The sequence below is a fragment of the Adiantum capillus-veneris genome, chromosome 10 (genome assembly GCF_014529385.1).
Source record: "Adiantum capillus-veneris isolate H3 chromosome 10, ASM1452938v2, whole genome shotgun sequence".
In the NCBI taxonomy this organism is placed as follows: Eukaryota; Viridiplantae; Streptophyta; class Polypodiopsida; order Polypodiales; family Pteridaceae; genus Adiantum; species Adiantum capillus-veneris.
The window spans coordinates 145,276,624-145,382,076 of NC_140940.1; the positions used below are offsets into that span (position 1 = coordinate 145,276,624).

At 43.5% G+C, this 105,453-nt stretch overlaps 1 protein-coding gene across 5 annotated transcripts; it reads left to right on the plus strand.

Moving 5' to 3' along the window:
* The first annotated feature begins 334 nt into the window (after nucleotides 1–334).
* On the plus strand, nucleotides 335–72,204 carry LOC147449796 (transcription factor ABORTED MICROSPORES-like). Of its 5 annotated transcripts, none has more exons than XM_086522152.1 (10): nucleotides 335–361; nucleotides 716–824; nucleotides 38,865–38,975; nucleotides 39,079–39,264; nucleotides 39,423–39,498; nucleotides 39,601–39,669; nucleotides 68,547–69,395; nucleotides 69,914–70,198; nucleotides 70,458–70,628; nucleotides 71,541–72,204. In XM_086522152.1, exons 3-10 carry the CDS (start codon nucleotides 38,890–38,892, stop codon nucleotides 71,679–71,681), a joined length of 1,863 nt encoding a protein of 620 aa, XP_086378278.1. In that variant the 5' UTR covers nucleotides 335–361; nucleotides 716–824; nucleotides 38,865–38,889; the 3' UTR covers nucleotides 71,682–72,204. The 5 variants fall into 5 exon arrangements, with proteins under 5 accessions (XP_086378278.1, XP_086378279.1, XP_086378277.1 ...); XM_086522153.1 differs by lacking the exon at nucleotides 335–361 and having other exon boundaries at nucleotides 369–824; nucleotides 68,547–68,619; nucleotides 68,701–69,395; XM_086522151.1 differs by lacking the exon at nucleotides 335–361 and having other exon boundaries at nucleotides 369–824.
* The last annotated feature ends 33,249 nt before the right edge of the window (nucleotides 72,205–105,453 follow it).

The window sequence follows — 105,453 nt, forward strand, 5'->3', positions numbered from 1 at the left end:
AGGGCAAGGGGAAAAGGAGAAATTTTGCCTCAAAATAGAGAAAAATAGAATTAAAAAAAAAACCTAATTTTCTAAAATTTCCTCTTGTCAAATTCAAGGAAAGAAATTATGTATGTTTAGACAAATGATTTTTCCATGACACTGCTCCACTCTTCCTTCACGCGTGTGGAGAAGAGCTCCACACACGAGTTTCATAGATTGCACAGGCAAACGGATCATGAGAAAAGTGATGCGAGTGAGGTGGGTACCTGTAGCCATCAACCTCCCTCCTTCCTACCCTCCCTTCCTCCCCATTTCTTTACAATTTTTACAAAGCACTTTTGGTGTGCAGTAGCTGCAGCCTGCGCCACCCTCTTAGAGAGTATGGGCAGTGGCCCTCAATTCATGTGTTTCTGCATGTGCGCATGAAAACACACACACACACACACGCACGCACGCACGCACACTCTCTGTCTCTCTCGCGCTGCAGATACGTCGCGAGGTCACGTTTTCCCCCGCCCGCGCTTCTTCTTCCTCTCTCTCTCTCTCTCTCTCTCTCTCTCTCTCTCTCTCGCGCGCGCACACACACACACACGCACACACGCACACACACTGCTTCTGTGCGCTTAGCACCCAAATGCACGCGCACCAATCGCTGTTTCTTGTTTATCAGTGTGTGTGTGGGCACGTCTGTCTATGCAAGCAGCTCAACTTTCTTTCTCGCCGTCTGCTATAGGACTTGCATGCATTCGCCTCTTTAGCGGACAGGACTTCGAAGCAAGGAGGATGAAATGGCGACAAAGGAGGACCTTCATGCATTTCTATGATGGGCTGAAACACTCCAGGTACAATCAATCTCTTCGATAGACTTTCTCATGTTAATATAGACGTGCTTCTTTCTTGCATTCCTTATGCCACAGGCTCTCTTGCTGTTTTGTTATGCCTGACTGGCCACAGAGAGAGAGAGAGAGAGAGAGAGAGAGAGAGAGAGAGAGGATTAATTTTGCTATCACCCGAGTGTGGTAGATTAGATATTATTCCAATTCCGATTTGAATAAGAGGTCTTGAGTTCAGTCGAAGGCAGCTAGCCCAGTTGGTTGAGCATTCCAACTCAGTGACCTGGGTCATGGGTTCGATTGTAGCTGGGTGACGTCCGAAGATGCCCTCTGGTATTTGCCCGGGCAGGAATGCTCGGACTGCTTCAAAGAAAGAAGAGGTCTTGAGTTCAAGGCTCATTGGACAGATCTTTGAGGTCTCTTGAGTTTGCTCCTTCGACGATACAAGTACTCATCATCTTTGTTCTCTCTCTCTCACACTCACACTCACACACACTTCCTAGAATCCCGTACTGGGACAATGAAGGAGAGGGTTGAGGCAATGAGCAACTAAAAGGAGTCAAAAAAGAACTCTACAGTCAGCTAAGAGATGTCTTGAATGGTGATGAGAAGTTTAACCAACGATTGTCAAAGAGACATCCAAACGAAGTGAAAAGGATCTTTTGGAGGTTAAGTAGATGGTAGTATCCATTGAAGGTAAAGATACTACACCGAAAATCCAAAACCTCTTCCCAAAGAAGAGAGAGGGAAATTTAACACGAAGGCATCTAGAAATGTGCAAAAGAAATGCCTCTGCAAAAGGAGAAGACCGAAGCACAATTGTGTGGCCTCCACATGGCGTCTACATTTTTCAAGCACGTCTACAGGAAGCACTCCAACAAAATGAGGACTTCCTTAAATGCATGTAAGACATTTGCGCCACCAAACACTTTTTTTTTGCATATGCCACAAACGATTGTATACCTCTTAACACCCAAGAATGTGATTGCAACTCACATATGCGTGTAGAGCTGGAATTTGTGAAAAGAAAACATTACGAAGGTGCAATTAGTCAAATCAATGAATCTTTTTCAAGCATTCAAAGGAGAAATTGGCAAAAGAGTCAGAAGCAAATCGCATATTTGATACCAAAAAGAGTCGTAATGATTACCCAAACCAAAACGACATCGAGCCATACGAATGAAATACATTGTCCATTGCCATCCACATATTTGATACCAAAAATAGTGCTATTCGTTTTTTTCAGTGCTAAGAAATATGCTTCCTAGATGCAAGATCATTTAATGTAGTTAGAAAAGCCATGCTCCAATGTAAAGCAAATGGAAAGAACTACCTGTCAAATCAGTTTTGCTATACCCAAATAAGTACCAAGTGACTTTTTTCCGGTAAAAAACAAGTCGAGTGGCTTACGAACAACCAAGGTAGACACAAAAAACGACAAAAACCACATCCCAAAACAACAGATGCAATCTATCACACATAAATACCAACATCTAAGTCCAAGGTTGTTTTGAGTAGCAAAGTCAATCAATAAGGTAGCACTGTGAGTCTAAAACATTATCATACATATTCACATTAGTGTGTATTCTCAAAGTATTCAACCCTCCAAAACGCTTAGTGATTACAATCGTTTCATGCAAAGCAAGTGTGAGGCTTTCTTATGACTGTTATTTTACCGTTTTTTTGGCATGCGAGCATCAATAGAGATGTCTGGCCAATGCAACAATGACAAAAAGAACTAAATGTAGGCAATTAAAATAGGAAAGTTTTTGATAATGTAGTTTGCGACGTACATTTGGAAGCATACACTCACTTGTTGAGAAGAAGTAATGTCATAAAATCTAATATCTAACCAACCTAAATGATTTTCTCATATTAAACTGATCATTTAATGTGGGAGAATAAACGGGAACAAGGGTTAGAATATAGATATGTGTTTATAGATCTATCTCAATACGGGGCCAATGATAAAGGGGTCCAAATGAGAGATGGTCTGTCAAAGAGCAAGGCTAACTAATGGAGCTTAAAAGACCTTAGGGTTAGCTTCATTAAAGACCTTCAATGGTTAGTGTTAAAAGTCCTTTGACGTTAGGTATGCTAGGGTTCTGCTTGAGGTGGGAACTCGGCCCAAGCTTGAGGTGCTTGTCGTGCCTGATGACTGAGATGCTTGAGATGCTTGAAGTGTTTGATGATTGAGATGATTAAGATACTTGAGGTGCTTGTCATGCTTGAGATGCTAGGGTTGTACTTGAGGTGGGAACCCAGCCCAAGGTTGAGGGGCTTACGAACTGTGCTTGTGGTGAGAACTGGGCCCAAGGTTGAGGGGCTTGAGGTGGCATAAAAGTCAAAGCATATCCCTACAAGGAGGGGGCGAGCCATGTAAGAAGAGGGGGGGGGTGGTTGCTTGACCACTCTCTCTTCCAAGGGGCACCCCTTGCCCAAGAGGCAAGTAGGACACATGTCAAGCCCCTAGCTAGGTTACCCTCAAGGAGTGTCCAAAGCCTATTGGTTGGCCTCCCTAGGGGTCCAATGATAATTAAGTAGATTTAATTAATTGTTTTTGCATTTATCAAGTCCTCTCTCTCAAAGAGGAAAGGGAGACACTTGTCCCAAGGCTAGCATGCTTGCTTGGTATGTATCCTGCATGTGATTGGTTAGGTTTGTAGAGGTCCAATGAGCTTTAAGCTTGTGCTAGAAGAGGGGGTCGACCAAAGCAAGTAGGGGGCATGCTTGAGGGGTATACTCTTCCACACGCACACTCATTGTGTGAAGTGCAAAGTGCATGAGCTCCATCTCCTTCTCCAAGCTAGTAGAGAAGTTGAGAGGCTACACCAATACTCTTGGCTATGGAATGCAAATCCAACCAAGAGCCATGTTTCAATGCTTAAGCTTGTCATCTTCTCCATCTTCATTACTATGCTATTATGTATGCTAGCAAGAAGAGTGACGATAAGTGAGAACTAATTCCTTCTCCTATGAAATATTTCTTCTTCCTCTTCCCTACTCTCATTTCCTGCTAGCTCTTTCCACCTTCGAAGGTGTTTGAGGTCTTGGGACTGAGACTTGAGATAGTTAAAGCTTTCCACAAAGTTTATGTTATGCTCGTGATGTATGAAGCTTTCCATCTTCATTGCATCATCGAGGTCACAAGGAGCACAAAGATTGTATTGTAACAAGTCTCTCTTGATGGGAGAAACTATAATACAAATGTCTATTAGAGGGGGGACTGACTCCACATAAATCCGGTCCTCAATTGTTGTCATGTTCTCTAAACTCTCTTCAAATAAATTTCAATTTCTTGACGGATACTTATACTCGTGTAAAGAGGTAGACATTGGCTAGGAGAGTCTCCTAAGCTAAGACCCCTCTATTAGCACAATGGGAGAGAAGGGAATAGAAAAGTACAACGGGGAATGGATGGTTTCACACCTGGAAAACAAAGTTAAGGAGATACTTTATGAAAAAATGTTTATGGTCTGTTATTAACACTGCCTTAGAACAACAAACCGACATTGATGGAGTGCACACTAGGGCATCTACACTCATAGGCAATTGCACAAAATTTTGTTAAAGACGAACAAGCGTTAGGAATTATCATCACCTCCTTGTATGACAATCATGTGTATTTCATAGACGAATGTAAGCATGCACATGGAGCTTGGCATGTCTTAGAAAGCAATTTTGGAGCCAGGGCTAAAAGAAGTAAGGTTAGTCTCAAAAGACAACTTTACAAGCTCACTATGGTTGAAGGGGAGGACATTGCTAGCCTAGTAAATAGGTTTAAGAGCATTGTCACACAACTCACTTCCATCCAATGCGAAGTACCAGAAGATGACAAAGTGGCTGTGCTTTTAAGTGTAGTTCCACCCTCTTATGACCACTTAGTCACCATTCTTGAAGAAAAAGAACCGGCTCCACCTTTCCAAGATGTCATCAACTCAATTCAAGCAGAAGAAAGAAAGTAAAAAGACTCATTAACATCATCAGGAGGGGCTTTTGTCACGTCATTCTAAAGGGGAAGATATTCACTATCGACATCATCAACTGGGAGAAAGTGTTGTGAATGTGGAAGAATGGGACACGTAGCAAAAGACTGCTACACAAACAAACCTTGCAACAAATGCGGTAAGAAGGGACACCCTCTTTCTCGATGCTACTCAAATGGAGTCAGTAGTAGTGGAGAAAGCAGCAGTAGTAGCAGCAACAAAAGAAGCTACAAAGGGAAGAGACCTATCAGCGGATCAACTCACATGGTAGAGGACAAAGATGAAGATGAAGGCGAGAATAACATTGTCTTCTATGACGACATACTTTGAAGATGCAGCCTCTTTACTTGTAGGGGAGGACTTTTATTTTCCCGTGTGGATTTTGTCATCTTGTGTGGATATCAACTTATCATCCTTAGTGGATATTGCATCTTCAGTATTTTGTCCTAGTCCAAATCCCAAGAGGAGGATTGAAGTCTGAGTGAAGGAGGGAAGAGGGGGAATTATCCCACATGTAATGGAGTCAAGTTGTAGAGCTACTTAAAGCTCATTTCATGAATAAATAAACACAACTCCATTTTGCATTACATCTCCCTTGTTTATGGTGAGCTTGTGATGGTTAGCAAATACTCAAGATCGTGTTTATGAGTCCAAGTTAATTGATCTTGGAACCTAATTTGCTTGAGTGACAATCTAGCCAACACACACTCACTTGTGTGCACAATGTTTATCTTTCATCCACCATAGCTAGCACGATCCCATTCTCATCAATCACAGGCTTTTCCTACTCTGAGCCTAGTGGGAGACCACGGTATGGGAGCATGCCTCATAATGGTTGTTATGATTATGAGTGTCGAGAGACAAGAGCCCGACTACAAAGAGAGGTGTATTTGAAAGAGATCACATCTGTGAAGTCACGTATACTCTTCCACTGCCTTATATGGCGAAAGAAGAGAGCTTGCTTACTTATCAGATACTCTTGAGTCAGGACTCTAGGGAGGCTTGTCGACTCTTTAGAGAGTATGCACCCTGTCTAGTCTCTAGTCATTACTTCTATAGAGACATGGACACAATATGCCCTCTCTATACACGGTAGCAGAGTAGTTACCATTGCCAGACTTGCCGGAGTCGTATCCTTTCACTTCTACTTTCTCCACAGTAGAGATGGTGATTGAGAGATTGCAAAGATTGCACATAGGGAGGGAACAAGATAAGGATGCTATAGTGGCAGAGCATTTCATACATGCTAGGGATCATATTGATGGTTTGTTGGCCTTCATGTTCAACAAGGCTATGTGTCAAGGGTTTCTAGAGACTTGGAATACATCTACGATTGTACCACTACTCAAGTTTGGAGATCCAACCCTGCCAACTAACTATCTCACTATCATGATTGGCCACTCATTGGCCAAGCTATATGCATCTATATTTTGAGCATGAGTTGAGCAGATGGGCAGAGACAGAGGGTGTACGAGCTTCAAGGCAGGCTGGATTCAGGAGGGGGTTCTCTACACTTGATCATATCTTCACGCTTAGAGCTATTATTGAGGAGGGTAGAGCACATGGGAGAAAGATTTATTGAAGCTTTGTGGATTTCCTCAAAGCCTTTGACGCAGTCTTGACAGCTAGGTTGATAAAGCGACTACATGACTTGGGAGTCCCAGAGGAGCCTGTATGGGGTATCATGGCACTGTATGAGATAGTTATAGGGAGAATACGGACAACAAAGGGTCTTTCAAACCTTGGTTCACTCTACTATTGGGGTGAAGCAGGGATGCCCACTTTCTCTGACTTTGTTTGGATTGTATATTGATGAGATTGCTGACTATATTGAAACTGCAAAGGATAGAGGAGCACAACACTTAGGTACATGGATACCTCTGTTGCTTTATGCCGATGATATTGTGCTTATTTTAGACTCTCGAGAGGGTATGCAAAGACATCTAGATGCGTTAAATGCTTATGCACATGACAGTGGGGTCTCCATCAACCTTGGCAAAACCAAGGTGATGGTATTCAATACTACGACGCCCGCAACGACTCAAGAGATTTACATATGGATAGGAGATAGTGGAGTATGTAAACTCCTATACATATCTTGGTGTTGTATGTAGTGGACCTACTGATTGACATGGGGATATGCAACATTAGGAGGACTAGAGAGGATATGTTAAAAGGTGTAGTGTCAGGAGCCACACAATAAGTTATGTCTATGTGACCAATTGGTCACTTCCAGCATGCTTTATGGAGTGCAAATATGGGGGCCTAGCCTAGATCATCATAGTAGATTAGGGCGCACATGATGGATGGAGATCCATGGACAGACCACTTGTATCCATGATCTCAAGGCTGATCTGGGTGAAAGCCTCAATGCCACATGAAATTCGGTGCTGAGATTAGCGCACCAACAATTGTGGTGGAGGCTCTTGCTAGATCAGTGCATTTCATTCATAGCACATGGGAGCTACCACGCGACAGAGGTGCACGACTAGCACTTGAGTCATCGCGACAACTCGCCAGTGAGGGTGATACTTCATGTTGGTTTGCACAAATATCATCTTGGTTTGAGCTACATGGATTTAGTATGGATAGGCTGCCCCCTTTTTAGTATTTGCTGGATGCACGTCCCTCACACACACACCCAAAGATTAGCAAGATTATCAGACATGTTCTCATTTAGTTTGATACTAGGATGATTTCGCTTTCTCTGTCACATGAATGGGGGACAAAGATGAATTTTTATCGAGACCATCTTCTCTGGATGATAGATAATGGGTTTATCTCACGTCCCAAGTATATAAACACCCCCCTATTGTAATAGACTTGGGCACCTTGAGTCGAGAATCTGGCACGACACATGAGATAATCACTTAAAAATACTTCACACTTTAATCACAGTTCAATTGAGTCGACACGGCCCAACGTAGTTTCGTGTCCAAAAAGATTGGCCCCAAAGACTGGGGCCTCTTTCGGTATTTATTTTTATATTAATGCTTGAGCAAAGTTACAACGCCCGTGAGTCCTCTCTGCTCGTAAGCTTGTCAGTAAAATTGAGCTAGAGAGTGGCCCTTGGGTTTTATTTAAAGGCCCTTGGCCATGGAAAAGTAGTTACATGAAAAGCTTCAAACTCAAAAGGTTCAGGTCCCAAAAGATGGTAGTGTGAAATGCGGAATTCCGTGCGTTGTACCATGTTAGCAGTGTCGGCGCAATTTACGGAAGTCCATACGCTATGCGACATCAACATGCCAACGCAAATTGCGTCATTCATACAACTGACCGCCAACCTTTTTAATCTCCCTAGTGTCCCTGTCCGTAGGTGCCCATAAGTTGTAACAACTTATAACTTTGGGTCTGATCAATTTGGCATGCCACATCATCATTTTGTGACATACCCCTCTCTTGAAAGAATTGTAACCACTCTCAATTACGCTTGCAAAACAGACGGAGGCCATAAACCAGTTCAGTTGACATTGACTCTTAAGTACCAACGCACTATACGACACAAATCTAGCACTTGCACAAAGACGACTCAATCAGTGCGTGCACATTCAGATCATATCCAAATCAAATCACATAAAATTCCATCCAGATTTAGGACCATGATTCCTGGCGATGTATTTAGCACTCGCACCTAGATCCACACCGGACCTCACTGATGTCGGATTAACTAATCTTATTGTGATCATGTCTATAGAATCTCAAGAACGAAATGCTGCAGTCATTTTTCCTTTCAATCCTGCACTGAAATAAAATCACATGAGAGAGTACACATCAATCAGATTCAAGTTCGGGAATTCAATTTCTTTATTCATAAAGTCATACAACAGAATACCGTCAGCAAATCAGTATCCTTGAAATCCAAAAGAAGATTAGTGACTTTATTCCATCTAGGCAATCTGTGACAAAGGAGCGAAGCGACTCTCCATTCGTGCAGTCCTGTCTCCAACGCAGCTAAACCGAAGGACTCAAGGTAAAGTTCCAATATCTGAGGAGAATCTGCTAGGTCCTTCTCCTCCATCCACTTCGCATTCAATGCGGATAGTTTTTGAATTTCACTAAGAACCGCCGAATCACTTTAGCTTTCATTTTTCTTTCTTTGTGAGCCAGTGTCTGTTCTTGAACGAGTATCTCCTCGCTCCCTTCCAATTCAGGTTGCTCATCAGGCTCCCTATCCAGTGGCACCTCACCCTTAAAAGGTTTCAAAAGACTCACATGAAAAGCATTGTGAATCTTCCAAGTATCTAGAACCCGGAGTCTGAAGGATACATCATTTATCTTTTCTTGAATTTGGAAAGGGTCATAATACCTCATGCTAAGCTTTGGAAAAAGCTGCTCATTTTCCTTTCGTTTCCTTAGGCGTGCCTTCTCAAAGCGTAAGAGCACCCAGGCATCTTCCTTCAACTTCAAGTCGCGTCTATGTTTATCAGTTGCCTTCTTATGCCGTGCTTGAGACTTCTGTAGAGTCTCGCAAATCTTGGCAAAAGCAGTGTCCAAATCCCTCGTGTACTGATCCGCTTTAAAAATCTTGTCTTTGGTGCTTAGAAAGCGAGAAACATTCTTAGCACCTTCAATTACCTCAAATGGCGCCTTCCCCGTCGAAGAGTGAACCGTGTTGTTCTAGGAAAATTCCACCAAATGCAAGTACTTTTTCCATTGAGTCTTCTGATCCAAAATGTAAGACTTCAATAAATCCAGAACCATTGAATTGGCTATCTCAGATTGGCCATCTATCTGTGGGTGGAATGAGGATAAGAATTGCAAACGCGTGCCAATGTTCTCCCAGATTTCCCTCCAAAACAAACTCGTGAATTGGGGATCTCTGTCCGAGACTATTGACTCAGGCATGCCATGTAATTGAAAAATCTGTGAAATGAACAGTCTCGCCAAATGATCAAGCTTGATCGTCTTCTTTACTGGAATAAAGTGAGCTTGCTTGCTAAATCTGTCAATGATTGTCCAAATGCCACCGTGCCCACTTTGAGGCTTGGGAAGATAAAAAATGAAATCCATAGCAATGCTTTCCCAGGGGCGGGAGGGAATGGGTAAAGGCTGTAGAAGTCCTGGTGCCTTATGCCTGTCAAACTTGATCTTTTGGCATACTAAACACCTGCAAACAAAGTAGTCCACATCGTTTTTGAGCTCGGCCAATAGAAGTAATGATCAACACTCTTCAAGGTGGTATCTATGCCGCGGTGGCCTAAAAAGGGTGGATAGTGGCACTCTATCAAAACCTTTTCCCTCAATGGTTGTGTAACACAACATCGTTTTCCACATCAAGTAGCCATCCCATATAGAATAGCATGAAATTGTCTCCCCACTCTCTATCCGGCTAATGATGTCAGCAAGTCCGGATCTGTTGCATATTGATCTGCCATGTCCTCAAAACTTCGATGGTGGGTCACGAAAATAGCTAGAACCAAGGGCGTTTGAGACAATGCATCTGCCTAAGTTCTTCTGTACATGTACATGGACTATCTGGAAATGGAATTGTGACAAGATGTTAGCCTCTCATCTACTTCTCTGAAAGCTACTTTTGTGACAAGAAGTAGCATAAACTCTGATGATCCGTAAAAACTGTGAAATCAGCTCTGAGTAAATAGTGTCGCTACTGTGTAAGAGCATGGATATCTGCAAATAGCTCTTTTTCATAAATCTGTGCTTACCATCTCTGGACGTGAAAACATCGTGCTCTTGTAAGCAATGACATGGCCTTCTTGCATCAAAACTGCTCCTAGACACGACCACAAGAGTCACAATAAACTTCGAATGGCTTTTGCAAGTTTGGGAAAGCCAACATTGGTCCGGTAGTCAATTTCTCTTTGAGAGCTTGAAAAGCGGTAATTTCTGTCAATTTCCACGTGAAAGGGGACTCCTTTCTGAGTCAATAAATGCAAAGGAGAAGCTATCTTTGCAAATTTTCGAATGAAACACCGATAATAAGAGCACAAGCCCAAAAAGCTTCAAACTTCATGAACATTCTTTAGGTTAGGCCAATCGCGAATAGTCTCAATTTTTGTTAGGTCCATTTGTACTCCTTCTCCGGAGACGATGTGCCCCAATAAATTTATCTCGGGTATGAAAAATTTACTCTTTTTCGCCTTGATAACCAATCTATGCTTCCACAATGCTTGAAAGACCTGTAGCAGATGATGTCTGTGTTCTGTTTCATTCTTGGAGAAAACTATAATGTCATCAAAGAAAGTGCCCACAAAAGATCGATACTCTCTGAAAATCCTATCCATCATTCGGTTGAAAGTTGCTAGAGCATTCGTAAGTCCAAAAGGCATAACTAAATATTCGTACAAACCAAAGGTTATCCGGAAAGCTGTCTTATAGACATCCCTCAGAGCAATTCGGATCTGATGATATCCACTCTTCGGATCAATTCTGCTAAAACAAGAGGATCCCTGTAGTCTGTCAAGAATATCATCGATCCTTGGAATAAGGAATCTGTTCTTGATGGTGATTTTATTGAGATCTCTATAGTCAATGCACATCCTCCAAGATCCGTCTCTTTAATATTAGCAATATTGGAGAGCAGAAAGGTGAAGTGCTATGTTGGATGAGACCGTTCTTTTACTTGGTTCAATATTTCCTCATTTTGCGCTCGACTAAGTCGATAAGGTGGCCGGTTCAGCGATGTACTTCCGGGAATCAAATCAATCATATGGTCCTACGGACGAGATGGAGGTAACTAGCCTGGTAGGCCTTCAGAGAAACAATCAGCCTATGCGTGCAGAAATTCTTGTCGTTCTTTTTCTAATACAGACATATTTGATTGTTGCTTATCATTCAGTTCTTTCAAGAAGATCGAGTAAACAAAGACTTGATTTTAATTTGGAAATGGCCAAAGCCGATACAAGTGGGACGGACTTGCCCTTCAATTTTACATCAAGTACAATTTCTCTGTCCTTCTCATTCTTCAAAGTCGCTTTCCTGGCCCTATAATCGATCACCGCACTGTTCTTGTGGAACCAAGGGATTCCTAGGAGAATGTCACACCCTTCCAAAGGCATAATGTAAAATTCCTCGTGTCCTAAATACCCCCGACAATGTAAACGAAGTTTGGCAATGACAGGTGTAATGGAAACATCTCGTGCGAATGCCGCTAGAACAGCTTCTGGCTGTGGTCCCATTCTGTCGGGCGTAATTCCAAGTCAAGGCGCCAATTTAGGTGAAATGAAGGTAGCCTTGGCTCCTCCATCAAAGAAGATGAGGGCTTCTTGATATCATACTTTGCCCCACGCGCGACAAAGTTCTGTTCTTTCAGCCATATGATATGGGTCAGTCCCCACACAATCTAGTACCAGTCTTGCTTTCATCTTTCCTTTTCTGCCATGTTCTTCGGCTGCTCTGGAACTCTCTGGCCTATCTTCTGATGATGCTCGATGTGCCTTTTTTGGGGCACCGTGCGGCAATATGCCTTGGTTTGCCATAGTCAAAACATTTGCTTTCTTTGAGATACTCGGATTATTGGTCCTCCGTCAAACGGGGACGAGTATCTTTCTTCTTTTGAAACTTCCTCTTCCTTCTGTTATCATTGGTCGAATTTTGTTCGGTCCTTGGCATCAACCGTTGATCTGTGGGGTAAGTCAGGTTACCCGAATCATAGCAAACCCTTTCTTAGCATGTCCCATCAATTGTTGGATGGACTCGGATTTCTGTAGTAAACAGTAATCTCGAATCTCCTTAGGGAGCCCATATCAAAACCGCTCAATTTGCTGCGTTAAACTGATCTTTTTGAAGGAAGAGGCAGGTAGAAAAGCATCCCAAAACCTTTCGCAAAATGAATCTAAAGTGTCTCCCTTAGTTATCCGGAGATGATTCCAGGCTGTAATTACATCACGCTCGTACTCTTGAGTGAGCTAAGAGGAAATAAAAAGTCGCTTGAATTTAAGGCATTGGTCGGTGCTTCTTTTTGTAAGAGAAGAGTGGACCACCATGTCCGAGCATTTCCTTTTAGATAAGATGCCGCCCTTCTAATCTTTGAATGCTATGAGTAGCACCCTCCAAATAAAGCTATGTAAAACTGCTGGATGAAGGCAAGGGCTCTCTGGACATCTCGAAACCGTGAAAAGGTATGAAATTTGATCGCTTGTCTACCTTCCTTGAATTCTTTGGTCTTCTTATTCTTGTCTTCGAGAAAGTCATATTGATTTGCTTTGTAAAAATGATTCTTCTTCGAATAAAACATTTGGTCCTCGGAGTCCGAACTCTCAGAAGAGGTTGAATCCTCGTCAAAATTGTCTGAAAAGTGGTTGGGATCTGCTTTTCTTGGCCTTCTTCTCATTCTTTCCAAGTTTTTGGTTCTTCGTTTCTCTCCCTTTTTGTCCTCATCACTCGAATCAAAAGTGGAAGAGCTATCCGAACTGTCAAAAGAAGATGAGGACGAGCTGGACAATCCTTCGAAGCGTACATGCTTCTTCTGTTTTCTTGCATTCGGAAAAGAAGATTGATGGCCCACATAGCCAGGGTAATATGTTCCCTTGTTGCGTTTCTTTAGTTGCTTCTTCGTCCCCAAAAGTTGGTTGACTCGTCTTTTGACAACGTCATCAAGTTCATCTTTAGTAAACATCCGTGGGATAGGAGGTTTCTTGAGGGTTGACTTTAATGGGGAATTGATGGCTTTTTGCCAATGGGAATGCACTTCATCAATTGGGTGCCAGGTCAAAAATTTGGCATACTGGGGATCTTTTGAAAACTGGAGCATCTGCTTTGCACAATCATCAACCTGTTGTTGACGCTGCATCTCCATTAATCGATACTCCGTAGGCCGAGTATAGCGAGAATAATGTGTCGTACTCTCTGCTGTGGGTGATCCTCAATGCAATGTGCATGGAATCTGACTCCAACAGAGTGAAAACACTCTAGACTATGAACAATAGAACAAACAAGCGACTCAACAACAGACTCAACAGTAGAACCTGAACAGCGTGGGACTCGACTAACTTAGATGAACCAGTATAGACTCTCGCATGGCAGCACACTTTGCTCCAAGCCCAGAACTCACGGGTACAATGAGGGTGTCGAGGCTCAAGATGTGCAGGCAGGGTGTAGTGTGTGATGCAGACTCGTCTCAACGCTAGAATCAAGACTCATAAACCATCTAGAACAATATATCATGACTCAAGCAATTGTGAGCATATATACAACCCCAAAAGGGCAACCAACAAATAACATCAAATATTTCTGATTGTCCAATTGCACCTATCCCCAAATTGTGGCAGAGAAGAACTGGCCACGATGTCCTCTAAACCACCACTCTTGCCACGTTTCAAGTCCACCAAGTGTGAACCCATGACCAACTATAACTGTCTTGTCTTTCCGTGTAGAGTGACTGTAGCCCAGCTACAAATTGCCCGCCACAAGACCACTCACCGTCTCGGAGAGTGGTGGACTGAAAGATCTGCAAAAAGCTCTATTGTACACTGGAGGGTGAAGACGCCCAGGAGTTGCTAGCTATTGATGGTTTGATGATGGAGGCTGAGGCGGGTAGAAAGGTGGGTAAGGAGATGTAGGCCAGGTGTATGGCGGAGGGTATTGGACATATGTATGAGGAGAGTACATTGGATAGGGAGAACCCACCCCATGAGCAACAGACTAGGTAGGGTGAGAACTTAGAAGGTGGAGCAACTGGTGGAAAGCTGGGAAAGCCGTTGTAAAAGGGAGCAGGATGGGACGAGGGGGCTAGGAGAGAGAGGCCACGGAGGGTCTCGAAACTGTGAGGAAGCTTACCTTGGGTGCTGAGACCCCATAGTAGGTGGTGGTTGTTCGGCTCCTTGAGAATCTCCTGAATGAGCTTTCGAAGCGTCCGCGTGTAGTGCTATAGCAGGAACATGAGTAGAACTTGGAGTTGTAGTTGTCAGGGATGTAGCTGTTTGTGAAACGACTATAGATTGATATCGGGCACAGGAGGGACACAGTGAACTGACCACACTAGAAAGTTCTTGAATTGCGGCCATATCATTTGCTTCTCTTAGTTGTATCTATAAAGTGCGGACTATGTGTTTGAGATCCTGTACCTGTTGAGTGAGAATTCTAATGCGATCTTGAGCTTGAGCAATTAACACATCCCTATCCATCGATCTTTGAAGGTGGTTGCACACTTCTCCTACATATTGTCGTATATGGCGCGATGCAGCCCGTTAGTACCTTGCAAAGACATGGCTACATCTAAAATAGTGTGAACTACTCACAGTGCTCCACTGGTACAATGATCCGTGCTTCTTGCATTTTTTCTAGTTCTTTCTTGACAGCTTCTACATACTTAGGTTGGAGCTTGTAAGCTCGGCCTCTGACTGGTTTAGCCTCTTCAACCGGAGGAATAGTATGGACACCCAATTCTGGTGGGATTCCTTTCAAATCTTTGTAAGACCAGGCAAAAACACCTTTAAAGAAATACGCAAAAGAGACTACCTAATCAAGTAGCACGGGATGATTTCATAACCAAGCAGCTAAGATGATGTGTTGAGGGTCGTTAGGGTCGCCCAAGTTGACTTCTCTGACCGGGTCGGTAGGTGTAGCTCGTGAGGGTGCATCAGAAGGGGAAGATTGAGCCGCCTCTTGGAGCTTTGAGATATCATGGGCTAATTTCTGATCAATGCAAAAATCAAAACTCTTCTTGTAATCATCCTGGTGGAAGCTCCTCGAAGGATAAATCCTCAGACACAACATAGTGCTTTTGCGTAGGCGGGGAGTCGAACACAGAGGAGGCTAAGGGGAGAGGTCAGACATTGGCAAACTCTTGCAAAGGAGATTTCTTCCTCCTTCCATGATGTGTTATAGGTTCACCAAGGCCGATGGCTTCCATCAAGGGGGCAACATACGCATGATCTTCAATAGCTGTCACACTGGCTTCTGGATGATGTGTCTCACTTTTCTCAAGTGGAGGAGCTGGGAAAGAGGGTGGATCAGCAGGCAAGGGTTGAATAGAGACCACATAGCATGGCATCGATGTGGTAGCCTCAAGCCATTGCGGTAGATCTTCGTCAGACCCGCCAGGTGGGGTAGAATGTTCCAGGTCGAGGTTGGACTGCACTGACAAAGAACTATGATGAACCACTAGATCTATACCTCCTTCGAGTTGAATTGGTTTCATTGGGGAGCGAGGAGTATGTATCCACATGGCGTCGTTTCTCCAATCGTGAAGTGCTTTAGTGTTCCGCAGCCATGATCTACCGATTAGCAAAGGAAATCCTCCCTCAACTTGGGGAAGACGAACCACAACAAAATCCAATTTAAATGTGAAGTCTTCTACCTGCATAGGCACCTTGTCCACTATGCCCGCTGGGTAGATTGTCCTCTGGTCGGCCCATGTAACTGTGAAGGGAGCAGGGCGGGTAGGCTGCAGACCTAAAGCCAACATAGTGAACTCTAGCATCAAGATCCACCATCGACTATGACACTGGAGAATTGGCGCCCAAGAAAAGATACAGTGAGATGAGGACTCCTGTAATCGGTGAGGGAAGCGGCGGGATGGGAAATCATGTAGGACTCTGAGGGCTGTACAGGAAGGTGCCCGCCACTAGATCTTGCATCCAGGTACAGTGATTGAATGACTGTAAGGGTGTCCCTTCTTAGATTTGCATTGAGATTTAGCATGTCGTATAAGGAAACTTGTTGAAAGGTGTTCTTCAGGATAGTTTTTGCTGTAGGCTTCTCGCTTTTGGGCAAGGCGTGTTCGGGGACTTTGATCTGCTGTAAGTCAGCTATTGCTTCCAAGAAGACCCCATCAATATCAGATAGCACAGAGGTCGGTCGGCTGCTGCCACCAAGGGGTGGCTTGTCAGATGTTGCAAACAGACTAGGTTGTTGAGGACTTTGATCTGCTGTAAGTCAGCTATTGCTTCCAAGAAGACCCCATCAATATCAGATAGCACAGAGGTCGGTCGGCTGCTGCCACCAAGGGGTGGCTTGTCAGATGTTGCAAACAGACTAGGTTGTGCTAATTTTTTCGATTTAATGCTTCTTTTAGTGCTAGGCTTCATTATGGCTGAGTCTGCCCTTGATCTCCGGAGTCATGACAGAAACTCAGTACGCTGAACTTTGTGTCGATGTATGCTCATGTGCGTGTGTGTATTGTTGGGGAGCATATGTTAGTACGTAGTTCTACACCCACTATTGGGCATTGACGACGTTAGTGGGGATGTCGTGGTATTTAGTCAATACTATGCATGATGGAGCTGATGGTTATATTGTCTTGTGGGTGACTACCATGGGTCTATACCTTGCACTTTCCTTCAAGGGTGAATCTGGGCTTATCCTGGATTCATCTAGGTATATATAGGTTGTTGAGGAGGAAATGGAAGAGCTGGACCTTTAGGAAGATTGAGGCTAGGGCTCCTTGTTGTGACCTAGTGAGGACACCAATGGGCTCCTCCACTTGCTGCACCCTATCCTTAGGGGTAACCACATGTGTAGCAGTAGGTGATGACGGTTCAGGAATGGTGCTTACCTCAATCAAGTTCTTTGGAAATGTGAACTCTTGTCGGTTCTGACTGAGGTTGGAAGAGGTGGATGCCCGTTGCTTGGGACAATCTTTACTGTAGTGATCCTTAGCCTCAGGGAAATGACGGCAAGGCGGAGACCCTTCGGACAGGGGATGCTTGCTTTGGTAATGCCCATATTCCCCGCACTTGTAGCACAAAATGGGGCTTGGACGGATGAGGCAAGGGACGCATTTGTCTCTGCTCTTGCTGCATGGGGATGGAAGTTGAGGTGTAGAAGCTCTGAGGACCCGAGGGGGCACTAGCATGATAAAAACTTTGAGATGGAAAGGCCCTTTGCATACCTTGCATAGGAGGGGTTGTCGACAGAGGGGGCATAGGGTTTGGATGGCCATAGGGAGAAACCATATTGGATGTACGAGCCAAGCCGTGTTGAAGTGTAGGGGCGAGGCTCTGTTGTAACTGTCGCAATTCCTTCAGATAGTAGCACGCCCTGTCATCATGGCCAGACTTCTCACAGAAGTGACAGTAAGCTCGAAGTGGGCATTCCTACGGAGGATGCCTCGGAGAACAGTAGGAGCTACACCAGACCATAGCCTTAGATTCTTGATGAGCCTTGAGCTCCTCCAGCTCCTGCTTGATCTGGTCCAAAGCTGCTTGATGTGGAGGCTTCTCTTGTTGAAGAGATAATGATCTCTCCTCTTGAAGAGCTCCTTGTAACTTCAAGGCTTGCGTAAAGAAGTCAAAGGGTCAAAGGGACTTTCCAAAAATACTGAGGTGGTCTCTACCTGAGGGGGCCGGTGAAGAGCTTCCTAGCCCCTTCTATCCTAGTAGTAGCTGTGACAAACTCCTCCAGAGTGGCTTCAGGTCGGAGACTCTCTCAAAGCTTTTGCTGAGAAGTCTTTAAAAGAGCCTTCTCCACCCATTTCTTGACCATGAATTCTCTTGGTTGTTGAGGAAGTTTTGCGACCAGAGACTTTGTCCTTGTCATGAGTTGTGCAAAAGTCATGTGGCTGTAGCACGAGGTTGGCCAATTCATCCAAAACCTTTTCTTGGAAGTCCCCTGGTCTGAAAGCTTCACAGAAGTGCTTTCGTAATGTGGTCCAAGTCATAAAATGGTTCTCAGCAAACTGATTGTACCATTTATCGGCTAAGTCATCCACTGTTGACGGGAAGAGCACTAGGTAGGCATCTTCTCTGTTGAGCCCACGACCCCTGCAAAGGGAGAATAAATCTCCTAGCTTGGTCGTCTGCATCCTCTATGGAGAGTCCTCTGAAAGTTGGAAACTTCATATTCACCTAAGCCAGGACACTTGTGAGCTCCTCCATGGCTGCCTGTTCAGGAGCTTGTTACTCAACAGCTTGTTTGTAACACAGGGGGCCACAACTGTATTGGGGAAGGTGACCCTGGATGTGAAGAACTGTTTGAGGGAGTGGAGGTAGCCGCGGGTAAGGGGGCTGGTGGACTTCTACTCGGCACAAAGGGTTGGCACTTTCGATGGTAGCACTTCAGAGGACTCAGTAATGGATTTTGTCGATCTTTGGACTGCCTCGTATGTGTCATGCAGTAATCAGAAACCCACCCAAGCTTTGGGTACTAAGACTTTTACTTAGCTGGTCCAGACTCCACTAGACCAGTGTGAGTGACCTGGATGAGAGACTAGCCAAGGATGAGTGACTAGACCGGGACAAGAGACTAGACCAGCAGATGAGAGACTAGACAAGGACGAGTGACTAGACCAGCTTGTCTAGGACTAAGCTGGATAGACCCGGTCTAGTCACAGGCAAGAGCTTAAACGAGCTAGCTTCTCGACTTGTCGGCACAACACGGAGTAAAACTTGAGTTGAGGTCACACTAGGCGTGCCAAAAATGAGAGCATTTGTAGCGGGAATAATGTGTCGTGCTCTCTACTGTGGGTGCTTCTCAGTGCAATATGCGTGAAATCTCATTCCAACCTAATGAAAACACTGTAGACAATGAATAATATAACAAACAAGCGACTCAACAACAAACTCAACAGTAGGACTTGAACAACATGGGACTTGACTAATTGAGATGAACTAGTACATACTCTAGCATGGTAGCACACTCTACTCCAAGCCCAGAATTCATGGATACAATGAGGGTGTCGAGGCTCAAGGATGTGCAAGGAGGGTGCAGTACGTGATGCAGACTCGACTCGACGCTAGACTCAAGACTCATAAACCATCTAGAACAATATATCACGAGTCAAGAAAATGTGAGCATATATACAACCCCAAAAGGGCAACCAACATATAACATCAAATATCTCTGATTGTCCAGTTGCACCTATCTCCAAACTATGGCGAAGAAGAACTGGCCACGGTGTCCTCTAAACCACCACTCCTGCCATGTGCCAAGTCTACCAACAAGTGTGAACCCACGATCAGCTGTAAATGTCTTGTCTTGCCGTGTAGAGTGACACTGTAGCCCAGCTACATCGAGGTGGCCTGTATTCTTTGTCTACTGTTCCATTTAGATTTTCTATGTTGCCTCCGTTCCAGAATTGTCAGGAGGGTTTGTCTGATTCTTGCGAGAATTATCATCTAAATCCATGTGTGCGCAAGAAAAGGGATCAGATTTTCTAGTAGAAGAGAAATCCGTTGAGCTTTGATACCACTGCAAGGCCTCAAGGACTCATAAAATGCACCCCCCTCCCGCTTTCTCTTCACAAGCTAATCCTCAAGGCTCAAGCTCTCTCCCTCTCACTCTCAAGATCTCTCCCTCTCAAGACTCACTCTCTCAAGGCTCAAGGCTTCAAGCCTTCAAGCTCTCTTCCTCTCCCTCCCACTCTCTCAAATCTCTCCCTCTCCATCTCACTCTCTCTCTCTCTCTCTCTCTCTCTCTCTCTCTCTCTCTCTCATCATCTAGTCATAGCAAGGTTGAATGGTCTTCAAAACGAGTTTTTTGTGAGTATTAGAGTGAAAGCACTCTAATACTCCTTGTATTTAAACACAAGGAGCTAAAAATTGCACTATTTGGGTGTTTTTTATACCTCCCGTTCCGCGATGTTCCCGTTCCGGACCCCTAGCCGTTCCCCCGTTCCGTGGGGATCTCGTTGCCGTTCCCGTTCCGCGTTCCCGGTAACTATGGTCACACCATATCTCTGCCATCGCCACTTCATGTTAAGGGTTGCCATCTCCACAACGGTCTTCTCTCTGTCGAGTAGAGTAGTGCAAAGGGCCTTGGAAGAGGGTGTGTCACAAACGGGAGCGCATAACAATATAAAATACATTCGGATAAATAGGATTTATCACTTATTACTGAAGCCAGAGGATATAGAGAGAAATAAATAGAGAGAGAGATAGAGAGTGAGAAGATCGACACAGTACTGGGGACCAGAAGATGGGCTGGTCCCCCCCCCCCCCGTAATAGTATCTTTATTATTGAGGAGAAGTCTATACAAGCACTTGAACCGAACGTATTACCACGTTCGTTCTAGAATAAGACTTGATGGTTCTCGGAAGCCTCAGCTTCCGATTCCTAGGGCAAAACCCTATTCCAAGGAACTTCCGTTCCTTATTCCAATTCCTCGAGAATCAAGGTTCTCGCCTCTGGATCTCACCTTCCAGACTCAGGGCATGGCATCCCTGCAACTCTTTTCCAACTCTCTTTTCAGAGTCCTCTTCTCGCAGAACAATTCTGCTTTCTCGGACACGAAGTCCTTACTTGGGAATCCCAACTTCTGGATCACAACTTGAGAGACTACTTCTCTCCGATCGGTGAATCTACTTCCCAAACTCGGGTACGAAACCCTTGGGCTGATCTGGCTCTAGTTCCTCATAGCGCTTTTCTCCTGCAGAGGCTCATACCTTCCTCTGCTCCTACTCCCTCACTAAGAGGAAGTACACCTGCAAACAAATACTCAGAGTTCATAACATGAAAATCGTTACCTTCAAAGTCTCGACGCTCGAAACGCAACTCCGTTCTCGAAAAAGCAATTCCCCGGAAGAGATCTCTCCATAGAAAATCCTCTCTTCCAATCCTACACACAAAAGAGGTGTGTTCTCGGGTTCCTTCTCGTAAATCAGCCCCGTCTACGACGTTTATGGGCTGAAAGCAGAGAAAAAACAGCAGCTTGTCGCGATGGAAACACGCTCCGTAGGCACTTCTTCGCGAGGGAACTCGCGCACTGGGTCTTGGCGACATCTGGTACACTTGGGGCAGCCATGGGCATCATTGGCAACGTCTTCTTTACGGCTGGAATCTGCAGCATCATCTCCTCCTTGCAAAGATTGGTCCCCCTCCTTGAGTAAGGGCATGTGATGCTTTTATAGCTCCTAGCCACGGGCACGAATAGCTGCTCGCGTAGAGATCGCGGCCGTTTTTTTTTTTTTTCTTTTTCTGCCAGAAAAAGAGAGAGAGAAAACGCTGGCTGATTTGTTTCCTTATTTATTAGATGGCTGCCCACTTATTAAGTGGGCGGCCGGCGTTTTTTAAAAATAGTCTGAACCTGCCCAAAAACTTAATAAAACCTTATAAGTTAAAAACAATGCTTTCATAGCACTTCCCAGGCGTCCCTGGATGCAATCACACGCATAGTTGCAATGCAGACATAGACTTCCTCGCAGGAAAGCATCTGCTTTCCCGAAAAGCAATCCCGCTTTCTCAGAAAGCATCTGTTTTTCCTCAAAGTTTCCTCTGAACCCATCTTCATTCAAGTGCTTGCTTTTTCCTTGTGCACAATTCTAACACAGTTCGGAATTTCCTCCCGACTATGGATATTCCCTTTCCGATGCACCCGTCACCCACCTTGTGATGCATCAAGAATACCCATCACCTAGTCCTTTCCTACCGAACTTACAGTACAATCTCCTTCACGGTGCTCTATGTCACCCATCCTATGACGCATCAGAGATGTCCGTTCCCGGATGGTCGGATACTTCTTCTCGATGCTCCCTGTCACCCATCCGATGTGACGCATTAGAAGTACCCGTTCCTGGTGGCCTTACAGATATTCCCTTTCACAGTGCTCTCGTCATTACTCTGAATGACGCACTAGGAATATTCTGTACTCGGATGTCTCCAGTGAGAAAAACCCTCTCACTTAAAATTCCAATAATTCATTTAGAATTATTTTTCCTTGGTGTTCCAAGCGAGAAAACCCTCTCACTTATAAATCCAATAATTCATTTAGAATTATTTTTCTGTCAGATAAAGTCAATTTGGCAACAGGGTGGCACATAGCGTGCCCCATACTTTCCAATCCTCGTGCACATACTCCCACCTACACAGTGCACACAAGAGGTATTAGGATTTATTATTTAGATGAGAATGAGAATTCAGATGATTGACTGTGAGAAAATGATAGATCATAGTAAGTCTTACTGAGCCTTTATGAAGGGGATGTGATCATGATAGAAAAAGCGGGCAACACTTGCATCCACATCCTCCTTCCTTTTTGATCCCAAGTGGTATGTAGGGTGCGTTGGTGAGATTTGGGAGTGGAGACGGCAGTAGTATTAGGCATTGAAAATGCAGATCGAAATGATGTTGCCACCGTCTCCGTTGTTGCTGCATTACTATCACCATCAACCGATGAAGACGTAGAAGAGGGAAAAACCAAGTCGTTGGGATCGATTGCGGGACACTTCGTCTTGGCCGCTTCTTTCTCTTCTTTGTTGGCTTTGATGGCGGCATCCTTGGCTTCAAATACCTTCAACAATTGCTTCTCGACCACCTTACATATTGCTACTTGTTGTCCCGCCAGCTTAAGGAGGTGAGCAAGGACTTTGGTTGTGCCGGATTGCCATTCAAAGCCACGTAGTTTGCACCTCCATGCACGTGCACCACCGGCCTTTCCCAACACTCGGGAATTCACTTTGTCCCACCATGAAGCTTCATCCTTCTTCTTCTTCTGCTTCGCACCCAAGGGCACACGTTCACTTGATGCGGAAGCTTGGGCCATAAGTGATGAGACTTGAGAGAGGGAGGGAGCTTGAGAGAGAGAGAGAGAGAGAGAGAGAGAGAGAGAGAGAGAGAGAGAGAGAGAGAGAGAGAGAGAGAGAGAGAGAGAGAGAGAGAGACATGAAATGAAATGAAATGTTATATTAACGTCTTCAAAAGGCGAGGATGACCTATGAGACCAAACTAATACAAAAGTGGTGAATCTGTTACAATGTCTGGGTACCTTAGTACTAAAGAACTATGTGTGAAAAGTGTGAAAGTGTCAAAATAAATGTGAAAACTAAATACAAAGTATTAAATAAACTTCTTAGGAGCATTCTGGGTGTTTGGCTAGAATGCTTCTAATCCTTTGTTGTAGTCTCCTCCGGTAAAGTGTACTTCTGCATCTTGGTCGTGGTCGTCTCGATTTCCTAAACTCAATCCCTCTGTCAATTAGGGTGCCTTTGGTATGGATATGGGTACTCCTTTGTGCTGGCTGCTGGCCTCTTGCTTCTCCTTCCACTCCTGCTTCTCTCGATCCGAAGAAATCTGTGATCGGCCTCTGAGGCTGTAGTGCTCTTTGTCTTCTCATTAGATTATCTTTGTGCCGATGTAGTTCCAGTAGGTACAAACCTAAGCATCTGTGATCTTGGTATTGCATGATTCTATCTAGAGGTCCAAAGCCTTCTTTAAATAGGCAATGGAAACGCCTACGTATCTCATAGTATACTGTGCAGTGGCATATGTAGTGTAATTCTGTCTCCGGCTCCATTCCGCATAACTTGCAAATTCTACTCTCAGGTGGGATTCCCCTAAATTTGCCAAATTCAATTTCCAACTGGTGTGAGGATGTACGAATCTGACCAATAGCACATCTCAAACCATGAGACAGGTGGGTATCCATGTAGCTCGGGTGAATCACAAATCCATCTTCGAATAGCTGTAGGAAGTTTTCTTTGTAGTCGGCCATCTTCGTGTCCAATTCTTGTGTAGGGTCTACCCATGTCCTCTTAGTATCCAACTTTATAAGATCCTGACGGATGATTTTATTAATCTCCGTTCGTGTAATTGCCAGTGATGGAGCTTCAAAAGAGTATTGGAAGGGGGGTAATCTTTCCATACTGAACCCGTGTCTCTGAAACCACGAGGACAGTTGCGCATACCAGCATGATATCCCCTTTTATTGCTAGTTGTCGAGACGACTCGAGGGCCAGTCTAGTATATCGGCAATTATTTGTATCCCGCAAACCATGTATAAAGGACACTGATCTGGTAAGAGCTTCAATTTCTATCGGAGGGGCAGCTAGTTCCGCTCGGGTAATCGCGTGTGGTACGGAGGCCTTGGCTCTAATCATTCGGGAAATCATAGATACCAAAGGTCTCTCCATTGACTTCCAATTATCCTGATCCACAGATGGTCCCCAAATCTGGACCCCATAAAGCATAGCCGAGGCCACCATAGTATCAAAGAGCCATAGTTTTGTTCGTGGTTCCTGAAACTGCACTTGTGAACACATCCTCTCCAACCCTCCCAAGGTTGCAGAGGCTCTGGATAATCTAGCATCCGTTGCTTTCTTAAGAGTAAACTTCGGTCCTGCAAATACCACACCAAGGTATGTGTATGCATCTGTGTACTCTACTGTATCCTGGCCATATGCAAATGTAGGTGCCGATCTCCTAACCCACTGCGGTGTAGTGTTAAACACCATAACTTTGGTTTTACCCAAGTTTACCGACAGTCCACTGTCCTCCGCGAATTTTTGTAATGCATCTAGTTGCCTCTGCATTCCATCTGGTGATTCTGCTATCAATATAATATCATTTGCATACAACAACAAAGGGATCCATGACCCTCCAAGTTGAGCACCTCTGTCACCCTCTCTATCAATGTAATCTGATACCTCATCTATGTACATACCAAATAAAGTAGGGGACAGTTGGCATCCCTGCTTTACTCCAACGGTGGAATGAACATGTCGGAATTCCCTTCTGGAGTACGTACATAACCAGTTCTAGACCCGTATAAGGCCATGATCCCCCAAATAATCTCTTTGGGGACCCCTAACTCTTGCATCGTGCGCATCAATCTGGCCCTTGGTACTGTATCAAAAGCTTTCCGAAAATCCACAAAGCAACATCCTTCTCTCGTTTGCTCTTCCTTCCTCAATAATGGCTAAGAGCGTAAGAATATGATCTAAAGTGGAATAACCCCTTCTGAATCCAGCTTGTCGTGTTGCCCTTATGCCCTCATTCTCTGCCCATCTACTCAATTTTTGTTCAAGAATGGATTCGTATAGTCGGGCCATTGCTCCTAGCATTCACCTGTGAGAAATCCCATTTATTGCTCGGTTGCCATCACAAACCCTGTAGCCTCAAGCTCAAGATCTATTTGGCTTATACTACCTCAATTGGTACACATACCTGCTTCCTAATAGTTCTCTAAGAGAACACTCTTGAGCATGTTTAACACTAGAATGGTAACAGGACACTTTTATGTCCTTGGACACTTTTGTGTCCTGTTAAGTGACCATTTTGCTTGAGTTATTTGAAGAGTATGAAAATGAATTTCTAGGTGCTATATATCCACAAAGTTGCCTTATTAGCTGAAAAAAACTTAGCATTTTTTTTGGAGTATCGATCTCACCATTAACCTTACTCTTGCACAACATTTTTGAACCTAGACTGTGTGAAAAAACGGGTCCTGTTTTTGGTTTTTTTTTCAATTTTTGGCAACTATACCACTCTAAACTTCATGTTTGTGAGGTTTAGATGGCTAGAGGTGTTGATAAGGTCAAGAGAGCATGATCCACTGCAATCCCAACCGGTCTGGGTCCCAGCTTAAAGTCCTCGATACCAGAAATAAAGCTTGGTGAAGTCATGACATAATCCACTGTACTGGCCCCATGCTTGTGCGGGAAGCATGTGAATCCCCCAGATAACGGGAAATTCTCTAGACCATTAAGTATGGCCAAACCATGTATAGTTGCCATCTCCATGAGATGTCTCCCATATTTAGTGTGTTCTTTATCCTGTGAGTTTCTAGTAAGCCCTTTTTGTGATAAATCCACCTCTCTTAGCATTTCCTCTGAAGTATCATAGAATACTGTTTGAGAGTTGGCCGTTCTGGCATTAAAGTCTCCTAAGAGAACGATGTCTCCATCTCTAGAGAGCTCCCATATGTCATTATTCAATATGGAGAAAGGGGACTGTCCTTTAGGTGAGGAGTAGACTGAGGTACTTGGAGGGAAGTAGCATATAGCGATATATAGAAACCTACCTGTCTTGGCTCTCATTCTCACCCACATATACCTTGCTTGCTCATCTTTCTTGATAATCTGTAGTAGTGGTTTCAGCTCCTCTTTAAATAAGACTGCTACTCCTCCTGAACCCCGGCTACCCCGTAGAGATCTCTTGTCTGGTCGACCAGCTGTTTCCCATAAATACCCCTTTACATGTGGCATACGCTGTCCCGGTATCTGGCGTGTCTCTGAGTAGAAAACTATGTCTCTGTCCCTAAAGCTATCTTCAAAGGCACCTACATTTAGCCTATATGATCCATTACAATTCCAGGCCTCTATTCGGGGCGTCGCCCCATAGGTCTCGCACCGTCATGTTGAGCGCTTTTCCAGAACCACTACTTTCCCTCCTCTATAAAAGGCGATTTTCCCCTTTTCTCTTGCTGCCCTGATCTCTGGCATCAACTCTTGCATGTGTGCCACTTGTGCCAATGTAAGGTCATCTCCTAGGAAAATACCGGTTTTCTTTAGAGTTGGCCTCTTCTTTAGAAATTCTTTCCTTATTTCTATATTCGGGAAGCGGAGAATAAGTGCCCTATCCTTTACGTTTCCCTTCTCAACGATTCCTTTCTTGCCCAATCTCCATGCACTTGATTGAGTGGGCTCTGTGATGCCCATTCGTTGTAGCAGTTCCTTCACTTCTTCATCTACATTCTCTTTGTCTTTGACTCCTGTGACCCGCACATGCAGAGCCCGATTCTTCCTTATCTGCTCTTCCTGAATGGTCTAATTAATAATGGTAGAAGTAGGTGTGGTCTTGAGCATCTGGGCCTTCCCTTTCTTCGCATCCTCAATCCATTTCTCTGCTTCATCAACCTTTTCTTGTGTCTTAAAAAGACATTTCGCCCATGAAGATGCCGTTTTCGATTTCTGTTCATCTCCTTCCCGTAGAGCTTTCATCTGATCCTTCATGTCCTCGAGCTCCTTCAGCATCGAAGGTTGGTCGTCTCCCTTCTCCTTAGTCGTAGATTTGCAAGCTGCAAGTTCTCCTTTTAGCTCCTCGATTATTGCATCTTTTTTCGCCATGTGCTTTTCCATATTTGTTCTCCATGCTTCAAAAATTGCTACTGCCTCATCGAGTTTCTTTTGCATAACGCATTTTGTTACATTTACTTCGGCCTTGATTAGGTTTCGTAATTCCGTTTTAAAGATCTGAATTTCCTCATTCTGTATTCCCCGGATCTCTCTCCTTAGTTCTCTCATCATGTCTCCATACATGGAGTTCCTGTAGCTCTCAGCGCTCGCGTGCATTTCCTTCCTGATGTCATCCCTCATATAGTTTAGCTCTGATTTGAGCATCACCTGGACCTTCTCCATCATTAGTTCATCATGTATCCTGGAGGTTTTCCCTACTCGTAAGGATCCTAGTGATAGTACAGTATCTTTGTTTCTCCGTTTAAATATAGCTGTTGTTTTTTTTTTGGGGGTGGTGTAGCTATCTACACCCGGCCCTTCCCCTTCGGTGGGCGGATCCATTGAACCCGAGCCACAAATGTGGGGTAGGGTACTAGGGTACTAGGGTGAGGGACTGAGAATATGGCAAACTTAACCAGTTTACCTTAAGGCTTAAAATCTCTTTAAACTTGAGCGCAAAGAGAATGGTCTTAAGGCTTAAAATCTCTTTAAACTTAAAATTTACCTTAAGGCTTAAAATGAAATAAACTTGAACGTAGGAGATATTGACTTTCTACGCATAGAAGAAGGGGGGTGCCGGCTGCTGGACTTGCTACGCGTAGAACAACTGGACTTGCTACGCGTAGGACTACGCGTGGGACTGCTGAGGATAGGACTGCTCACGTAGGCCTCAGCCTCAGCAGAAGTACACAGGGTAGTGTGTGCAGGTCTCAGGGCAGCGCGAGCAGGGGCATCAGGGCAGCGCGAGCTTCAGGGCAGCGCGAGCATCAGCGAGAGAGGGATTGAAGAGAGAGGGCAGTGCGAGCATCAACTACACCATCATGGTTCCCAGAGAGAGGGGAGCGCGAGCATCAGGTACACCAGCGCGAGCATCCATCGTGCAAGGAGAGAGAGAGAGAGAGAGAGAGAGAGAGAGAGAGAGAGAGAGAGAGAGAGAGAGAGAGAGAGAGAGAGAGAGAGAGAGAGAGAGAGAGAGAGAGAGAGAGAGAAATGAAATGTTGTATTAACGTCTTTAAAAGGCCAAAACGACCTATGAGACCAAACTGTTACAAAATTGTGAATCTGATACCATGTCTGGGTACAAAAAGACTAGAACAAAATACTACTACTACTACAATCCATCCTCATTTGCACTCTGGATGTCGAGAGAGTATGGCTCGAATCCTCTGCTGCAGTCTCCGTCGATGTTGTGTCGCCTCTCTCCTCGATCGTGGCCGTCTAGATTTCCATAGCTCCAGTACTCGATCGATGAGAGTGCCGGTAGTGGTCGAATGAGTGTGGGGCCGAGCTCTGCAGTGATGGTTGCTCCTCTGGCTATCCCATATCTAGTGAAAAAAATCTGTAATCCATCTCTGGGACTGTCTCTCTCTAGCTCTCCCTAGTAAAGTGTCTCTATATCTGTGTAACTCAAGTAGATATAGCCCAAGACATCTTTGATCCTCATAACTCATGACCCTAGAGAAAGGACCGAAACTCTCTCTGAATAAACAGTGGAAACGGCCTCGAATCTCATAGTACACTGTGCAATGACATATGTAATGTAACTCGTCTCTGGCTCTAGCTGGCATAAGCGGCATATCCTGCTGTCTGTTGGTATCCCTCTGAATCTACCAGTCTCAATCTCCAGCTGATGTGATGATGTGCGTATCTGACCAATGGCACACCGCAAGCCATGAGACATATGTGTATCCATGTAGTTGGGTCGAATCACAAACCCATCTCCTGAGAGAGAGAGAGAGAGAGAGAGAGAGAGAGAGAGAGAGAGAGAGAGAGAGAGAGAGAGAGAGAGAGAGAGAGAGAGAGAGAGAGAGAGAGAGAGAGAGAGAGAGAGAGAGAGAGAGAGAGAGAGAGAGAGAGAGAGAGAGAGAGAGAGAGAGAAAATGAAATGAAATGAAATGTTATATTAATGTCTTCAAAAGGCCAGAATGACCTATGAGACCAAACTGATACAAAAGTGGTGAATCTGTTACAATGTCTGGGTACCTTAGTACTAAAGTACTAAGTGTGAAAAGTGTGAAAGTGTGAAAATAAATGTGAAAAACTAAATACAAAGTATTAAATAAACTTCTTAGGAGCATTCTGGGTGTCTGGCTAGAATGCTTCTAATCCTTTGTTGTAGTCTCCTCCGGTGAAGTGTGCTTTTGCATCTCGGTCGTGGTCGTCTCGATTTCCTAAGCTCAATCGCCTTGTCAATGAGGGTGCCTTTGGTATGAATGTGGGTACTCCTTTGTGCTGGCTGCTGGCCTCTTGCTTCTCCTTCCACTCCTGCTTCTCTCGATCCGAAGAAATCTGTGATCGGCCTCTGAGGCTGTAGTGCTCTTTGTCTTCTCATTAGATTATCTTTGTGCCGATGTAGTTCCAATAGGTACAAGCCTAAGCATCTTTGATCTTGGTATTGCATGACTCTATCTAGAGGTCCAAAGCCTTCTTTAAATAGGCAATGGAAACGCCTACGTATCTCATAGTATACTGTGCAGTGGCATATGTAGTGTAATTCTGTCTCCGGCTCCATTCCGCATAACTTGCAAATTTTGCTCTCAGGTGGGATTCCCCTAAATTTGCCAAATTCAATTTCCAACTGGTGTGAGGATGTACGAATCTGACCAATAGCACATCTCAAACCATGAGACAGGTGGGTATCCATGTAGCTCGGGCGAATCACAAATCCATCTTCAGATAGCTGTAGGAAGTTTTCTTTGTAGTCGGCCATCTTGGTGCCCAATTCTTGTGTAGGGTCTACCCATGTCCTCTTAGTATCCAACTGTATAAGATCCTGACGGATGATTTTATTAATCTCCGTTCGTGTAATTGCCAGTGATGGAGCCTCAAGGGAGTATTGGAAGGGGGGTAATCTTTCCATACTGAACCCTTGTCTCTGAAACCACGAGGACAGTTGCGCATACCAGCATGATGTATCCCCTTTCATTGCTAATTGTCGAGAGGATTCGAGGGCCAGTCTAGTATATCGGCAATTATTTGTATCCCACAAACCATGTATAAAGGACACTGATCTGGTAAGAGCTTCAATTTCTATCGGAGGGGCAGCTAGTTCCGCTCGGGTAATCGCGTGTGGTACGGAGGCCTTGGCTCTAATCATTCGGGAAATCATAGATACCAAAGGTCTCTCCATTGACTTCCAATTATCGTGATCCACAGATGGTCCCCAAATCTGGACCCCATAAAGCATAGCCGAAACCACCACAGTATCAAAGAGCCAAAGTTTTGTTCGTGGTTCCTGAAACTGCACTTGTGAACACATCCTCTCCAACCCTCCCAAGGCCGCAGAGGCTCTGGACAATCTAGCATCCGCTGCTTTCTTAAGAGTAAAAGCAGTTACAGGAAAAGCTTCAAACTCAAAAGCTTCAGGTCCCAAAAGCTGGCAGCATGAAACGCGGAATTCGGTATGTTGTGCCATGTCAGCAGTGTCAACGCAATTCGCGAAAGTCCGTACGTTGTGCCACGTCAGCATGCCAGTGCAAATTTGGTGTCCTTACAGCTGCCCTGGCAGCCTTTTTAATCTCCCTAGTGTCCCTTGGGGCCCTGTCAACAGCAGGTGCCCATAAGTTGGAACAACAACTTATAACTTTGGGTCTGATTAATTTGGCATGCCACCTCGTCATTTTGTGACACCTATCCCATGGCATTAGATGTGTTATTGGTCAGCTACGCACCTCATCACACCAGTTGGAGATAGAGAGTTGCGGATACAGAGGTATACCCCCAAAGGAGAGATTATGCCTGGTTTGCCATAGAGATCCAGAGACAGAGAAGCACTATATGTGCCAATGTACAGCATTCTATGAGATCCATGGGCGTTTTCATTGTAGAGAGGGCTTTGGCCCCTTATCCCGCATCATGGATTACTATGATTAGAGGTTCCTAGGTCTCTTCTTGTGGGAGATCCGTAGACTCAGAGAGGCTACCCTTAGGAGCAGAGGACCTACACATAGAAGATCCATATAGAGCCAGATCACTACTTTTTACAGGTGGACTACACGGGATGGCCCATCACAAGTTACCCAGTTACACCCTCATTAGGGAATTCTTCTTGATCGAGGCATCCATCTTGGCTGCTCACGACGCCCGAGGATGCAAGGATCCTTACATCGTAGACGAGAGCTGACCATGGAGGACATTGAGGTCATACTACAGAGACCCATGAGAGAGCTCATGGGATGATCACCATTGTCTACTTTCCTCATTGTGAACCTCATTCATGTGAGTGTACCCCTCCCCATATGTTTTGAGCTGATGTATTATATGATGAGGATGTTGATGATGCTGAGGATGCAGGTTAGGCTTACAACCCACTCTAGGTACCCTCATTTATTTTTATCTTTATGTTCCCTTGACATTGTACTAGAGTCACACATGGATATAACCTTTTGGTCTCATAGGTTTTGGGCCTTTTGAAGACGTTAATATAACATTTCATTTCATTTCTCTCTCTTTCCTTGCCCCGGAAGTATCAAGAGATCCCTTTTGCCTACAACTTCCTAATGCTTGGCTGCTTATCCACATGCGGTGGAGCACTGAGGGGATTTTTCTTAGTGATGAGTACTACCGCACGCAAGAGTCTTCTATAGAGACTAGTAGAGAATATAGAGCTCAGGCCAAATATGCTGCAGGTGGGAGAAGCTGAAGACACTTGATGCTATGGTGAAGCCCATTGTCCACGTATTGCAGGTCATCCATGCATAGGCAAGTTCTACAAATCCAGGAATAGAATGATTGAGAAGCTCCATGAGCTTGTGATGGATCAGGTTAACCACGAAGAAATCATGATCTTGTGTGTGTCTCGGTGGAATGCCTACTACACTCTCCTACATGCAACGGCCTACATGGTCGACCCCAAATTTCTAGGGAAGAAGCAAGAGAATGACAAGGAGGTGAGCCATTGGATTTGCATTGTCTTGAACCGCCTTCGTATTGACAGTAACCTCCGGTGTAAGGTTAGGGATCATCTCTCTCTCTCTCTCTCTCTCTCTCTCTCTCTCTCTCTCTCTCTCTCTCTCTCTCTCTCTCTCTCTCTCTCTCTCTCTCTCTTTGCCCTGCCTGCTGTGCTGCTCCCGCGCGCGCTGTGCTGTCGCTTGGCTTGCGTCCTGGCCCCCCCCCCCCCCCGCCTCTGCCCCTCGTGCCCCTCGTTGCCTGCGCTGCACCCTGGCGCCCGCCCCTGCACTGCACCCACGCGCCCGCCTCACTGCCCCCCCGCCTCTGCCTGAGCTGCCTGAGCTGCACCATCGCGCCCGCCCTGCCCTGCACCCACGCGCCCGTCCCCCCCGCCCTGCCCGCGTGCTCCCCTCTCCTACGCGTAGTATGTCTCCCCCCCCCTTTTTTTCCTTTCACGCGTAGGACGTCCATCCTCTACGCGTAGGGAGTAATTTTTATTTTTATTTTTGGCCCACCCCCCTCCCCCCCACTCTATCTACCATACTACCCCCCCCCCCCCCCCCCCCCCCCCCCCCCCCCCCCTTCTCTCTCTCTCTCCAAACTATAACTACCGCTTTCCCCCCGGGCAGTACCGCCTCGCGCTCCACCACTCGTCGAGACCGTCGCTAGTGGGGGTGCACACGTGCATCTAACCCCCTTGCGGACGACTCCCCCACACGCCCAACTGCCGCGCCCGTTGCTAGGGTGGGTGCACACGCGCATCTAACCCCCTTGCGGACGGCGATCAAGCATGAGGAAGACGAACGATAAAGCCGACCCCCTAGAGGATGCCATTCAAAAATGCAAAGAGGAAATGACGGAGACCATCACCAAGCTGAACCGCAATCTCTGGGGCACAATAAACATTCTCGAAGGACGTGTGCTGATTCAAGAGAGCAAGATAAGCACGTTGGAAGACCGAGTGACGACCCAAGAGGAAGAGATCACGTCACTCAAGAAAGAACTCGCCGAAGCCCGATCAAGAAACACACTGGAAGAGGGCGAACTGTAACCCTCAGTAATTGAAGAAATCAACACGATCAAGGAACAAGTACGAGTCATCAAAGAGGGAGAAACATAGCACAAAGAAATGACGACTTCTTGGGTGGATGTTCTTACCAAAACCCAACAGAAGGCGGACGAAGCCGAGAAATGGATCAAGGTGGCCAAGAAAGGAAAAGACAAGGAGATAACGCCCACGTCTACACCCAACAACATCATTAACCAGATACTAGAGGAGGAGCAGAGGAGAAGGGTGCGCGCTTTACATGTGAGAATTTGCGGTCTTAAAGACAAAGGCAACGTGGACGAAGAAGTAAAAGAACTCACAGCCTTGATGGGGATTCATGAGCCGACACACACAAGGTCATGGAGAGTGGGCAACATAAAGAAAAATGGAGGCAGTGGAGAATCCTCAAAAGAAAGAGCACTCATCCTCCGTTTTCCCTCCATGGAAGCAAAGAAGTCATTCTTGAAGAAAAGACCAACTCTTAAAGAGACTGGCATCTTTCTTGGGGACGATCTCACCCTCTCGCAGATCGCTCATATGCAGGAATTAATGCCGGAGATTAGAGCGGCAAGGGGAAAAGGCAAGATCGCTTTTTACCGAGACGGAAAAGTGGTAATACTTGAGCGACGCTCCACATGACGGTGCGAGACTTATGGGACCACAATCAAAGTAGCTGCTTGGAACTGCAATGGATCTATGCGTCTTGATGTGGGTGCTTTTGAGGATAGCTTTATTGGAAGAGACATCATCTTCTACTCTGAGACACACCAGGCCCCTGGGCAATCCATGCCTCACATCAGTGGATATAGGTGGGAGACAACCTACAGACAGGAAACACGCTCAGAGCACAAAGGGCGGGGCTCGGGAGGAGTGGCAGTGTTATTTAGAGAGGATCTGCAGCCACTGATACATATAGCCCGCAGGGACGAGCAGGCTAGGTACATGTGGGTGAGACTGAAAGCAGAGACAGGCAGATACCTCTATCTAGCTATTTGTTACTTTCCCTCAAGTACATCAGTTTATGCACCACCCAGAGGACAGTCCCCTTTCTCTATTTTGGATGATGACATATGGGAGTTCTCTAGGGACGGTGACATTTGAACGCGACCAAGTTTTGTCTCTATTTTGGCAGCCCCAAGCAAACTTGACCCCATTGGGCAACTCAAGTCAGCCCTCGATTAGGTCATTGAAGAAATTCTTGACCTCAAAGCTTGCCTTGGCAAGCTTGAGTCTTGATTTGAATCCATGATCAATCTCTCTACCGAGAAGGTGAAGGAAGTGGAAGAAAAGGCTACTTGAGCCGATTTGGCAATGCTTGCTAAAGTGAAGACTTGTGTGACAATGGAGATCCAAGAACAATAACTTGTATTGTTCTTGTAGATTCAGCCTCTTGTATTGAGAGAGCCACTCCTTTCTCCAAAAGAAATAAACATGATTGTGATGGAATCCTTATGGTTATGCCCTTTTTGCATAATGATGGGAATTGTGGTTTATAACATTTTGCCTAAGGACTTCTATGAAAGAATGACTGCATCATTTTGTCTCGAGAGATCTGGTCGAGCCTGAGCAGAGCCGCCGATTTAGGAGCATGCCTCAGAACAGCTAGACTAGAGCCAGACTTCAAAGAGAGGTGCTGTTGGGGGACGTCACTCACAGACAGTCACAGATGGACTTCCGACGCCTGGTGCGGCGGAAGAAGAGGGCTTTTTTGGCTAGACTCCAGCAGGATCTATATCAGCTATTCTTGAGTCAAGACTCGCGTGAGGCGTGGCGGCTCTTTCATGAGCAGTCCCCCTCCCCCCCTGCTATTTCCTCCATAGAGACCTGGGGTCAGTACGCATCATCTTTGTACACAGTACCTGGACAGCCGCCCCTCCCCAACCCCCCCGACCCATGCCCACATACATGTGTCTTTTTCACTGCTGAGATGGTGAAGAAAGCCATTGACAGGATGAAGACTGGGAGAGCATATGATCATGAGGGCCTAGTAGCTGAGCATTTCATGCATGCCAAAGACCTACTAGCAGAGCTTCTAGCAGTTATGTTTAACCGTGCCATGTGTGAGGGCCTACCGGACACTTGGAGCCTATCTACAATCGTACCTAGCTTCAAATCAGGGGACCCCATGGAGCCTGGGAATTATCGCACTATTATGATTGGGCACACACTGGCACGGTTGTATGCATCCATTCTTGAGCAAAAGCTGAGTAGATGGGCAAAGAGGGAAGTAATACGTGCAACTGGGCAGGCAGGATTCAGGAGAGGCTTCTCTACTCTTGACCATATCCTAACACTCAGGGCCATCATCGAGGAAGGCAGATCTCATGGGAGACGGATCTATTGTAGCTTTGTGGACTTCCGCAAAGCTTTCGACACGGTACCCAGAGCTAGACTGATGCGCAGATTACAGGAAATGGGAGTACCCACAGAACTCATTTGGGGGATCATGGCATTGTACAGATCAGTAGTAGGGCATGTACGCACCCCGGAGGGACTTTCTACACCGGTTCACTCCACTATCGGGGTGAAGCAGGGCTGCCCGCTCTCTCCCACTCTTTTCGGTATGTATGTGGATGAGATTTCTGACTACATTGACAGCGATGGGGATAAAGGTGCTCAGTTGGCAGGGACATGGATTCCACTTTTGTTATATGCTGATGACATAGTGTTGATCTCCGAATCCCCAGAGGGAATGCAACGTCAATTGGATGCTCTGCATACGTTTGCCCACGAAAGTGGTTTGTCTGTCAACCTGGGTAAAACCAAGGTTATGGTGTTTAATACCACCCCACAGTGGATCAAGAGGTCAGCACCTACACTCACATACGGCCAGGAGAGTGTGGAGTACACAGACGCTTACACTTACCTTGGAGTGGTTTTTACCGGACCTACATTCTCACTCAGAAGAGCAGCAGAAACCAGACTTACTAGAGCCCACGTAGCATTGGGTAGATTGGAGAGGATGTGTTCGCAGGTTCAGTTTCAGGAACCCCGGACGAAGCTCTGGCTCTTTGACACCTTGGTGGCTTCAGCATTGCTCTATGGAACCGAGATATGGGGACCTTCACTGGATCACCACAGGAGGACGGGTCACTCAGACGGATGGGGTAACATGGAGAAACCTCTCGTCTCTATGATCTCGCGGCTCATTAGAGCCAAGGCATCAGTACCACGGGCCATTATCCGAGCAGAGCTAGCGGCCCCCCCACTTGTGGTGGAGGCGCTCACCAGATCAGTCTCCTTCATAAACCGCACATGGGAACTTCCTAGAGACAGATATGCTCGCATAGCACTTGAATCCTCTCGACAGTTAGCCATACAAGGAGATACAACATGCTGGTATGGGGAGATGACATCGTGTCAGGCACATGGGTTCAGCATAGACCGGCTGCCACCATTCCATTACTCATTGGATGCACCATCTCTCACTCTTACACAGTCAGAGATCACCAAGCTCATACGCCAAGACCTGACCCAGCTAGACACCAGAAGGACATGGATACAACCAGCACAGGAATTGGGCACAAAGATGGCTTTCTACAAAGACCACCTTCTCCAGCTTACGGAAGATGGTTTTGTGGCGAGACCTAGATACATGGATACCCACTTGTCTCATGGGATACGATGTACTATTGGCCAGTTACGCACATCTTCTCACCAGTTGCGGATTGAGACTGGGAGATACAACGGAGTACCAGCAGAGGACAGGACATGCCCCTTGCGTAACATGGAACTTGAGACAGAGCTACACTATACATGTCGCTGCCTCGTCTACTACGAGATACGAGGGCGCTTCCATTGCTTGTTCAGAGAAGGTTTTGGACCACTCTCAAGAGTCATGGGATACGAAGATCAGAGATGTCTGGGTTTGTTCTTGCTCGAGCTGCGTAGACACAGAGATAGCCTGATGAATGGCGAGGCTAGCCAGTCTCAAAGACGGATCACAGACTTCTTCAGAGCAGACATGGGACAGCCGCAAGAGCCACTCCCACAGGAGAGCCCCCCCTCGTCTCACACCAGAGGCACACTGATTGACCGAGCGATTGAACTGGGGAAATCCAGGCGCCCGCGACTGCAAAGAACTACACAGCATCGACGGAGGCTACAACAAAAAATTCGGAGCACGCTGGCCAGGCATGCATGACGCCCGGTCAGACTACTAGCCATGGAGGAAATTGATGAGATTCGCCAACGACCGATGCTAGATCTCTTGTGATTCAGCTATCCCAACAAGCCGCCCATTTTTTTGCTAGTCTTTTGCTTGGTTCACATCGATCAACTTAGGACCCCATAGTATATATCTTTGTTTTGTACTGTTGTTAGGTTATTTTGTTACTCTGACTTTGTATCAGATCCACCACTTCGTAACTTTCGGGTCTCATAGGTCATTATGGCCTTTTGAAGACGTTAATATAACATTTCATTTCATTTCATTTCATTTCATATCTCTCTCTCTCTCTCTCTCTCTCTCTCTCTCTCTCTCTCTCTCTCTCTCTCTCTCTATCAACAAAAAAAGGGCTCCCTTGGTTGTCTCTCTCTCTCTCTCTCTATCAACAAAAAAAGGGCTCCTATGGTTGTCTAGATGCACAATTAGATCGCACCACCATTGGGGCGGCGCTATGGTGGGAGGACTATGGATTAGATGGACCTAAGTTGCAGTGCTTGGCTATTTGTGTTTTTGGCCAAGCGGTGAGCTCCAATTGCTTGGAGCAACTTTGGAGCGTATACAGTCACATTGACTCTAAGAAGAGGAGGAAACTTGGGGTGTAGAGGGCCAATGATCTAGTGTTTGTGAGGGCTAACTTGCACATAGAGCTGAAGGTAGATCCGTTCACTGAGTGGGAGATGGCACATGATGAGGCCACTTCCTCCAGCGAGGATTTAGAGGACGAGGTAGAGGTGCAACCTGATCCTAGGCTTGATAACTTCAGCTTTTAGGATGTTGGAATTCTTTTCATGAGCCAAGCACTTCCAAAGCTTGATATGCCATCGTGGCATTGTGCCCTCCCCACCCTCCCTAGTTAGTCTTTAGCCTTTTTTTGCCTCTGTCGTTTGGAGGCCTTGATGCATATATTTATCAACTTGTTTCCATCACCACGCCATCAATGTTTTATTGGCAAATTTTGGTAATATGGGTCATGTCTTCTGTCTATTTTGGTGCAATTCAATGGTCAACGTGTTGTTAGATCAGAGATACTTTTTTGAATGAGCTAACACCTTTCCAATAGAGCAGAGTATGTTTCGGATTTTATAGTACAATTATTAATGGATTCATCTGAAGATAACAAGGTACTTGCTCGTTAATGCTTTGCCTGGTAGCTAAAATGCCTTATTTTCTCAGGTGTATGTAAAAGCATGCCGAAGTGATGGGTCCACATGAGCAGCTGCGATACCTTCTCAATGGAAAGGGTGTTAATTTTGTTCTCTATTGGAGACTTACTGATGACCAAAGGTAAAATGAAGCTCTTCATACATTATCAAGTTTCTTGAGAATCTCCCAGGACACATTGTGAAACTGTATATGTACATTCTCACCAACTCGTTGTATCTTTCAGGTCTGTGGAGTTGACAGGTTGTTGCTGCAGTGGCACAGTTGTTCAAAATGAGCTTGAAACCAATTTCAATTCATCTGCACCTTTCATGGAAGGGCCAAAATGCCCGGACATTGCTATCCCACATTTGAAGACAAGAGTTTGTGAATATTTGATACAAATGCCTCAATCCACTCCTTTGGAGTCAGGGTAAAATTATTATTAAGCAGCATTATGATTTATTCTAAAAGCACTCTGTCAACATGTACTTGGTGTATGTGCTAAGAGCTTCCATGTTTATGTCTGCTGGTGTATATAGGAGGGGTTGAGTAAAGACTGTAATTTATTTCAGAATATGCACTTTGCAGATTACATGGTCAGGTGTTATTCACAGGCCAGCCACAATGGATCAACATGACAAATTCTGATGCATGTGCTTTAAATGTATGCTTTTTCTTTTATGTCATGATTTCTTGTATATACCAATGAAAAGAAGGAATAACCTGTTTACTAGCATGGATAAATATCTGTGAACTGGCATTTCAGGAAGTTTCACAGGCGAAAGTATATGTCCCAATGCCAACTGGACTACTTGAGCTTGGTTTGTCAAATCAGGTATGGGTGCATGGTTTTCTTCCTACTTCCTTCGAATCTTGCAGCGACTGAGCACAATGTTGAGATTGCCTTCAGGATGTTATTACCACCTTGTCTGCGCATGATGACTTTAGTGGTTGTCTTGCAATGAAACAAGATAACTTGCGTGCTCTGGTGATCTTATGCTTTGTGTATGAGAGAGAAAGTAAGAACCAAATTTTTTGTTGACCTCTCAAAGAAACCAAAGAGAACTGGCCTATGAGAAAAACCATATAAAAACTGTCTGTGTCATCTGGATGGCATAAAGATACAACAGAAATGTATCCACCAAAATGAGTCTGTCTCTACCTCCTCTCTCTGCATAAAATGCATATCCTGATTTCTGGCACTCTCTTGGAGTGCGTACTGCTCTACCTGCCCCAATCTTTGATTGGTGTGAAGAGACCTGGAGCTGCTCAGCCACTACGCTAAAGCAATGTGGTAAGAATTAATCCATGTAATGTGGAATCTGGTGAAGCTATATGTGTCAACATAACAAACCGAACTTTGTAGAAGGCTGTCTTGGTGCGCACATGTCCGTAAGTGTGAAGAGACCTGGAGCTGCTCAGCCACTACGCTCAAGCAATGTGGTAAGAATTAATCCATGTAATGTGGAAGCTGGTGAAGCTATATGTCTCAACATAACAAACCGAACTTTGTAGAAGGCTGTCTTGGTGGGCACATGTCCGTAATGGCTTTCCAAGCAAAGAGCAAACTAGAGGCGACCGAGCAACCAGGAATCTGACCGACCATCTTGCCAAGCACAATCTCTCAGAGGGAAGTTTGCTAGTGACCAAAGGCAGGAGTGGTAACATGCTGACATAGTGCAGCAATCATAATTGTCCATGGCTGAGACGGTTGTGCAAGAGTAGGAAATAACCTGGCCTTCCTCGCAGTCCCCCCATAAGCGAGGAGAGGAGAGAAGGAGGCCAATGCAACAACGGCAAGTAAAATTGAACATATGCCTTCATGATGCTTTGGACAATGTGGACTCGAACATGTAATGGCCATGTAGAAAGTTTCCAATAATGCAATTTGACATTGAGGCATTGCATGACACAATCCACTTGCTGAGTATTGGTTACTCTCCAGCCAGTAGGATACCCCAAGTGTCTGACAACCACATACGGATCAAGAATTATGTCGGGCCACAAAAGAGGATGTCAGTTGGCATGAGTTTAGATTCCAAAAATTAACCTTAAGGCCTGCTGCCGGACCAAATCTATCCAATGCCTGCATAATCTGTCGCACATCATCCTAGTTGTTGCGGGGCATAAACAACGAGTCATCGGCATAAATGTGCCTAATAAAGTCATTCCTAGAGGGTAATTTCAATCCATGAAGACGTCCAAGCCAAGTCCAGTGATCCAAATGCAACAACAAGGGGTGAGTGGCAATGGTATATAACAAGGCACTAAGTGGGCAACCTTGCCTGACAGAGCATCCAAGAGGCCAAGGTTCAATCAACTCACCATCAAGAAGGCTTGAAGAAGTACTGTGAGCAACAGAATATATACAACATTGGCTAACCTTGGACCGAATCCAACGGCCCACATTGTAGTAGCAATGAAATCCCACTGCACCGTAACAAAGGCCTTTTCAATGCTACCTGCATTATGAGTACATCCTGTTGGGTGTATTTGGCGTACTCCATTCCAATCAACACTTCAGCCAAATTATCCAAAATTTGGCAACAAGGGATGAAGCCGTATCGCACTAAATGGGTACCCTCTATAAGAGGTTTCTTGATACAATGAACAATCATTTTACCCGGGATTTTATAGATAACCGGCATAAGAGTAATTGGCCGCCAATGTGAGAACTGCTCACAAAGTGCTTGTTCAGGCAACAATCTCAGCAAACCCTCTTTCCAAGATGATGGCATATTGTGTTTAGACCATGCAGTATTCATCATGTAGAGTAAAGAATCTTTTAAAGGCTTCCAAAAAGAAACAAAAACTTCCACAGTGAACCCATCCCAACCAGGGGAACGTCATACTGAGTGCAATTCATTTTCTGTAAAATCCACCTCCATTGCGAGAGCATCTTGCGACGAGATAATCGGATGCACTATAGATAACAAAAGTTGGCATGCATGAAGAACTTCAGCAGAAGCCGGAGGAGGAGCAGCAAAGACATCCCCAAAATGGAAGACCATGGCATCCCCAAGCTCACGTTTTGAGGTTGTCCAAGAACTTGATTGGACCATAACCCTCTTAATGGTTTGGGAAGCCCTTGAATGGTGCAAATGCTTAATTTTTTTTTCGAGGCACATCCCTTATCCACAAACGTCCAATGGCGAGCGCGAGTCTGCCATTTGTCTAATTTACGTTTTTCATTATGTTGCAGACATAGTCGAGCTTGGCAAAAAGCTGTCGAACAATGAACGTGTGTCAGCCAAGAGTTGGAGCTGTTGATAAACATGTTTGGCATCCTCAACATCACCACGTAATTGAAGCATGTAATGCTTGCCTTAATAATGAATCACACCTTGCATACGCGCAACAAAGGGAAACCAAGCAATATTAGGATCAAGATGCAGTTGGGCGACCAGTGGGGGAATAACATCATAAATCATTTGGCGGAACGCCTCCGCCCAAAGTGAAATGACATCACAACAGGGGCATGATCAGACAACAATAGGGTATGATCTATGCTCATTTCGCATACAAACTCATCAAATTGTTGTATGCTGAGGACATACTACCGAACTACCGAACTAATCGTGCACGATATGAAGAGTAAGCATGTTGAAAAGTATATCCAGGAACATTAGGATGCAAGAGGCTCCACAAATCCGACATCCATGTGCATGTAATGAGACCTGCAATTCCACACCCAATATATGTGAATTTCCTATGGTGTTATCAGATAAAGCGGGTGCATGGTTGAAATCACCACAAAGCAGAGCATTAGAAACCCATGGATAAGAAGACAATGTATGCCACAAAGCAGCCCGTTATCCCGATGTTGTATGTGCATAAACACCACCAAATTGATAAGTTTGGCCATTGATCAACATTAAACTGTCATCCAACGACCCGCTGGATCATTGTACGCCATAACTGGTTGGAACTCATGCCTAACCATAATCGAAACATCTGAAAATCCAGATAAACCAGCATATGCTATCCAGTAACCCGCAAAATATGAACATTGCCTAGAAAATTCATGCTGATTATGCACTTTGTAGCGGAGGTAATGTGTTGTGCTCTCTACAATGGGTGCTTCTCAGTGCAATGTGGGTGAAACCTCACTCCAACAGCATGAAAACACTAAACAACAAAGCAAACAGAGCGACTCAAAAGTAGAACTTGAACAACATGGGACTCAACTAACTCAAATGAACCAGTGCACACCTCCCTCTCCTCCTACTCCTCTCATCTCTCCCACTCGACCCGCATACTTTTTTGCTGGCCCGTCTCACACCCCACTATCGGCTTAGGGAGGTAGGGCCCGTCTCACACCCCACTATCGGCTTAGGGGGGTAGGGCCCGTCTCACACCCCACTATCGGCTTAGGGGGATAGTGCACTCCTCAACAACACGGAGATCTCGTGGTAGTGCTTTTTCCGCAAGCTGACTAGCTTGGGAGGGACAACCCTACCTGAGGACGCCACTTTTGGTGCAGGCTTGCCTTGTGAGTCAGTCCCTCGAGGGTTGACCAGCTTTGATATTTGCTTACGATGGGACCTCTTTGTATACAACTTAAAACATTTCCTTGGCGACCCATCTCTTGACCTTGAGGCAACTTGCTATAGAGTTCCATGTTTTGTTTTCTGGCAACCAGAGGAGCAGATGCCTTCGACACAGCTGTTGGCTTCTCATTTCCGTTTTGTGGCAGGGACCACATAGAGTGGACCATGCAACAATGGAGGATTGGCTCCATGTTCAAGCTCTTGAGTTCTCTCACTAGACATGGTACTTGGGAGTGATAGACTTGATACAGACCCTATGGCCATTAGCCAAGTTCTTAGTGACGTCACACTTGATGCATCAGGATGTAGATACATTGTGGTATACTTCTTTGCAGACACCCAGAGTGCTCCTTGCTATGTATATGTCCATGAGGATTCCTGGACAAAGGATGTAGCACTACAGACTGCTCGCTCATCTCGGGCATGGGTTGGATAGACACTTTAGTCATGCCTATCTCAAGGTCGCTCGAATGCAGACTACTCCCCATCCAAGCCGGCCTTGAAGATTTCCATGCTGGCTGCTGCGCCAATATCGGTTTTCTCCCACCGACCCCATGAGGATAGTCTCATGGAATGTGCAGGGGCTTGGTGGATCCCAATTTACACACCAAGAGGGGTAGGCTAAGACAAGAGCGTCAGGGATGCCTCATGGGTGGCGCATGCTTCAGGAGCATCACCTTTGTGAGAGGTGTGTTTGCCTTTGTGGACAGATCTTGCGTGGTCTCTATGAGACATTTTGGTCACCTGCTTCCGGGCCTGGAGGCATTCAAGGAGGTGTATGTATGACTATTGCGGACTCATGGCAGCAGGTCATTGTGGACAAAGGTATCATTGTGCCAAGCAGGGTCCAGTGGGTCACTATGCAGGTTCAGGCTTCTTGAACATTTATGCACCCAACCATGTAAGTGCATGGGCTGAGTTTTGTCACATATCATAGAGTCATTGCCTCATGCAGAGCAGTGGTGCATTGGGAGTGACTTCAACATCCTTGAGGACCCCATGGATAGGATTGAGGGCAGCCTTGCTACTTTACATGGAGCTGAGCTGGTTGCTTGGGAGCGTCTCTGCATGACTTTGAGGATCTCGGATGTATGGCAGCTTGCAGATTTTGTGTGGACTTCAGACAACCTCTCTTTCTCTCAGTTAGACCGTAGAGTAGGAGGGGCGAATCTATCCCAACATATCGCTTTAATGCACGCTAGTGATTGCATTTGTGGCATGGGCAGTATAGTTGTCACAAATCGCTGACGTGTCAAGTCACTGAAGAACGGAGCCAACCTTCAGATCCCGACGGAGGGGCCTAAACCCTAAGTGAAGAAGCAGTAGCTGCATTAGAAGTTTTGCCAACTTGCAAAGTCTTGCCGAGAGGTCTATTTTTAAAGAGAAGTTCTCGCCAACTTATGGGACCCCGTCCGATGGGGCCCAAGTAACCCAAAGACATCAAAATAAAGTGAGACCAACACTCACACACAAAGATTTGCGTAGCAATTGATGATGTGGCAACAATACGGACGCTCCACAAATTGCGCTGACATGTTGACGTTGCAACGTGTACGGATTCCGCGATTTACGTTGCTGATGTGGCAGTTGTACGGATTTTTGCAAAACGCGTTGCCTGTTTTTGGGTGCCAGCTTTTGAGCCAGTTGCTTTTGAGTTTCAAGCTTTTCATGTAAACTGCTTTTCAAGGTCAAGGGCCTTTAAATAAGTGCAGAGGGCTCAATCTCTGGCACTCTTCTAGGTGAAGGTGCAGAGAGCGAGTACCGGCATTGTACTGAGTTCAAGTAATATAAAGAAATACCGAAAGGGGCGCCAAGGTTTGGGGGCCAATACTCTCTGGGGTGGAATTTCGCCACTCCGTGTCGGGTGTGCTCTCTCTCTTTCAGTTTGGTTATTATTGAAGTGCTAAAGTGTGTTCAATCTATTCTTATTAATTGGCATGTGGAGCCCATCCCGTGAAAGTGGTAACGTGTGCTTTTTTGAAAGCATACCGGTCTTTCAAAAGAGTAGATAGAGCAAACCGGCGCTTCCAAAGGCTACTGGAATTTTATTTGAAGAATCTTCGTGCTCCGACCCCGAACTTATTAGCCACTCCCACCCTTACTTCATCGCGCATTGGGCGCACTCCCGTCTTCATAGATCTGTCTTACAAGGCATACGCCATAAAGAACCCAAGACATGGCGCTCATGGATTCAACAGAATATTTCTTCTCGATGAGCTTCACGACATCCTCGGCAGAATCTTCCGATGCTGCAAAGTTTTCAACAGTTTTTGAATTACATGTTACCCCCCAGTGGTACCTTCTCCTCCGGCAATAGAAAGTACGAGAGCTTCCAACAGACAACCTTCCTAGCCGTCTGTTTCGATCATGGGAGTCTTCAGGAATATGGTGCACCCATGTGACCCTGATCTAGTGCAACCGTCGTTGCCACTGCCGTTGCCCCCACCTCCAACATCACCAGGCTACAATGGTTGGAGCCCATATGGATACCCTTAATATTCGTACCCGGGATACGCGCTTAACCAATCCAAAGATTTCAAGGATGGTGGCACGATAGTCAAATTTTTCACTTTTTCCGGGGTGAAAGATCGGAAGAAAGCATTGCAGCTCCTACAACAATTCGACAACATTGATGCTTTGGGGAACTATACAAAAGACTCCAAGATTTCTCGAGCAGTAGAATTTCTTAAAGATAATGCTATGGAGTGGTGGAGTTCAATCACGACACAACTGCATGCTCCAAGGACCTAGCAAGCTTTCAAGACAGTATTTGCACGCAGTTATATGACTTCTATGTTTGAAGTCCGGATCTTGGCAGAATGGGGCAATTTCAAAATGCTTGCCACAGAGCCCATGGACGAATATAACCAAAGGTTTCACGAGGTATACCTTCCGGTATCCTTCTTTAGGCTTGTTCCCTTGGAGGCCCAATGCGAGGGATACACCATTGGACTACCATCAAGAATATTGTCTCTCCCAACAAGTCTCCACAATGCAAGAGCTTATGGACCATGCCGCAGTCGGCTACAAACTGATGAAGGGAAAGCTGGAGTTTACCACAGAAGAACCTCCGGCCACTAACCACAACTCTCGACAACAACGAACAAATTCTCAAGAGTCTCGTGAAACCCAACCTCAAAGGCCTCGTTTGACACAGCATCAACGAGAAACCCTTTTACAAGAAGGCCGATGCTTCGGATGTTTTCAAATAGGGCATACATTACTACACGTCCTGAGCAAGCCTCGACGTCTATAGAGCAACCTTCTGCTCCCACGACCGAACGATCCTCAGGGCCACCTCCAGACAAGAGAGCTAGACCCGCTATTGGACTAGTCTCTGATATCTATGGCATGCTCCTTGAGAGTACAAATGAAGTGTGTCAAGCATATGGTAAAGTCAATCGCTTGAAATCCCTTATTTTTTTTGACCCCAAAGCCACAGAGAACTTCATTCATCCAGAACTCTTGAAGCAGATGCACTTTGATTTTGATGCAGAGGGTGGAGAAATTGAAGCTGAGCTAGCCACAAGGCAAACTTAGAAAGTGGTACCGCTCATTGGTGCTCTTCTAGTGACTATCCAATATTATCATGGAAAAGCCGATTTCCACATTATGAAGTTTTGGGCAATTGCGACGTTCTCTTAGGCATGCCCTGGCACGACAAGAATGATGCGACTGTCCAGGTTCCGAATCGAACCATCACTATAATGCAGAAGGGCAAGCCAGTCGTCCGCAAAGTTCGGTCCTTCGAACAAAACCTTGAATGAACTCTCTAGTTGTTTAATCGTTAGATATTTTTTATCACTGTTTGAGAAAGTAATGTTTGAAATTTGTTTGAAATGGATGCTATATGTTTTTAACTTGTCTTGGGCCGATTTGAATCGTTTGACTCTGGTTTTAATACTAGTATCATTGATTTGTGATTTACTCCCGAGAGGAGTAGTGAGAAATGTTGTTTTGGTATTTTTTGAACCTCGGAACGACTCAGATGGGATGTCTGGGGAGCGTTTCGTTGTATGATGGAAAACCTCCGAACGACGTAGACGGGATGTTCGGGGAGCGTTTGGTTGTATGCTTGAACCTTCAAGTGATGCAGGTTGCGGTCTAGGGAGCGTTTGGTTGTATGCTTGAACCTCCAAGTGACGCAGGCTGCGGTCTGGGGAGCGTTTGGTTGTACCAGTCCTTTGAACTCATGGCCCGGACCTTTTTAGGTTATTTGCTGGGGGGAGTGACGAGGTAGTTGTTGAGTAGCTTCATACCGCAGACCGTCTGTCTCAGGGGAGTGCTCAACGGCTCTGTTTGTTGTGTCTTGTAACATGCATATGTGAGCATTTGTGTTACATTGTGATGTGTCAACCACTAAATACTTCTTAATGGATGAGATACTTTTGGGAAGTCAACAACCGAGGATATCAAGAACTTAGATCTCGAATGAGACTCCTTGTTGGATGAGATTCTTTTGGAAAGCCAACGACCCAGGAAATCAAGAGCTCTGATTTGGAATTAGAAGAATGATTGTCCCTCGGAATGACCCTTGAAAATTTTTGAGCTAACTTGAGTTGTTTTGCAAATATGCTGTAATCGTGGACGATTACCTTCTTTCAAGAAGGGGGGATGTCACAAACTACCGACGTGTCAAGCCACTAAGAACGGAGCCTACCTTCACATCCCGGCCAAGGGGCCTAAACCCTACGTGAAGAAGCAGTAGCAACATGAGAAGTTTTGCCAACTTTCAAAGTCTTGCCGAGAGGCCTATTTTTAAAGAAAAGTTCCCACCAACTTATGGAACCTCGTCCGATGGGGCCCAAGTAACCCAAAGACATAAAAATAAAGCGAGACCAACACTTACATACAGAGATTTGTGTAGCAATTGATGACGTGGCAGCAGTACGGACGCTCCGCAAATTGCGTTGACATACTGACGTGGCAGCCTGTACGGATTTTCGCGATTTATGCCACTGACGTGGCAATTGTACGGATTTCCGCAAAACATGCTACCTGTTTTTGGGCGCCAGCTTTTGAGCCAATGCTTTTGAGTTTGAAGCGTTTCATAAAAATTGCTTTTCAAGGCCAAGGGGCTTTAAATAAGTGCAGAGGGCTTAGTCTCTGGCACTCTTCCGGGTGAAGGTGCAGAGCGCAAGGACCGGCATTGTATTGAGTTCAAGTAATATGAAGAAATACCGAAAGGGGCGCCAAGGTTTGGGGCCAATACTCTTTGGGATGGATTTCCACCACTCCATGTCGCGTATGTGTGACAATAGTATGCATTTTGGGAGGGACTACCTTCTTAGACCATGCACGAGTGATTCCCACTTTGTCATATAGACAGTGGAGTGGCAGTCTCATGCTTCACATCTCAGAGAGGATTCGGTTGGATATAGAGCTGAGAGAGCATATTTTGGAGCTTTGGATAGCGAGTTTGGACACCAGTCGACCCAGCTACTCAAGCAGCCATAGATCTTGTGGAGCTTAGTCATTCCTTCCTCTAGGATTCAGCAGCCGGCTCGACTGCGGCAGGAGAGGAGGAGAAGTTGGATGGAGAATCAGATGCAGCAAGCTTGGTAGGAGTTGATTACTATTAAGGAGCGGCGCCACAAGTTTGCCTTCCACCATCAGGCATCTTAGTGGACCCAAATGGGTGAGAGAGTTATTGGGGAGATTTTGAGATGATGGGTCCTGGATATGCACATACCAATGTTCGTCAGTTGAGGAGACCGGATGGGACTACTGCCACACAGCCTAATGATATGCGTGCAGTTGCTACTGACTTTTTCCATGAGTTTCTTTTAGTAGAGCTGCAATCTAAGCGCAGGGATGCATGCAAAGAGCAGGTATGGGCATAGATGCCTTGCTTAGTCACTGAGGAGATGAGATAGAGGCTAGAAAGCCTACTTTATCTCGAAGAGCTCCAGGTGGCTCTTAGAGCACTCCCCAGTGATACTTGTTAGGTTTCTTCTTTGTGTATCGGGAGGTTCTTGGTGGAGACCTATGTAGTGCATGCACCTTCTGCACACTGGGGAGATGCTTGATAGGATGAGTGAGGGCTTGATTTATCTCATCTCCAAGGAGGGGGGCTCTTTGGATGAGATTCGGCAGTGGCAGCTGATCTCTATTCTCAACTCAGCCTACAAAATTGTAGCAAAGGCTCTAAGTTTGAGAATTGAGCCGCTACTTGAGAGCATCATACACGAGACACAGACGGGCTTTCACCTCCTGGGAGGCGACTGCTTTCTCTCATCTCCGAGGAGAGGATCTTGTGGTGCTCCTTCTTGACTTTGAGAAGGCTTATGACAGAGTTGATTGGAGCTTCCTCAAGGGCACTATGCGCCGGATAGGCTTTTTAGATGCTTGAAATTAGAGGGGTATTTGCCCTCCACGGGTGTGCGCACATTCAAGTGCTACTAGCAAGGGGAATAGGGGAACGCTTCATGCTCACATGGTTAGTAAAATAGGGATTCCCTCTTACCCTCTTCTTGTTTCTATTTTATGTTGAGGATATGAGAATATTTCAGACTTCATAGGAGGTTGGCTTACATGTATTATAGTTACCCATTCAGGGGGATGAGCTTTTGGATGCCGAGTTTGCTGATAATTTAGGCATGTGTCTGGAGCTCCGGGAGGCCAATTTGCATAGGTGTGAGCAATCTCTTGAGGTGTTCTGATATGCATTGGGAGCATTTGTAACAAAAAAGGCACCATGTGCCAATGGAAAAGAGCAGACCGGAATAGACTTTTACCACGTCAAAACAACCGGACTGAGAGAGAGAAAATGAAATGAAATGAAATGTTATATTAACGTCTTCAAAAGGCCAGAATGACCTATGAGACCAAACTGATACAAAAGTGGTGAATCTGTTACAATGTCTGGGTACCTAAGTACTAAAGTACTAAGTGTGAAAAGTGTGAAAGTGTGAAAATAAATGTGAAAAACTAAATACAAAGTATTAAATAAACTTCTTAGGAGCATTCTGGGTGTCTAGCTAGAATGCTTCTAATCCTTTGTTGTAGTCTCCTCTGGTGAAGTGTGCTTTTGCATCTCGGTCGTGGTCGTCTCGATTTCCTAAGCTCAATCGCCCTGTCAATGAGGGTGCCTTTGGTATGAATGTGGGTACTCCTTTGTGCTGGCTGGTGGCCTCTTGCTTCTCCTTCCACTCCTGCTTCTCTCGATCCGAAGAAATCTGTGATCTGCCTCTGAGGCTGTAGTGCTCTTTGTCTTCTCATTAGATTATCCCTGTGCCGATGTAGTTCCAGTAGGTACAAGCTTAAGCATCTTTGATCTTGGTATTGCATGACTCTATCTAGAGGTCCAAAGCCTTCTTTAAACAGGCAATGGAAACGCCCACGTATCTCATAGTATACGGTGCAATGGCATATGTAGTGTAATTCTGTCTTCGGCTCCATTCCGCATAACTTGCAAATTCTGCTCTCAGGTGGGATTCCCCTAAATCTGCCAAATTCAATTTCCAGCTGGTGTGAGGATGTACGAATCTGACCAATAGCACATCTCAAACCATAACCATGAGACAGGTGGGTATCCATGTAGCTCGGGCGAATCACAAATCCATCTTCAGATAGCTGTAGGAATTTTTCTTTGTAGTCGGCCATCTTGGTGCCCAATTCTTGTGTAGGGTCTACCCATGTCCTCTTAGTATCCAACTGTATAAGATCCTGACAGATGATTTTATTAATCTCCGTTCGTGTAATTGCCAGTGATGGAGCCTCAAGGGAGTATTGGAAGGGGGGTAATCTTTCCATACTGAACCCGTGTCTCTGAAACCACGAGGACAGTTGCGCATACCAGCATGATGTATCCCCTTTCATTGCTAATTGTCGAGAGGATTCGAGGGCCAGTCTAGTATATCGGCAATTATTTGTATCCCACAAACCATGTATAAAGGACACTGATCTGGTAAGAGCTTCAATTTCTATCGAAGGGGCAGCTAGTTCCGCTCGGGTAATCGCATGTGGTACGGAGGCCTTGGCTCTAATCATTCGGGAAATCATAGATACCAAAGGTCTCTCCATTGACGTCCAATTATCCTGATCCACAGATGGTCCCCAAATCAGGACCCCATAAAGCATAGCCGAAGCCACCACAGTATCAAAGACCAAAGTTTTGTTCGTGGTTCCTGAAACTGCACTTGTGAACACATCCTCTCCAACCCTCCCAAGGCCACAGAGGCTATGGACAATCTAGCATCCGCTGCTTTCTTAAGAGTAAACTTCGGTCCTGTAAATACCACACCAAGGTATGTGTATGCCTTTGTGTACTCTACTGTATCCTGGCCATATGCAAATGTAGGTGCCGATCTCCTAACCCACTGCGGTGTGGTGTTAAACACCGTAACTTTGGTTTTACCCAAATTTACCGACAGTCCGCGCTGTCTTCCGCAAATTTATGTAATGCATCTAACTGCCTCTGCATTCCATCTGGTGATTCTGCTATCAATACAATATCATCTGCATACAACAACAAAGGGATCTATGACCCTGCAAGTTGAGCACCTCTGTCACCCTCTCTATCAATGTAATCTGATACCTCATCTATATACATACCAAATAACGTAGGGGACAGTGGGCATCCCTGCTTTACTCCAACGGTGGAATGAACAATGTCAGAATCCCCTTTTGGAGTACGTACATAACGAGTTACTGACCCGTATAAGGCCATGATCCCCCAGATAATCTCTTTGGGGACCCCTAACTCTTGCATTCTGCGCATCAATCTGACCCTTGGTACTGTATCAAAAGCTTTTTGAAAATCCACAAAGCAACAATACATCCTTTTCCCGCTTGCTCTTCCTTCCTCAATAATGGCTCTGAGCGTAAGAATTTGATCTAAAGTGGAATAACCCCTCCTGAATGCAGCTTGTCCTGTTGCCCTTATGCCTTCATTCTCTGCCCATCTACTCAATTGTTGTTCCAGAATGGATGTGTACAGTCGGGTCAGTGTGTGACCCACCATAATGGTACGGTAGTTCCCGGGTATCATAGGATCCCTTGACTTGAAAATAGGTACGATAGTAGATAATTTCCAAGATTCAGGTAATCCTTCACACATGACCCGATTAAACAGACGAGCTAGGACTTCTGAAAGTAGATCCCTTGCATGGATCAGATGTTCTGCTACTAAACCTCATGATCATATGCTCTTCTTGTCTTCATCTTGTCAATGGCTTTTTTCACCATTTCCGTAGTAAAGAAAGTACTAGTAGCAGGGCATGGCTCTAGCGGATCTGGTAATGGGGGTTGTCCAAATACCATATATAATGATGTTACATATTGACCCCAAATCTCAGGAGAAGTAATTGTCGGAGGCGATGAGTGCTCATGAAATAAACGCTAGGCCTCATGTGAGTCCTGACTCAAGAAGAGCTGATATAAATCCTTCTCCAGTTTGGCTAAAAATGCCCTTTTCTTGCGACGTACTATACGCCGAAGAGCAATCCGAGACTGCTTATATGTGATGATCCCAAGTGTAAGCTCTTTCTGGACTTGGGTTCTCGTCTCTCTACATTCCTCGTCGTACCAACTGTTTTGAGGCATGTTCCCAGATCCTCTCTTCTGATCAGGCTGAGTATGTGGGTATGCCTCTTGTGCTGCTCCATGTAATATCTCTGTTAGCTGAGAAGTAATGTCCTCTACAGTATATACTGGCTCGGCTGCCCACATCCTATTATAGATCTTTTCCACATAGACTGAATCAGTTTCTGGCGTGAAAGTATATCTTGTGTGTGTCTTCTTCCTTTGTAGTTGAGAGGCATTGTATTGGAAGGAGATTGATAAGGTCAAGAGAGCATGATCCACTGCAATCCCAACCGGTCTGGGACCCACCTTAAAGTCCTCGATACTAGAAATAAAGCTTGGTGAAGTCATGACATAATCCATTGTACTGGCCCCATGCCTGTGCGGGAAGCATGTGAATCCCCCAGATAAAGGGAAATTCTCTAGACCATTAAGTATGGCCAAACCATGTGTAGTTGCCATCTCCATGAGATGTCTCCCATATTCAGTGTGTTCTTTATCCTGTGAGTTTCTAGTAACACCTCTTGTGATAAATCCACTTCTCTGAGCATTTCCTCAGAAGTATCATAGAATACTGCTTGAGAGTTGGCCGTTCTGGCATTAAAGTCTCCTAAGAGAACGATGTCTCCATCTCTAGAGAACTCCCATGTCATTATTCAATATGGAGAAAGGGGACTGTCCTTTAGGTGAGGAGTAGACTGATGTACTTGGAGGGAAGTAGCATATAGCGATATATAGAAATCTGCCTGTCTCGGCTCTCATTCTCACCCACATATACCTTGCTTGTTCATCTTTCCTGATAATCTGTAGTAGTGGTTTCAGCTCCTCTTTAAATAAGACTGCTACTCCTCCTGAACCGCGGCTACCTCGTAGAGATCTCTTGTCTGGTCGACTAGCTGTTTCCCATAAATACCCCTTCACATGTGGCATAAGCTGTCCCGGTATCTGGTGTGTCTCTGAGTAGAAAACTATGTCTTTGTCCCTAAAGCTATCTTCAAAGGCACCTACATCTAGCCTATATGATCCATTACAATTCCACGCCGCTATCCGGAGCATCGCCCCATAGGTCTCGCACCGTCATGATGAGCGCTTTTCCAGAACCATTACTTTCCCTCCTCTATAAAAGGCTATTTTCCCCTTTTCTCTTGCTGCCCTGATCTCTGGCATCAACTCTTGCATGTGTGCCACTTGTGCCAGTGTAAGGTCATCTCCCAGGAAAATACCGGTTTTCTTTAGAGTTGGCTCTTCTTTAGAAATTCTTTCCTTATTTCTATATTCGGGAAGCGGAGAATAAGTGCCCTATCCTTTACGTTTCCCTTCTCATCGATTCCTTTCTTGCCCACTCTCCATGCACTTGTGTGAGTAGGCTCTGTGATGCCCATGCGTAGTAGCAGTTCTCTCACTTCTTCATCTACATTCTCTTTGTCTTTGACTCCTGTGACCCGCACATGCAAAGCCCGATTCTTCCTTTTCTGCTCTTTTTTTGCTCTTCCTCAATGGTCATATTAATAATGGTGGAGGTAGGTGTGGTCTCAGGCATCTGGGCCTTCCCTTTCTTCGCATCCTCAATCCATTTCTCTGCTTCATCAACCTTTTCTTGTGTCTTACAAAGACGTTCCGTCCATGAAGACGCCGTTTTCGATTTTTGTTCATCTCCTTCCCGTAGAGCTTTCATCTGATCCTTCATGTCCTCGAGCTCCTTCAGCACCAAAGGTTGGTCGTCTCCCTTCTCCTTAGTTGCAGATTTGCAAGCCGCAAGTTCTCCTTTCAGCTCCTCGATTATTGCATCTTTTTCCCCCATGTGCTTTTCCATATTTGTTCTCCATGCTTCAAAACTTGCTACTGCCTCATCGAGTTTCTTTTGCATAACGCATTCTGTTACATTTACTTCGGCCTTGATTAGGTTTCGTAATTCCGTTTTCACGATCTGAATTTCCTCATTCTGTATCCCCCGGATCTCTCTCCTTAGTTCTCTCATCATGTCTCCATACATAGAGTTCCTGTAGCTCTCAGCCTTCCTGATGTCATCCCTCATATAGTTTAGCTCTGATTTGAGCATCACCTAGACCTTCTCCATCATTAGTTCATCATGTATCTTGGAGGATTTCCCCACTCGTAAGGATCCTGGTGATAGTACAGTATCTCTGTTTCTCCGTTTAAATGTAGCTGTTGTTTTTTTGGGGTGGTTTAGCTATCTACACCCGGCCCTTCCCCTCCGGTGGGCGGATACATCGAACCCGAGCCACAAATGTGGGGTAGGGTACTGGGGTACTAGGGTGAGGGACTGAGAATATGGCAAACTTAACGAGTTTACCTTAAGGCTTAAAATCTCTTTAAACTTGAACTCAAAGAGAATGGTCTTAAGGCTTAAAATCTCTTTAAACTTAAAAATTTATCTTAAGGCTTAAAATGAAATAAACTTGAACGTAGGAGATATTGCCTTCCTACGCGTAGAAGAAGGGGGGTGCCGGCTACTGGACTTGCTACGCGTGGGACTGCTGAGCATAGGACTGCTCGTGTAGGCCTCAGCCTCAGCAGGAGTACGCAGGGCAGTGCGTGCAGCTCTCAGGGAAGCGCGAGCAGGGGCATCAGAGCAGCGCGAGCTCGGGCATCAGGGCAGCGCGAGCATCAGTGAGAGAGAGGGATGGAAGAGAGAGGGCAGCGCGAGCATCAGCTACACCACCATGATAGAAGGGGGTCTAACAATGCGAGAGAGAGAGAGATGATGATGATGTTGTATTTACGTCCTCGGGGGGCCAAAATGACCCATGGGACCACAAAAGAATAAAATCTACAAGAGGCTCCCCTCATGTGTGTAGAGGGGGTAGTGGGCTAGTAGCTTTCTTGTGTGTTAGTGTTGTGTGATGATCCAATACTTTGGCAAAGTAGATGCCTAAAGCTACTGGGGAGGGGTGTGTCCGAGAGAGAAGCTTCTCAAAGGTGACATCTCCTTGCAATAGCAATGGGAAATCAGCACGGATGTGTGCGTATGTTGGGCACTCGATGGTGACATGGGCCTCGCTTTCCACTTTGTTTAAATTGCATTGTGTGCATGTCCTTCTATTTTCCTTAATATTCAGCCACCCTCCCGTTTCAATCTTGAGCATGTGTGATTGCGTCCGCATCAAAGTAATGGCCCGTCTTGCCCGGTGGGACATAGGTGTTCTGATATGCATCTGGGTGTCCCCAGTCTTGTAGGTCTCCCAATATCGTGTATTGATGTGTTTGCCGTAGTATTCAAATTTGGACCTGTGTACTGCTGTACTCCATCTAGTGTGTAGGGCTTCAAGTATGCTTCTCTCAAAATTCAGCCCATGCTCATGTTCAGTGCCTTCCTCTATGTGCATGTCCACATGGTCTCCCACATTCCATCTAGAGAACCATTTCCGTATGTCTTCTACGAGACTGGATGTGAGAAATTTACTCTTGTAATTCTTTTGCGGTTTACATCCGGCTTGCCATGCCATGTGGGGTAGACGGCTCTCCGGCATCATCTTGACTTTCATGAGGTATTTGTGTACCCTCTGTAAGGCTTGCATTTCCAAGGGTCTCTTTCCTGTCTCCAAAAGCATCACTGAGTATGGGGTGGTAGTTTTGATCCCCATGTGTCTACATAGGAATTTTTTCTGTATCTTTTCAATGTCATTCCAAGTGCTAGCGGGGATACTCCCCCCCCATACCTCTACACCGTAAAGGATTGTTTGGACCACGCATACATCAAATGCTAGAGACTTGATTTCCCATCGCCTTGTGACACTTTGCTTGCACATGTTCTCAAATTCATAGTATTTCGCTTGTCCTGCATCAATTCTGTTTTGCGCGCAACTTCCCCATGCATGGTTTGAAGGTACATAGATGCCCAAGTACTTGAACCTCTGAACCGCTTGGAGTGCTTGCCCGTCATACGTGATGATGGGCTGATTCTCATTTCTACATGTGTGGACTGACATAACCTTTGTTTTGGCTACATTGACTGACAAGCCCGTTGCATTGCAAAATGCATGTACTGCATCCAAAAGTTTCTGTAGAAGGAGTGCCTTGTAGGCAAAGAGAACCACATCGTCGGCATATATGAGGAGCAGAAGCGTGAAAGTACCAATGCTAGGGTGATCTCCCCCCTCTCCCATAGCCTTGTTAATGAAATCATCAAGCTCATCTATGCATAGTCCAAAAAGCGTAGGTGACAAAGGGCATCCTTGTTTAACTCCCATAGTGTTCCTGAACTCTTGTGAGAAACCTGTGTTTGTCTTGAGTTTACATCTGACCTCTTGGTAGAGACGTCCCACTGCTGCCCTGAAATGCATAGGAACTCCCAGAGTTTCCATACGTGACCATAGCCCTTGACGGGGTACTGTGTCAAACGCTTTTGTGAATCCACAAAACAACAATATAGGGTTTTGCCTTTTAGCCTGGTTTCATCCATCAAGACCCGGAGTGTGATAAGGTGGTCTATCGTGCTGTGGCGGGCTCTAAATCCTGCTTGTCCAATGGCACGTTTCTCGTTATTTTCAGCCCATGTGCTAAGATCTTTCTCAATAATGCTTCCAAATAGTTTTGCCATACATGAGCTCACCATGATGGTGCGATAATTAGTGAGTAAATTGCGGTCACCTCCTTTAAAGAGCGCTTTCACCCAGTTTTCTTGCCAATCTTGGGGTAAGTATTGGTTGATTGCTTGATTCATCATATGGTGTATCCATTTCTTAGCCTCAAAACCCGACCATTTCGGCATTTCAGAGGTAAGATGTAATGTGTCAGTTGCTTTCCCATTCGCTAGGCTTTTGAGGCCTTTAATGACTGCCTGGAAGGTGATGGGCTTTGGATGTTCGGCATGAGCCCTTGTGTATATCGCCTCTTGAGTCCCCGACGGGGCATACAAAGTTTGTACATAAGCATACATTTCATTTAGGCTGAAATCTCCCATCACATCCCCTTTCTTCCCCTTCATGTTACGCCAAGCCTTCTTTGGCTCTTTCTTGAACCTGCTGAGGTCTTGTTGTTCTTTTGAGAGTTCATAAATGCGTCTCTTTTTCCTCTTGAGTGTATTGTATTCTCTAGAAGCCCATTCCCATTCAGTTGAGTGTTGTGCTAAGCCTCTCATCTTGCGTTTGGCCTCCTTGCATTCTGCATCAAACCAAGGATTATGAGGTAAACCCTTCCTGGTCTGTTTACCATTTTGATACTTGCCCATAGTAATTTTTGCCGCTTCCTCCATTGCATGTCGGAAGATCTTCCATGTCTCTTCAATGTCACAAGGCATGTTCCGGTTAAACAGTAAGCTATCTAAGAGACTAGCATAGTCCTCTTTCTTCGTGAGTTGCATTTTGTATGACCAATTTGGTGTATTCATTGTGTTGACAATAGGCATACTGGGCATGTGTAGGCATATATGAATTGGGGTATGGTCGGAGGTTGGTAGCCTGCTACCCACTTCAAAACTATGGACCAATTCCAATGCATCGTATCTCACCAAGGCATAATCATTTGTACTCCTCCCATGATTTGCTGTGTAGCAAGTGTATGATCCAGAGTGTACGAACTTATCCGCACCATTCATGGCTACAAGCTGCATTGAGTTCATCATACTTATCATGGCTGACCCCTATGCATTCATGATGTTATCACTTGAACATCTATCCCACATAGAACCAAGTATAAGTTCCCCATTCTTATCCGCAGGATGCATTGAATGGTTTGTCAATTGTACCTGTGTGTTTCCAATCCGGGCATTCAAATCCCCAAGAAGGACAACTGCTCCCTCTTGTGCATATATTGCAATGTCTGTACATGGGTCAGCAAAGGGGTCATTTTTGGATAGCTGGTTTGTGTCATAAAAAGGTGACTCTCGATGCGGGATATAGCATCCTGCAACAAAGATCAATCCTTTTGATGAGCAAACCTTAACCCATATATAGCGCTTGTGGTCATCGATCTTGCATACCTCAACCATCTTTTGAAGCTCTTCCTTATACATTACAGCTACACCTCCTTGTCCTCGCATTTTGGTACCATTCCACCATACGGAGTGCTTGATATATCCACTAATGTCCGGCAGCTTGCATGTGTTTTGTTCCCATGTTTCCAATAGGAAGAGTATGTCAGCTTGTGGTAGAATATCCACCAGCCCTTCTCTCTTATGCCATGGGAAACCTCTACAATTCCAACTTGTTACCTGTATGGTCGTGATCCCATGGGTCGCGTGCCCCTATGCCTTTTTAGGCGGTGATGCTGGTTTTTTCTCCTTGAGACGTTCCTCATATGCTTTCCTTCTTGCTGCCTGTTGTGTCGGTGTTCTATCTTCACTTACATAGTACTGAGTGCCTTTCAAGTAGAAGCGTGCAGTTTCCAAAATTATGGCCCTTTTGCGAGCATCCAACATTGTGCATACAACTGCCCTATGAGCATCAGTCTTCTTATGTGAGAGAGAGAGAGAGAGAGAGAGAGAGAGAGAGAGAGAGAGAGTGGCAGAGTTCCACTCCCAGACTGCATTGGCTTCAAAACGTGGCGCCCCCTTTTGGTATTCCTTTATATTGCTCCAAGAAGGTACAAGCTTTGGAAACTCTACTCTGCTTCTCCACGCGGTAGAATGCTAGAGAGAGAGCCATGCACACTCTGCTCTGCTTCTCCACACGGTAGAATGCTAGAGAGAGAGAGCCATGCACACTTATGTGAAGACCCTAGGCCCATCCAAAAGCATCTCACATTTGTGGACAGATCTTGCGTGGTCTCTATGAGACATTTTGGTCACCTGCTTCCGGGCCTGGAGGCATTCAAGGAGGTGTATGTATGACTATTGCGGACTCATGGCAGCAGGTCATTGTGGACAAAGGTATCATTGTGCCAAGCAGGGTCCAGTGGGTCACTATGCAGGTTCAGGCTTCTTGAACATTTATGCACCCAACCATGTAAGTGCATGGGCTGAGTTTTGTCACATATCGTAGAGTCATTGCCTCATGCAGAGCAGTGGTGCATTGGGAGTGACTTCAACATCCTTGAGGACCCCATGGATAGGATTGAGGGCAGCCTTGCTACTTTACATGGAGCTGAGCTGGTTGCTTGGGAGCGTCTCTGCATGACTTTGAGGATCTCGGATGTATGGCAGCTTGCAGATTTTGTGTGGACTTCAGACAACCTCTCTTTCTCTCAGTTAGACCGTAGAGTAGGAGGGGCGAATCTATCCCAACATATCGCTTTAATGCACGCTAGTGATTGCATTTGTGGCATGGGCAGTATAGTTGTCACAAATCGCTGACGTGTCAAGTCACTGAAGAACGGAGCCAACCTTCAGATCCCGACGGAGGGGCCTAAACCCTAAGTGAAGAAGCAGTAGCTGCATTAGAAGTTTTGCCAACTTGCAAAGTCTTGCCGAGAGGTCTATTTTTAAAGAGAAGTTCTCGCCAACTTATGGGACCCCGTCCGATGGGGCCCAAGTAACCCAAAGACATCAAAATAAAGTGAGACCAACACTCACACACAAAGATTTGCGTAGCAATTGATGATGTGGCAACAATACGGACGCTCCACAAATTGCGCTGACATGTTGACGTTGCAACGTGTACGGATTCCGCGATTTACGTTGCTGATGTGGCAGTTGTACGGATTTTTGCAAAACGCGTTGCCTGTTTTTGGGTGCCAGCTTTTGAGCCAGTTGCTTTTGAGTTTCAAGCTTTTCATGTAAACTGCTTTTCAAGGTCAAGGGCCTTTAAATAAGTGCAGAGGGCTCAATCTCTGGCACTCTTCTAGGTGAAGGTGCAGAGAGCGAGTACCGGCATTGTACTGAGTTCAAGTAATATAAAGAAATACCGAAAGGGGCGCCAAGGTTTGGGGGCCAATACTCTCTGGGGTGGAATTTCGCCACTCCGTGCCTGGTGTGCTCTCTCTCTTTCAGTTTGGTTATTATTGAAGTGCTAAAGTGTGTTCAATCTATTCTTATTAATTGGCATGTGGAGCCCATCCCGTGAAAGTGGTAACGTGTGCTTTTTTGAAAGCATACCGGTCTTTCAAAAGAGTAGATAGAGCAAACCGGCGCTTCCAAAGGCTACTGGAATTTTATTTGAAGAATCTTCGTGCTCCGACCCCGAACTTATTAGCCACTCCCACCCTTACTTCATCGCGCATTGGGCGCACTCCCGTCTTCATAGATCTGTCTTACAAGGCATACGCCATAAAGAACCCAAGACATGGCGCTCATGGATTCAACAGAATATTTCTTCTCGATGAGCTTCACGACATCCTCGGCAGAATCTTCCGATGCTGCAAAGTTTTCAACAGTTTTTGAATTACATGTTACCCCCCAGTGGTACCTTCTCCTCCGGCAATAGAAAGTACGAGAGCTTCCAACAGACAACCTTCCTAGCCGTCTGTTTCGATCATGGGAGTCTTCAGGAATATGGTGCACCCATGTGACCCTGATCTAGTGCAACCGTCGTTGCCATTGCCGTTGCCCCCACCTCCAACATCACCAGGCTACAATGGTTGGAGCCCATATGGATACCCTTAATATTCGTACCCGGGATACGCGCTTAACCAACCCAAAGATTTCAAGGATGGTGGCACGATAGTCAAATTTTTCACTTTTTCCGGGGTGAAAGATCGGAAGAAAGCATTGCAGCTCCTACAACAATTCGACAACATTGATGCTTTGGGGAACTATACAAAAGACTCCAAGATTTCTCGAGCAGTAGAATTTCTTAAAGATAATGCTATGGAGTGGTGGAGTTCAATCACGACACAACTGCATGCTCCAAGGACCTAGCAAGCTTTCAAGACAGTATTTGCACGCAGTTATATGACTTCTATGTTTGAAGTCCGGATCTTGGCAGAATGGGGCAATTTCAAAATGCTTGCCACAGAGCCCATGGACGAATATAACCAAAGGTTTCACGAGGTATACCTTCCGGTATCCTTCTTTAGGCTTGTTCCCTTGGAGGCCCAATGCGAGCGATACACCATTGGACTACCATCAAGAATATTGTCTCTCCCAACAAGTCTCCACAATGCAAGAGCTTATGGACCATGCCGCAGTCGGCTACAAACTGATGAAGGGAAAGCTGGAGTTTACCACAGAAGAACCTCCGGCCACTAACCACAACTCTCGACAACAACGAACAAATTCTCAAGAGTCTCGTGAAACCCAACCTCAAAGGCCTCGTTTGACACAGCATCAACGAGAAACCCTTTTACAAGAAGGCCGATGCTTCGGATGTTTTCAAATAGGGCATACATTACTACACGTCCTGAGCAAGCCTCGACGTCTATAGAGCAACCTTCTGCTCCCACGACCGAACGATCCTCAGGGCCACCTCCAGACAAGAGAGCTAGACCCGCTATTGGACTAGTCTCTGATATCTATGGCATGCTCCTTGAGAGTACAAATGAAGTGTGTCAAGCATATGGTAAAGTCAATCGCTTGAAATCCCTTATTTTTTTTGACCCCAAAGCCACAGAGAACTTCATTCATCCAGAATTCTTGAAGCAGATGCACTTTGATTTTGATGCAGAGGGTGGAGAAATTGAAGCTGATCTAGCCACAAAGGGCATCCTTGTTTAACTCCCATAGTGCTCCTGAACTCTTGTGAGAAACCTGTGTTTGTCTTGAGTTTACATCTGACCTCTTGGTAGAGACGTCCCACTGCTGCCCTGAAATGCATAGGAACTCCCAGAGTTTCCATACGTGACCATAGCCCTTGACGGGGTACTGTGTCAAACGCTTTTGTGAATCCACAAAACAACAATATAGGGTTTTGCCTTTTAGCCTGGTTTCATCCATCAAGACCCGGAGTGTGATAAGGTGGTCTATCGTGCTGTGGCGGGCTCTAAATCCTGCTTGTCCAATGGCACGTTTCTCGTTATTTTCAGCCCATGTGCTAAGATCTTTCTCAATAATGCTTCCAAATAGTTTTGCCATACATGAGCTCACCATGATGGTGCGATAATTAGTGAGTAAATTGCGGTCACCTCCTTTAAAGAGCGCTTTCACCCAGTTTTCTTGCCAATCTTGGGGTAAGTATTGGTTGATTGCTTGATTCATCATATGGTGTATCCATTTCTTAGCCTCAAAACCCGACCATTTCGGCATTTCAGAGGTAAGATGTAATGTGTCAGCTGCTTTCCCATTCGCTAGGCTTTTGAGGCCTTTAATGACTGCCTGGAAGGTGATGGGCTTTGGATGTTCGGCATGAGCCCTTGTGTATATCGCCTCTTGAGTCCCCGACGGGGCATACAAAGTTTGTACATAAGCATACATTTCATTTAGGCTGAAATCTCCCATCACATCCCCTTTCTTCCCCTTCATGTTACGCCAAGCCTTCTTTGGCTCTTTCTTGAACCTGCTGAGGTCTTGTTGTTCTTTTGAGAGTTCATAAATGCGTCTCTTTTTCCTCTTGAGTGTATTGTATTCTCTAGAAGCCCATTCCCATTCAGTTGAGTGTTGTGCTAAGCCTCTCATCTTGCGTTTGGCCTCCTTGCATTCTGCATCAAACCAAGGATTATGAGGTAAACCCTTCCTGGTCTGTTTACCATTTTGATACTTGCCCATAGTAATTTTTGCCGCTTCCTCCATTGCATGTCGGAAGATCTTCCATGTCTCTTCAATGTCACAAGGCATGTTCCGGTTAAACAGTAAGCTATCTAAGAGACTAGCATAGTCCTCTTTCTTCGTGAGTTGCATTTTGTATGACCAATTTGGTGTATTCATTGTGTTGACAATAGGCATACTGGGCATGTGTAGGCATATATGAATTGGGGTATGGTCGGAGGTTGGTAGCGTGCTACCCACTTCAAAACTATGGACCAATTCCAATGCATCGTATCTCACCAAGGCATAATCATTTGTACTCCTCCCATGATTTGCTGTGTAGCAAGTGTATGATCCAGAGTGTACGAACTTATCCGCACCATTCATGGCTACAAGCTGCATTGAGTTCATCATACTTATCATGGCTGACCCCTATGCATTCATGATGTTATCACTTGAACATCTATCCCACATAGAACCAAGTATAAGTTCCCCATTCTTATCCGCAGGATGCATTGAATGGTTTGTCAATTGTACCTGTGTGTTTCCAATCCGGGCATTCAAATCCCCAAGAAGGACAACTGCTCCCTCTTGTGCATATATTGCAATGTCTGTACATGGGTCAGCAAAGGGGTCATTTTTGGATAGCTGGTTTGTGTCATAAAAAGGTGACTCTCGATGCGGGATATAGCATCCTGCAACAAAGATCAATCCTTTTGATGAGCAAACCTTAACCCATATATAGCGCTTGTGGTCATCGATCTTGCATACCTCAACCATCTTTTGAAGCTCTTCCTTATACATTACAGCTACACCTCCTTGTCCTCGCATTTTGGTACCATTCCACCATACGGAGTGCTTGATATATCCACTAATGTCCGGCAGCTTGCATGTGTTTTGTTCCCATGTTTCCAATAGGAAGAGTATGTCAGCTTGTGGTAGAATATCCACCAGCCCTTCTCTCTTATGCCATGGGAAACCTCTACAATTCCAACTTGTTACCTGTATGGTCGTGATCCCATGGGTCGCGTGCCCCTATGCCTTTTTAGGCGGTGATGCTGGTTTTTTCTCCTTGAGACGTTCCTCATATGCTTTCCTTCTTGCTGCCTGTTGTGTCGGTGTTCTATCTTCACTTACATAGTACTGAGTGCCTTTCAAGTAGAAGCGTGCAGTTTCCAAAATTATGGCCCTTTTGCGAGCATCCAACATTGTGCATACAACTGCCCTATGAGCATCAGTCTTCTTATGTGAGAGAGAGAGAGAGAGAGAGAGAGAGAGAGAGAGAGAGAGAGAGAGAGAGAGAGAGAGAGAGAGAGAGAGTGGCAGAGTTCCACTCCCAGACTGCATTGGCTTCAAAACGTGGCGCCCCCTTTTGGTATTCCTTTATATTGCTCCAAGAAGGTACAAGCTTTGGAAACTCTACTCTGCTTCTCCACGCGGTAGAATGCTAGAGAGAGAGCCATGCACACTCTGCTCTGCTTCTCCACACGGTAGAATGCTAGAGAGAGAGAGCCATGCACACTTATGTGAAGACCCTAGGCCCATCCAAAAGCATCTCACATTTGTATTAAACGCATCTAGTCCAAAAGCGTGTGCCTATTGGGCTGCCTGTACAACGTTGCCACGTCAGGTGCTATTTCCTCAAATTGTCGATGTGTGCGTACAGCATGCCACATCAACATCCTCTACGCAAATTGGCTTGCTGGGGTTCTTTTTAGGGTTTAGAAAGGTCGGCCGATTCATGTAAGTTGGGCAGGGTTAGGATGTAACAAATTTCAATCTTCCTTTCATAAGCTTGTAACTGACCGCAGCATGGTCCATAAGCTCTTGCATAGTTGACAAGCTTTCAAGAATAATAAAGCCCGGAGCCACATGGCAACCCTCTTTGAAGTACAGCTTCTGGCAGAATGGACTAACCTAAAAATGCTTGCCACGTAGACCATGGAAGACTACAACCAAAGGTTCCTCGATGTTTTACCTTACCTTCTAGTGTCTTTCTTCAAGCTCATAACCTTGGAGGACTAGTGCGAACACTATACCATTGGACTGCCATCACCTATACAAGAATACTGTTTGTCTAAACAAGTTGCTAGTCCTTGGAGCATGCGGCTTGGTAGCTATAGAACTCTACCACTGCATAGCATTATCTTTGAGAAATCTGGCAGCTTTAGAAATCTTTGATTCTTCAGTGTAGTCCCCCAAAGCATAGTTGTTGTCACATGCTGCAAGAACTATAAAGCTTTCTTTCTATCTATCACGCTTGAAACGTTGAAAATTTCCCCATCCTTCAAGTCCTTGGACTAATGCGGTGCAAAGCCAGGATATGTCTAGTAGGGGTAGGCATACAACTGTTGTATCCAAGTGGCGGTGAGCAAGGTGATGGCAGAAGCGGTTGCACAGGGTAAACATCAGCAGATGGTTGCACCATATTTTTTGAAAAATCCCCCAATCAGAGTAAAGGATTGAGTAGGTTGTCGGGTAGAAGCCCTTGTGCTTTTTGATGCCGGAGGAGGAGGAACTACTCAAGGCAACAGACATGCCAACCGAAAAGAGCAAACTGGAATAGAGTTTTAGCACTTCAAAACAACTGAACCAAAAAGAGAGAGAGTATCCACGTGAGAGACATGGAGTGGCAGAGTTCCACTCCCAGATTGCACTAGCCCCAAACACTGGCGTCCCTTCGGTACTTCTTTATATTGCTTCAACGAGGTACAAGCTTTGGGAACTCCGTTGTGCTTCTTCACGTGGTAGAATGCGAGAGAGAGAGAGAGAGAGAGAGAGAGAGAGAGAGAGAGAGAGAGAGAGAGAGCCCTGCTTTGCTATTTAAAGGCCCTAAGCCCATCCAAAAGCATCTCACATGAAAAGCTACTGTTCTAAAAGCATCTAGTCCAAAAGCTTGCACCCATTGGGCTGTCTGTATAGTGTTGCCACATCAGCTGCTATTTCCGCAAATCGCGGGTGGGTCGGTACAACATGCCACATCATCATCCTCTACATAAATTGGTTGGGTGGGGTTCTTTTTAGGGTTTAGGCCCCTTGGCCGATTCTTGTAAGTTGGGAAGGGTTAGGATTTTTTATCCAAACCCTCTTTGGGTTTTAGGCCCCTCAACCATCTACAATAAGTTGGGTAAGTCTTCTTCTTCTTCTTATTCTTTTGTTAGGGTTTAGGCTTTTCAGCAAGGATCTACAAGTTGACCAAGGTTAGGATCAGGGAGTCCTAACCACACGTCACCAACTTGTGACAACATTGTTGACTGGCGGAAGATAGTGGGATTCTGGGTTGGTTGTGCTCCCACACTTGATTGGCCACCTAGAGAGGACTTTAGGTGGATCCCCCCAGGGACACTAGTTTGATACTTGGGTTGCCAGGTTGGTTTGAATGTGTCACGAGAGAAATAGATTGCTTCTCTCCTCCTTTCCATACAAAGGAAACTGCTACATTGGAGCTCGGCACAGCTCTCACTTGCAGGCGGGGCTGTAATGACCAACCAGGTGCTTTTGGCTACCATGGGGTACATCACGTCTTGCTGGATTTTCTCGAGTTCTTGCATCAGCCAAATGGAGAGGTTGATCAGGAACTTTTTGTGGTCAGTGCAGGACATAGTCCGCTCGGGCAAAAGTTTCTTGGCAGGTCGGTACTTTACCTTACTCTCAGTGAGAATTGGGAATCATCGGCCCAGCAGGGCAGAGTAGAGCTCTCCTTGGGAAGCTCATTGTAAGAGGTCTCCTTCCGAGGAGCCCTGGAAGGAGCTGTTGCTTCACTGGATTTGTGCCTGGGTCCCACGGACGGTCGGCCCATCAAGCCCTTCCATCACTGGTGGATTTTCAGAGAGATGTGCAGAGTGGGCGTGAGCAGGAGATGGAAGGATAGTTTTCCTTTGAGCTTGCTTCGCAGAAGGCCGAGCCCACACTTTCAAGGACTGCTTGCAATTTACAGCGCTTCCTAAGGAGGTTCAGAGCCTTCAGCTACATAACATGAAGGGGGTGCAAAGCATGTGTCAAGATATTATAGAGGCTATACCAACAGAGTGGCACACCCCTCTTGAGCCGGAGGCTCCCTGTTGGATGGGGGATTTCTTTTGACTGAAGGTACTCAGTGCAGTTCGGGCTTGCTTAGACGCAAGGATTTGCATGTTCTTTGAGGTTTAGAGAGAGGACCGCCTCCACAAAGTCACTACTGAGGTACCAGAGGTGACCGAGTGTTGCTTTTGGCTGGACTTGTCCCACGGCGGAGACTGTACGTGACATCTGGCTGGAGCTGATCCATACACTCAGGTGACAGTCTTGAGAGGCTTCATGGCAACTCCAACTACATGCAGGAGCGCCACGAGGCCTTCCTGTGACTTTGGCCACCAAAGCCCTTCTTTACTATGCATAGGTCATGGGGCACCTAGATAGCAATACCGCCCACCAGTGTGGTTGTTTCCTCCTCGTATATCTTGATTTAGCCATCACTGTACATATCTTGTTTTTTATTGGGAGAGTCTCCCGCACATTTTGATGTAGCCCTCTCTAGTAGGGGCAGTTTGTAGCCTATTGGGCAGATTTTTAACTAATGGAAGGATCTCTTTCTTGCAAAAAGAAAGGTACATTTATCAGTTGGAAAGCCTTGTGCCTTCTTGGCTTTGTGCTCAAAGCCCATTTGTCTCTACCCTTTGGATTAGCTATAAAACCACATAATTTGGCCGCAATGGCCGATGATATGGGATCTCCGTTCCTTAAGAAGAAAGTAATAGTATGTTCTGTCCAGCTAACTGGAAGACTCTATAGCCATGTTAAACATCTTAATTAGCCATGGTGCCAAGATATCCCATGCATGTGAAAGATGCTCTGCCATAAAACCCTCGTGATTCGTGGCTTTCCCACCATGCAGTATATTCATTGTATCCACTATGATAAAGAGATCTCGATGCTACAGTTTATGCCGAGTACCAAGCATTAAAGATAAATCAAGTCAAGGTGATTGTGTGGGTGTATAAAAACCAACATACAGTAGCATCAATTTTAATTTTACAATGTCAAAAATAGGAGAGTTCTGAAGTCTGCGTGCTCCATAAAAGTTGTGTGCCAAACTGAGAACTCCTCATTTGTGAGTCTGAAACCAGGGAAGTATTTTCACAGGCTTTAGATAATCCTTCACTTCTACAGTCAGTGATGGATAAATGTGGCGAGATATGGATGGGAAGTAACACAGGTATGCTCACTGACATTGAAACAGTTGCTTTACAAGGGCAGCAATTCCAAGCAAATAACATCATTGGTGGTCTGAGCACAGCATCAATGGTAGTTAACGTGCCAGAATACCCTCTAACCACTGGATTTGCAAGGGAGATGCAGAATCTACAGGGAATGATTGAAGAAAATTCTATGAAAAAATATCAGACAAACTTGAGTGTTTGTGATGGAAATGGAGATCCAAGAGTGTATCGCCACAGTATGTATTCTGCTGCAAATAGCCAGTTTCCTTGGACGCCATCAGCAGACATGGCTGCATGGGGTCATGAGACTCCTTTGAATGAAACCCATCTCTCTTTTCCATTGGGATCACAACAGCTTCATTATCCTCCACAGGCAGGCCAGGTCTTGTCATTCACAAACCAAAAGCAACGTGGTGACTTTTTTGAAGGAATTGGAGACTCTCTCCATCAGGACAGAACCATGCTGCCAGCTGATCAAAATTTCTCTGATATTATTTTACCCATGGCAAATTATCCACCTCAGAAGGCCCCTTTCATTGACTCTCCACGTGCAAGTGGCTTGTCAAAGGAGGTTTCCGACAAAGACGTGAAGCAGGAAATGCGTGCTGAGTCATCTGATTGTAGTGATCAGATGGAGGATGATGAAGAAAAGGGAGTGTCAAGATCAGGCCGAAGACATTTGTCCAAGAACCTAGTTGCAGAGCGCAAACGGAGGAAAAAACTGAATGAGCGTCTTTATTCTTTGCGTGCACTCGTGCCTAAAATCACCAAGGCAAGTCTTTTCAAGATAAAAGAAACCTACAGTAAGAATGCTGCTTACTGTTTATGTTACAGAAAACTTGAGTGGTTTGAATGCATGTTCGTAAGGGCATGCACTTGTTATGATAAGTTCGTATCATTCATGTGAATCATCATTTTTCGGTCTTTCTCTAGCATTTCTTTTTAGTAATTGGCTGTCCAGTTTTGAGCTGAAGTCACAAAAGTGAAACTTCATGTTGGGTTGCTCTGTCAATTTGTAAGGTCCCTTCATCCCTTCATAATGAGCTCTAACTAAATCGCTCATTCAGAAATCATGTAAATGTTAGTATTTGAATTCTCCTAATGATTCTCTGTTTAAAAGTTCTTCTGTCTGCCGAAAAAAAAGCAGTCATGTAAATGGGCTTACAACTTACAATGAAACTTTGTGAAAATACGTTGCCAACATTTGAAGGATTCATGTCTGTTGGTTGTGATCCTACGTGTAGCGAAAGTGCAATTATTGCTTGCCATAACTTGTGGATGTTTGAGCAGATGGACAGGGCTTCTATTCTTGGAGACGCAATTGAGTATGTGAAAGAACTTCAAAAACAAGTCAAAGAGTTACAAGAAGAGTTGCTAGAAACAAAGGAGGAGGATATACAGGATATTCCTATCTCCTCATTACAGCCCGATGATGGCGCTGGTGGGCATCTTATCGAAGAAAATGGAAATGTTATTAGAGCTGAAGAAGGTCAATGCTCATTAAAAACCAACCACATCAAAATCCCAGGCGAAACCAATGAGAGGAGACTTGAGGATTCAAGCCAGCCTATGCAGGTAAGAGCTACTAGTATCCAACAAAACATTCTGTTACCTTAATCAATATGTCCCAATTCTTACTAATTGCAAGTATCTATAGATCAGTTTCTTTCCAACTTAAAAAATTTTAATCAAGAATTTTTTGTTTAAAGAAAGTATTACCATTACAGCGTCAAAGCAATCAATAATTGATGGAAATCTTTCCCTTTTTGCTCCCATCGCAAGAAAGTTGCAGACAACTGGTTGTGGACTGAGCACTGAGCTTTTCTTTTTTCAGGTTGAAGTAAGTAAAATTGATGGAAAGCTGTTTAGCCTGAGAATATTTTGTGAGAAGAGGCCTGGAGTGTTTGTAAAGCTGATGCAGGCTCTTGATGTTCTTGGCCTGGAAGTCTTGCATGCTAATATAACCACTTTTCGAGGCCTTGTCTTGAATGTCTTCAATGCAGAGGTAATTTTTCAATTAAGCTTTTCTATTTGAAATTGGTCTTCAGTACTGACTATGAACACCATTAAATCGAGTCCTCTAATAATCGTGGATTGTGAATCTCATAGTTTTGGAATATCCCTCCATAAGAACTGAAATCCAGATTATACTACACAGGAACAATATGTGTAAAGAGCACATTAATACCGTGAACAAATTGTCCGCTATCCAAGGACCAACATAGTAGTGATATTGTATCATCAGTTTGCAATTAAGAAAGAAGGAAACATTCTCAATATCAGGTTATAGGTCCCACATAGGTAGGAATTTTTGAAAATGCTTTGGCCCTCTTGATGTATATAGGCAAGCATGTCAAAGCAAGTATTTTTGATAGTGAAACCTTTGGTGCTTAAAGACTCTACTGTATAGTTCCTAGCTTTTGAATCCCACCAATGTTTTCCCCTCAGGAAACTCTCCCCTAGCTAGCTGATTGCTACTTTGCAATCGTCCATTATCCATTATGGAAGGCTCCGAACTGTTGAGTCAAGGTGAGAAGCTCCATCCCTGTAGGAATGATCTGTCAAATTTATGTGTGACTGATCCTACCTCTCTGTGAGGTATATAGCCCGTGTCTTGGATCAATTGTAGCGGATGCATGAACATTTGCCCTAGTGTAACATCATAGTTGGACCTTTTCACCAAAATCCACCATTGCAAATGTGTGCTGATAATCAATGCCAGAGGAATTGACTAAGGCACTAGACTTTTTCACCAAAATCCATCATTGCAAATGTATGCTGATAATCAATGCCAGAGGACATGTGCACAATAAAACAGTCACATACACAGAGAGACCGAAATCCCCAAAATTCCTTGTTCCCAAATGCGCACAAACAGATAAACATGTTCTGATCTCAGATTTTTTTTGTTATGCAGACAAGGGATAAGGATTTTATGCAAGCAGAGCAAGTAAAGGAGTCCTTATTAGAAATGGCATCCTTGTGCGATCCTTGTACAAATCGTGTTCTTTGTGATATGCCGCTTGAGAAGGATCTCATAGCTCCTGCCAACATCTGACATGAAAGAGCGCACACAAATCTCTCATCAAATCTGGTTGACACTCTGCAAAAATTTGTCGAGAATAGTTCAACTCGCTTTTTGTGAATGGTGAGGGGCTCCCTTTGTCATGCACTTCTGCTTTACCATAGAAGCAGCACAGCACCTAAGCTGCTGGGATTGAGAGCGCAGTGCCTTTCTTCTATCCAGCCTCAGTCCCATTTGGATCTCTTGTAGGGAAAGAATTGACCATGTAGTATTACCAGGAAGGCAATGTATAAAAGAGCTACAACTGGTCATTCATGCTTTTGGATTATTGTAAGGTTACTAAAACTTGTAATCACCTGGCATATTACATTCCATACTTGTGTGAGACATGTAATCACCAAAAGGAAGTTTGAGGAATGCCTTGGTCTCTCACTCAGCGGTGAGGCCCAGGAGATTCACTTTTAAATGATAATGAGACGTCACCCGTGTACACCGAATGCCCCCAAATTACCCCTATGTATGGACCTATGCTTTGTAAAATACACCTTCTCTTCCCTTTATGACCCCCCTCCCTTACACAAGAAGTTTTGGACAAATTCTCACAATAATTCCCACATTTTGACTTACCTCAACATCATGAGCTTCTGTGAAGGAGGCACCGCATACCTAGCTAGGTACGATTGGGGGCAGGGGACCGCCGGTCCAATGGGGGCCCCGGTGGTCCCCTGTCCCCAATCGTACCTAGCTAGGTATGCGGGGGCCAGCGGTCCCTTGCCCCCCATCGTACCTACCTAGGTATGCAGTGCCTCTCGAGCAGAAGCTCATGATATTATGCATTGTATGAAAAACACTAAAAAAGGCTCCGTTTTCTTACATGAGAAAATTTCCAAATCGTCTTGTGTTACACTCACATGACTCTATAAGATAGCGATCGATGAATTCCCTCGGGCCACGGGGCCCTCTTACATATTTGAACCTTTTGTAGCATGGTAGGTGGAACCTCATCTCTAAGAGCCCTTCATGGTCTCTCTACACAGTTGAAATATGGCACGTAGTACGAAGTAGACATGCAAAGATGTTACGGTTACTAATAACATTGAACTTATGTGGGCAACATAAGCATGCAACTTGGTTCATTGATACATCTGCTACAACGTTTGGCTATCTAGTAAGCAAAGAAAATAATATCTTGTAGGTAAAATAGAGAAAACTAGACATGCTTTGGTCGACCATTTCCTATTAGATTAGATTGATTCCCATCTTATTAAAAAAATGCTGATGCAATCTACAATTCAATAGGGAGCGCTAACCTAACGAGCAAGGTGTTTTCTTTCAAATACTTGTCACACCATAAGTCTGAACTTTTGATACTATGAAGCTATGCATGGACTAATTGGGTGTCATACAAAATTATGGTGGGGAGTTGGCACAATATCTTATGTTGACTTATGCGAGATGTTGCCTCACAATACTCAATTATACTCGATCACCCTCCGTAAAAGTTGCATCATGTCTATGCTTATTAGAATGCCTAGGCTAAGACTTACAAGCCTTTCCAAGCTGAAGCTTAACATTGCTAATCATAGGTTTTGACTAAATTAATTTGCATCAAGTAATTAGAAAACATCCATCATTGAAAAGAGATTGAAAAGGACGCTCAAATGAAGTCTAATACAGAATGTGGTTGATACACTAGAATGTACGCCATTCACAAAAGTTTGAACAACCAAAGGCAAACATTGTTTCTACATAGCCTCTTGATGATGCACATATCCTTTAAGGACATCATGGTAATAGATGATGGCTTTCAGTTTGACCATGAGATTGTGGATAAGATGCACTTGAAAACTTAAGTTGTGTGAATTTTTAAAAGCACACCAAAATTGAGATGTGGACTTTGTATCTTGAACGTAACAATCAAATCAGGTAGATAACAAAGTGCATTTGAATGCTTTATGAGCAATCTAGCACTATCTTGTGCTGTGACATTAGCCTCGCAAGGGATCAATTAAAACTTGCTAAAATAAATGACCAGCTTGACTAGTGTTTGACAGAGAGCTCTTTATCATAATTTTTTTTTCAACACTATTCAATTTGGAAGAGAGAATGGCAACTAGAAAATCTACTTGTCAATGCAATTTGGCACTAATGGTATGGGATTTGCGTCAGCTTTCAACCTCAGAGGCCATTATACAACATGCAAGCGTAAGACACTATGCTTCTATTGACAATAACCTTAAACCACTTCAAAAGTAATCTTATTTGTGTTGGTCACATTAGCATGCTTACAAAAACAATGTGTTCGGAATAGGTGCAAAAATGTATACAGATTTCTTAAAATGCAAACTATATCATAGACCCAAACATACTAGTACCAACTTAGGTGGCTTTATTTGTCAATGTTAAGGATGCCTAGCATTAGGTATATAATTGTGAAGAGATACTGATACAAGGACAAATCTATCGTCCTCGTGTTGTTCTTTCTCGTGGCCTTTTCTTTTTTAAGAAAAGAGAGTAGGTTTACGTTGTTGCGCGCATTTTGAGAACCCGATTTTTTGTAAATTTGTACATACGGACATGACGCCTGATATCAAAAGTGTATGTTGGCTTTCTTTTTGTGGGGTTTCTAGCTTGCTTTAACAAGCACATATACATGCACTGCAAGTCGCTAGTCTAGCGACAACTGTTGGGCTACTGTAATTGCCCGTGAGTGAGTTTTTTGAAGTGAGACTTTTATATAATTAAAACTCATGTAAAAGTTCAGTCAAACTCCAAAAAATTGCAGGTTTGAGCTCGTTGAGCCTCCTTGATGGTTTCTGTTTTGCAGTTTTTGCCCTGGCCTTGCTTACTTTACGTGTAGTCGTGTCAGGACAGCTCTCTATTCGCGTCAATTTTTCATGTAGCGGCGTGTAGATTCAATTTTGGCCATCTTCAGCTTTCTCGCCAGTCATTTTTCAAGCTTTCTTTCAAGCTTTAAAGTGCCCCAATTGGAGTTGTGCTCTTCAGGTTACGACTAGTTCTCTGCAGGGTTATGGCTATGGCAACCTAGTGGCAAATTGTGTGCAGACAGATTGGGAGGCCATGTATCTAAGGATTGTGGAATTTATGTTGAAGTTGTGGGTTTGTGATGTTCAATTTTGAAAGTGGAGGCCCTTGTATTCATATTCAATGGTCGGCGTGTACTGTGAATCCGTGCTTTGACAGGGTTTTGCTCCTATGTGACATAGTCTCTTAGGTGGGCGACGATCAATAAATTTCCAAGGGGACTACTCTGGTTGGATTTGTGGTGTTTCAAAGGGGTTTCCCAAAGCTTTTGGTGTTCTTGCAGTGCTCTTTCAACGCTCTTGGGTGACATCGCTATAGAGGTGTTCCAGTTTTCTTGTTTCCCAACAACTTGATTTTTCTTTACTCTTTTTTGATACTTTTCATTCTTAGGATAAGATAGAACTAAATTGAGAACAAGAGAATTGAGGTTTCTATTTAGTAAATTTTTATGTTCCCATTAGATTTTCTTTTCAAAGGAATCAAGAGAGGAAAGAGTCTTCATCTACCATCTTTAACTTAGACTTGTTATTCTTATCTAGAAGCCAAGCTAATTAGACAGCCCAAAACAATGTATTTGGGTTGTCAGCCTAACATGAACTCGGTGTCATGGTTTAACCCAAGAGAAAGTCTCAAACTACTTCTCACTAACACCGGCTCTCATGGGAAACTTCTTGGTGTTTCTTTGATTACCTTTGCAATCTCCCCTATTGTTTGCCAAAGGGTGTGTTCAAATTGCACTTCCAATGTCATCTAACAACCTAGAGAAAGATAGAGGGATTTATTGCAACCACATAACCATGTTTGGTAAATTAAAAGAAAAGAATCCTACCTTTCATTTTGTGTCTTGATGTGAGCCTTGACATGCATTGCAAGGGCATTCCAAAAGTCTCTCAGCACACACAAGATTTTGCATAGGTCAATATCTTGCATAATACAAGCACGTCTCTGCTCAAGAGTGCTTGGTTAGTAATATCAAAATTTGCATGTGCCAACATCTTGCATGAAGAAAGCATATGTTATTGCATGTGGAGAAACACCCTTGTGTTGCATCTATTGAAAATAGCCCAATGCTTTTTGGTCCTATCCTTGTTTTGGATATATCCTATAGTAAATTTGTTTCAAGGGACAACAATGGGACACCAATATTATCAAGTGCAATTTGTGTTTTTGTGAATGCACCATACTTGTTATATAAGTCATGTGACAAACTTCCACTTGCGCACATTTTGTAAGCAGACATGGTGCTCAAATTGAAAATTTCTTTGCCCATCTTGGCTTCATATTACCACATGCACTCAAGACCTAGCTCGTTGTCACGTTGTTTAGAATATATTCTAGTCCAATGCACTCCAAGAGGCCTCATTTTTTATAAGACTTATCAATAACTTATTAGGTTTCATAAGGGCACGGCCTTTGCCATACATGCCAACTAAGCATTGCAAAGTCCTATTTTGTCATAAAATATAATATCTAACTTTACCATATGATTTTCTCATATTAAACTGATCATTTAATGTGGGAGAATAAACGGGAACAAGAGTTAGAATAGAGACATGTGCTTCTAGACCTATCTCAACACGGGACCAAAAGGAGAGATGGTTGCATCTCAATAGGGGTCCAAAAGGAATTGTTCTATCAAAGAGTAATGTGCAATAAGTGCTTCTAGACTTACCTCAGCAAGGGACCAAGAGGAGAGATGGTTACATCTCAATAAGGGTCCAAAAGGAGGTAGTCTATCAAAGAGCAATGTGCATCTAATAGAGCTTAAAAGACCTTAGGATTAGCTTCATTAAAGACCTCCAATGGTTAGTGTTAAAATTCCTTTGACCTTAGGCAAGCTAGGACTGAGCTTGAGGTGGGAACCCTACCTAAGCTTGAGGTGCTTATCATGCTTCATGACTAAGGTGCGTGCTTGATCACTAAGGTGCTTGAGGTGCTCGTCACGCGTGATGGCGAAGGTACTTGAGGTGCTTGTTATACTTAATGGGGGGTAAGGTGCTTGAGTTAAAAGGAGACCCTACAAACTTAATGAGGAAGGTGCGTGAGAAGCTTCCCATACATGGGGGTTAAGGTGCTTGAGTAAAAAAGAGACCCTACAAACTTAATGAGGAAGGTGCTTGAGAAGCTTCCTATGCATGAAAGTCCCAAAGTTAGGGGAATCTTTGACTTAACTTTCCACTCACCCAAAGGGCATCCCTTTTTCAAAGGGCACATGGGACACATGTCAGACTCTTCCTATGCTTAACCACATGGTGTGCTTGAATGCTATTGGTTGGGCTAAAGAGGGGTCCAATGAGCTTCTAGTTCCATCCAACAAATATCTAGATATTTTCAAGCTCTATCTCTCTCTCTCTCTCTCTCTCTCTCTCTCTCTCTCTCTCTAAGCGGTAAGGAGGACACTTGTCAAAAGACTACCCGTGTACTTGAATGCATACAGCATGTGATTGGCTAGAGGGAGAGGGGTCCAATGAGCTTGCAGCATGTGAAAAAGTTACAACTCGCCCCAAGCAAGCAAGGGGGGTGCTAGGGGGATACACACACACACACACACACACACACACACACACACACACACACACACACACACACACACACACTCATTCTGTGGATTCATTCTTACTTGGTGAAAGTTGCGGAACTCCACCTCCTTCTCCAAGCTTGTGAGAAGTAAGAGTCTACACCAACGCTCTTGGCTATGGAATGCAAATTCAACCAAGATCCATGCTTCAATGCTTAAGCTTTCCATCTTCTCCATCTTCATTACTATGCTACTATGTATGCTAGCAAGAAGAGTGATGACAAGTGAGGAACTATTTCTTTCTCTTATTGAATGTTTCTTCTTCCTCTTCCCTATCCTCATTCCCCGCTAGCTCTCTCCACCTTCGAAGGTGTTTGAGGCCTTGGGACTGAGGCTTGGGATAGTTAATGCTTTCTACAAAGTTTATGTTATGCTTGTGATACATGAAGCTTTCCATCTTCATTGAATCACCAAGGTCACAAGGACCACAAAGATTGTATTGTACCAAGTCTCTCTTGATGGGAGAAACTATAATACAAATGCCTACTGAAGGGGGGACCGGCTCCGTATGAATCCGGTCCTCAATTGTTGTCATGTTCTCTAAACTCTCTCTCTTGCCAAAGTATTGTTCATGCCAAGTTAACTAAATACCATGTTTATGTTGCTACCATCAATTAAGTTCACGCGCTATGCTTACAAAAGTAATGTCACAAAACTAATTCAAGTACTCTCAAAGTTCATAGGCCATTTCCATTACATTGGTATCAGAGCATTTGGTTTCTCTTTTCTTGCTTAAGAAGAGAGGTCCTTAAGTAGCCTATTAATGGTTGTTTTTGTTTATTATATTAGGGTAAGTGGGACTGGGATCTATTATTGGTTTTGTTGAGCCCACTATGTGGGATACGGTGCACACCTCGGGAGCTTTGGTCTTAATAATGGAGTCTTTTTAGAATTGCCTATGGCTTTACCATTATTGAGCCATAAGAAGTCTGAAAGGAGCTATCTCTCGGCAACTTCGCTATGTTAGACTCACTCCACTACTCTCTATAATTAACCAATTCGAGTTGTGGGTGTAGATACTTAAGTGCCTATTTTCAAAGGCTAAGAGGAGTAGCAACTAAGGTTTTGAACTGCCAAAGCATAAACTAAGTAAACACATAAGTTTAATTAACATGGATGACAATAACCAAGAGAGTAGAATGAACATTGATAACTTTGATTTTGCACATGAAGGTGCTAATGATGATGCCCCCATGTTTTTTAATTATTTTGTCACTAGGTTGCAACAAGCTATGGGCAACCCCGCTTTGCAAACCGAAGTTACTCGACAACTTTGTGCTTATGGGATTTCCTTTCCTCTCCAAGAGGAGAGAGAGCTTAGGAGGCCTCATGATGAGACCCCCAAAAGAAGACTCTCTCCCATACGAGAGGAGGAATCCAAATATCAAGAAAGCATTGAATCCCTAAATTCCTCCAAAGATGTGGCTCCACAAAGAAGGAGGACTAAACGATCGCCAACTCCTCCCAAGAGGAAACGTTTAAACCATAGTCCTTCTCCTCGTCGCTTCAAAAATGAAGAGAGGAAACAAAGGAAGAAACGGGAAAGAAAGAGGTCACTCTCTTCTCCTTCTTCTTCACCTTCCTCCTCTTCTGACAGAAGCAATGGCTATTCTCCTAGAGAATACAAGAGGGAGAACATCGCAAAGCTTACTCTGCATGACAAAGGTCCCAAAAGCTCAAGAAGTCCAAAAATCGGCTCGTCAATGGTGGGCTAGCCTTTGTGGCAACGACGAAGCCCCAAAGACATGGAAAACTCTACGAATTTCCATCATGAAGCAATTCCTTGCAAGTGATGCAAAGGACAAAGTGCTTACCAAATGGCATAGTTTAAAGCTTCTCTCTCATGAGTCTATCCACAAATATGTGGACAAGTTTTGGGATTTACATCTCAAGGCTACTATCTTTCAAAAGGTAGACTTTGCCAAGCAAAAGCAACAATTCTGTGTGGGATTACCCAAAGAGATGGCCGAGTATGTCAATTCTCAATGGCATGGTTCTATCACTAAAGTAATCCACCACACCATGGTTTCTTGCGCATCAATTTCCAACAAGGGGCTAGACTGAATGTCAAGGCCATGGAAAATAAAGACAAAAGTGATGCCAAGGGGAAAACCAATGCCCAAAATTCTTACCAAGGCTATTCCAACAACAACAACAATCGGTCCAAGGAGAAGGGAGTTTACAAAGGTAAATATTAACTCTTTCCTAAAGAGCTAGAATCTTTTCATAAGGACCACAAATATTTTAAGTGTGGGGAGCAAGGCCATGGTTATCGTCCTTGCCCCAAGAGAATTCCCCGCAATGAGACTCCTAGAGCCTCTATGTTTGAAGCTCCAAAAGAGGATGCTCATTGCCAAGGATTTCTCCTTTCCTATGCTTGGGGAAAGATGCAGGAGCATGATGCCTTTATTTTGTTTAACTAGTTCAACTCACAACTTCATATCCACGGAGTTGACCACTAAGCTAGGCATACAAGCCCACGAGATGGGAGATGCATTGAAAGCCAATGGAGCCATCAAGGGACAAGACGTCTCAGTTAATTTTTTAATTGAAAAATTAAGGCTTCATGTTCAAAGCTATGTGGACAAAAAGGATTTCTTCATCTTCCCTCTCAAATATGAGAATGTTATCATTGGGGCACCATGGTTTAACCGCATGGCTTCCAACATGAATTTCCCTGAAAGGAGAGTCTACTTCACCTACAGGGAAGAGAGCATGTACATAGATGCTAATGAGTCGGGAAACACCATATCCTTGCAATAAAGGGAATCAAGAGGAATTAGAGTTGTCTAATTTCCTAAATGGATCCCAAGATGTTCTCATTGATGATATCCCTAGTGAGCTACCTCTAAAATGAGCGATGATGACCATACAATTGAGCTCCTATCATGGAAACACTGCCTAACAGGCCTCCTTATCAAGTTTCACAAGCTCAACAAGAGGAGATCATGAGGCAAGTGCATGAATTGGTGAAAAAAAGGGATGGTGAGGTCTAGCTCCTCTCCATTTTGTTCACCATTGCTTTTAGTGCAAAAGAAAGATGACACAAATCACATGTGTGTCGACTGTAGAGCACTAAATAAGATTACTCTCAAAAATAGATTTCTTGTGCCGTGGGTAGAAGATCTATTTGATAATTTACAAGTTTTGGCCTGAAAAATGCTCCAAATGCATTCAAACTCATGATGGACAAAAATCTTCAAGCCATTCAAATTCTCTTGAAGAGTACAAGCGACACCTTCAAGTAATCTTTCAAGTTGTGAGAGAGAATAAACTTTTCATTAATAAAAAGAAAAGTGAAATTTTCCTACAATAGACTCAATAGTTAGGTTACATTATCTCTAAGGATGGCATCCATATGGATCCAACAAAGTTAGAGATAATAAGAGGATGGCCTAATCCAAGGAATCTACAGGAGGTACGAATCTTTATAGGTATGTGTGCATACTATACTATAGATGCTTCATAAAAAAAAAAATCTCGCTAATAGCAGGTCTATTACATGACTTTACAAAAAAGAATGTTAAGTATTCATGGACTGCAAAAGTGCAAGAAGATTTTGAGAAGCTTATCTCTCTACGTGTGCTCACACTATTAGATCTCTCAACAACATTTGAGGTCCAATGTGATGCTTGTGGTGATTGCCTTCGAGCTATTTTGCTTCAAGTAGGTCATGGCATAGCATATGAGAGTCAAAGACTCGACTTCGATAAGTGAGTATTGGGCAAATACGCAAAAAAGCTACTAGCTATTCTATATGTCCTAAACACGTGGAAAAACTATCTCTTGGGGACTCCATTCATCCTACGAATGGATCACAAAGCCTCAAGAACTTCATGACGCAAACCAAGCTCTCCGACAAACAAATGAGGTGGGAAATTTTTCTTTTGCAATTTAAATGTCATAATGCTCACATTGTTGGCAAGCACAATCAAGTGGTCGATGCACTTTCACAACGACCAAGAATATGTGGTGTCTATAACAACTCACAATGATCTATCTTTTATAGATAAGTATGCTATTAATTGAGACTTTAAGAATGTAATTAGAGCCTTTGAATTAGGGAAGAAAAAAAGAACCATTCACCTTGAAGGATAGTTATCTTCCAAACGGCAATAGGCTATGTGTTACTCACCCATACAAAAAGAAAGTCGTGTATGAATCTCATACTTCTCCTTATTATGCGGGGCAAAGAGAGAATCCATAATCTACTCTTCAAGGAGTTCACCCGCTATGCTCACAAAAGTAATCTCACAAAAGTGCTTTATCTAATTTCCTAATTCCACTATTCTCAAAGTTCATAGGCCATTTCCGTTACATATTTTTTCCCAAGAGCTTGTTGTTATTCTTCTCTTCTTCTTTATTGATAAGAAAATATATATAAATTTTAATCGGTTAATGTTTTTCTTCTTCTTCTTTGGGTGGCATCTCTAATGTGCTCATGCAAGAATTGTGGGCTTTTGCTCCCTTGTAGTGATCCTTGGTCAAGATGTGACTGTCTACAATGCATCTTGCCTTATTTGTAGATAGCTTAGTCTTTTGTCACATCCAAGAGACTTGAAAAGCATGTATTAGGATAAAAAGTTATCATATCTCATGGCGAACAATGATGGGGTAAGGTCTATGTACTAGGTGGTCATCATGGCCACAAATCTAAGCAAAAAGTGAACCCAACTAAAAAATTATACCCACATCTTGTGGCCAACAATGATGGGGTAAGGTCTATGTATGAGCTGACCATCATGGCCAAGAATCTCAACAAAAAGTGAGCTTGGCTTAAAAAATCATTTCCACATATCCTTCTAAATTGCTCACTTTTTTTTTCCACCCATTCACACTTCATTGCCTATCATCATGCACTCATTCTCTAATTCAACATCCATATATCTTTGTGTGCGTGTGTGTGTGTGTGTGTGTGTGTGTGTGTGTGTGTGTGTGTGTTTGTGATTTTTTCCCTCTCTCTCTCTCTCCCTCTCTCTCTCTCTCTCTCTCTCTCTCTCTCTCTCTCTCTCTCTTTGTATCGACTTCCCATATTTTGCTACACTTTGACATAATATCAAGGCACACCCTTGCCAACACCTGATATATAATTTGTAGCTCATGGTATACCAACAATGTGTTGCAGAATAATGTTGGGTGCAACCTATATCCTTGTACCTACTCTCTTTGTTAGGTGAAGTGTTTTCTATCAATCGTTATATAGCATCTTGGTTTCATGTGTATCCTTGAGCAAGAGGTCGTGAGGTGTAACAAAGCTATTAGGAACTTGACACCTAGTCACAATTTTCTACACATCCTTTAGGTGGAAATCTTAGATTTTGAGGATCGCCTTGTTCTTTATAGTTACGTGGAACAAATGGGTTGATGATGTTGGTTGCATTAAGAAAATGATGGGGTTGTAAGGGAGTCAAACCTTTTATATTAAGAAAGCGATCAAAAGACAACTTTTGAATTCAAATATGTAGAAACAATCAATTTATTTGAATTCACGTTCCCTTTAGATTTAAACTTACGATGTAGCAAGTAAAACCATATCGTGTAACATACCTACAGAAAGAGCTCAATGCATAGATTATAAATTTATACTCTTTGCTCAAATTGAAGTTTGTATGGAGGAGTTATGAGGCCAAAAATGATAAAATTGTCCACCTCCATTTTTGGGAGAGAAAAGTGCATCTTTTGAGCACACTTACGCTTCTCTTAAACACCCACCATTCTTGCACACATGGCATGCACTTAGTTTTCAAAATGTTAAACACCTCCATAATCTTATGGTATTTTAAAAGGCCCTTCTAGACCCCATTCTCTTCTACGTGGGAAAGATGCTACAACTACCTCATGACCCATCCTTCTGGGGAAGGGGCTATAAACATATCCCTTGCATAGATGCTAGGTCTACTTATAGAAACAAGTTCTTCAGTCACAAAGAATACTTATTCTTTTAGATTTAATGAAAGAAATATCTATGTGGTTTGGACATCTATTTTGGAATTCCTTACCTAGATTGGCTTGATGTGGAGAACTCGGAATCATGAGCCTTACTATCCTTTTCTTTCACCCACATGTATTGTTTCTCTATGGTATTGAAGTTCCACTCCTCCCCTCCCCTCAAGGGGATCACCACCAAAAATGACCTCTTTGGGGGTTTAAAAAGGCCACTTTGAAATCTTTTTTAAAAAAAGTCATTTTCTGGGGCCTTTTGACCCACGATATTGTGGCGTAGTGGGTAGTTATGAGCTTCGTATATCTGTCCAATTACAAAGAAAAATGTAGAGAAGCCTTTAGGCTTAGTTCTAGCCTTTTTTTCAAGAAGTGGGCTAGAAAAAGGTTTGGAAAAGTAGGAGCAGTCATTATTTTGTCCCTTTCAATGACAACCAATTAGCCCTTAACTTCAAACCTTACAAGGTGTAATGGAAATGGCCTATGAACTTTGAGAATAACAGAATTAAGAGAATTAAAGTGAGCATTTTTGTGAGATTGCTTTGAGAACATAGAGGATGAACTTAATTGATGGTAGCAATATGAACATAGTACTTAATTAACTTGGCATAAACAATACTTTTTCAAGAGAGAGAGTATTAGAGAACATGATAATAGTTGAGGACCGGATTTACTTGGAGCCGGTCCCCCCTCCAAAAGACGTTTGTATTATAGATTCTCCCATCAAGAGAGACTTGTTACAATACAATCTTTGTGTTCCTTGTGACCTTGGTGATGCTATGAAGATGGAAAGCTTCATGCATCACGAGCATAACATAAACTTTGCAAAAAGCATTAACTATCCCAAGCCTCATTTCCAAGGCCTCAAAAACCTTCAAAGGTAGAGAGAGCTAGCGGGGAATGAGGGTAGGGAAGAGGAAGAAGAATCATTCATAGGAGAAAGAAATAGTACCTCACTTATCATCACACTCTTCTTGCTTAGCATAGCATAGTAATGAAGATGAAGAAGATGGCAAGCTTAAGCATTGAAGCATGGCTCTTGGTTGGATTTGCATTCCATAGCCAAGAGTGTTGGTGTAGGCTCTCCACTTGTCAACAAACTTGGAGAAGGAGATGGAGCTCTTGCACTTTGCACTCAACACAATGAGAGAATATGTGTGTGTGTGGGAGAGTATACCCCCCTCTCATGCTTGGTCCACACCTCTCTCTCTCTCTCTCTTTTGTATTATTTTATTATTTCATTATTTCATTTGGACATGTGTCCTCTTTTTCCTCTTTGTGAGAAAGAACTTAATTATTTATTTTTATGTATCTAAATTCTCATTGGACCCCTTAATTTAAAACCTATCCAATAGCATTCAAGCACATCATGACGGCCATATGTGGAGGATCAATTGAACACGTGTGTTTTATGCTTATTAAGTCATTTGGTTGAATTGAATACTTCAAGGACTTAGTCTATCAAGCAAGCATGTGTTTTTTATGCTTCTTAAGTCATTTGTTTTGAATTGAATACTACAAGCCTTAGTCAATCAAGCATGGAAACGTTCATGCCTCTTGAAAATTTATCTTTGAATTTAACATTTCAAAAACGTTAGTCATTTAAGCATAAAAATCACCTCAAGCTTTAGGCAAGGTTCCCACAACCACTTTAAACATCTTAGCACCTCTTGCTTGGGTAAGATTCCCACCTCGAGGTTAGCCCTAGCTTGCGTAAGGTCAAATGACTTTTAAAGACTAACTTTTGGAGGTCTTTAATGAAGCTAACCCTAAGGTCTTTTAAGCTCCATTAGATGCACGTTGCTCTTTGATAGACTACCTTCGTTTGGACCCCTTTTGAGATATAGCCATCTCTCCTCTTGGTCCCTTGCTGAGGTAAATGTAGAAGCACTTACTGCACATTGCTCTTTGGTAGACCATCTTCTTTTGGACCCCTATTGAGATGCAACCATTTCTCCTTTTGGTCCCCTGTTGAGATAGGTCTAGAAGCACTTATATATCCTAACTCTTGTTCCCCTTTTATCTTCCCATATTAAGTGATTAGTTTAATATGAGAAAATCATTTGGTAAAGTTTGATATTATATATTATAACATTACCTCTCTCTTAAAATCATAGTCGTCCTTGACTATGAGGTAGAGAAGATAATATTCATTAGTTCATATTTCTTAGCGGATAGAGGATCCCTTTTTACCCTACGCATCATTCCAGAATGGATGACTCATCCATTTGGTGCTCGGGAGACTTAGCTGCCGCTAGCATGTCTGCTCTTTAGTCTTTATCATACTTTTGCCTTTGCTTTGAGATGGATATAACCTCTTTAATCTTTAGAAAAGATTCTTGTGAGTCTCGGCTATATTCATTAGCAGCAAAGATCTTCCCATATACTTTAAGTAGTAAGGACTTTTGGATCTTCCCTCATTAACCTCAAAAGGTGCTTTCCCCATAGAAGTATGCACAATGTCACGCATACTCTATAAGAGGTAGGTACTTCTCTCATTGAGAACATTGATTTACTTCCATGACATAGGTTTTTAGTAGATTCAAGAATCATTAGATTAGTTAGTTCACTTTGGTCATCCGTTTGTGGATGATAGGCTGAAAGAGAAATTTAATCTACTTCCTAGATTCTCAAAGAGACCCTTCTAGAAATTATTGGTCATTCTAGGATCTTAGTCCGATACTATGGATAATGGCAAGCCATGACTTAAAAATTTGAGATCTAAAGAGGGTTGCCATTTGATGTGCCTTAATAGTATTTTTGACAAGCATAGTAGTGTGTTTTCTTACTAAGCTTGTCGGCTGAAAGAATCCAAGTTAGTTTCCTCGATCAAATTTCAATTTTTGGTATACCACGCATTTTGAAACATACTCTTGTATGTTTATGTTTCATGGTAGACCAACAAAAATACATTTCTACTCCTTAAAGAGTAGATTATGGAATCCCTCATTGCCCCGCATAAGGAGAAGCATGAGATTCATACATGACTTTCTTATTATATGGGTGAGTAATACATAGCCTATTGCCGTTTGGAAGATAACCATCCTTTAAGTGAATGGTTCTTTTTTTCTTCCCTAATGAAAAGGCTGTAATTACCTACTTAAAGTCTTGGTCAGTAGCATACTCATCTATCATAAAAGATAGATCATTGTGAGTTGCTATAGACACCACATTTACCCTTGGCCATTGTGAAAGCGCATCGACCACTTGTGCTTGCAACAATTTGAGCAATATAAAATTTAAATTGCAAAAGAAAATTTGCCCACCTCATTTGTTTGTCAGAGAGCTTGGTTTACGTCATGAATTTCTTGAGGCTTTGTGATCCATTCGTAGGATCAATGGAGCCCCCAAGAGATAGTGCTTCCATGTGTCTAGGGCATGTAGACAGCTAAAAGCTATTTTTCGTATATTCCCAAGACCCATTCATCGGCATTGAGCCTTGGGCTCTCATATGCTATGGCATGCCCTTCTTGAAACAAGACTGCTCTAAGGCAATCACCACAAGCATCACATTGGACCTCAAATGGCTTTGAGAGATCCAGAAGCATGAGCACTCATTGAGAGGTAAGCTTCTCTTTGAGCTTGTCAAAAGCATTTTGCTCCTTAGCAGTCCATGAATACTTAACGTTCTTCTTTTTTAAGTCATGTAATGGACCTGCTATTTGAGAAAATTTTGCTATGAAGCGTCTATACTATGCACACATACCAATAAATCTTTTTAGCTCATGTAGATTCCTTGGATTAGGCCATGCTTTTATTACCTCTAACTTCGATGGATCCATATGGATACCATCTTGAGAGACAATATGCCCTAAGTATTGAATCTCTTGTAGAAAAAAAATCACTTTTCTTTTGATTAACGAAATGCTTATTCTCTCTCACAACTTGAAAGATTGCTTGGAGGTGTTACTTGTACTCCTCGAGAATTTGAGTGGCCTGAAGATTTTTGTCCATCGTGAGTTTCAATGCAGTTGGAGCATTTGCTAGGCCAAAACTTATAACTTATCAAATAGATCTTATATCCGCGGTAGGAGAAATCCTCTTTTTTAAAATAATGATCCTATTTAGTGCTCTATAGTTGACACACATGTGATATGTGCCATCTTTCTTTTGCACTAAGAGTATTGGTGAACAGAATGGAGAGGAGCTAGGCCTCACCATCCCTTTTTCCACCAATTCATGCAATTGCCTCATGATCTCCTCTTGTTGAGCTTGGGAAACTCGATAATGAGGTTTATTAGGCGGTGAGCTTCCTAGTAGAAGCTGTATTGCATGGTCATCATCCCCTCATTCTAGAGGTAGCTCACTAGGGATGTCATCAATGAAAATATCTTGGAATCCATTTAGGAAATTAGGCAACTCTAATTTCTCTTTATTCCCTTTAATACTACTTGTGAAAACATTAGAATCATTTACAGATTCTCTAACAAAAATCATTACGCAAAAATAGAGCTTTTCATTGACTTATCAAAAGCAAGCGTATTTACCATGGATATGGTGTTCCCCAAATCATTAACATCTATGGACGTGCTCTTTTCCCTATAGGTGAGGTAGATTCTCCTTTCAGGGAACTTCATGTTGGCAGCCATGCGGTTGAACCATGGTGCCCCTAGGATAACATCTTCATGTTGGAGAGGAGAGATTAAAAAAAAGTATTCTTTGTCGACGTAGCTTTGGACATGAATCATCAACCTTCCAATCAAGGGAGTAACGGAGGCTTTCTATCCCTTGAAAATTGTGTCACACTTACAATATCTCCCATCTCAAAAGCTTGAATGCCCAACTTGGTGGCCAACTCCGTTGATATGAAGTTGTGAGTAGAGTCAGGGTCAAACAAAATGAAGGCATCATGTTCCCTTACCGTTCCCCAAGCATAGGAGAGGAATGAGCCTTTGCAATGAGTATCCTCTTTTGGAGCTTCAACCATGGAAGCTCTGGGAGTGTCATTGAGTACATTTCTTTTGGGGCAAGAACAATAACCATGTCCTTGCTCCACACACGTAAAGCATTTATGGTCTTTATGAAAGGCCTCTAATTCTTCCGGAGAGAGCTTATTTTTACCATTGTAAGATCCTTTCTCCTTGGCCTTGTTGTTGTTGGTGTAGGTGTTGCCTTGGGAATATTTTTGAGCACTGCTCTTCCCTTTAGCTTCATTTTGATCCTTGTTTTCCATGGGCTTGAAATTTCTTCTCGCCCCTTGTTGAAAATTGATCCTTGAAGCAACCATAGTGCGGTGGATGACTTCGGTGATAGTGCTAGGCCGTTGTGAGTTGACATACTCGGCCAGTTCTTTAGGTAATCCTGCACAAAATTGTTGCTTTTGTTTGGTGAAGTCTATCCTTTGAAAGACTGTAGCTTTGAGATATAAATCTCAAAACTTGTCTACATATTTGTGGATAGACTCGTTGAAGAGCAGCTTCAAGCTTTTCCATTCGGTGCACTTTGTCCATGGCATTGCTTGCAAGGAATTGCTTCATTATGGAAACTTGTAGAATTTTCCATGTCTTTGGGGCTTTGTTGTTGCCATGAAGGCTAGCCCACCATTGACGTGGTGTATAGTCTACATGGTGTATCTTGGAGGACTCCGTGAAGCCCTTGTCTCCAAATTATTGGTCAAAAAAGAGATACTCTTTCCTCCCTCTTTGAATTTCTTGAGCTTTTGGGACCTTTTCCATGCAGAGTAAGTTTTGTGACGTCCACTTCTTTTGTATTCTCTAGGAGAATAGCCATAGTTTTCGTCGGGAGAGAAGGAAGGTGAAGAAGAAGGAGAAGAGGGTGACCTCTTTCTTGACCTTTTCTTCCTTTGTTTTATCTCTTCCCTTTTGGAGTGACGAGGAGAAGGACTGTGTGTTGACTGTTTCCTCATGGGAGGAGTTGGCGATCGTCTAGACCACCGTCTTCCTGGAGCCACATGTTCAAGTAATGAAGATGAAGAAGATGGCAAGCTTAAGCATTGAAGCATGGCTCTTGGTTGGATTTGTGTTCCATAGCCAAGAGTGTTGGTGTAGGCTCTCGACTTCTCAACAAACTTGGAGAAGGAGATGGAGCTCTTGCACTTTGCACTCCACACAATGAGAGAATGTGTGTGTATGTGTGTGTGTGTGTGTGTGTGTGTGTGTGTGTGGGAGAGTATACCCCCCTCTCATGCTTGGTCCACACCTCTCTCTCTCTCTCTCTCGTATTATTTTATTATTTCATTTGGACATGTGTCCTCGTTTTTCTCTTTGAGAGAAAGAACTTAATTATTTATTTTTATGTATTAAAATTCTCATTGGACCCCTTTAAAACCTATCCAATAGCATTCAAGCACATCATGAGGGCCATATGTGGAGGATCATTTGAACATATGTTTTTATGCTTATTAAGTCATTTGGTTGAATTGAATACTTCAAGGACTTAGTCAATCAATCAAGCATGTGTCTTTTACGCTTCTTAAGTCATTTGTTTTGAATTGAATACTTCAAACCTTAGTCAATCAAGCATAGAAAGGTTCATGCCTCTTGAAAATTTATCTTTGAATTTAACATTTCAAAAACCTTAGTCATTTAAGCATAAAAATCACCTCAAGCTTTGGGCAAGGTTCCCACAAACACTTTAAGCATCTTAGCACCTCTTGCTTGGGTAAGATTCCCACCTCGAGGTTAGCCCTAGCTTGTGTAAGGTCAAAGGACTTTTTAACACTAACTTTTGGAGGTCTTTAATGAAGCTAACTCTAAGGTCTTTTAAGCTCCATTAGATGCACGAGTGCTCTTTGATAGACTACTTCCATTTGGACCCCTTTTGAGATGTAGCCATCTCTCCTCTTGGTCCCTTGCTGAGGTAAATCTAGAAGTACTTATTGCACATTGCTCTTTGGTAGACCGTCTTTTTTAAGACCCCTATTGATATGAAACCATTTCTCCTTTTGGTCCCCTCTTGAGATAGTTCTAGAAGCACATATATATATCCTAACTCTTGTTCCCCTTTATCTTCCCATATTAAGTGACCAAATTAATATGAGAAAATCATTTGGTAAAGCTAGATATTATATTTTATGACACAAGGCCCATGCAAAGTCCATATATTTTCTAATGCCCAAGGGAACTTCTATCAGATCTTCGAAACTACAAGGCTACAAAGAAGAGGGAGAAAAGAAGAATATGACACATATGTGTGAAGATGGTGACATCAATGATTGAGAGGCAAAGAAAACTACAGGACACTATCTAATTTCTAGCGTGAACAAACAAATAGGATTTTTGAAGGTCTTCAAATGAAGATTCTATAACAACTTCTCCATCATCCAATGTTCTCAGTGTTGTAGCACGCGTCGAAGATAGTTGAGAGAGTCATTTTCATAGTTTTCATACTTTATTTGATGTAAAGACACCCCATTCAAATAATGTTGTGTTTTTTAAGAGGGCTACTATCATGGCATGCTTCAATGGTGCATGTGGAGGTGACAATCAAATGAGTTGTAGAATATTGCAAAGGTTTTAGGACTCCGCTGGAGGAATGTCATTGTTGCCATCTTTGGACTGCATCATGATGCGAAAGATGGTTCAATTTCCACATTTCCCCAAATAAGAAAGATGATGTTTGAAAGTGGATAGAGAACAGTGCGCATGTACTGCATCTAGTGCATCTACTCGATTTGCCTCAAGTATATCTCCCCAAATTTACTAAGAGTGTGTCATAGTGCTTTACTAAGTTTCTTCAATACAAACTTAAATCATCATAGTCCGTGGCAATCATTGGATGAGAATCAAAATGCATGCAAGTACCCCCAAGTGCTTGCAAGTAGTTCCGTCATAAAATATAATATCTAACTTTACCAAATGGTTTTCTCATACTAAACTGATCATTTAATATGAGAAGATAAAAGGGGAACAAGAGTTAGGATATAGATATGTGCTTCTAGACCTATCTCAATAGGGGACCAAAAGGAGAAATTGTTGCATTTCAATAGGGGTCCAAAAGGCGAAGGTCTACCAAAGAGCAATGTGTAATAAGTGCTTCTAAATTTACCTCAGCAAGGGACCAAGAGGAGAGATAGTTACATCTCAATAGGCATCCAAAAGGAGGTAGTCTATTAAAGAGCAACATGCATCTAATGGAGCTTAAAAGACCTTAAGGTTAGCTTCATTAAAGAGCTCCAAAAGTTAGTGTTAAAAACTCATTTTACCTTAGGCAATGACCTTGAGATGGGAATCCTACCCAAGCATGATGTGCTTGTCGGCTTGCTAACTAAAGTGCTTAAAGTGTTTATGGGAACCTTGCCCAAGCTTGAGGTGATTCTCATGTTTAAATGACTAAGGTTCTTGAAGTGTTCAATTCAAAGATAAAGTCTCAAGAGGTATAAACAGTTTCCATGCTTAATTGACTAAGTGTTTGAGTGTTCAATTCAAACCAAATGAATTAAGAAGCATAAAAGACACATGTCAAAATCCTCCACATGTGGCCCTCATGATGTGCTTGAATCCTATTGGATAGGATTTAAAGGGGTCCAATGAAAATTTAGATACATAAAAATAAATAATTAAGTTCTTTCTCTCAAAGAGGAAAAAGAGGACACATGTCCAAATGATATAATTAAATAATACGAGAGAGAGAGAGAGAGAGAGAGAGAGAGAGAGAGAGAGAGAGAGAGAGAGAGAGAGAGAGAGGTGGACCAACCTTGAGAGGGAGGGGGGTGATACTCTCCCACACACACACACACACACACACACACACACACACACACACACACACACACTCTCATTATGTGAAGTGCAAAGTGCAAGAGCTCCATCTCCTTCTCCAAGCTTGTTGAGAAGTTGAGAGCCTACACCAACAATCTTGGATATGAAATGCAAATCCAACCAAGAACCATGCTTCAATGCTTAAGCTTGCCATCTTCTTTCATCTTCATTACTATGTTATCTTGGTATGCTAAGCAAGAAGAGGGATGATAAGTGAGGAACTTTATCCTATGGATGATTCTTCTTCCTCTTCCCTACCCTCATTCCCCGCTAGGTCTCTCCACCTTCAAAGGTGTTTGAGGCCTTGGGACTGAGGCTTGGGATAGCTAATGCTTTCTGCAAATTTTATGTTATGATTGTGATGCATGAAGCTTTCCGTCTTCATAGCATCACCAAGGTCACAAGGAACACAAAGATTGTATTGTACGAAGTCTCTCTTGATGGGATAATCTATAATACAAATGCCTTTTGGAGGGGGGACCGGCTCCAAGTAAATCTGATCCTCAACTATCGTCAAGTTCTCTCTCTCTCTCTCTCCTGCAAAAGTATTGTTCATGCCAAGTTAATTAAGTACTATGTTTATGTTGATACCATCAATTAAGTTCACCATGTATGTCCTCAAAGTAATCTCACACGCTATTCTCAAAGTTCATAGGCCATTCCCATTGCATTGGTATCAGAGTGTTTGGTTTCTCTTTTCTTACTTAAGAAGAGAGGTCCTTAAGTAGCCTATTAATGGTTGATTTTATTAATTATATTAGGGTAAGTGGGACTGGATTTATTATCGGTTTTGTTGAGTCCACTATATGGTATATGGCGCACACCTCGGGAGCTTTGGTCTTAATAATGGGGTCTTTTTAGACTTGCCTATGGATTTACCATTATTGAGCCATAAGAAGTTCGAAAGGAGCTATCCCTTGGTAATTCTGCTATGTTAGACCCACTCCACTACTCTCTATAATTAACCAATTTTTGTTGTGGGTGTAGATACTTAAGTGCCTATTTTCAAAGGCTAAGAGGAGTAGCAACTAAGGTTTTGAATTGCCAAAGAATACACTAAGTAAACACATAAGTATAATTAGCATGGCTAGCAATAACCAAGAGAGTAGAATGAACATTGATAGCTTTGATTTTACACATGAAGGTGCTTATGATGATGCTCCCATGTTTATCAATTACCTTGTTACTAGGTTGCATCAAGCTATGGGCAACCCTACTTTGCAAGCCAAAGTTACTCAACAACTTCGTGTGGGATTTTCCTTCCTCTCCAAGAGGAGAGAGAGTTTAGGAGGCCTCTTGATGAGACTCCCAGACTCTCTCCCATAAGAGAGGAGGAATCCAAAGAACAAGAAAGGAGCGGATCCCTAAGTTACTCTAAATATGTGGCTTCATGAATCCGACGGTCTAGACTATCGTCAACCCCTGCCAATAGTCCTTCTCCTCGTCACTTCGAAAGGGAAGAGAGGATACAAAGGAAGAAAAAGGTAAGAAAGAGGTCACCCTCTTCTCCTTCTTCTTCACCTTCCTCCTCTTGCGACGAAAGCTGTGGCTATTCTCTAGAGAATACAAGAGGGGAGGACATTGAAAAACTTACCCAGCATGGTGAAGGTCCCAAAAGCACAAGAAATTCAAAGAGGGAAGAAAGAGAATCTCTTTTCTTACCTATGATGGCACCTTTGGTGCCATCCACAAAGTATTGACCTTCATCCAACAATTTGATGTGGCCTTTGAAGACAAGGGCTTCACGGAGTCCTCTAAGCTACAAAATGTAGCTATGCACTTTCAAAAATCTGCTCATTAATGGTGGGCTAGCCTTCGTGGCAATGGCAAGGCCCCAAAGACATGGAAAACGCTACGAGTTTCCATCATGAAGAAATTCCTTGCAAGCGATGCAAAGGACAAGGTGCTTACCGAATGATGAAGCTTGAAGCTGCTCTTCAACGAGTCTATCCACAAATATGTAGACCAATTTTTGGATTTACATCTCAAAGCTACAGTCTTTCAAAGGATAGACTTTGCCGAACAAAAGTAATAATTTTGTGCGGTATTACCTGAAGAAATGACCAAGTATATCAACTCACAATGGCCTAGCACTATCACCAAAGTGATCCACCACACTATGGTTGCTTCAAGGATCAATTTCCAACAAGGGGCGAGAAGAAATTTCAAGACCATGGAAAACAAGGATCAAAATGAAGCTAAAGGGAAGAGCAATGCTCAAAACTTTTCCCAAGGCAACACCAACACCAACAACAACAACGCCAAGGAGAAAGGAGCTTACAAAGGTAAAAATAAGCTCTCTCCCGAAGAATTAGAGGCCTTTCGTAAAGACCATAAATGCTTTAAGTGTGGGGAGAAAGAACATGGTTATTGTTCTTGCCCCAAAATAAATGTACTCAATGACACTCCTAGAGCTTCCATGGTTGAAGCTCCAAAAGAGGATACTCATTACAAAGACTCATACCTCTTCTATGCTTGGGAAAAAGTAAGGGAGCATGATGCTCTTATTCTCTTTGACCCTAGCTCTACTCACAACTTCATATCAACAAATTGGCCACTAAGTTGGGCATTCAAGCTTTCAAGATGGGAGATATTGTAACTGTCCTTGGATCTTTCAAGGAATAGCAAGCCTTTGTTACTCCCTTGATTGGGAAGTTGAGGCTTCATGTCCAAAGCTACGTTGACAAAGAAGACTTTGTTTAATCTCTCCCCTCCAACATGAGGATGTTATCCTAGGGGCACCATGGTTCAATCGCATGGCTACCAACATGAAGTTCCCTGAAAGGAGAATCTATTTCACCTACAGGGAAAAGAGCATGTACATAGATGCTAATGATTTGGGGAACACCATATCCCTGGTAAATATTCTTGCTTTTTTATAAGTCGATGAAAAGCTCTATTTTTGCGTATATGATTTTTGTTAGAGAATATGTAGATGATTCTAATGTTTTCACAAGTAGCAATAAAGGGAATCAAGAGGAATTAGAGTTGTCTAATTTCCTAAATGGATTCCAAGATGTTTTCATTGATGACATCCCTAGTGAGTTTCCTCCCAAAAGAGGGGATGATGACCATGCAATAAAGCTTCTACTAGGAAGCTCACCACCTAATAAACCTCCTTATGAGTTTCACAAGATCAACAAGAGGAGATCATGAGGGCAAGTGCATGAATTGGTGGAAAAAGGGATGGTGAGGTCTAGCTCCTCTCCATTCTGTTCACCAGTACCTTTAGTGCAAAAGAAAGATGACACATATCACATGTGAGTCAATTATAAGAGCACTAAATAGGATCACCATTAAAAAAAAAGCTTTCTTATGCCGCGGGTAGAAGATTTATTAGATAAATTACAAGTTTTGGCTTAACAAATGCTCTAGCCGCATTCAAACTTACGATGGACAAAAATATTCAGGCCACTTAAATTCTCTTGAGGAGTACAAGTGACACCTCCAGCTAATCTTTCAAGTGGTGAGAGAGAATAAGCTTTTCATTAATCAAATGAAAAGTGAAATTTTTTTTACAAGAGATTCAAAATTCATGTCACATTATCTCTCAAGATGGTATCCGTATGGATCCATCCAAGTTGGAGGTGATTAAAGCATGCCCTAATCCAAGGAATCTACATGAGCGAAGAAGCTTTATTGGTATGTGTGTATACTATAGACGCTTCATAACAAAATTCTCTCAAATAGCAGAACCATTGCATGACTTAACAAGGAAGAACGTTAAGTACTCATGGACTACTAAAGAACAAAATGCTTTTGACAAGCTCAAAGATAACCTTACCTCCCAACAGTCCTTATGCTTCCGAATCATCTCTCAAAGCCATTTGAGGTCCAATGTGATTCTTGTGGTGATTGCCTTGGAGTAGTTTTGCTTCAAGAAGGGCATGCCATAGCATACAAGAGCCGAAGGCTTAATACGGATGAACGGGTCTTGGGCATTTATGAGAAAGAGCTTTTAGCTGTTCTACATGTCCTAAACACATGGAAGCACTATTTATTGGGGACTCCATTCATTTTACGAACAGACCACCAAAGTCTCAAGTACTTCATGACGCAAACCAAGCTCTTCGACAAACAAATCATGTGGGCAAATTTTTTTTCACAATTTAAATTTCATATTGCCCACATTGCTGGCAAGCACAATCAAGTGGTCGATGCACTTTTACGATAGCCAAGGGTAAATGTGGTGTCTATAGAAACTCACAAAATGAACTATCTTTTATGATAGATGAGTATGCTACTGACCAAGACTTTGAGTAGGTAATTACGGCCTTTGCATTAGGGAAGAAAAAAAGAACCATTCACCTTGAAGGATGGTTATCTTTCAAACGGCAATAGGCTATGTTTTACTCACCCATACAATAAGAAAGTCATGTATGAATCCCATGCTTCTCATTATGCGGGGCAAAGAGGGATTCCATAATCTACTCTTCAAGGAGTAGAAATGTATTTCTGTTGGTCTACCATGAAAAGTAAGCATACAAGAGTATGTTTCAAAATGCATGGTATACCAAAAATTGAAATTTGATCGAGGGAAGCAACTTGAATTGTTTAAGTCGATAGGCTTAGCAAGAAAACACACTATATGCCTGTCAAAAAGACTATTGAGGCACATCAAACATCAACTCTCTTTAGATCTCAAATTTCAAGTATCATGGCTTTCCAACATCCATAGTGTCGGACAAAGATCCTATAATGACCAGTAATTTCTAGAAGGGTCTCTTTGAGAATATAGGAAGTAGATTAAATTTCTCTTTCGGCCTATCATCCACAAACAGATGACCAAAGTGAAATAACTAATCTAACGATTCTTGAATCTACTAAAAGCCTATGTCATGGAAATAGATCAACGTTTTCAATGAGAGAAGTACCTACCTCTTATAGAGCATGCGTACAATGACATTGTACATACTTCTATGAGGAAAACACCTTTCGTGGTTAAAGAGGGAAGATCCAAAAGTCCATTACTACTTAAATTATATGGGAAGATATTCCCCTATGATGAATATAGCCAAGACTTACAAGAATCTTTTCCAAAGATTAAAAAGGTTATATCCATCTCACAGCAAAGGCAAAAAGGGCTACTACTAATAAGCACAAAAGAGCCTTAGCTTTTAAGGAAAATGATTGGGTGTTGCTAAGGTTTCTCAAGGCTCATCTAAGGCATACTACGGACAAGAATCATACGGGCTACCAATAGCAAAAAGATAATATGGTCCTTTTAAAAAATAACTCTTAAGCCAATCGATGAGACGGCTTATTAGTTGAAGTTGCCCAACCATTGGCTCATTCACAACGCTAACCATGTGAGCCTACTCAAGCCTTACAAAGGAGAGCCACAAAAAGAGCCAATAATTGAGGACCCGCCAAAGATCGAAGATCAAGAAGAGGTGTTGCAGCCCGAATCGATTCTTCGACACAAAAACAAGGTACTAAGAACCGGTAAGATTATCCAATGATATCTTGTTAAGTTTAAGGATTATCCTTTTAAAGATGCTAAAGAGATGCAAGGAACCTAGCTTAAGGATAATATGAACCTTATCAACTTACAACGCTACACTAGAGTAATCAAATGAAAATGCATTTTAAATGAATAATGTTTTTGTCTTATAAGACTGATTAGTCATCTATTTTGGAATGATGTCGTAGGGTAAAAAGGGATCCTCTACCCGCTAAGGAATGTGGACTAATGACTAGGCTTTATCTTCTCTACCTCATTTGTCGAGGACGACTATGATCAAGAGAGAGGTAATGTCATAAAATATAAAATCCAACTTTACCAAATGATTTTCTCATATTAAACTGATCATTTAATATGGGAAGAAGGGGAACAAGAGTTAGGATATAGATATGTAATTCTAGATCTATCTCAAATGGGGACCAAAAGGAGAAATGGTTGCATCTCAATAGGGGTCCAAAAGGAGACAATCTACCAAAGAGAAATGTATAATAAGTGCTTCTAAATTTACCTCAGCAAGGGACCAAGAGGAGAGATGGTTACATCTCAATATGGGTCCAAAAGGAGGTAGTCTATCAAAGAGCAACGTGCATCTAATGGAGCTTAAAAGAACTTAGGGTTAGCTTCATTCAAGACATCCAAAAGTTAGTGTTAAAAAGTCGTTTGACCTTAGGAAATGACCTTGAGTTGGGAATCCTACCCAAGCATGAGGTGCTTGTCGGCTTGCTAACTAAAGTTCTTAAAGTGTTTGTGGGAACCTTTCCCAAGCTTGAGGTGATTCTCATGCTTAAATGCCTAAGGTTCTTGAAGTGTTCAATTCAAAGATAAACTCTCAAGAGGCATAAACAATTTCCATGCTTAATTGACTAAGTTTGAAGTGTTCAATTCAAATCAAATGACTTAAGAAGCATAAAAGACATATGTCAAAATCCTCCACATGTGGCCCTCATGATGTGCTTGAATCCTATTGGATAGGTTTTAAAGGGGTCCATTGAGAATTTAGATGCATAAAAAGAAATAATTAAGTTCTTTCTCTCAAAGAGAAAAAAGAGGACACATGTTCAAATGATATAATAAAATAATACGAGAGGGAGAGAGAGAAAGGAGGTGGACCAAGCTTGAGAGGGGGGTATACTCTCCCACTCTCTCTCTCTCTCTCTCTCTCTCTCTCTCTCTCATTATGTGAAGTGCAAAGTGCAAGAGCTCCATCTCCTTCTCCAAGCTTGTTGAGAAGTTGAGCGCCTACACCAACAATCTTGTCTATGGAATGCAAATCCAACCAAGAGCCATGATTCAATGCTTAAGCTTGCCATCTTCTTCATCTTCATTACTATGCTATTATGCTATGCTAAGCAAGAACAATGATGATAAGTGAGGAACTATTTATTTCTCCTAAGGATGGTTCTTCTGCCTCTTCCCTACCCTCATTCCCCGCTAGCTCTCTCCACCTTCGAAGGTGTTTGAGACCTTGGGACCGAGTCTTGGGATAGTTAATGCTTTTTGCAAAGTTTATGCTATGCTCGTGATGCATGAAGCTTTCCATCTTCATAGCATCACCAAGGTCACAAAGAACACAAAGTTTGTATTGTACCAAGCCTCTCTTGATGGGAGAATCTATAATACAAACCCCTTTTGGAGGGGGGACCGGCTCCAAGTAAATCTGGTCCTCAAGTATTGTCATGTTCTCTAATACTCCCTCTCTTGCAAAAGTATTGTTCATGCAGTACTATGTTTATGTTGATACCATCAATTAAGTTCACCCTCTATGTTCTCAAAGGAATCTCACAAAAATGCTCACTCTAATTCTCTTAATTCCACTATTCTCAAAGTTCATAGGCCATTCCCATTACAGGTTCCAAGTGCCTACACGTGCTTATAACTACTCAAGAGAGTTGTACATGAAGTGCTTCAAAGTGCTTGGAACACATAAAAATAAGTGTTTACAAGTGCTTCGCCTAAAAGTGCCTCAAAGTATATGCAAGTGCTTGGGAAAGGGTACCACATTAAGTGCTTCATGGTGCTTAGTAGTGCTTCCAAGTGTTTGGGAATGGGTAGCATTAATTGCTTCCAAGTGCTTCATGGTGCTTAGTAGTGCTTCTAAGGGCTTCTAAGTGATTTTAAGTGCTTTGAAGTGCTCCTAAGTACTCAGCCATACCTCCAAGTGCTCCCAAGTTCTTAGTAGTGCTTCCAAAGCTTTCAAGTGATTCATGGTGCTTAGCAATGCTTCTAAGTGCTTTTAAGTGATTCCAAGTGCTTAGTTGTTCTTGCGTATACAATGAAGTGATCCCAACTAGTTCCAATGGCAAACACTACATGCAAATTCCAACAAAATTTTGATAGCATAATGGCATAAAATGGCTCACAAAACTGCCCTCTTGTATTCTTTGGTTATATTGAGAATAAGGAGAAGAGAGATAACACTCTCTAATGCTCCACCCAAACCTTGTGTGTATGCTCATCCCCTTCCCCTTCGCTCCATCAATCTCTTGCACTCCATATCCAATCTCTACAAGTGGTATTAGAGCTAAGGAGGCACCCCCGGCATCTCCCTTCCCCTACCTTTATGTGCAACGACCCTTGGAATCAAGGGAATCTTGGGAAGCATCTGCATAGAGGGAGTGGATAGAATCGAGCTGAGCCATTGAAGGGGAATTGGGTGCAGCAGCAGCAGAGGAGATTGAGAATCGGGCAACTTGGGGAGATTCTGCAGAGGAATGTAAGCATGACAAGGCAGCCTTTTGCAAGTGAGAAGCAGCATCAAAAATCGGCACCGAGCAGGTAAATCGAGCTCGACCAAGACAGAGGGAATCGAGTACCGAGCTGCAAGGCAAAGAGCACAAAGGCTTGAGCTGGTCGTGAGTAGATCGGGCAATTGGGAATCAAGTAGCATAGCGAGCAACAGGCCGAGCTCATATATCAGGAGTGGCTGCTGGGGCAGGCAACACGAGCATCTCAGAGAATGGAGCATGTCTAGGCCTTTATGGTCTTGCAAGTCGACAAGGAGAACCGTGAGCAACATAAAGCACAGACATATCCACAAGCTTGCTCATCAGATCTAGCAGACAAGTTTTCCACAATGAATCAGGAATCACTTTTTATTTTATTTTCAAGATTACACATTTGTGTGCAAGGGCTTGATCCCACAAAGCCCCCATTGACAAAGGGCTTGACAGCTGTGAGTTTTCAGCCTCATCATCTCGGCATCGAAGACTCCCGTCCAGCGGGGCAGGAGGCGACATCGGCTTCACGTTTGCAACATTGACTTGATTTTTCTCGGCTTTACTCCACGATATGACACATCAATTTCTCTATTATCTTTGCAATTCAGCACCGACACCTCTCTTTACTGGCAGATTTTGACTTACGACCTGACGTCGATCTTTGTGCTTGCGACATGCACGGGTGAGGTACCTCTACCATAGAGGAGTGACACCCGGCACAAGCACAGAGCACATCGATCATACTTTACGGCATGATTTTTGGCTATAACTCTCTTGGCAGCTTTTCAATTAACGCATTTTCGTCCGACGGAGGAAATCAGCACATACTGACACCGACACGCAGTTACATGGGGCTTTTGAGTCCGTTTACACACAGTTTCTCCAGGTTTCCATAGGCATATAGACATAGCACTTATCGAGCAATTTTGGCAACCATTTTGATAGCAATTTCTCTGCGAACAGATGCGTTGACAAATGCATGTTAACTTTAGCACACCATTGTGCTATTGAGCTCTTTTGAGAGTAGATATCCCCGCAAGGATCATTGTTACTGCATGCAACAGTTCTTGGTGTCTATTTGAGCGCATTCACTCATGTACATTGAGTTGCAGACACTGCCTATTGTACTATGTGTGGAGCCATTTTTTTGCTATTTTGGCAGTTTTCTCGGCCGTTTTTGAGACTCAAATTGGAAGAGCCCTTTAGAGACTGTGGCTAGTTGGTTTGTGTCTACATTAGCCTTTGGAGCGTCGATAGCGTTACATTTTCTTTGAGATGGGGTTATCTTGAATATTGAGATACCTTCGGTGATACAGATATCTGGAGTTCCTCACTTATCATACCCTCACCATAGGATACGTATTTAGGCGGTTTTTTGTTCTTTTGAGCAGTTTATGTGTTACTTTTCATATGTTGGGTTTGAGAGTTTGCTCCTCGTATAGAGGAGACTCTGCCAGATTTTTCCCTCAAGTCCATTTTATGCGTTCTTGGCACTTCTAATTGTTCTTATAGAGTGATTTTACTACTTTTGGTTTGAGTTTTCGCTCTTATTCTAAGGGGAACTTTGCCAAAATTTTCCATAAAGTTTTTGGCTACATTATCTTGAGTCATGGCTACAAGTAGTGCTTCCAAAAGAAAAGAGTACTACATCAAAAAGTTTGATGGTTTGAACTTTGTCATTTGGCAACAACGCATGAAAGATGTTTTGATAAACAAAGGCTTGATCGCACCCTTGCATGAAAGAAGAGAGAATGTATACACTAATGATTAGTGGGATGACTTTAATGAGCGTGCAATGGTGGTCATTCGCCTACACCTTGGTGAATCCATTTACTTTACCATAATGGATAAGCCCAATGCCAAAGATTTGTGGGATGCTCTATGTCAGGCATGTGATGGCAACAACGCCTCGAACAAGATTTTCTTGATGAAGAAATTGATGCGCACGAACATGAAAGAAGGCACTAATGTTGTTCTCACTTGAATGAGTTCAACAACGGGTATTCACAGCTTACTTTAAAAGGTCTCAATTCTACTCCAGTTTTGATGATGAAATGAAGGCTATTTTCTTGCTATGTTCGCCTTCAACACAGTCATAAGTAATTCCGCACCCTATGGCAAGCTAATTTTCAGTGATATTGCTGGTGCGTTGCTCACTGAGGAGATTCGACATCAATCTCTTTATGTGAGTGGGCATGGTGATGCATATGCGGCTAGTGGCAATTGTGACAAGCAAAGGCAGCGTGGTCGTAGCCATGATCGTTCACAAGATTGCAGGCATGGTCGTAGCAAGAGTTGTGGCAAAGACATGAGAAATGTTGAGTGTTACTACTGCCATAAAAAGGGACACTTGAAGAAGGATTGCCACACAATGTAGCGTGATAAGGGCAAAGAGAAAGCAAATTCTAACAAACCTAAAAGAAGCGTGAAAATTGAAGAGATCAATGTGGTTGAGTATCCAACCATTGAGACAGTTTTTGATGTGACAAATGATGTGTTGATTTTCACATCGGATTTGAGTCTTGATACATTGTTAGCTCTTGGCGAGTGTTATGTGTAGAATCGGATTGTGGACTCGAGTGCTAGTTTTCACGTGACTCCTCACAAGGAGTGGTTTTCTACATACATTGCCACACATGGCACAGTGAAGCTAGGCAACTCTTATGAGCTTGATATAAGCGGTGTGGACAACATCAAGTTTCCTATGCATAGTGGCATTGAGTTTATGCTGCATAATGTCAGACATGTACCCAAATTGACAAAGAGCTTGATGTTAGTTGGACAGCTGGATGATTTGGGTCACACTACCATATTTTCTCATGGTTCTTGAATTATCAAGAAGGGAAATATTTTCATGCTTAAAGGCCAAAAATCTGGCTTATTGTACTCACTTTATGTCTCTTCTATGAAATAGAGTTCTATTTGTGTAGCCAAGCTGCCATCTACAGAGTTGTGGCATAGATGGCTAGGACATATGAGTCAAAAGGGAATGAAAATCTTGCAGCGTTCTGGTTATATCTCTATGTTAGATTACTCTAACATCTCTTTATGTGAGCATTGCATCTATGGCAAATAGACTAGGTTGACAGCAGCGCCTTTGGACAAGGAGTTAGGGAGTCCTCTAGATCTCGTTCATAGCAACTTGTGTGGACCTATGTCAGTCAAGTCTCTAGGGCGAGTGTTATACTTCTTGACATTCATAGCTGACTCTACTAGAAAGGTGTGGATTTATCTCTTGAAGCATAAGAGCGATGTCTTTAGTGTCTTTTAGAAGTTCTTAGCATTTTCACAAGTTTACAACATTTTTGGACCGGTACAGGTCCATAGAGCCACTCGTTCAGGAGTGAGCTTGTTTGCCAAGGTTTTGGCATTTTATGTATACCATTTGTGGATTCATTTACTGAGACATTGAGTGTCTATTTTGGTGAGATTTTTTGAGTTTTTTCTCAAAATACAGGGGAAACATATAATAAAAACCGTACGGCATACCAATCGTCAGTTTCAGAAAAAAGTTCAAACACCAAGTCAGAAACACAACATTAATGAGGTTTTTTTAAAAATCATATACGAGTACGTTCAATATGCAATTTGAGCAGGCGACCATACCAAACACCAAGTGCCCTAGATGTGTACAAAATTGCAAGGATACAAAGCCCAAAAAAACCTATCTATAGAGTATGTGCAAATCATGGCAGACCGTATCAAGCGCGCGTTGTGCGCACACACACACACACACACACACACACACACACACACACACACACACACACACACACACACAAAGGTACTACTATTAGCCATAATTGATTGAACTTAGGCCATACAAAAACCATGCAAATTATGTGTTGAGCACGGTAAAACCCATTAAGCATTGAATGTATAAAAGTATGCAGCCAGGTGTAGCACCATCAGTATGCCATGTATCAAGCCGATCATGCGGCGGCATCCAATATGCAAAGATTAAAAGTTGTGATTCCCCAGTCGGGTTGTACCAACAGCAAAACCCATCCTACTTAATTAACGACAATGTCATTTAGACTAATTAAATGATTGAGAACGTTCAAGTGGGCGAGGTGATATCCCGCATTTTTTAAAACCCAAAAACAATGCGTCAGACTATCTGTAGGTATGGCCTTTTTTAATTTCTCATTAACGCCAGTAAGACGACAAAAAAAACCATTAGAGTATGTGCAGGGTGTAGTAGTATGTTAACAGAAAAACCCAAGTAAAAGTTGCGAGCTAGAACCAGATAATCATCAACCTCAAATGGTTGCTCCACCAATTCCATAATGCTCAGCAAGAAACAACGCAGTGTTTCCTCTCTTTCACATACACACATCAATGCAAACAAGGCTAAGTGAGGGGCCAAAGCAACCCTCACCTCATTTTATAGCAGAGTCACATGGTTGAGGCCACTTGTGTGGTACATGGCGGCAATTCCCCCATGATCTGATCATTCGACAAGTGCTAGTTCCCAGGCAACAACATACCCAATGCAGCCACCATGGGTAACACAATAGGAGCTTATATGATGAGAGAGAAGGGAAGGGTAGGAGTACGCACAACAAAGCAGGGTTGCCTGTATACGATAGACAAGGTATATGTAGCAGGGGAAGAGAGAGACGGGGGGCAGTAAGGTCGTGAATGCTCCTTGTAAGAATAAGCAAGGGTCAAAACACATTTAAGTGCCACATTTAAAGGGTTTAGAATTATCACGCTCCCAATCAGGGTGTCCTCCCATCAGAGCCATGGTATATAAGAAGGCACCAAGTGTGGAACCCCCCGTAAAAGAGAGGAACACTGAGGGAAACCCCTTTTTTTTATTTTAAGTGGTCAAGAGAGTTTAGGCTAAAAATTGCTCAAGTTCCAAGGTATCCATAATGAAAACATGCTTCAAAATCAATAGCTATAACAAGAACTCACTAAAGGGAAATCCCAAGCTGTTAGTCTTTTTGAGGGAGAGAGTGTAAGGGTCTAGGTTCAATCAATCAATCATGGCTAATAGCAGTACCTGTGTGTGTGTAAATAAATAATCAAATAAATATACATATACTACATACATGCAGACACAAGCTTATTCACACAAACACTAAGTTAATTTTAGTGTGCGGGGATGGGTGTAAGGAGCTTTAGGAGGGTACTTTTTCCAGATTTTTGCTTAACTGACAAAAAAAAACTCGCTTTGCTCCAAAATCAGTTTTAGGAGCAAGCTTTTTGGAGAGATCTTTTTTTCTTAATCCCTCAATCTCTCTCTCTCTCTCTCTCTCTCTCTCTCTATATATATATATATATATATATATATATATATACACCAACGCATGGAGCAAGATTTCCAACTAGG

Excerpts from the sequence above, each read along its gene's own strand:
- LOC147449796 (XM_086522152.1), top strand. The coding sequence starts at position 38,890 with ATGGGTCCACATGAGCAGCTGCGATACCTTCTCAATGGAAAGGGTGTT. Across the intron at positions 39,265-39,422 it reads TCCACTCCTTTGGAGTCAGG|ATTACATGGTCAGGTGTTAT; the intron begins GTAAAATTATTA and ends TGCACTTTGCAG. Across the intron at positions 70,629-71,540 it reads TGAATGTCTTCAATGCAGAG|ACAAGGGATAAGGATTTTAT; the intron begins GTAATTTTTCAA and ends TTTGTTATGCAG.